Source organism: Rhinatrema bivittatum, chromosome 6, assembly GCF_901001135.1.
Source record: "Rhinatrema bivittatum chromosome 6, aRhiBiv1.1, whole genome shotgun sequence".
Taxonomy (NCBI): domain Eukaryota; kingdom Metazoa; phylum Chordata; class Amphibia; order Gymnophiona; family Rhinatrematidae; genus Rhinatrema; species Rhinatrema bivittatum.
Window position 1 is genome coordinate 270,496,980 of NC_042620.1, and position 137,080 is coordinate 270,634,059.

General features: G+C 46.2%; 1 protein-coding gene and 1 long non-coding RNA gene across 4 annotated transcripts; one reads left to right on the forward strand and one right to left on the reverse strand.

Moving 5' to 3' along the window:
• Positions 1-5,262: 5,262 nt before the first annotated feature.
• FAAH2 (fatty acid amide hydrolase 2) lies at positions 5,263-111,529 on the reverse strand. 3 transcript variants are annotated; one of them, XR_003857522.1, is made up of 12 exons: positions 111,246-111,525; positions 86,232-86,314; positions 83,531-83,667; positions 77,629-77,838; positions 73,097-73,216; positions 72,469-72,604; positions 54,991-55,108; positions 44,487-44,606; positions 34,156-34,267; positions 33,052-33,246; positions 24,822-25,240; positions 5,263-5,760 (listed from the first exon to the last, which is right to left on the reverse strand). XR_003857522.1 is itself a non-coding variant. In XM_029607187.1 (11 exons), the coding sequence occupies exons 1-11, from the start codon at positions 111,465-111,467 to the stop codon at positions 25,065-25,067; spliced, it is 1,629 nt and encodes a 542-aa protein (XP_029463047.1). In that variant the 5' UTR covers positions 111,468-111,525; the 3' UTR covers positions 23,317-25,064. The 3 variants fall into 3 exon arrangements, 2 of the variants coding, with proteins under 2 accessions (XP_029463047.1, XP_029463048.1); XM_029607187.1 differs by lacking the exon at positions 5,263-5,760 and having other exon boundaries at positions 23,317-25,240; XM_029607188.1 differs by lacking the exons at positions 5,263-5,760; positions 33,052-33,246; positions 34,156-34,267 and having other exon boundaries at positions 25,077-25,240; positions 111,246-111,529.
• LOC115094287 lies at positions 87,075-93,985 on the forward strand. Its single transcript, XR_003857523.1, has 3 exons — positions 87,075-87,265; positions 87,348-87,453; positions 93,465-93,985. It is a non-coding gene; the product is annotated as an uncharacterized LOC115094287 (long non-coding RNA).
• Positions 111,530-137,080: the final 25,551 nt, after the last annotated feature.

Genomic DNA, 137,080 nt, shown 5'->3' on the forward strand with positions numbered 1-137,080 from the left:
GGGGGCGCTTGAGCGCGGGGAGCCGCGTGGCCGGGGGTCGGGACGAGTGTGTATGGGAGCGGGGCCAGGGCCCGGACGGCGGGTAGGTCGGCCGGGTGCAGGCCGGGGGCATGGGACCCGGGGAGGTGCAAGTGGGGCGGTCGCCTCAGCAGAGCGTGTTGTGGCGGCTGCGGGTGGGGGCATGGAAAGGAGGGCGGTAGCCCGGCGGGGGGGTGTTACGGGGGGCGGGGGGGCGAGGGGTGGCCGGAGCAGGTCGGGGGGTGCAGGGGATGACTCTGGGGTTTTGGGGTGGTTGGGGGTGCAGAGGGGGGCTGGTTGGGAAGAGTGGGGGGGCCTTGGGGGGGGTAGCTATACAGGCAGGGGGCGGGGGGGGGACAGGTTGCGGTCCGGCTGAGGGCTGGAGTGATGGGGCGGGTTGGGCGCCCTCCCCCTCGCTGGCTGTACTGTCGTTACAGGGGGTGGCTGCGGAGGAGGACCTTGCGGAAGCGGGGTCGTCCAGTCGGGAGGCTTGGCGGAACGTGGCGCCTGGGGCCGGGCGGAACGTGGCGCCTGGGGCCGGGCGGAACGTGGCGCCTGGGGCCGGGCGACCAGGACTGGCGGTGAGAACCCCGGAGCCAGGAGCGGGCCTAGGGGACCTCGGAGCGGCAGGTGAGTCTGTTATTTTCCCGCGTCTGCCTGGGGGTGTGCGGGAAGGGGTGGCTCCCGACACGGGGGGGATGGGGGGGGGCGCAGGGGGAGGTGCGGGGGTCGGTTGTGGTGGAGGGGGGGTAGCTGGAAAAGGGGGCAAGAGGGGGAGGGGTCGGAAGCGCCGGAGACGGGACCGGGGGAGCTCTTCGGACTCGTCGTCGTCCAGTTCCTCGTCGTCGTCCTCTTTGTCCTCCTCGCGGGAGCGGGCGACTGGGGTTGTTCCGGACAAGGGGCCGGCGGTGCCTGGCGCCCCTGCGCTTGTGGCCCTTACGGAACTGTGGGAGGAGGTGCCTCGGTCGTTGCGGCGGCGGATCCGGCGGCGCCAATTCATAGATATTTTTCAATTGATGGAGGGGCGCAGGGGGCGCCGAAAGGGGAAGAAGCGGCGCAAGAAGAGTGCCCAGGCGGGGGGAGGTTCGCAGGCGGTGGCGCGCAACATCCATAATTGGATGCGCTCGTTCCTCCGCTTGGCCAGCGTAGTGGGGCATTGGGATCCTACGCAGTACGGGCCGCTACTGGCGTACGCGGATGGGATCTTGGCGGCAAGTAAGACATACGAGGGCTGGTCGTGGTTAAACTACGACGAGCGCTTCCGTGATCGCATGGAGGAGAACAGGTTCATGTCCTGGGGTTCCCAGGACGTGGGGCTGTGGCTCACACAGATGGCGGCCAAGGTGTCGCCGGGGGCGACGCGGCCCTTTCGGAGTGGGACGCCCGCGGTGGGGGGGGGTCAGGCCGAGTACGGGACGCAGCGATGTTTGCTGGCGTTACAACCGGACCACTTGCATCTTACCGGACTGCAAGTTCCGGCATGCGTGTTCCATCTGCGGAGCGAGTCACCCCGCTGTCCGCTGTGGGAAGCGGCCAGCGGAGGGCGCGGGAGCCACTCCCGCTGCTAAAGGTTCCGGAAAGTAGTCTGTCGCTGCTAGCCGTCACGCCTGTGAGGGTGGCGGCTATGCTCCCCTGGCTTAGATTGTATCCGGAGGGGCGGGTGGCTTAATTGTTGCGGGAGGGGTTCACAGCGGGGTTTCCGGATTCCGTTTCCAGAGGGGGGGTGGAGGGCGGGGGGGCGAATTGTCCGGCGGTTGGTGCGGGTGGTACGGGAGAAGTTGCAGGGGGAGATCGATTTGGGTCGGATCGCGGGGCCGTTTGCGGAGGCGCCGTTTCCTAACCTGGTGCTGTCCCCGTTGGCAATAATCCCCAAGAAGGAGGTGGGGAAGTTTCGGCTTATCCATAACCTTTCGTTCCCCGAGGGGCGTTCGGTGAATGACGGGATTCCGCGGGAGTTCTGCGCGGTGCGGTACGCTTCCTTCGACTCGGCGGTGCAGGTGGTGCGGCGTTGTGGCCGTGGGGCTTTGATGGCGAAGGCTGACGTGGAAGCAGCGTTTCGTTTGCTGCCGGTGCATCCGGGGAGTTTTCATCTGCTGGGATTTCGCTTTCAAAGTGAGTTTTACTTTGATAAGTGCATGCCGATGGGCTGCTCGATTGCGTGCGCGTATTTCGAGGCGTTCAGTACCTTCCTCCATTGGGTGGTGGCGCAGCGGACGGGTTCAGAGGATATCGTGCACTATTTGGACGACTTCCTTTTTGTGGGGAGGGCGTCGTCGGGTGTGTGTCAGGGGAGCCTGGGATGCTTTCAGTTGGTGGCGCGGGAGTTCGGGATTCCGCTTTCCGCGGACAAGACCGAGGGGCCTCGGACTCGGCTGGTGTTCCTCGGGATAGAACTAGACTCAGAGGCGATGGTGTCGCGGTTGCCGCGGGATAAGGTGGAGAGGTTGCGCGGGACAGTGCGAGCGGTGCTGGACCGGCCTAAGACGTCGCTGGTGGAAGTTCAGTCTTTGGTGGGGAGTCTAAATTTCGCGTGTAGGGTGATCCCGATGGGTCGGGCGTTTTTGCGGCGACTGACACGCGCGATGTCCGGGGTTCGGCGGAGACACTATCGGATTCGTATAACGGCGCCGATGCGCGTGGACTTGCGGCTGTGGGATACGTTTCTCCAAGGGTTCAATGGGGAGGCCATTTGGCAGTCGAGTCCCCTGTCCAATCACACGCTGGAGTTGTGGACGGATGCAGCGGGATCGGTGGGGTTCGGGGCGTACTTTCAAGGGGCTTGGTGTGCGGCCCGCTGGCCGGAGGACTGGGCGATCACGGGGGTCACGAGCAATATAACATTTCTGGAATTGTTTCCTATCGTGGTGGCCCTGCATGTCTGGGGGGAGCGGCTTAGGGGCATGCGGGTGGTGTTCTGGTGCGATAATCAGGGAGTTGTTGAGGTCATTAATAAGAGGGCGGCGCGGTGTTTGTTGGTGTCCGAATTGTTACGGGAGCTGGTATTACGCTGCATGATGATCAACGTGACTGTTTGGGCCCGGCATGTGCCGGGGGTGGACAATAGTGTGGCTGACTCCCTTTCTCGTTTCAAGTGGGAGTTGTTTCGAGAACTGGCGCCGGAGGCGGACCTGTGTGGAGCTCCAGTGCCCCCTTCCCTCTGGAGGTTTGGTGCCCTGAGGCGTGGGAATTGCTGCGGGCCTCGCTCGCCCCATCGACATGGTCAGGTTATGTAGGAGGCGCCAGAAGGGTGGCGGGGTTCTTTTCTGCCTTGGGGTGGAAGGGGGGACCAGTATCGGACGTGGCTTTGGCGCATTATGTGGTATGGGCCAGGAGGGGGGGGCCGCACGCGGGCGGCCGTGGGGAGACAGTTGGCGGGATTCTCCTTTTTTATGAGGGCTCATGGGTGGGGGTTCCCTTCAGGGCGCTTTGTGGTGCGGCAGATGTTGGCGGGCTGGTTGCGCATGGCGGGACGCCCTCGTGATGGTAGATTACCCATTACGCATGATATTTTAGTGCGGCTCTGGGATGTGCTGGCAGGGTTGTGTGCGTCGGAGTACGAAACCTTGCTGTTTCGAGTGGCATTGGTGTTCGCCTTTTTCGGCGCCTTTCGGGTTAGTGAGTTGGTGGCTAGGGCGGCGGGGAGTGCGGACAGCCTGGGATTGCTGGCCTGTCACGTGGTGGTGACCAGTGGCTCGGTGGTGATCCGGATTCCGCGGTCTAAAACAGACCAGCAGGGCAGGGGGATGGCGGTGGTGCTTTCGGCGGTTCCCGGCTTGCGGACGTGTCCGGTAGCAAACGCGGTGAGTTATTGCCAGGTGCGACCGTTTGATCCGGCAGGATTTTTGGTGCACCAGGATCGGCACCCGTTGACGCGTTATCAGTTCGAGGCGTTAATGCGCCGGGCTTTGGGTGTTGTGGGGCTGGATGCGAGCAGGTTTGGGACGCATTCCTTCAGGATTGGAGTGGCCACTGCAGCAGCGCAAGCGGGGCTGGAGGAGGGGGTTTATACAGCGGATTGGGAGATGGAGGTCGCCGGCGTTCCAGGGGTATATTCGCCCGGGGCCCGGGTTCTCCTGGCAGTAGTCTAACACTTGTTTCCTTGCAGGTGCGGCGGCCGAAGGGACGTCCGTATGGATCTTGGGGCACTCGTATGTGCACTGGGCCTACAGACATGCCTGCGGACGACCTTACGGGCCACACTTGGACTTGACCAGCAGAGGGGTGCGGGTGTACTGGCTGGGGCGGCGGGGCATGAGCTGGGAGGAGTTGATCCCCTGTGTTCGCAGGGAGCGCGCGCGACTGGGGTCGCCGCGGGCCCTGGTGGTGCATTTGGGGGGCAACGATTGGGGTACGATGTCGGGGAGGCATTTCATTCATATAGTCCGGAAGGACTTGATGGCGGTGTCCCTTCTGCTGCCGACCACGGTGTTGTGTTGGTCGGACATTATTGTGCGACCGGCGTTGGGGGACCAGGTCATGTGGCGCAGGAGCCGGTCGAAGGCCAACCAGCAGATAGGGTCCTGGTTGGCCCGTCTGGGGGGCCGGCATATCCGGCACGAGTGGTCGTGGGGGCAGGCCTCGGGGTTGTTCCGGGAGGACGGTGTTCATCTGTCCTTTCTGGGGACTGACCTCTTTCTGATAACCATTCAGGAGGTCCTTGAAGTCTTGTTCCCGTGTTAGGTGCCGCATCTTTGGGGGGCACGGGCATGGGATGCCCGTGTCTATGGCGGTTGGCCCGAGCCAGACTGTTGTTGTTGTTAGACTATGGGGTTTCAGCTGGTACAGGATGGAGGTTGACAACAGGGGGCCGTTGTCAACGTTGGGGGCTCCTTGCTAGCAATGGTGGCGGGAGACCCTGGGGGCCTGGCTCCTTGCAAGACTGGCGGCGGGAGCCCACCCGGGTTCGGCTCCTTGCAAACAAGTGGCGGGAGTGAGAACCGGGGGTGTGAGGCCGGATCAGTGAGCCGGACGGCTGGTAGCGACCATCCTGCCGGGGAGCGGCGGATGGTCGGGGTACTCGGATGCTGAAACCCGGAGGCAATGTTTAATGTTTATTGTTAATTGATGGCTCGGGCCTGTGTATTTAATAAAGCTGCGGCCTTATTTAACCCGACTCTGTCTGTTGGTAAGTTATTGAGAAGTGAGTGAAGGGAGACGAGCGAGTGTGGTCACGTGTGCCCATATTATAGCTGTGACACTGTAGACAACTACAAATTTCAGAAAATATGCTGCAAAGAACAAAAGCAGACGAAGGAATGGGGTTAACTTTATTAGAATTCTTCTTTCACAGCCTTACATCATTGTCCCAAATCACAGTCCATTTAAGGTTTTCACCATACCCTGTGAACAGGTTAGCCCTGCCTCAAGACTGAACAAAAAAAATCATCCCTTGCATTTACGTGCAAAACCCCCAAGCACTGGGGACTTCAGGTTTTTAGGGATCCAGCCAAAACGGTTACCATGCCACGTGGAGCAAGAAGCAGCTGAGCTGAGAATCATGTTTTCATTAGGGAAAGAAATGGCCTCCCTACAGCCTTACACGAGCAAGGCTTCTTCCTCCGTGTTCCTTCATTTTCCTGGCCTGTCAAGGCAAGCCTAGTGCCGGGCTGTTTGAAGACCTCATAAGTAAGCTGTCGCCTCAAAAGTGATAGGATATGCTTGCCCTATCATTCTCAGTGATTATCGTTACTCCATGTCATTCAATGAAGCAACAACAAAGTAAACAGTGCGGATAGGTGGCAGCTGAGAAGAAAAAAAAAAAGACTGATACTTTGGAAGGACTTGCACAATCAAACAATAAATACAGAACTACCGCTTACCTGACAAAGGAAGCTTATGACTTCCAGGAATGTGTAAAACTATGCAAGGAAACGCGTAAATTTACTGTGCATGCTCAAGGCGTCATTTAAAACAATGAGGCCTTAATAGTTCCATTTCTAAAGAGTTAGCATGCATACTGGATTTTTATGGAACTTCTTTGAACCTGTTTAAATATTTTTACTTTGAAAAATGTACAAAAAGTTTGAAAGTGTGGCTAACATTATTTATTCATGTTTTTGCACATATTCTTTCTTGCTTTACAAATAAAAAGATGTATTATTATTTTTTACTTCAAAACAAGAATACATTCTGAATTATTATTATTTTTTTTTTAGTTTCAAAGAAATAAAAGGTCAACAAGTAATTTATAGGTTTTCATTATGATAATGGTTACGTAGTAATGATACTCAAAATAATAAATCCAGATGGTGCCAGACAATCGTATGATTAATACTAAATTATGAAAAAGTCTAGCTAGAAAATGGAAGTATGTATTTTGAACTGGGGAAACCTCATAAAGTGCCAATATAAAGATGCCTCCTATGGCTACTTAATCCAACTCCAATATAAAGGTTGTTGGAAAAAGGTTATAATCATTGGAAAACCCCAGCAGTCCGGTGTAACTTAAGTGGTATACAGCAAATTGATGCTATACCACTTCAAAACTCACAGTTCTGTCGCAAAGATGCTGAATTGAAAGCTTCATGCAATAAGTCTTTTAATCCTGACACTGCAATGTCTTGAGTGGGTTCTCTTCATCAGGGAATGACTTTTAAGCAAGGATGATATCCATATGTCTGGGCTGTGAGAATTCACCAATGGAGTGTTGTGCTTACGCTGAAATTGTGGCAATGCTATTTTTCTGGGTCAAAAGAGCTTCTTCTTCACTCAGAATGCGCGATATGTGATGTACTATGGCCATAGCAGCGATAAGAGTACATCACACATCGCGCATTCTGAGTGAAGAAGAAGCTCTTTTGACCCAGAAAAATAGCATTGCCACAATTTCAGCGTAAGCACAACACTCCATTGGTGAATTCTCACAGCCCAGACATATGGATATCATCCTTGCTTAAAAGTCATTCCCTGATGAAGAGAACCCACTCAAAACATTGCAGTGTCGGGATTAAAAGACTTATTGCATGAAGCTTTCAATTCAGCATCTTTGCGACAGAACTGTGAGTTTTGAAGTGGTATAGCATCAATTTGCTGTATACCACTTAAGTTACACCGGACTGCTGGGGTTTTCCAATGATTATAACCTTTTTCCAACAACCTTTATATTGGAGTTGGATTAAGTAGCCATAGGAGGCATCTTTATATTGGCACTTTATGAGGTTTCCCCAGTTCAAAATACATACTTCCATTTTCTAGCTAGACTTTTTCATAATTTAGTACGTAGTAATGATGGCAGATACCGACCAAAATGGCCCATCCAGTCTGCGCAGCTGAGATTTTTCCCACTTTGGATAAATGTGCATATAAATTATTGTATGCAGCCAGATGCCAATTCCCCTATCCCCCCATGTCTCTCTGTTGATCATGCAACCCTTTACCTACCACTGCCCCCTACATGTTCCCCATGCACGTCCAAAATCTGTTAGAGTAATGGCCTCCATCACCTCAGCTAGCAGACCTTTTCAAGCCTTCTCATTTTCAACTTTGCTTCTTAAAAGATCAGTACTTATTCCAACACACAGGACCTCTTCTACTTCTTACTACCAAGTTTTCCAATTATCACCACAGCCACAGTATTTGAAGCTATTGTAAAAAAAAAAAAAAAAAATCTAGCCTCCCCGTTCTCACTGAAATTTAGCTTTTAACCAGGGTCCCTCCTCGCAGGTCACCACAGCTTCTTGGAAGCCCAATGCTTTTGCACCACCGCCATTCTATGCAAATTACCACAATGCTTTCTCGGAGACCAGATGCACCCATTGCAGTTTTTTTAGGGTTGTTTGTATGGATTAACTGCAAGCAGTTAATTCATACTAATCTTTCAATATTCAGACTGCAAAATAAATGTGGCTTGCAAACAATTAAAAAATGTATGAAGTAGGAACCACCATGGATACGCGTAATCAGGAAGAGCAGGTCTGTTGTCTCCCATAATTTCTCTAAATTCACTCAGTGCAATACCCAGCAGGCATCTCAGCAGAGCATCCAAAGTGAAATAAATGTATTCTAATCACCTAAAAAGTGCCAATATTTTTGTCTCCTTTTAGATCGGAGGGGATTCCAGCTCTCAAGAGCCACAAACAGGCCTGGTTTTCAGGATATCTACAATGAATATGCACGAGATAGATTTGCATAGTGGAAACAGTACATGGAAATCTCTCATATGCATATTATTTGTGGATATCCTGAGAACCAGACCTGTTTGAGGCTCTTGAAGACTGAAGTTGGCCATCCCTGTTTTAGACCATCCTCCTAACAATTGCCCAACAACAAACCAAAACATTGGCCCTTTTCATTTTCCTACTTTATATTATAAAAGCTCATTTGACACTGACCTGATGAAGTGAGTACAACTCCCAAAAGCTAATTAAACATGCATCAAGTTAGTCCAATAAAAATGGATAACCTAATTGGTTGTTGACCTTTATTTCCACATTATTCGCTGGACTAATAAGACAGCTACATTTTTTTTTTTTTAAATGAAAAAATTAAGGACTGGTAAACAAAACTAGATCCCTGGAATAATTTCACTTAAAAAGGTTTCGGATACGCAAACATAGGCACAAGGAAGCTTGAATTACAGTAATACCCACAGTCAGGGCTGCAACCCTCAATCTACTCTTCCACTGCTTTTTAACTACAGTTTCTCCTCTGATGTGTCTATACACTCAGCAGTAAAGGAAAATTGGTTCTTACCTGCTAATTTTCGTTCCTGTAGTACCACAGACCAGTCCAGACTCCTGGGTTTTGCCTCCCTTCAGGCAGATGGAGGCAAAGAAAGTTTTACTGACACTGTCATATAATCATGTGTACCACCTGTAGTTCCTCAGTATTGACCTGTACCCCAGCATAAAAACTGTGAAAAAAACAGTAAAAAAGCGAACAGAGAAAAAAACTTCTATCTGTATTCCATACCAAGAACAAAATTAGTCTTCTCTACCAATGAAAAGAAGTGAAAGGATGACTCTCCACCTCCACAAAACGGGCGAATTCTGGACTCATCTGTGGTACTACAAGAATGAAAATTAGCAGGTAAGAACCAATTTTCCTTTCCCTGTACGTACCTAGATCACTCCAGACTCCTGGGATGTACCAAAGCTTCCTAACTAGGGTGAGACCTGGAGAGTCCCACTCACAAAGCACACTCGCCAAAGGACCGGGAACCTGGATCCCCCAAATCCAAGTGAAAATGCCTAGTGAAAGTATGCAGCGACTTCCAGGTCGTTGCTCTGCAAATTTCCTGTGGTGACGCCATCTAAGCTTCTGCCCACGACGTTGCCTGAGTGTGTGTAGAATGGACTTGCAAACCGTCCGGAACCAAATGACCCTTAGAAATGGACGTTGATCTAATAGCCTCCTTGAGTCAGCATGCGATAGTAGCTTTAGATGCCTGAGAACCTCTGTTTGAACCGCTCCACAAAACAAACAGGTGATCTGACCTCCTAAAGTCATTCATTACCTTGAGATATCTCAACAAAGCTCTAAGCACATTCAAAAGCTTAAGCTGCCTCGCATGAGGAGTAGAGGAGCCCATTTCAGGAAAGGCCGGAAGCTCCACAGTCTGATTCACATGAAATGCTGATACCACCCTTAGCTAAAAACAAGGAAACTGTACACAAAGACACCCCCGAATCTGAAATCTGCAGGAATGGGTCACGGCATGATAAAGCCTGCAACTCCAAGATTCTCCTCGCCAAACAAACAGCCACCAGAAAAACGACCTTCCGGGTCAAATCCTTAATAGTTGCTCTCCAAAGAGTCTCAAAGGGTGTGTCACATCCCCCTGAGAACGAGATTAAGATTCCAGGATGGGTAAACCCTCCTAACCAGCGGGTGCAAATTCTTAACCCCTCGAACAAAATGAACCACATCCAGATGAGAAGATAGAGAGCATCCCTCTACTTTGCCTCTCAAACAACCAAGGGCAGCTACCTGCACCCTAGGAGAGTTGAAAGCAAAACTCTTGACCAAACCCACCTGAAGAAAGGCCAAGATATGAGAGACCACAGCCTGCAAAGCATGCACTCTGATGGTGACATGACTCAAAAACTTTCCAGACTCTCACATACAAAAGAGGAGTACACTTTTGTTTAGCCTGAAGAAGAGTAGCAATAACCACTTCGGAATAGCCCCTGTGTCTCAACCTCCGCCTCTCAAAAGCTATGCCGCTAGACAAAAGTGAGCAGCCTGGTCAGAAAACATGGGACCCTGCCGAAGAAGGCCTGGAAGATGGCTGAAGCGCAAAGGACCGTCCATGGCCAAGTTGTCTAGATCCGTGAACCACGGTCAACATGACCACTCCAGAGCCAACACTACTTCACCCAGATGCCACTCTATCCGCCGCAACACTTTGCGTACTAGAGGCCACAGGGGAAAATGTAAGGCAGAAACCTCCTGAGGCCAGGGCAGCACCAAAGCATCGATGCCCTCGGCCCCGTGTTCTTGCCTCTGACTGAAAAACCATGCCACATTTTTATTGAGGCGAGTCGCCATTAAATTGACATTGTGACAACCTCATTTCTTGCGAATGAGCTGCATTGCCGACTCCAACAGCTCCCACTCCCCTGGATCTAACAACTTGCAACTTAGAAAATCCACTTGAATGTTTTCCACTCCTGCGATGTGCGACACTGCTATCCGCTCCAGCTGATGTTCTGCCCAAAGAATCGGCTCTTGGGCCTCCTGTGCTACTGCTCAACTTTTGGTTCCTTCCTGCCAATTGATGTAAGCTATTTTCATTGCACTGTCTGAAAGGACTCTCACTGACTGACCCCACACCAACTGCAGAAATGCAAGTAAAGCTAACCGTACCACTCTGGTCTCTAAGCGATTGATAGACCATGAAGCCTCTTCTGCGGACCAGATGCCCTGAGTAGACTGCTGCTGACAAACTGCTCCCCAGCCAGATATCAGTAGTAGTGGCATCGGTAGTAAGAATTACCCAATCCGGAACCTCCAGGTCAACCACACGAGCCAGATTGGAAGCTAGCAGCCACCAAGATAGGCTTTCCCGTGCCTCACCCTTGAGCGGCAATGGAAGGTGGAATTCCTCCAAGACTGGGTTCCAACAAGCCAACAGAGCTCTCTGCAGAGGCCTCAGATATGGAAAGGCCCATGGCACTAACTCCAGGGTTGAAGCCATCAAACCCAGAACCTGCAAATAATCCCAAACTCTAGGGACCAGGCAGGGCCAAGAAACGTTGAACTTGCCCCTGAAACTTCAGGGCTCGTTCCTCTGTAAGGAACTCCTTGCCTCTCCAAGTATCAAAGTGAGCTCCCAGATATGCGAGGCACTGCAACGGGCTCCAGGTGTCTTTTCGACAAATTCACCACCCAGCCGAGTAACTCCAGAATATTGATCACCTTCTCCATCAATCGAAGACAAAGGTCCCTCGACTTTGCTCTGATCAGCCATTCATCCAGATAGGGATGCACCAGAACTCCTTCACGTTGCAAAGCCACCACCACCACCACCATAATCTTGGTAAGGGGCATGGCACCATGGCCAATCCGAAGGGAAGTGCCTGAAACTGAAAATGCTGACCCAGAACCATGAACCGCAGAAACCGCTGATGATCTGGCTGAATGGGAATATGCAGGTACGTCTTTGTCAAGTCCATCGAAGCCAGGAATTTGTCCTTGCACACTGCTGCTATTATTGACTTCAGGGTCTCCCTGTGGAACCATGGAACCTTGAGTGCTGCACTTACATGCTTCAAATCCAGAATTGGTCAAAAAGTGCCTTCCTTCTTTGGGACAGCGAAGTAAATGGAATACCTTCCCTTGCCCCACTCCGGGAACTGGGATAACTGCCCTAACTTCCTCAACCGGTCCAATGCCTCTCGCACCACCAACTGTTTGTCTAAAGACCCGCAGGGGGAAACCAGAAACAAGTTGCGGAAGGGCTGATAAAATTCAAACACGTAGCCATCTCTTATCACACTGAGGACACAATGATCCTGGGTAATTTTGGCCCACTCCCTGAAGTACCACGCTAAGTGACCCCCTATAAAAGGAACAGCGGAGTGGACCAGCCTTGCCTCATTGCGAGGACTTAGCTCCAGCGGCTTCCACTGCTTGTGGTAACCCTGAACAGCCTTCAGGCTCCCCAAAAAGACTGATCCCAGGATATCCCCGGAAAGGAAACTGCTTCTGCAGGCCTGGTCCTCCTCTTGCCAGGCAAAATCACCTATCACAAACAAGAGACTGAGCCTGAAAAAACCTCCTGCCCTTAGGCTTATTCTCCGGCAACTTATGGACCTTATTCTCTCCCAGATCCTTCATCAACTGCTCCAGGTCCTCCCCAAACAACAGTCGACCCTTAAAGGGTAGAGACCTCAACTTAGATGTGTCATCTAAGGCTCAACTGAGCCTTAGATGACACATCTGCCACCCAGTTACACAGCCATAACAACTGTCTGGCTAATATCGCCGAACTCATAATCCAAGACAACATCCACAGCAGATCATACAGGGCATCTGCCACGTAAGCCACTGTCACCTCCAAACGGTCAGTCTGAAAAACCTCCACACCAGACTTCACCTGAGCATCCTGAAGCTGCTGCACCCAACATAGACAAGCTTTCTGCATAAAACTAGAACAAATAACCACTTGCAAACTCAGAGCAGACATCTCAAAAATCCTCTTGAGGAGAACCTCCAACGTTTGATCCTGAATATCCTTCAAAGCTGTGGACCCAGCAGCCGGGATAGTCGTCTTTTTTGTCACCGCTGAAACTGCTACATCCACTTTCTGAAGGGGAAAACAGTTCTAGCGCCTGCTCGGGCAAGGGATAAAGCTTTGCCATAGCCCTCCTGACTCTCAAGCCGGCATCGGAAGTACTGCACTCCCGATTCACTAGCTTCCTCAGACTTATGAAATGGGAAGGCTCTAGCTGGACCTCTTAGTTCATCGAGTACCGGGTCAGCACCTTCCACATCAGAGTCTTCTTGAGGAACCTTGAGACCAAGCTCCTCCAGGACCTGCGGGATCAATGGACCTAACTCCTCAAAATGAAACAACCAGACCACCTTAGAGTCATCCCCTTTGGAAACTGGGATCTCCTCCGGGTCACCCCCTGGAACCTCGCCGGCCGCATCCGGATCAACTGAGGCTCTCCTGAACCCTTGGGAACCCCGACTGAGCCCTCCACCTCATCACCAATGAGATCAGAGCCCAACAAATATTAAACCAGTGACAGCCGCGTTTTCTGAGGCTGCCCTGGCTTGGGACCCACCACTGAACCCTTGGAAGGCCAGGACTGGGTCCCCAGCCCTACCGCACTAACCTCCTGCTGAGCCAAATAGGCCTCATGCAACAGGAGAACAAAATCCACTGAAAAAGGCCTGGAAACTCCAGCCAATGGCTGCCCGCAGCAGCAGACCCAGAAGCAGGCAAATTGGCAGCATCAAAATCATCTCTTTCCCCCGCTCCTCCCTGGAGCTCAAACAAGCCGAAGAAAGTCTCAGGAAAGAATCCCCCTCCCCCTTCGTCAATGTACCAGATTCAAAATGGCCGCTGTTCCCACGCCAGAGAAAGTAGATCCGACAAGCTCCGAGCCCCGGTGCGCAGGGTGGGACCATGGCAGGAGATTTTCTTCTCCTTTTCCTAGGCACTGTGCCCTCGGATGGCCCTTCCCCACCAGAAACACAATCAACACACATACCAGCCCGATTCAGGCGTGCACGCGCTGTGCCACACGCGCAGCAAGCTGAGCCGCGCACCATACTGTTGGTGGGGAAAAAATCAAAGTGCCCGAAATGGCCGACGCAACAAAACAACAGAGAAGCAGCCAACAAAAACTACCCCAAACTGCTGAGGCCAAGAGCTGTCCTTTACTTACTGCAGATGCCAGTTTTCTGCCCTTGCCGAACTGCTACTGCTGTTTTTTCAACAAACTTTATACTTACAATGCCTGCTCCTAGAATGGAACACAAAGGCTAGGCAAATAAAAACAGCCAAAAACAAGCAAAGGGCAGCAAAACAAAAAGCAAAAGGGCAGACTGAAGGAAAGGAAACAATCATCCTGAGCCTAAAGCCGCCTTAGTAGCCTCGTGAAAGGGAGGGATCTGGACCACCAGATTTACATCCCTCAGGAGAAAAGGAGTGAGTATACAAAGGGTCACCAACCGCCAGCTTGTCTGCCTCAACCAGACAGGGAAGGATCCACCAGGACCCAAAAACCTCCTGGGAGAAAGGCTCAAAGATCTAAAATCAACTCCCAACTACAGAACTGCAGGTTTTGCACCATCTACCATCTACTGGAGACAGAGAAATACTGAGGAACTACAGGTGGCACTTGTGATTATGTGGTGGAGTCAATAAAACTTTTCTGTCTCCATCTGCTGGAAGGGAGGCAAAACCCAGGAGTCTGGACTAATCTGGATATGTACAGGGAATGATAATTCCTCTAATTCAAGAGTAAGCAAATCCTGTCAAAGCAGTTATGCTGAGAGGACACTCATATATGAGGCTGAAGGACAGTGGCATCCAGTCCATTGGTCTGTAGCCAATTTTCCTGGAATTCCCTACACCACAACTAGTCAATTCTCACTGCATCCAGTGCAAACACCCAAGCTGAACAGCAAATTGCAGTTGTTTAACAGTATGTATTCCAAGCACAGAGCAGGTGAGAGGTGGCAAAGTACTAACCATGTCTTAGTAACAGATACAGGTGAGACATGCTTCCCTTAGTCGACTGGTGTTTATATCATCCAGAAATAGTTATAGGACAACCAACTTGTTATAATAGTCTCCCACCAATGCCTTCACTTCTCCTTACCCCAAGAAGCAAGCAGGAAAGAAAGAGAAGACCTGTGCTTGGGTCTACATATTTTCTGTTGATCAGGAGCTACTCTAATTGTTGTCAGTCAACAGTGTTGTTTCTTAAGAGTTCTTCTTCCTGAGGTTTTAACAGGGAGATCTCATGTAGTACTTGCTCAGCCTCCTGAGAATCTCTGAAAGCTCATCCTTAGCCCCCGTCTTCGGACAATAAGCCAAATAAGGAGCATTAGCAGGCTAATGCAATATCGGTGCGCGTTAAATGGACGCTCATCATTGAGCGCCTGCTCCCTTAACGCGCGCTGATCCACCTCTCTGGGGCGCCTAAAGCAAAATGCAAATGGACTGCCACAGTAAAAAGGAGGCACATGGGTAAATTGTGTGCCCTCGGCAGCAGGCACCCCGGAGAGGTAGCTGTCAGCTGGTTAGCAAAACAGATGCTCATTAATTGAGCGTCCCTTTTCCTAACCTGACCGCCGGCACCTTTTTTTTTTTCTGGATATTCTAATTTTTTAGATTGGTGATATTAACACCTGCTCGAGTCAGGTGATACTTTTAGCGAGTAAAAATGAGGGCGTCGGGCGCACATTTTGTTTTTGCATTTGGGGGCAAAGATAATAGCCTCATCAACATGCATTTGCATGTGAAGCGTTATTACCTGGACGTGCGTTTTGGATGCATTAAAGGAAAGTTAGTTCTCACCTGTTAATTTTCGTTCCTGTAGTACCAAAGATCAGTCCAGACTGCTGGGTTATGCCTCCCTTCCAGCAGATGGAGTCAGAGAGAAAACTGAAAAGCACCACCCATATAACCCGGGGTGCCACCTGTGATCCCTCAGTATTATTGATGATAAAGCAGAATGAAAAACCATTGCCACTAAAAAAGGCTTGTGTAAGATAAAAACTTAAATACACTTTGCAACCAGTGACTAGATCAAGTTAAAACTAAACCTGCTCAATAAATGAAGCAACATAAACGTGCAAGGATAACCATGTAGTCTTTCCAAGATCAGAAACAGACCTGCAATATGTAATTTTTAGTGAGTTACCTGTTTTACGAGTTTTGGTTTTTATGAATTCTGCTACTGCAAATTCTAATCATTGTTAACCGCCTTGATATTAATTTGAAAGTCGGTATATAAAGTTAAATAAATAAATTATGAACAGCTGACTGGACTCTCCTGTGTACAGGCAAGGCGTGTGGACTGATCCTTGGTAATACAGGAATGAAAATTAACAGGTGAGAACTAATTTTCCTTTCCCTGTACGTACCAGGATCAGTCCAGACTGCTGGGATGTACTCAAGCTGCCCTAAATGGGGTGGGACCTGGAGAGTCCCGTGCGAAGCACACTACCGCCAAAGGAATCCACCCTCTGATCCCTCACATCCAACCGGTAATGCTTAGCAAACGTGTGTAAGGACTTCCACGTGGCCGCCTGACAAATCTCTTGCGGCGAGACACACTGACTTTCTGCCCATGAAGCCGCCTGAGACCGAAGAGAATGCGCCTTTAGACCTTCCAGCACTGGGCGCCCGCAACATATGTAAGCAGAAGCAATGGTGTCCTTCAACCATCTGGCGATAGTAGTCTTAGACGCCTGAACCTCTTTCTTCGGACCACTCCACAGAACGAAGAGATGATCAGACAATCGAAACGGATTAGTAACCTCCAAATATCGCAATAGGACCCTACGGACATCCAATCTCTGTAGATCCCTATCTTCCTCAGAAAAGGCTGGTAATTCGACGGATTGATTAACATGAAAGGCCGAAACCACCTTAGGTAAAAAAGAAGGTACTGTGCGAAGAGAGATACCCGAATCCGAAATACGTAAAAAAGGTTCTCGACAGGACAGGGCTTGAAGCTCGGAGACGCACCTAGCCGAACAAATAGCCACGAGGAACACCGCTTTAAGCATCAAGTCTTTAAGCGTCGCTCACTTTAACGGCTCAAAAGGTGATCTGCAGCGAGATCGGAGAACCAAGTTTAAACTTCAAGATGGACAAACCGCTCGTACCGGTTTAAAGTGCTTAGCCCCCTTCAAAAACCGCATCACATCCGGGTGAGCCGCTATGGCACGCCCATCAATCTTACCACGGAGGCTGCCCAAGGCCAAAACCTGAACAAGGAGCGAACTGTAAGACAGGCCCTTTCGCAACCAGTCCTGTAAAAATGACAGAATGTCAACGATAGTGGCTCGTCGAGGGGACAAACTGAACTCACGGCACCAAGAATCAAAGACTTTCCAGACCCAGACATAGGTAAGCGAAGTAGAAGTTTTCCAAGCTCGGAGAAGCGTAGAAATAACTGCCTCCGAGTAACCCTTTCTTCTTAACTGCCTCCTTTCATAAGCCAAGCCGCTAGACAGAATCGATGTGCCTGCTCTAAAAATACTGGACCCTGTCGCAGCACGTTGGGTAGGTGACTGAAACGCAGCGGACGGTCCACCGCTAGGTTGATCAGATCGGCAAACCATGGCCTCCGGGCCCACTCGGGAACGACTAGAATTACTGGCCCCTGGTGAGACTCTATGTGGCGTAAAACCTTTCCGATGAGAGGCCACGGAGGAAACACATAAAGGAGGACGTGCGGTGGCCAGGGAAGAACCAGAGCATCCACCCCTTCGGACCCGTGGTCTCGTGTGCGACTGAAGAAGCGAGCCGCCTTTGCGTTCCGACGAGTCACCATCAGATCCAGGTGTGGGGTCCCCCATCGCCTTAATATCATGCTCATCGCTTCCTCCGACAGTTTCCATTCCCCGGGATCCAACTGTTGTCGGCTGAGGAAGTCCGCCTGAACGTTGTCCGGCGATGTGAGACGCCGCAATCTGGTCGAGGTGGTGCTCTGCCCATCTCATCAACATGTCGGTCTTGTCGGACATGGGTCGACTTCTGGTGCCTCCTTGCCTGTTTATGTAGGCCACCGCGGTCGCATTGTCGGAGAGAATCCGCACCGTCTTGTTGCGTAGTAGTGGTAAAAAATGTTGTAGAGCCAGCTGGACCGCTCTGGTCTCCAACCTGTTGATGGACCACCGTGCCTGCCACGGGGTCCAAAGGTCCTGAGCTGACCTCGATTGGCACACTGCTCCCCAACTGGAGAGACTGGCATCTGTCGTTACCACTATCCATTGGGGACTCTCAAGGTAGACCCCCTTCAAAAGGTGATCCGGATTGAGCCACCAGGACAGGCTGGACCGGGCCGGTTCGAGCAGAGGTAGAGGGATCTGGTACTCCTCCGATTTGGGGTCCCAACGTGAGAGCAGTGCCCTCTGCAATGGTCGTAAGTGTGCAAAAGCCCAAGGGACTAGCTCCAGGGTAGACGCCATATATCCAAGAACCTGCAAATAATCCCACACCACTGGGGAGGGGAGAGAGAGAAGGTGCCTCACCCGGAACATCAACCGGTCCATGCGATAGAGGGGTAATGAGACTCTGCCCGTCAACGTATCGAACCGAGCCCCCAAGAACTCTATTACCTGAGTGGGTTCCAGTTGGCTTTTGGCACAGTTGACCACCCAGCCCAGAGACTGCAGACGACTCACAACCGAACGAACCGCCGTGCAACAGAGTTGCTCCGATTTCGCCCGAATGAGCCAATCGTCCAGGTACGGATGCACCAGAATTTCTTCCCGACGTAAGCTTGCCGCCACGACCACCGACACCTTGGTGAATATGCGAGGAGCAGTCGCCAGGCCAAAGGGTAGGGCACGAAACTGATAGTGCTGACCCAGAACCATGAACCTGAGAAACCACTGGTGGTGCTCCTGTATCCCTATGTGAAGATATGCCTCCGTCAGATCCAAAGAAGCCAAAAATTCTCCTTTGTGCACCGCCACAATGACTGACCGCAACGTTTCTATACTAAAGCGAGGCACTCGCAAGGCTTTGTTGAACTGCTTTAGGTCCAATATCGGGCGGAAGGACTCATCCTTCTTTGGTACCACAAAATAGATGGAGTATCAACTGGTCCGGCATTCCGACGGAGGAACCGGCGTAATGGCTCCGAGGGCCCTCAAGCGCTCCAGTGTCTGAAGGACCACCTGTTGCTTGAGAGGAGGCCCACAAGGTGACATCAGGAAAAGATCCCGGAGGGGACGAGCAAAATCCAAAGCGTAGCCACGACTTATAATATCTAGTACCCACTGATCGGACATAATTCGGACCCATTCCTCGTAAAAGTGGGACAGCCGACCTCCGATGTTCGGAATGGGTCGGAGTCCCTTCATTGTGCAGGCTTGTTGTTGCTGGCAAAGGCATGGGTTCCCACTCGCTGAGGCCGCCCGCACGGACTCCCAAGGCGACCACTTCAAAAATGCGCTTAAGCAACACTTCCAATTTCCAATCCTGAAGGTCCTTCAGCGCTGTGCCTCCAGTCACCAGGATAGTAGTATGCTTGGCTATAGCCGTGACTGCCGAATCCACCTTGGGAACCTTAAGGAGGTCGAGAGTCTCCACCAGGAGTGGATACAACTTTTTCATAGCTCTGGTGACTCGCAAGGAAGCCTCCGGGGCCTCCCACTCCCGTGACACAATCTGTGAAAGCTTTGGATGGAAAGGGAACATCTGAGGCGGAGCCCGAAGTCCCGCTAACGCAGCATACCCCGTAGACACCTCCGAGGCGTCCGGGGACAGAGGGAGCTCCAGTTCCTGCAGCACATGCAAGATTAAATGGTCCAGTTCCTCCCTATGGAACAGCTGCAGGACCTGTGGATCATCACCCTCCACCGGCGTGACGACATCTCCCTTGTCGTCCAGAGAGAAGGGGTCCTGGGAACCCGGATCCACCGGGTCCACTGGATCGGGTAACCTACCCGGAAACTTATCCCCCGAGTCCCTCGGGGTCTTGGCTGGGAGAGGAGCCTGAGTATCCCACTCAGACTCTGCCTCCAAAAATGCCCTGTGCATCAGCAAAATAAATTTTGATGAAAAAGACTGCCGCCACTTTAAGGCACCCCCCGATGCCTTGCCCGAAGGAGGAGCTGGTTCTGCCAGCAAGCCGCGCGGTCTGTGAGGCGGGTATAGTGGAGCAGGGAGATCCCCTCCCTCCTCCGAGTCATCAGCATCGGAGGCAGACAAAATGGCCGCCGCTCCTGCGATAACCGGGAGCGATCTCGGCCCCTGCCTCCCCGCTCTTGGTCTTCCCGGGCCTCCTGCGCCCCGAAACAGGCGCCCCCCGCGGCGAATCGCTGCTCTGCGAAGGCCCTTCGCCCCCGGGGAAACACCGGGAGCAGAGGCCTTTGCGGGAGAGCTGGAGCCCCGGCTCTCCGCAGGAGCTGCATGCCATCCCACGAGGCATGGACTGCAGCCGGGTGAAGAGCTCCACCCCCTCCGGAGGGCCGGGAGTGATGGCAGGCGCGGCTGAGCAAAAAGGACACCAGCTCCAAAAAGTTAAGTCCTTTAAAATCTCCCTTTTTCTTTTTTTTTGTATCTCAGCCCACGGGGAACGGCAGTATGGGGAGGGGGGGGGGGGGGGGGCCAGAGGAATGGAGCGTCTCTGAGGGAGGGGGAGAGTGACCGGCCCACCAGTAAATCCTCCCCCTCTGCTCACCGGGCCAGCTAAAAACCCTCCGGGAAAAGGAAGCAGGACAAAGCCCTGCCGTGCCTGCCTATAGTTGGCTGCTTGGAAAGGTAGAAAAGTACAGTAGCTCTCACTTTTTTTTTTTTTTTAAATGACCCAGTCACAGGTGCTAAAGCTGCATTGAAGCCTTCCATCTTTATTTATCTTTTTTTTTTTTTTAAAGATTCAAACCTGGTGGGGCAAGGCCCCAAGGGAACCAAGATCAGGACCGCAGGGTATGTCTCTCATCTGCTGGAGTCAGAGAAAATACTGAGGGATCGCAGGTGGCACCCCGGGTTATATGGGTGGTGCTTTTCAGTTTTCTCTCTGACTCCATCTGCTGGAAGGGAGGCATAACCCAGCAGTCTGGACTGATCCTGGTACGGACAGGGAACCCCCATTTTGCATCAGGAGTTATTGACGTGCGTCCAAACCGCACATCCAGTCACGGATTGAGCCATGCACTGCAGCCAGCGCACTGTATTGCATCAGCCTGTAGGTTAGGTCAGGAAAGGCATTGAAGGGCAAAGTGAAAATCAAGCAGCAACTCAAACCCAAAGGAACAGTTTATGAAGTACCCAGGCTAATTTTTGCTCCATAACATTTCACATCTGTGAGCAATGATAAATAAATGAAACGTGTCAGTGCTTACATTGAGCGCTGCACCATATCCTTTATTCAAACCCCCCCAAGTATTTCTCCTTTCTAGAGTCTCATCATTGACTGCTGGCTGCCAAGTGGATAGAATCCCACTGCAGGCATAAACAAAGGTACTAGCACAGTGCCTCATATAGCAGCAGAGACAGAAATGTCAGGGAAGATGGACGGCAACAAAGAATAAGAGATATCTCTTCTCACTCACAAGAAAAGAAGACCAGCTGTTCTTTAATCTATCCCATGTTTATTTTATATATGTATGTGTGTATTTATCTATGTCTACACACACACACACACACACACCCTTTCCTCAGTTTAGGAACTACCCAAAGCAATGAACAAACAAACACAATAAGTGCAGTCCTGTCATACAAAGCAAATAATATAAAGTAAAACGAAAACTCAAGAATAACATCATAGACAGAACAGATCAATTAGGAGTGGAGGAGTAGCCTAGTGGTTAGTGGGCTATGAACGAGGAGACCAGGGTTCCAGTTCCGCTGTCGCTCCTTGTGACCTTGGGCAAGTCACTTTACCCTCCATTGCCTCAGGTGCCAACTTAGATTGTAAGCCCTCTGGGGATAGGGAAATACCTACAGTACCTGAATGCAATCCACTTTGAAGCGCTGAAAAAGTGCAAAAAGCGGAATATAAAAAATCTAAATTTAAATAAACAACCAGTCGTTCAGATACGGATAGACAAGAATGCCCTCCTTGCACAGAGATGCCACTACCACCACCATGATCTTGGAGAAGATCCTGGGCATAGTAGCCAGCCTCAAGGGTAGGTCCTGAAATTGATGACATCCCAGAATGGCAAAGCATACGAAACAATGTTTCTAGCGAATGGGAATATGTAGATAGGGCTCTATCAGGTCGAGAGATGTGAGAAATTTCCTTTTTTATACTGCCATTCTGAAATGAGTCACACGCAAATGTCAACCGACTCCCTTGAGATCCAGGATGGGCCAAAAGGACCCCTCTTCCTTCTTGGGAACAAAAAAACAAATGGAATAGCGCCCCGTATTTTCTTGTGATCTGGGAACAGTGATTATGGCTTCCAAATCCAACAGCCTCCTTAACATAGTCTCCATTGCCACTCTCTTCTGTAAAGAGTTGCATGGAGAGATAATAAATGCATCTAAAGGAATTTGGAAAAATTCTAGAGCATAGCTGTCCCTTACCACTTCCAGGACCCACTGGTAATTCGTAATCTGGGCCCATCTTTGATAAAAGTGAGTTTTCCTATCTCCTGATACCATCTGAGTCATCCAACGTATCATGATCCACATCCCCATAAACATCTCCAGGGATAGCCTCCCTGTGGCATTTGCCTGCAGTGGCTGAAAAATGGGAGACCCAAGCATGCAATCCCTTCTTAGTGGGTTGCTTCGCCTCCGCTGGGCATCCCTGCAGAAAAACCTGCAGGCCTTGGAAAAATTCCACACAAGAGAAGGAAGATGGATCCATACCAGGGCCTAAAGGCCCAAACATGGCACACTCCAACCCCTCTCTTGGGGATACCTCTGCCAGCGGGAACAAGGGGGAAGGGTAACTGTCCACTGTGTCACTTTCCAGCCCTCTACCCTCTAGAGCCACCATAGGCCAAGGGGATGTCCCAACTTCGAAAAAATTGGTAGCAGCCAAATCACCTTGAGCATCTAAATAGCGCTTATACAGTCATAGAGAGAACAATGGATGGACTGCCTTATATGGCAAGCCTCACAAGCAGCAAGGCCCTTAGACGTTTTTGTCCCTGGCACCAGTATCGATGCCCACTGCTCTTGGATTCGTTCTGCGACTGAAGAACCGTGGTACCTTCGCGTTGTTTGAGCTTGCTAGTAAATCCAGGTACAGGCGACCCTGGATGTGCTCGCGCATATACGTGCTCAAATCTAGGCCGCAGCCTTACGTGCACAAGTAATTGCGCATGTGCACGTCATCAGGACATCGCTGCGCAGCCAGAATGTGTGCACACATCTAAGCAGGTGGGAAAAAACTGCCACCGTAGCTTACCACGCGGCTGACTGAATTGAGCCTGAGAAGCGGGGCCTAGCCAACATCTGCTCAACCCGACAAATCCAAGCTGCTTCCACTCACATCCCAGAGAAGGGAGTAAGAGATGCAAAGGAAAAACGTCGAGGGAAGGACCCGACCCGGTAAGGAAAAAATAAAAAAGAGGGGGGATCTAAAACTTCCCTACTTTTTTTTTTTTTTTAACCTGACCTCAGCCCTCCCTGGCTGAGAAAATGATCAGCTACAGGAGGAGAGGGCACAAGCCTTCACCGCCGAGCACTTCCTCAACCTCTTTTCTGCCTTTTTTTTTTTTTTAAGTCTACGCCTAATCAAGCCTCCAGACTTAAAGCGCTCAACTGAGGGAGGGACCTAACGGATGTCACCTCAGGAGCTCAAACAGTGCTTTTGAATCTTCTCCTAATCTTCTATCTTCTTTTTTTTTTTTTTTTGGTAACAAGCAATCCCCACAAGGGAGATGCATGTCCACCATTTTCTGGAGATGGAGAATACTGGCAGACTGATGTTGGGGCAGAGCTAAAGGTCAGTGAGTCAGCTTTACTGAAAACATGGTTGTTCAAACACGCTTATAAAACAACAAACTGCCTAATTACATAATTTCAGAATATCTGAAGAACAAACTCCAATAGAATTTATCTCACGAAAATTACAGATACAAAAATCAACCATATAATGAGACTTTAATATTTATTCTCCCACACTCACTACCTGCAACTATACATCAACTGGCATTCAATGTGTGTCACTGCCTTTTGTCTGGTGTCTTAACTGTGAATGTTTAATCTGTAAACCATTGTGATCTAATGATTCTCACTTGCAACAACTGTATATAAAACCTCTAAATAAATAAAATAAATCCTTCATCTCCATTTGCTGATAGGAGTGCATAAGCTGCTTGTGTGGATTGGCCTGCCTCAGTAAAGAGGAAACTACATTAGAGGAGGAACATGAGTAGGATCCCTTTATTTTGAATGTTTTTCCCATGTGGATAATTATGGAATCCTAAGATATGTACTGGCCTACCTTGCATTGTGGTATCTTGCAGGGATATGTTCCTACTCATACATATTATTCAGTACAGCACAAGAACATGTGAAGAAGCATACTGCATTGGTGAGACAGGTCAGGAATTAAAGAGTCAATTAAAATAGACACAAGATCAAACACCAACGAAATACAAAAGGTGCTACTTCTGTGGGGGAGAACTTTTTGGAATGAAACCACTACATCAATAATCTAGGGGAGCATATTCAGTAGGCCGGTTAATGGATAAGTTATCTGGCTAAAGTTAGCCAAATAACTTCTTCATTCTATTCTGACCTGAAGAAAAGAGTATGAACTATCAAAAGATAGTTAAGAAATGTATTAAATTAGTCCAATAAAAATGTATAACCTTATATTTGTTTTTGTTTTTTTAACCTTCACTTCATACATATACATGCCCATTAGATTCTTAATCTCTTGCCTGCAACAATGCTCTATCCTATTGCTAATCCATTAATGCCCTGGGTTCATGGGACCTCCAATAATCATAGTACAAAAATTGTAAGGTTGATGGTAATGCTATTAAAGGCTCTGCAGGTGACTTAAGGAGCCAAGAGCGTGATGGACTTCTAATAAAGATATCACAAGAGCAAACAGCATAGCATGTGATAAATTCTTCCCAGCAAGAACCTACTAAAGACTTGTCAATGATGCCAAAAAGATGACAGCTCATTTGTAATGGAACTAGTTGTCAAGTACAGTTGGACTTTTCAAGCCAAGGTCATCCTCATTTACCTTTCAGTTAGGTGCTGGACTTTAATGTGTTGCTTACCCTACACTAAAGGCTTCATGACACACTGGGCATGAGCGTATGAGGAGTGGCTTGGCTGAGCTGTTCCTTCATTTCTGACTGCTGGTGGCAAGAATTTGGTTTCTGGTAGATCCGACCACTCAAGATTATAGCTGATCCCTCTTTATTCTTCTGATGTTTCAGGCCATCACCTTCTTCCACTGCATTTTGGTTGTTAAGGAAATTAGTTATGACTTTCCAGGAAGGGTCCAACCACCGAAAGCTTTCTCCAGGTATTTAGCGACAGTTAGTGTGAGATGGTCATTGAAATGACTAGCAACCAACTGGATGCCCAGAGGAAGTCCTTCACTGCTTAAGCCAAGTGGGCACTGGGTTACCGGTAAACCTAGGGCATTAAAGATACCTACAAGAAAAAGAGAGGCAGAACAGATCCTTAACATAAAGATTTTTGCTCATGGTATAATTATCAATCTTGCCCCATTTTCCCACTATTAAAAAATGAAACCTACAGCTCTGTAGGGTCAAAGATTTTGCATTTCTGATTAGTTGAGTACATGCATGTTCATGGCATTAAATAGGATGATAAACAGAAAAGGGAATTCAATTCATTTCAGATAATTCAGAAGTTATAGTATGAGGCTCCAGTCAGGGTAGACTCAGGGGCAACATAAGAAAATATTGCTTCACTGAAAGGGTGGGGGACCCCCAGTAGAGCAGTGGTTCCCATACCTGTCCTGAAGGAACCCCAGCCAGCCAGGTTTTCAGAATGAATATGTATGAGATACATTTACATGCAGTGGAGGCAGAGCAGGCAAATCTCCCTCATGCATGTTCATTGCGAGGATCCTGAAAACTTGACTGGCTGGAGGTCCTCCAGGACAATTTGGGAACATCTGCAATAGAGGTTGTGAAACCAAAAATGGTAACAGAATTCAAAAAATCATAGAATAAGCACAGAAGATCCCTAGCAGTGAAGAAATGAGGGGAAAGCCAGAGATCAGTTGGAGTCTGTAGCAATGCAATGGGAGAGAAACTGGTCATCTATTGTCACATTCTTGTGACAGTATTTCCCAAACCTCTCTTGGAAGCTCACCTAGTCAGTCAGGTTTTCAGGATTGCCACAATGAATATGCATGAGATATATTTGCATACTCTGGGTCTCCAATGTATTCAAATCTCTCTCTTGCATATTCATTATGGATATCCTGAAAACCCAACTGGTTAGGTGTGACTCCAGGAGAGGGTTGGGGAAAAATGTTCTAGGACACTGGTGGGAGGATGCAGTATTGAAAACGATCCACCCGTCACAAGGGAAGAGGAGCAAAGGACAATACACATGGTGGAGAAAGGAAGCATGACCTAGTAATACCGCAGGCCAAGGTCGTACCAGCAGGTTATAACTGCCCAGAAACCAACCAGGTCGGAGCCAACGTGTTGGTGATGGACAGATGCTGTCCAGCAAGACCATGGGGTCACAGAAAGTCAGATGTCTGAGTAACAATCTTATTAATTTCGGTAACTTTTTGGATTGTTGAAGGGCTTAGTGGTGGGCCATGGAGGAGGGGGGCACAGAATGAGTGCTGGATTATTAGGATGATTTTCAAAGGGTTTGGGATCATAACTTTTGGAGGTAGGCGACTAAACTGGCCTATTTGAAAAATGACAAGGGCCGAGTACCTAATTCAGTTTTCTAATTTCACTAGGAGCCTAAATTTAGGACCCTAAAAAGGGCATGGCTACGGGGGTGAATTTAGCAAAGGGAAATAATAGATGTGCTGGCAAATAGATGGGCTATAAATTGCTGTAAACATAGATATAAATAAAGTTAGGGACTTAGCACTGATTTTCAGCACTAACCTAGGATCCTAAAGCTAGGCTCATGACTAGCAAGCCTAACTTTAGGCTCTTGTTTTAGACCCCTAAGTTTGACTGAAAACTTCAGGAGTTAGCTCGACAAAATTTCCTGTTTCAAATTTTACCCCCACTGATTGCTAAATTTTGGCCAGGCAAACTGAGACACTACTACTTACCTGATAATTTCCTTTTCCTTAATCCAGTCAGATGGATTCAGGACCAGTGGGTTATGCACTTCTACCAGCAGATGGAGATGGCGCAAACTGACATCACAGTATATATACTCCTGCAGTGACATCAGCCTGCCAGTATTCTCTTCAAAAGCAACTGTGGACAGACTAGCAAAAACTTGATTAAAAACAGATAACTATTTCAGTACTCAACCAACAGGAAACACTGAATGCAGGCAAAGAATGTATGCATACTAATCTAGGGACTGGACTATCACTTACCAGTAACCCTGGAACACATAGCCATGTAAGAAGAACATAAGGGCGAGAAGCTGAATCCATCTGTCTGGATTAAGGAAGTAGTAGTAATTTCTCATTTCCTAGCACCCAGACAGATAGATTCAGGACCAGTGGGATGAACCCAAGCTACTCCCGAACAGGGTGGGAGGATGCCCGCGGTCCAGTCAAAACTGAATGTGCAAAGATTGCATCCTTCCAGGTCTGCAAATCCAGACGATAATACTTGGAAAGGGTGTATAAGGAGGACCATGTCGCAGCTCGGTAAATATCAACAGAAGACAACAATCTAACCTCCGCCCACGACACTGCCTGAACTGTAATGGAATGAGCCCTAACCTGAGTAGGCAACGGCTTTTCAGCAGCCACATACACAACAATGGCTAAGAACATAAGAAGATCATAAGAACATGCCATACTAGGTCAAACCAAGGGTCCATCAAGCCCAGCATCCTGTTTCCAACAGTGGCCAATCCAGGCAATAAGAACCTGGCAAGCACCCAAAAACTAAGTCTATTCCATGTTTGATTGCCACAGCACACTGAGCCAACGATTTCCGTGTATTATCCACTATGACGCCTAGATCTCTTTCCTTGGTGGTAACTCCTAAGATAGAACCTACACTGTATAACTACAGCAAGGGTTATTTTTCCCTATATGCATCATCTTGCACTTGTCCATGTTAAATTTCACCTGCCATTTGGAAGCCCAATCTTCCAGTCTTGCAAGGTCCTCCTGTAATGTATCACAATTCGCTTGAGAATTAACTACTCTGCATAATTTTGAATCATCCGCAAATTTGATCACATCGCTCATCGTATCCCTTTCCAGATCATTAATAAAAGCACCGGTCTAAATATAGACCCTAAGGCACTCCACTGTATACCTTTTTCCACTGTGAAAAATTACCTTTTTGTCCTTCTCTCTGTTTCCTGTCTTTTATCCAGCTTGCAATCCACAAAAGGACATCGCCTCCTATCCCATGACTTTTTAGATTTCTTAGAAGCTTTTCATGCAGGTCTTTGTCGAATGCCTTCTGAAAATCCAAATACACCACATCTATGGGTTCACCTTTGTCCACATGTTTATTTACCCCTTCAAAAGTGAAGCAGATTTGTGAGTCAAGACTTACCTTGGGTAAATTCATGTTGGCTGTGTCCCATCAAACTATGTCTATTTAAATGTTTTGTGATTTTCTTCTTTATAACGGTTTCCACAATTTTTCCTGGCACTGAAGTCAGGCTCACCGATCTATAGTTTCCCAGATCATCCATGGATACCTTTTTAAATATAGGGGTTACATTGGCCATCTTCCAGTCTTCAGGTACATCGGATGGTTTTAATGATAGGTGACAAATTAATTGAATAGGTCTGAAATTTCATTTTTCAGTTCTTTCAGAACCCTGGGGTGTATACCATCCGGTCGAGATGATTTACTACTCTTCAGTTTGTCAATCAGGCCTACCACACCTTCCAGGTTCACTGTGATTTGGTTCAGTTCATCACCCATGAAACTTTCTCCAGAACGCTCTCTCTCCAACATTCTCTTCAGTTAACACAGAAGCAAAGAAATCATTTAATCTTTCCACGATGGCCATATCATCTCTAAGTGCCCCTTTAACCCCTTGATCATCCAACGGTCCAACTGACTCCCTCGCAGGCTTTCTGCTTTGGATATATTTTTTAAAGTTTTTATTGTGAGTTTTTGCCTCTATGGTCAACTTCTTTTCAAATTCTCTCTTAGCCTGTCTTATTAATGTCTTACATTTAACTTGCCAATGCTTATGCTTTATCCTATTTTATTCTGATGGATTCTTCTTCCAATTTTTGAATGAAGATCTTTTGGCTAAAATAACCTCTTTCACCTCACCTTTTAACCATGCAGGTAATCGATTTACCTTCCTTCCACCTTTCTTAATGTGTGGAATACATCTGGACTGTGCTTCTGGAACATTTTTGGTTTTTTTAACAATGTCCATGCCTGTTGCACATTTTTTACCTTTGTGCCTCAGGGATCTGTACTGGGACCCATGCTTTTCAATGTATTTATAAATGATCTGGAAACAAATACGACGAGTGAGAATCAAATTTGCAGATGATACCAAATTATTCAGAGTAGTTAAATCACAAGCGGATTGTGATACATTACAAGAGGACCTTGCGAGACTTGATGATTGGGCATCCAAATGGCAGATGAAATTTAATGTGGATTAAGTGCAGGGTGATGCACATAGGGAAAAATAACCCATGCTATAGTTACACAATGTTAGGTTTCATAATAGGTGCTACTACCCCAAGAAAGAGATCTAGGCGTCATAGTGGATAACACATTGAAATCATCGGTTCAGTGTGCTGCAGCAGTCAAAAAAGCAAACAATGTTGGGAATTATCAGAAAGGGAATGGTGAATAAAACGGAAAATATCATAATGCCTCTCTGTATTGCTCCATGGTGAGACCGCACCTCGAATACTGTGTGCAATTCTGGTCGCTGCATCTCAAAAAAGATATAGTTGCGATGGAGAAGGTACAGAGACGGGCAACCAAAATGATAAAGGGGATGGAACAGCTCCCCTATGAGGAAAGACTAAAAAGGTTAGGACTGTTCAGCTTGGAGAAGAAACGGCTGAGGGGGGATATGGCAGAGGTGCTTAAAATCATGAGATGTCTAGAATGGGTAGATGTGAATCGGTTATTTACTCTTTCGGATAATAGAAGGACTAGGGGGCATTCCATGAAGTTAGCATGTGGCTCATTTAAAACTAATCAGAAAAACTTCTTTTTCACTTAATGCACAATTAAACTCTGAAATTTGTTGCCAGAGGATGTGGTTAGTGCAGTTAGTATAGCTGGGTTCAAAAAAGGATTGGATAAGTTCTTGGAGGAGGAGTCCATTACCTGCTATTAATTAAGCTAACTTAGAAAATAGCCACTGCTATTACTAGCATCAGTAGCATGGAATAGACTTAGTTTTTGGGTACTTGCCAGGTTCTTATGGCCTGGATTGGCCACTGTTGGAAACAGGATGCTGGGCTTGTTGGACCCTTGGTCTGACCCAGTATGGCATTTTTTTTGTTTGTAGCTGCACCTTTCAGTTTTTTCTAACTATTTTTCTCATTTTATCAAAGTTTCCCTTTTGAAAGTTTAGCGCTAAATCCATGGATTTATTTACTGTCCCCCTTTCCAGTCATTAATTCAAATTTGAGCATATTATGATCACTACTGCCAAACAGCCCCATCACCATTACCTCTCTCACCAAATCCCGTGTGCACTGAAAATTAGATCTAAAATTGCTCCCTCTCTCGTTGGTTCCTGAACCAATTGCTCCATAAAACTGTCATTTATTCCATCCAGGAACTTTATTTCTGTAGCATGTCCTGATAATTCACTTACCCAGTCAATACTGGAGTAATTAAAATCTCCCATTATTATTGCACTATCAATTTGGTTAACTTCCCTAATTTCTCTTAGCATTTCACTGTCCGTCTCACCATCTTGACCAGGTGGATAGTAGTATACTCCTATCACTATAGTTTTCCACCATACACAAGAGATTTCTATCTATAAAGATTCAATTGTGCATTTAGTCTCATGCAGGATGTTCATCCTGTTGGACTCTATGCCATCCCGGATATAAAGTGCCACCCCACCATCATGATGTTCTTCTCTGTCACTGCGATATAATTTGTACCCCGGTATAGCACTGTCCCATTGGTTATCCTCTTTCCACCATGTCTCTGAGATGCCAATTAAGACTTTGTCATCATTCACTGCTATACATTCTAATTCTCCCATCTTACTTCTTAGACTTCTGGCATTAGCATACAAACATTTCAAAGTGTGTTTTTTGTTTGTATTTTCATTCTGCTTTTCAGTTGACAGGGATAAATTGGAATCTTTTAGCTCGTGTGAGTTTTTAATTACAGGCACTTGGACTACTTTTCTTATTATTGGAACCTCACTGTCGGGATGCCCTAATTCTAATGAGTCATTAGTATCCTTTGACGATACCTCCCTCCGAACCATGCGCTGCTGAGCGATTGTCAGCTTTCCCCTTTGTTCTAGTTTAAAAGCTGCTCTCTCCTTTTTAAAGGTTAGCACCAGCAGTCTGGTTCCACCCTGGTTAAGGTGGAGCCCATCCCTTTGGAAAAGACTCCCCCCTTCCCTAAAAGGTTTCCCAGTTCCTTACAATACTGAATCCCTCTTCCTTGCACCATCGTCTCATCCACGCATTGAGACTCCAGAGCTCTGCCTGCCTCTGGGGACCTGCACATGGAACATTTCAGAGAATGCTACCCTGGAGGTTCTGGATTTAAGCTTTCTACCTAAGAGCCTAAATTTGGCTTCCAGAACCTCCCTCCCACATTTTTTCTATGTCGTTGGTGCCCACATGTACCACAACAGCCGGCTCCTCCCCAGCATTGTCTAAAATCCTATCTAGGTGACGCGTGAGGTTCGGCACCTTCGCACCAGGTAGGCATGTTACCAGGTGATCCTCACGCCCACTAGCCACCTGGCTGTCTACAATCCTAATAATCGAATCACCAACTATGACAGCTGACCTAACCCTTCCCTCCTGAGCAGTAGCTCTGGGAGACACATTCTCAGTGCGAGAGGACAATGCATCACCTGGAGGGCAGGTCCTTGCTACAGGATCCTTTCCTGCTGCACCAGGTTGATGCTCTCCGATCATGAGACCTTCTTCCTCCAAAACAGCACCAGGACTGCCAGTCTGAAGTTGGGACTTTGCTACTATGTCCCTGAAGGTCTCATCTATATACCTCTCTGTCTGCCTCAGCTCTTCCAGGTCTGACACTCTAGCCTCCAGAGATCGGACTCGTTCTCTAAGAGACAGGAGCTCTTTGCATCGGATGCACAGGTACAATTTCTCACCGGCAGGTAAAAATTCATACATGTGACACTCGACGCAAATGACTGGGAGGTCCCCTTTTGCTGCTGGACTGCTGTCTTCATCTTAAATTTATTCAGTTCTTAGTTAAGTTTTAGGTTGCTGTGGGAGTAGGAATGTGTATAATTAGTCTTTTAAATGTATTAGTGCATTCACTATATGTCTGGTAGTGGCCTACAAGGGAATGATCAAACTCTCAATAAGGTGTGGGGAATTTCAGAGTTTAAGTTAAAAGGCTGATTTTTTAATTTTTTTTTTAGTGTGATAGTGATAGCTGCCTATAAATTAAAGGATGAACTAGGGGTAGGTGGGAGAATGGTGGGAGGGTTGGGAAATACAAACTTCTGTATGTTGCCTGCCTTTCTGACTACCTATTTAAAACAAAACACATGAACACACTCAATAATATACCCCAATACTTTTAAGTTTTAAACATTTCTCCAAGCAGTACTTATTGATTCCTTTCAGCCTCCAGCAAGGTGATCCTCTCCTCTCAGTGCTCCCACTGGATTGTGTATTCATCTTTTAGGGCCGATTTTCAAAAGCCATTTACATGCATAACACAATTTTCTGCACGTAAATGGCTGCTTAGCTTGCATAAAAATGTGTGCGTAATCTGATTTCACCCATACTTTTATGAGAATTGGCCGGGTCTTCTGCTTCACAGCACGCACCACTGCCACCGAACCGTCACATTGGCTGATTTTTATTTTGATTACCATAATGAAAAATGAAAGGGTCAATGCCTGTTATTTATGATGATCCTTAACTTAGTGGTTACTTTTTATACTGATGGTTTGTCGTTATACTGACTTCATATTCTGCAGTTTAGTTTTATTTTGTTCATTGCTTTTATTTTGTTCTTAGCTTGCGATGCTTTGCTCCTTTACCTCATCGGATTGTTTATCCTTGTTATAGCTGTCTTTCCGCACAGTCTCGATGGCAACAGATCTCATCCACTCACAAACCAAACACAAAAGCTCACCTGTGTAAGCAAAGTTGAAGGGCATCCCGAGGGGCAAGTGGTGCTTAGGGGCGACCTTGGGATGGGAGGGGTAGAGCAGCACCCCATCCTCCCCCAGCAAGTTCACCATCTCTGTCCGGAGATTCCTGGCCATGCATTCGAGTTTGCTATTCCCAGTAGAGTTCAGTTTGGTCACCTTCTCCAAAAAAGCCAGAACTAGGGGAGGGGAGAAAAGTGATACACGAAAGCTGTAATCTTAGATAGCAAGGGTGGAATAGGTGACACTCGGAAATGACCTGTGCATTTCTACATCCTTCCTGTAAGCAAGGAGGCTTCCATGTCAAATTACGGGAAAGGCAGAAACAGACAACCTACAATTGTCAGCTTTACACTAATGACCAGCTCTCACAATCCCTGGCATGGAAAAGTGTCATGGACTGATGCTGAACACAGAAAACAAAACACAAAGGAGACAAACAAAAAAAGAAAATCTGCAGAGAAGGAGTGGTCTAATGCTTAGAATAACGGGCTGAGGACCAGAGAATCTAGGCTAAAATCCCACTTCTCCCACTGACAATCACCGTGAATGTGGGCAGGCCACTTTATCTCCTGTTAACTCAGGAATCCACTTAGATTGTAAGGTCTTTGGGGCAGGGAATTATTGTATCTGAACACTCATCACCATCTACATCTAGCAGTGCTATATGAATGAGAAGTTTTAACTTATTAAGGCAGAGCAAAGGCTCTACCTTTCAATCTAGATGTCCCCTGGAAGCAATTCCAGAAGCAGAAGACAGTAAGCCAATTCCTCTTAGGGAAAGCTTGTCAGTGGTGGAAGAGAATGCCAAGTTGCAGCTAAGCTGAAGGACTCCTGTGGGTGGGTCACGAAGGCCTGCATGGACAAAGCAGTGGATTTCAGATAATGCTTCAAAGGACTTCTACATCAAAGTATTTTAAAAGCATCCTTGTAACCACTTCTGCTGCTGAACACCTGAGACACTCTTAAGTCCTACTTGCCAGATAGCCTCTGACATAGAATACCAGTACTACTTGTACAGCCAGGGGACAACAAATCCCCAGGATAAACGCCCCAAGATGAAAAAAAATTATATAATTTCAATTTACCAACTGCAGGAAGCGTGTGTGAAGACAACCCCATCATCCATTTCACCAGCTCCCAAGCCGGCCATACTGCCTTCCCATGATCCCCCAATAGGTTTGCAAATGACTGAGCTTCCTAGAAAAGAAAAACGTACAATCACATGCACATACTTGAAAGGAGAAAAAAAAGAAGTTAAACCTTCATATCCTTCCTACCATTCAACAAAATGTATCCACTTAACAGGCCCAGTAATCTCCTGCTTGCTGATAAAGATCCCTTCCTCTTCTTAGTCTCCCACTGCAGGTTCTCTGCGAAGTGTCGGGTGGTTCAGGAGACGTTGCGCAGGTTGCGAGAGCTAGGGGCGGTGATCCCGGTATCTCCACATGAATGGGGCAGGTGTCGTTACTCCATCTATTTTGTGGTGCCGAAAAAGGAGGGACTGTTTCGACCCATCCTGGACTTCAAGTTGGCAACGTCTCCTGAACCACCCGACACGTCGCAGAGAACCTGCAGTGGGAGACTAAGAAGAGGTCGCGAACTGGACGCGCAAACTCTAATGCATAACAGTCTCTTATCACCGAGAGAACACACTGATCCTGTGTAACCTTGGCCCACTCCCCGTAGAAATCTGCCAGCCGGCCCCCTATATAGGGAATGGCGGAGTGGACCAGCCTTGCTTCATTGGGAAGACTTGACTGCTGCTGCTCCTCCCGCCGAGGGAGCTCTGAAAGGCCTTCGTTCTCCGCAAAAGGACTGACCCCAATTCGAGCCCCGTGATTGAAAAGGTTTTTGTGACTGCGACCCTACGGGACCTCTAGAAGGACGAGACCGTCTGCCGTCCCTGAAGCGGGATGGGATTGAAATGTCTGTCGATTCCTATGCTTGTCCTCCGGCAGCTTGTGCACCTTCGTTTCACTCAATTGCTTGATCAGATGTTCAAGCTGTTCCCCAAACAAGAGACGACCCTTAAAAGGCAAGGAATCTAACTGGGCCTTAGAGGAGACATCCGCAGACCCGTGACGGAGCCATAGTAACTGTCGGGCCGCGACCACAATACATATAACTTGCAACAGCGAACGCATCAAATCATAAAGCGCATCAGCCACTTATGCGACTAACGCTTCCACGCGATCTGCATCAGACGTATGAGAACCAGGTAGGCCATCCTGAAAATTCTGCACCCATCACAGACATGATCTCTGCATAAAGCCTGAGCAAATGGCGGCCCGGAGTCCCAAGGCTGCTCCCTCAAAAGTTCTCTTAAGATGAAGTTCTAACTTTCGATCTTAGATATCCTTGAGTGCCGCGGCCCCCGCTACCGGAATCGTAGTCTTTTTAGTAACCACGGAAACCGCCGCATCCACTTGCAGAAGCGCAAAAAGCTCCAAGGTCTGCTCTGGCAAGGGGTAGAGTTTGGCCATAGCTCTACCCACCCTCAAGCTGGAGTCAGAGGAATCCCACTCGTGCTCAACCAACTGGCGCACCGACTTATAAGGGAAGGCAGAAGGAGGAGCCCGAAGACTGTTCAGGACAGGGTCCGCTCCATCCAATTCTGGAACTTCCTGAGAAGCTTTTTAACCCAGCTCCTCAAGAACCTGCAAGAGCAGAGGGGCCAACTCTTCCCTCTGGAACAACCGTAGAATTTTGGGATCATCACTTTCTGCCACCGACGGCATCCCCACATCATCTCCTTGATCTATGTCCGGATCCTGCGCTGAGGATCCTGTTGCAGCCCCTGCTGGAGGGACTGGGACCTGTAAGCCCCCTGATGCCCCCCCCCCCCGGACTGGGCAGCAACGGGATGCTCGAGTCCCGCAGCCTCATGGACCCTGAATTAGTACCCGAAGGCCGCAGACCCGGATCCTGGGGAGGAAAAGGCAACTGAGGCCCCCCAAGCAGTCCTGCTGTGCCAGATAAGCTTGGTGCAGCAGGAGAATAAAATCTGGCAAAAAGGGCGCGAACCTGGAGGCAAAACAGGAACCTGGTCTCCCCCAGGTCCCTGAGGTAAAGGAACTGATTGATTTGCCCCTCTGGAGAGCCCGTCGGGTGGTCCTGGATGCACCGGGGAGAGCCGCGGACAGAGATCTCCCTCTCCCTCAAAAAATGGCGGCATGCACGAATCCGGCGCCAAAATGGCCGCCGCTCCCGTCTCGAGGGAGCCAGCAGCCCCGGAGTCTTCAGAAGCCTGCAAAAGTGGCCCAACCGCGGCAGCTGTGCACTTAGAAAGGGCCGGCGTTTAGAAACTCCTGGGAGTAGTGAGGGCCCTTCCCCCCGAAACACACCTGGAACAGAGCCCAGACCGACTAAGACCGCCCCACACGCGCGGCAAGCCGAGCCGCGAACCATGCCGGTAAGAAAAGAAACTCAAACAAAAAATAAAAAATCTATCCACAAAAATTGGCGCGACCCGCGGGAGGAGTTGCCCCAGAGCCTTACCTATCAGCCAACTTCCTCTCCTTGTTAAAACTTTTTTTTTTTTTTTTTTAACTAACAAAACAAAAAACTGACAGGATGGCTTCTCTCCTAAGCTGAAAGGAGCTGTCCAGCGCAAATCAGCTATTTTACTAAAGGAGAGAAACCCCTGAAAAGAAAAAGGGCTGAAAGCCGCACGGCCGGCCTCGTGAGGGGAGGGATCTGGACCACTAGATGTACACCCCATGGAACAAATTGGACCTTAACTGGTCCACCTCGACCGAACAGAGAATAGTTCCAAAAAGGAACCAGTCCCCTGGGAGGATGGCTCGCCTGAAAGAGAAAAAAATCTAAAAGGCAAAGGCAAAGAAAAAGACTGCAGGTTTATGCACCAGCCATCTGCTGGAGACAGAGAAATACTGAGCTATTGCAGGTGGCACCAGGGCTTTTAAGCAGTGTCAGCGAGGCTTTTCTCTGTCTCCATCTGCTGGCAGGGATGAATAAAACCCAGGCGTCTGGACTGATCCCGGTACGTACAGGGAACTTGAATTGGCCAGCCCTCTCCTAGAGAGCAGAGAGAGTTTTACTTAAAAAGAAAACAATGCACACTTGGATACTAGTATGTTTTGCTACATCTGGCACTTGCCATTACAGCTAAACACTATCTACATGGCACAGCAGTTCTTGCATCATGGCACAGAAATAAGCAGCTTCTCTTAATGCCATCCTGAAATGCTTCAGTGTGGCTGCCACTCAGTCAAAGGTCACTGCTGGACTAGAATAAAAAGAAAGGAAGGAAGAAAGACTACTGGAAAAGCAAGAACAAAAGGTGTCTCGAAAGGGTTTTGTCATCTTTACTTGATTAGCATGTAAAAGTACAGCTGTTTAGTCAGAAGAGCTGGCAAGAGTCTTCACCATGAGGGGAAACCTGCAGAGTACACATCTGACAGTGACACTCTTGAATTTTGAAGAGGAAGCGTGTGAGTGAGAGAAGGAGAGAGGGCTATAGAAAGAAATTAAAAGATGGTGAAAACCTTAGGGCATTGCTCATGCTCTAATTAACTTCCATTACTTGGAAATCAAAAAACGATCTTTCCTAATCTTATTTCAAGTCAAATTAGCAATATTCTACTTTTTCCATCAGCTCTTTTCAGACTCTTTGTTCCTGGGGGCATTTAGAAGGTAAATTGATAACAGCACACATTATAATAAAGTCTGATACATTTTGCAAACTTTTATCAAGCATTTTAAAATCCTCAAATAATTAGCTAATTATGCGTACAAACTCACAGCTGCTCCAAGCAGGACATAACTCATGCAGGGTAACTTACCAGGTTCGGCCTCTGTTGGAAACAGGATGCTGGGCTTGATGGACCCTTGGTCTGCCCCAGCATGGCAATTTCTTATGTTCTTATGTACACACTTTAAAAATCAAACAGCATGTGCACAAGTCGCAACTCCGCCCCAACTCAGTCCGCCGGAGCGCCTCGCCTCAGTGTGCACGAGATACACTCTTTTATACACATTGAGCCTGAGTAAAGTTTAGAAAGGAAAATTGGTTCTTACCTGCTAATTTTCGTTCCTGTAGTACCAGCAGAGGGAGGCAGAGAAACATTCTACTGACTCTGACGTATACCCTAGGGTGCCACCTGCAGTCCATCAGTATTGAACGATATCAAAGCAGAAATGTAACTACTAAAATACTATCTATCTAAACTCTAAAACGTACTTCCAACTCACAAATCATAAATGCAAGAATAATCCCAAAAAATAAAACGTGGGAATAAACAAGAAACATTAAGAAAAGTAGACAGCATGAAAAGCGGTTTACAAGCCAAAACAGTGAACGAGCGGACTCTCTGAAAAGATAATTGCCATACACAGACATAAAGGGCGGGCATCTGGACTGATCCATGGTACTACAGGAACAAAAATTAGCAGGTAAGAACCAATTTTCCTTTCCCTGTACGTACCTGGATCAGTCCAGACTCTGGGATGTACCAGAGCTGATTTACTTGGGATGGGACCCAGAGAGTCCCGCTCGGAGAACAATCTCTCTGAAGGCTGCCAAACTTGGAGCCTGGACATCTAAGCGGTAATGACGAGCAAAAGTATGCAACAACTTCCAAGTCGCTGCCTTACAAATCTCCTGAGGAGAAACTAGTTGATATTCCGCCCAGGACGTAGCTTGCGACCTAGTGGAATGAGCTCTCAAACCTTCAGGAAGATCTCGACGAGTAGAAGATAAGCTGAACGAATTGTCTCTTTTAACCAATGAGCAATTGTAGCCTTGGAAACATTGTGACCCTTACGAGGACCACTCCACAACACAAACAAATGATCAGACAATCGAAAACTGTTGGTAACCTCAAGATAACGTAACAGTACCCGTCGTACATCCAATTTCTTAAGATCCTTAGAGGAAGGATCCATACGATCTAAACACGGAAAAGCAGGAAGCTGTATCGACTGACTTAAATGAAAAGAAGATACAACCATGGGCAAAAAAAGAAGGCACAGTACGTATAATCCACAAAACCATCCACAATCAACTCCCGCTCGACCTCCGGATCCCTCTCACACTCCACACGTCATCCAGACCCATCAGAAAAATATACAAAGGTTCCCTACACGCCCCATCAACAAAAGCCTCACGCCACACCGCCACCAAAGAACGAGCATTCTCGATAGCAGGACCTACTATCTGGAATAACATCCCACTGGATCTCAGACTGGAACCTTGCCTACAAACGTTTCGGAAAAAACTCAAAATCTGGCTATTCCGCCAAGCGTTCCCATAATTTGGTCCGAACCAGGAATTGATCCAAATCATGAATCCAGACAATTGAAGTCTGCCCCGTTATATAAGTAGATATGACCCCTTTAAACTTTGTTATCTCTATCTTCTTTCTTTCTTCAGCTCCCATGTTGATACTCCTTGTTCAATGTAATTTCTGGCTTTTTGTTTTTGCTTCTGTTAATGACCTTTTGTTAATGGTCATTAAAGAATGTTTACCCCCAGGTTCAATGTAAACCGACCTGATATGACCTGTCATGAAGGCCGGTATATAAAAGAATTAAATAAATAAATAAATAATGAAACTCCCGTATCAGAAATTCTAAGAAAAGGCTCTCTGCAAGACAAGGCCTGTAACTCCGAAATTCTACGAGCTGAGGAGATGGCCACAAGGAAAACCACCTTCAACGTAAGATCTTTCAAAGTCATATGTTTAAGGGGTTCAAAGGGAGCCGCACACAGAGCTCTAAGAACCAAATTCAAACTCCATGCAGGACAAGGGTTCCAGAACGGAGGACGTAGATGTTGTGCACCTTGGAGAAAACGCGCTACATCCAGGTGCACGGCCAAGGATAATCCTCGAACTTTACCCCGAAAACATTCAAGAGCTGTAACTTGGACACGTAAGGAACTGCAAGACAAACCTTTCGCTACGCCATCTTGTAAAAAGGATAAAATATCCAAAACAGAAGAGTGCACCGGATTTAATTGATGTTCAGAACACCATGACTCAAAAACTTTCCACACCCTCGCATAAGCCAAAGATGTAGAAGGTTTACGAGAACATAATAAAGTAGTTACCACAGCATCTGAGTAACCTTTGTTCTTTAACAGATGCCTCTCAAAAGCCATGCCGCTAGAGAGAAGCGTTCGACCTCTTCCAAACAAACCGGACCCTGAAGCACGGCAGATCCCGAAACCATAGGGACCGTCCTGCGCTAGACTGACCAAGTCCACGAACCACGGACAGCGTGGCCACGCCGGAGCCACTAAAACAACTTCGACTCGCTGAACCTCTATCCAACGCAGGACCTTGCCGATCAGAGGCCAGGGTGGAAACACATAGAGAACATTGTTTGGCCAGGGAACTACCAGAGCGTCCACTTCTTCCGCTCCTCTTTCCCTCCTGCGGTTGAAGAACTGAGGGGCTTTGGAATTCTGGAATGTGGCCATGAGATCCACTGCCAGTGTGGACCATCTGTTGCATATTAACTGATAGGCTTCCTCGCACAGTTCCCACTCCCCTGGGTCGAGATGATGCCGACTGAGAAAGTCGGCTTGAACATTGTCTACCCTGGCAATGTGTGAGGCTGCGATGCTGAGCAGATGTTGTTCCGCCCAGGTGATCAGCTGTTGTGCTTCCTGCACTACCAGGAAGCTTCGAGTTCCTCCTTGGCGGTTGATGTACGCTACTGTGGTCACATTGTTGGAAAGAATCCGTACCAACGTCCCGCATAGGAGAGGTTGAAGAGCGATCAAGGCTAAGCGTACCGCTTTGGTCTCTAACTGGTTGATAGATCACCACGCTTCTTCTTCGGACCACTGAACTTGAACAGATGTTTTCTGACATACTGCTCCCCAGCCTGAAAGACTGGCGTCGGTAGTGACCACAGTCCATTCCGGAATCTCTAGAGGTACTCCCCTCTGTAGATTTGCCAGCTGTAAGCACCAATCCAGGCTGAATCGAGCCATCTCCGTAAGGGGAAGGGGAAGGTGGTATAGTTCCGAAACCGGATTCCAGCGCGAAAGCAATGCGGACTGAAGTGGCCTCATATGCACAAAGGCCCAGGTAACCAACTCCAGAGTAGAGGTCACTGAGCCTAAGACTGTCAAGTAATCCCATACACATGGTATAGGAATAGACAGCAAATCTCGTTTGAAGCTTGAGAAGGCGATGTCCGGAAGGAACACCTTCCCTTGATGAGTGTCCAACAGTGCACCCAAAAACTCCAGAGACTGGGAAGGGACTAGGTGACTCTTGTCCTTGTTGATCACCCAGCCTAGAGACTGTAAAAGGTCGATGACCCTGCTGATCGTTGAGCGACAAAGAGATTCTGACTTCGCTCGAATTAAAGAGTCGTCCAGGTTCAGATGTACCAACAGGCCCTCCTTCCTGAGCTGTGCAGCCACCACAATCATTACCTTGGTAAATGTTCTGAGAGCTGTGGCTAACCCAAACGGGAGAGCCCTGAATTGATAATGTTGCCCTAGAATGCAAAACCTGAGAAACTTCTGATGATCGGAACGAATGCAGATGTGAAGATAAGCCTCTGTGAGGTCGAGAGATGCTAGAAATTCTCCTCTGTGTACCAAAGCTATGACAGACCAGAGAGTTTCCATTCGAAACTTGGGAATCAGCAGGCAACGGTTGACTCTTTTGAGATCAAGAATGGGACGAAAGGTTCCTTCCTTTTTTGGAACGACGAAGAAAATTGAGTAATGACCCCTCCGATGTTCTGATGTTGGAACTGGAACTATAGCTCCGAGCTTAAACGCTGCAGAGAGTCCTTGATTACGCGATGTTTTTCTAAGTAAGAACATGGAGAAATTAGAAACCGGTGGTGAAGCCGCCAAACAAAATCTAAAGCGTAACCTTGATTTATTACTGAAAGAACCCACTGATCAGATGTCAATCTGGCCCATTCCCCGTAAAACCGGGACAGTCTGCCCCCTATAATCGGAACCGGGGAAAGGACCGGCCGTATCTCATTGGGTAGACTTTGAGCCACCTGAGGCTTGGGAAGATCCAGGTCTTCTGAAGCGGTGGCCACGAAAGGACTGAGACCAATTCTGTTGCCTACCTGAAGACTGCTTAGCAGGTGGAGCTGAAGGATGAGAAGAACGAAATCTTCTACTAGACCGAAAACGAGAGCAGGATGAGAAAGAGCTTCGAGGTCTAGGACGATCCTCTGGTAATTTGTGGATCTTATTCTCCCCTAGGGACAAAATTAAATCTTATAATTCCTTACCAAAGAGCAATTTGCCTTTAAAGGGTAAAGCCCCTAACTGAGCTTTTGAGGATGCGTCTGCAGACCAATTCCTCAACCAGAGGAGTCTGCAAGCCGATACTGAAGCAACAATAGAGCGAGCCGAGGTCCTGATGAGATCATATAAAGCATCTGCGCTATAAGCAACTGTAGCCTCCAATCTACCAGCTTGTGCTACCTCCTCATTAGAGAGGGAAGAATTTTTTTGCAATGCCTGGATCCATCGCAGGCCACTAGCAAAGCCAAGCTACTACACATGGCCGCCCGTACACCTAGAGCAGAAACCTCAAAAATTTGCTTGAGCTGAACCTCCAGTTTACGATCCTGAAGATCTTTAAGAGCGTAGCTCCCGTCATTGGAATAGTCATCCTCTTAGTGACAGCTGACACAGCAGCATCCACTTTGGGAAATTTTAAAATTTCCAAAGCCTCCTCAGGTAATGGATACAACTTCTCCATAGCTCGTGCTACCTTAAGACCTAATTCAGGAGTGTCCTACTCCCAATACAAAAGGTCAGTGAGAGAAAGATGAAAAGGAAAAGATATCATCGGACCCCTAAGGCCTAGCAACACTGGGTCAATATTACCCATCTGAGAATCCTTCGCCAGAGCCTCCAGACCCAATTCCAGTAAAATTGCCAGAATTAAAGGACTAAGTTCCTCCCTTCTAAAAAGGCGGACTACTTTGGGATTATCCCCATCCGCTATGTGAGGGTCAAAACTACTGCCCAAAGCAGGATCTCCACCGAGATCCCCATCCGGCAGGGACTTATCCGGGACAGGCAAAGAATCATGTTCAGAATCCTCCAAAGTAGAAAAAATAGACTGATCCTGGCCTGAACGAAGGGGACGCTTCGGAGCTGACCCAGCCCCAAAATCGCTAGGTCTCGCCCGTTTGGAGGAGCAGGGCTTTAGACCCTTTCCAGATGAGTGATCCCTGTGTTTTTTATGAAACTTCCTGGACTTATAAGCCTTACGAAGAAAACGAATAAAATCCTCCGAGAAGGGAGAAGAAGAAGAATTTGACATCTCCTCCAGGCTCTCATCAGATAAACATACCCCTGTATCTCGCGGCTTGTCCCCCCCAGGAACCACCGGCTGCGGCAACAAGGGAGGCGGGTCCAGAGCTCCCTGAATAATTTGCTGTGTCGCCGCCCTCAAAGAAGATAAAACAGCTTCCGTTCCTGCACTACAGCGAAACGGGTCCGGGGTAGGGGAGCAGCTGCGCCGGGGTTTCGGGGCCGCACGAGGCAGCCGAGTCACTTCTTTCGCCGGTAAATTAGACGAGCCTCCTCCCCCGGGGAGGCAGGCGGAACAGAGACTCTCTCTGGAGAGATGTGTGCGCGTCTCCGCAGGCGCAGCAGGCCGCGCCTCGCATTGTAAAGAAAAAAATGGCGCAAATTTAAAATAAAAATATAAAATAAACCCCGGCTAAAAACAACTAGGCACGGCACCGCTGAACACCGAAAAGGTAAGCAAACCACGAGACAGCTGTCATGAAAGCAGAAAACAAAAAATAAAAAATTACTTTTTTTTTTTTTACCTGACCAAACGCCGCGGACCCCGGGAGCTGCTCCAAGTAGCGTGAGTGAGCCGGGCCCCCCGGTATCACCCCTGCCAGGAGTGGTTGCTGGGTATAAAACCTCCCCAACTCCAACGGCCTCAGAACCAGGAGGGATAGTCCCTTCAGGACCTCCCGACCTCCCGGGAGGCAATGAGACAGCTGTGAAGAAAAATGACACTTTTTTTTTTTTAAATAACTTAAATAAAAAGAACAACTTCTCACAAAGAGAAATAGAGAACCTAATAAAGATTAACTCCTAAACTACCTGATTAGAAAAAACAAAAAAACTAATACAGACTGCAGGGTTAGGCACGTCCACCTCTGCTGGGAGACAGAGAAATACTGATGGACTGCAGGTGGCGCCCCAGGGTATACGTCAGAGTCAGTAGAATGTTTCTCTGCCTCCCTCTGCTGGATTTGTGACATAACCCAGGGTCTGGACTGATCCAGGTACGTACAAGGAACATTTATTTACATGCATAAAAAGAACAGGTTTGAGAGGGTTGCGCACTATTTTAAAAATCTGCAAAAATGTGGTCTTTCAGTTACTGACTGCGCAGGTGATCTTCCCCACTGAAAGCTTGTGGAAACTCACCTGCCCATCAACGCCCCCAGATAACATCAAAGCAGTCCAGATCTGGAAGGAGTACTTCATCTTCCGAATCTTCACGTGCTGCACCGAGACGCCGAGTTGCGACTCCAGATGCTCCACCACCTCCAACCAACAATTAAAAAAAAAAAAAAAAAAACCCAAACCTCACACCCCAACTCATCTTAGTCAGATTTATATTATTAAACAAATATTTTGTTTTTTCATAGCAGTTTAACATTCAGAAAGGACCCCAAAGTACATTTCAAACAGAGCACTGCAGAAACAGGAGTACTGTCACCTCAGCTGCTGTAAAAGAGCTTAGGGCAGGGATCCCCAAAATATGGCACACAGGCTGGACCTCCCAGGCAGTGTTCATTTCTCTGACCCGCCCTGCTTTTTCTTTAACCAGCCATATCCAGCTCAGGGAATAAATTTTGTTTGTTTTTAGGGGCAAAGGAAGCAGAAAGGCTGGCAGAGATCTGAACTCTCAATGAGGATTGGCCCTTCAGCTGTCAGGAAAAGGCCAAACAGTTACTCCTGGGGGAAATCTGCATTACTGCAGAGTGCAGAATTCCCTTCCCGCACAAAATTCCAATATTTTGCACAGAATTTGGAGAGAGTGACAGTGGGCCGTGAGCGGAGCCTATCCCACTCGCGGCAAAGATCTGGTAGGACTGGCAGCCACAAGCCCATCCCGCTCATGATGAAAATGAAGACCTAGCAGGCCTGGTGGCCATGAGCAGATTCTATCCCACTCGCTGCGAAGATCATGTTCACTGTGAGCCCATCCCGCTCACAGTGAACATGAAGACCTGGCAGTCCATCAGCTGCGAGTGGAGCTCATGCTGCTCGCAGCGAGGATGTGACACACTCAGCAAGGTGAAAAGCGGGTGCATGCTGTGGATGTGTGTGAATGTGAGAGAATGTGTATGAGTGAGAGATTGGAAGCTGGTGTGTGTGTATGAGAGAGTGAGGGTACATGTTTGATTGTGAAAGAGGGAGCATGTGTGAAGTGGTATGTTTGTGTGAGAGAGAGTTAGTCTGTGTGCAAGGGTGTGTGTGTGAGTGTGTGAGAGAGAGAGAGAGAGAGAGGGAATCTGTGTGAGGGTGAGTGGGTATATGAGTGAGAAAGAGAGGGAGCTTGTGTGAGAGAAGGAGAGACAGTGGGAGTATGAGAGAGGGGTCAATCTCTGGGAGTGGAGGGCTAAGGAGTTAAGATAGAGTGGAAGGGATTGAGCTTAGAAGGGGAGGGGAGAAATAGTGGAGGGTGGAGGAGTTGGGGCCTGAAAGGGCAAAGTGAAAGGGGTCTGGCCAGGGGAGTAAGGAGATAGGGTGGAAGGGACACCCAGTGTTCTTCTAGGGAAATTCTGTTAAAAATATTTAAAACTCTGCATCTTTGAGTAATAACTTTTCTTTATTAAATTTTTGATTAATTACTCAAAAACTGTGATTTAAATAGTGTTATTTTGACCAATATAGAGTATGCAGAATTTTGCAGCACCCTCTGGTTAAAGTACAATCCATTTCGAATTTATTTATGTGCCTATTTGTAAACCGTTGTGATGGTATATCACTAAACGACGGTATAGAAAAGTTTTTAAATAAATAAAAAATAAAATACATTTTAAAGTTTTGTGTGCAGAATTCCCCCAGGAGTAATCAGTGAAGAAGTGAAGTGAATAAATGAAGTGCTGGGAGCTGAAAGAACTTGCAGCACTTATGTATTATGCAAGTGGGAGGCGGTAAACTACTCTTCACCTCCCACATTACACAGGAGAAACATTTGAAAAAGTTCTGTGGTGAGGGTAGGGGGACAAGGATTTTCTAGAATATTCTAATTTAGGAGAGGGGGTGGGATCAGCACCGCTTGGGCTGCCACTCTTTTGAAGAGATGGAGATGGGGTGAGGGAGGCTCCACTGCTCTGCCACTAATTTTTTTTTTTTTTAACCAATATTCAGTAAGCTGATAAGCAGCAAAGTTATCTGGATAACTTTATCCAAGTATATTCAGCAGAAGATAAGTTTTGCTGAATATTCAGCTTAGGTTAATCTGGGTTATTTTACCCAGATAACTTTCCCGCTTGTTGACTTACCATATTTTCTTTTTAACAGAATTAGAATCTCACCACAAATTTCCGAAACTAGACAAAATAACGTACACGACAGATGCTTGGCACAACTTTCTCACAAAGTTTTCTTCACTATCATGAGCGCAACTGTGCGTGACATGTACTGTATGCCAAAAAAATGCTCCAAGTAACAAAACTTTGAGGGAAAAAGCTGTGTCATACATTCCTATCTCATTTCAGCAATTTTCAGAAAACAACAGATTCTGTGTTCTACATAAGGAGAAATTTCCTTACCTGTTAATTTCCTTTCTATTAGCCCTGCTACATCAGTCCAGCCATGACAAGTGGGTTAACTCCCCATACCAGCAGATGGAGGCAAACTAAACTGATTTTTACTGTGACATACTTAGGGGGTGGTGCTAGCAGCAGAGATCCAGTATCCTTCTGACAAAGCTTCGGATCAGACCCCCATCAATGAAGAGTAATTAAACTTTTAGGTGCCAACCTTCCACAAGTGGAACTTTTTTTCATATACTTTTAATTACTTGCCAATTTTTTTATACCATATTTGGGTCTAGTTAACTAAGATATGTAAAAAGGGGCATCAGGAAATAATTTCTTCAATGAGCAGGATCTAAAAGGTTAATTCTTGTGCCCAAAACTGAGAAGTTTCCCTATAACAAAATAACAAGAGGGAAGGAACTGGAACACAACAAAGGGAAAAAGAAGAATCCCAGCCAACCACTGTACCCATCCTGAAAAAAAAGCCTATCTTCACTTCCAGGGAGGGTCCTGGACTGGTGTAGCAGAACTAATGGAAAGGAAATTAATAGGTAAGGAAATTTCTCCTTCCATCTCATCCTGCTACACCAGTCCAGCCATGGCAAGTGGGAAGTACCAAAGCTTCATCTAACTGGGCAGGATGAAGTATGGACTGCCCTAAGGATCCCCTCCCTGAACACCGTATCCTCCTGCGCCATGATGTCTAGATCAGCGCTTCTCAACTGGTGTGTCGCGACACACTAGTGTGTCGCCAAACACCGGCAGGTGTGTCGCGTCTCCCGGTGTCCCACTGCCCCATTGTACTTTCCTTCTCCCTTTTTCCAGCCCCCGCGGTCCAATTGAAAGCTTCCTTTCTTCCTACCCCCACTGCCCAATGGGAAGCCTCCTTCATTTTGCCTTCCCCCGCGCAGGCCAATCGGAAGCCTCCTCCCTGCCACCTGCCAGTGGTAGTAGGAAGAAGGGAGGAAGCCTTTGATTGGCCGGTGAGGCAGGCATGGCACTGCCCGGGAGTGGGGTGGGAGGAATAGCAGTGTAGAACCCCGACGAAGCATGGCCGCTACGGGAGCCCATCCCCGTAGCGGTGAAGAGAAAACCCGACCACGACGGTGCAAGGCCGCTACGGGAGCCCATCCCCGTAGCGGTGAAGAGAAAACCCGACCGCGACGGTGCAAGGCCGCTACGGGAGCCCATCCCCGTAGCGGTGAAGAGAAAACCCGACCGCGACGGTGCAAGGCCGCTACGGGAGCCCATCCCCGTAGCGGTGAAGAGAAAACCCGACCGCGACGGTGCAAGGCCGCTACGGGAGCCCAGCCCCGTAGCGGTGAAGAGAAAACCCGACCGCGACGGTGCAAGGCCGCTACGGGAGCCCATCCCCGTAGCGGTGAAGAGAAAACCCAACCCCGATGGTGCAAGGCCGCTACGGGAGCCCAGCCCCGTAGCGGTGAAGAGAAAACCCAACCCCGATGGTGCAAGGCCGCTACGGGAGCCCAGCCCCGTAGCGGTGAAAAGAAAACCCGACCGCGATGGTGCAAGGCCGCTACGGGAGCCCAGCCCCGTAGCGGTGAAAAGAAAACCCGACCGCGATGGTGCAAGGCCGCTACGGGAGCCCAGCCCCGTAGCGGTGAAGAGGAAAACCCGACCCCTAGCGACGAAGAGGAAACCCGACCTCTGACTGAGGCGCCCATCCCCGTGGCGCCGAAAAAAGAAGGCCCGCCGGATTAAAGCCACGGCGGAACCGGAGCCCATCCCTGCAATGAAGGAAGAAGTTATTTTTGGTGAGAGCTGGTGTGTCTGTGTGTGAATGGGGGCCTGGGTGAGAGCTTGTGTGTGAATGGGGGCCTGAGTGAGAGCTTGTGTTTGAGGGTGTGAATGAATGCCTGGGTGAGAGCTTGTGTCTATGGGTGTGATTGGATGCATGGGTGAAAGCTTGTGTCTGTGGGTGTGAATGGATGCCTGGGTGAGAGCTTGTGTCTGTGGGTGTGAATGGGTGCCTGGGTGAGAGCTTGTGTCTGAGGGTGTGAATGGGTGCCTGGGTGAGAGCTTGTGTCTGTGGGTGTGAATGGGTGCCTGGGTGAGAGCTTGTGTCTGAGGGTGTGAATGGGTGCCTGGGGGAGAGCTTGTGTCTGAGGGTGTGAATGGGTGCCTGGGGGAGAGCTTGTGTCTGAGGGTGTGAATGGGTGCCTGGGGGAGAGCTTGTGTCTGTGGGTGTGAATGGGTACTTGGGTGAGAGCTTGTGTCTGTGGGTGTGAATGGGTACCTGGGTGAGAGCTTGTGTCATTGGGTGTGAATGGGTGCTTGGGTGAGAGCTTGTGTGTAGGGGTGTGAATGGAAGCCTGGGTGAGAGCTGGTGTGAATGGGTGTAAGAGCTTTTGTGTGTGATTGAGAGCTTGTATATGAGAGAACATGAGTGTGATTGAGAGAGCGAGACTGGTCAGGGAGGTGATGTGTTTCTGTGTGAGAGAGAGAAACTGGTCAGGAAGATGACTGGTGTGAAAGAGACCGAGACTGGTCGTGGGGTCTATTTGGGGTGTGTGTGTTGTGAGTGACTGGTTGTGGGTGCTAAGGAAGAAGATTGAGGACAGAGCTTCAGCAGCCCTTGCTGCTTCTGGTTAGTGCTATTGGCCTGGAAGGGAAAGGAGTAGGAGAGTTGCTGGAGAAGGTAAGTAAAGGTGGCTTTTTAAATTTATTTTTGATTGACTGCCATTTTAATTATTGGGTATTATGCGATGTCTGCTGTTTTGAAATATTTTATTGATATTTGGACATGTTTTAATAATTTTTATGAGTATTTAATTGAATATTATTCTGTTCAGCAGCTGCTTTGTAACATTTTTGGTATAACTTTACAATGATTTCTGTGTGGGGCTCTGTAGCAGCTTGGCTTATTCTGTTTTCCCAATAGGAAATGTTTTAGTGTTTAGGGCCTGGTTTAATAGTTGTATTTCTTAGATAGGGTTGTTACTGTGTGCGTGTGTTCCGTAATACAGGTGTAACTTTGTGCAGGTTAGTTTGTGTGCATTATTGCAAATCCTGAGTCTGTTAGGTGCTATATTTCTCTTTCCATTTCTCCAGGTTCGCACTGTATGCAGAGTGGCTTTTTTGGTTTTCCGTTCCAGTTTCTGTCTCCATATTTATAATTTGTGTTTTTTTTCTGTACTTGGTGAAGGTCAGTTCTGGGTGTGTGACCAAAGTGAGGTGTTTTACTAGCATGTAGGCATTTGTATCAATCTTATTTGATGTGTTTTCTCAATAGGATATGTGTTTTCTCAATAGGATATGCATTAGTGGTAAATTACTGTCTTTTCATAAGGAAGGCTATTGTGCCTGGTAGTAAAGGGAGTTTGTTTTGCTTTTACTGAGATGTCATCAGAACCAGAATATCTTTTTTTTGTATGGTGAGTTGTACAGGTTATGCCCTAGATCTGCTCTGCACTCATAGCTGAGGGTTGAGGGGATTCCTGTGGATGCAGAGTGCATGTTTACACTTAGCCCCGTGATGGTCACATGTTCAGTGTGTCACGCATATGAGAACCATTTGTCAGGTGTGTCCCGGCCAAAAAAAGGTTGAGAACCACTGGTCTAGATGATACTGCTTCACAAAAATGTGGCCGCTCTCCAAATATTGGTGGGCGCCAGCGCCTGAGCCCACGATGCGGACTGCATGCATACCAATCCCAGATCCAGTTGCCCTTCAGTAGGTAAGCCGACTCAACCGTCACCTTTATCCAGCAAGCCAAAGTAGCCTTAGAGGCCACCACCAAAAAGGACAAATAACTTGTCCGACTTGCGAAAATCAATTTGTGACCTCCAAATAGCACAGGATGAAACTTCGCACATCCAAACACCTGAGAGAACAATACTCTGGGCCGCACTCTTCTCAAGGAAAGGTCAGGAGGGAAATCGCCTGATTGATATGAAAAGCTGAATTGACCTGTGGGAGAAAGGAAGGCACTGGTCTAAAAACCTTTCCATCTGAAGAGATCACCAGAAAGGGGTCCCGACAAGAAAGAGCCTGAAGTTGCAAGACCTGCCACACAACAGATCACAACCAAAAAAGCCATCTTCAACAACAAATCTTTTAAAGAACTCTGCTTCAATGGTTCGAAAGGGGCCCCCGAGCTCTGAAAATCAGATTAAGGTCCCATGGGGGAACAATGGGCCGGAAGGGTGGCCGTAGCCTTTTCACACTCTTCAGGAAGTGGAACACATCCCAGTGAGCGGCAATAGAGGAACCCTCTATGATCCCCCAGTAACATGCAATAGCCGCCACCTGCACCTTTAAGGAGTTCAGGGCCAGTCCCTTTATCTAGACTGCCCTGAACAAAAGGCCAAGATGCAAAAATCCATGGCTTACCTGGCATGACAGAATTGCGGATGTAAGCCAAGGAGGTAGACCATTTCTGGGACTTCGATATGTGGACAGCACCATGGAAGAATATCCCTTCTTACGGAGATGTCTCCGCTCAAGAGCCAGGCATTAAGAGGGAATGGAGCCAGATCCTCCATGACCACGAGCCCCTGAACCAAAAGGCCTTGTATCTTCGGGAGGCGCAAGGGTAAGCTCACCTGAAGCCGGAACAGATCTGAGTCCAAAGGCCAATCGAGCGCGACCAGTATCACTCAGTTGCACTCCAGCTCTATCCATCATGGTAGCTTGCCTATGAGCACCCACAGAGAGAAGGCATACAGGAGCTCCCTCTTCAGCCAAGGCTGCATCAGGGCATTGATCCCCATTGAGCCCTGCTCCTATCGTTGGCTGGAGAGACGATCTACCTTCATGTTCCGCTAGGCCGCCATCAGATCCAGATGAGGATTACCCCATTTGTGACAAATAATGCTTAATGCATCTATGCTGAACTCCCATTCCCTGGGATCTAAACAATTTTGGCTAAGAAAATCGGCTGGAACATACTCCTGGCCTGCCGACAGCAGGCTGAGGTGCCTTTCTGTCCATGGGAAAAAAGGGATGTTTCCGGCACGTCCCCACAGCTCCTGGTTCCCCCTCATGTGCCACCACAGTGGCGTTGTCTGAAAGGTCCCGAATAGCCCTTCCCTGAATTAGTGGGAGGAAGTGGAGGACAGCTAGGTGAATCATCCTGGTCTCCAACATGTTGATGGACCACAGAGCCTCCTCTGGGAACCTACTCCCCTGAGCCACCTGAGTTGGATAATGAGCCCCCCAGCCGGAGAGGCTCATGTCCATGGTGACCAGGACCCAAGCTGGCATAACAAGGCTTACTCCATTCAACAAGAGGGGAGGGTTTAACAACCAGAACAAAAACTGACGTACTGACTGTCTCAAGGGGGAGTCAAACTCTATAGTCTTGAGACTGCAGAGACCATCAAGTCAGAAGCGACTCCTGAAGTGGCCGCATGTGATCCCTGGCCCATGGCACCAAATCCAGAGTCTCCGCCATTAGCCCGAGTACTTATAGATAATCCCATGCTGAAGGGATCAACAAATCCAGAAAATCCTGCTCCTGACTGAGAATCTTGCGCACCTTCTTATCTGTGAGAAACTCTTGGCCCGCCCGCATGTCAAACCATGTACTCCAGAGACTGCATGGGCTGTAGAGAACTTTTTGGAAAATTGATTACTCAGTTCTAGTCTAAAAACTGAACCACTCGACGAGTCATTTGCTCCGCCTCATTGTGAGACAGTGCTCAAATTAATCAATCATTGAGATACGGGTGGACTGTGATTTCTCGGACCATAGGGCTGCCGCCAGCATGACCATCATCTTGGTGAAGACCCATGGCATAGTTGCAAGACCGAAGGGTAACTCGCCAAACTGGAAGTGTTCTCGCAGCACACAGAAACAGAGATACCTCTCTCTGATCCATGTCCAAATGGGAATATGCATATAACCCTTAATGAGGGTTTTTAATCTCAAGGGCACACAAACATATTTATTTCTCTGGGGCTGCTCCAGCTGCACTCCTCCCATACATGACTCTCTTTCTCCCAAGGGTGGATTCTTTTTATGGGGGGAAGCTCTCACTTATGGCCCAGATAGTGGTATATAGCTCTCTCTCTGTTTGGGGTTAGCTCCTGCACCCCAGGGTGTGAGATGCTGGGACATACCAGGCAAGACAATGCACTGGATATTACAATAAATGTTTACTGATTCTGTAATAATTAAAATTACATCTGACTGTATTTCTCTGTAGGTAGGTGTTCTTTTATTTCAGGCATCTGGGTAGAGCTCCCATGGTGATTTTAAGTGCACAAAGCTCACCCAGCAGCTAACCAGAAATCCTACTAGATGGGTCCCCAACTTCACAGTAAAAATCCTACCTTGCTCCATCTCCTTCCTGGACACCCAGCCCATCCTGGTCCCATGAGTGGAGATCCAATTGGGATCTCCCGGTCTTGATCCTTCATTCTTGTTATTACTGGGGACTTCTCATGAGGAAAATTCAAAATGGGATCAGGCTACCTCAGCACTGAAATTCCTGTGGAAAGTAGGAATCTAAAAACCTCCCAACGTCGGTCAGATTCAAAAAAATATTTCTAATAGAAAACTGGATATACCTTCAGCCATCACTGTCTCTCTCAGCAGGATCTGTCACTACTGCCTGTCCACCTAGGGTTTAGTGGACTCACAGGTCTTCAGTCCCCTGGACACGAGCCCTCTCACCTCAAGAGGGTATCTGGCATGAAAATCTCTCTCATCTGTAAATTAGTGAAAGAAGGACTCTGGCAGGAGTGCATGGTGAGGTATCACTTCTAATTGCAACTCCTTCAGGGTGAAGCTGGGAGGCCTCACCAGAGTGTAAAACTTAAACATCCTTACTGTTCCAAAGCTTCCTCAAACTGATCTCTCAGAGTTCTAAAATGGCTGGGCTAAATATGGTTGAGGCATCCAATCACAGCTCTCCAAGTGGGAGGGGCCTCTGTCAGCGCCATGCCTGCTGTGCATGTGCACACCTAATCCTAGGTGCAGCATATACACCAGGCCCGCCTTCAACAGTCACCCCCTCAGAACTGCCCCAGATCCCCGGGACAAACAAGGTGTCAGCATTTTCTCTCACCCTCCTCACCGCTTTCCACATGGTCTAATAACTTCTCTGTTTTCTTTTTTTTTTTTCTGAAGAAACAGTACCCCCTCAAGGGGAACGGGAAAAAGGAAATACTTCCCTGCAACTGGCCGGACGCAGCTGAGAGGACTTCAGAGGAGACGAGTGAACTAAGACTCCTGGCTTTCAGCCCCTCCGGACCGAGCTAGTACAGGGATCACCAACTCCCCACTCTCCCATGAAGGAACCTAGCACCTCAGAGAGCACCTCTTCTGCTATTTTCTGTCTCTTATACTCTTTTTTTTTTTTAAATTTAACTATTTCTCTTCCAGACTGCAGGTTTGCACCTCTACCATATGCTGGAGACAGAGAAATACTGAGGGACTGCAGGTGGCATTCTTGATTATGTAGCAGTACCTGGAAAGTTTTTATTCTCTGCCTCCATCTGCTGGTAGGCCACTTGTCTGGACTGATCTGGGGCAGAAAGTAGGTTGTGTAACTTGAAAAAGACTTTTGCATCACATTTTAAAATGTGTAATGCCATGAAATCTCTTCAAAGTGCAGTGAACTGGATACATTCATTTTGAGAAGAGAGCAGAACAGCGATCATTCTCTCTCCCAGGCCTGGGAGTTTTTTCCTATTCATTTGGGCTTCCAGTTCACTTTGATAATGGGGCTGGGGATCCAGTGTTCATGAGCCTTGAGGGACAAACCCTCCAAAGCCATCTTCCCCGGTACCCTGAGAAATGTCCACCCCTTTCAATGCGCAACTTACACCAGATAAGGAGGGGGCATTCCTGGGCACCGTGCTTTAGGTCGGAGGAGGGAAATAACACAAGCAGATTATGTTTTAGTAAGCCATGTGTGTTATTTTGTATGGAAAAAGTACTCGCAGGAAAAGCAGGTGCAAAATCTCTGCAGGTACAATTTCCAGGAGCAATTTTCCTGGGTAAAGCTTGCTCAGACTTTCTCTTTGAAAATTGGTGGAAAAGGCCACAGGTAAATGTACCTGTAGGCACTGCATCTATGCGGGCACTTCTGCAAATTGCCAGTTATCCTCGCAGAGGTGAACATGAGCAATGTCAGCGGCTCTCCTGCAAGAAGGAGTAATAATCAACAAGAATTCTCACACTCACCTTTTTCTGGGCCTGAAGAAGCTCCTGATCGACAGGCGACACAAATGCCGAACCCCCATCGTGCTCCATAGAGTAGAATTTTATGTCCACCAGCGGCACTTCCTTGTCTAGCTTCAGCCTAAGTGGTGAAAGAAGACACATTTACTACCACTCTAGTGCAGTAGAACTAGTAAAAATATATTTTACAGACTTTACCGTGCCCTTTCTGGAAGGATCTCCTTGGGAGCCAGACGAATGGGATACCATAGTGGGGTGTTGCTCCAGTGGGGATAAAAACCCTGGTACAATAGCCAGAGAGCAGTATATCAGGGGACTGTGCTCTTCAGCTTCAAAGCCCATAGTAGGAATGCAGAAAGAAGAGCTAAAGAGCAACACTAAAGAATGGAGATTACTATAACCAAGAGCAAAGCCATGATAAATGCAGCTGCCCATAAAAAAATAAAACCATTGAAAATAACATGAAAGTACATCAAGAGACTTGGAGGCAATCTGAGTGGATTTCTGCAGCAAAGAGGTGAAAACTGGATGGTTCAAAGGGGGAAAGGGGGTACAAATACAAGACCAAAACCAATATCAACAAGGAAAACTGTCTTCAATGTGAGCAACCACAGGGACCCACCACCCTTCAGCTGGGAGAACTGCGACTGAGAGTTCAGGTCCCAAAGATACCAGAATCCAAAGAGGTGGCTGAATATTGTAGACCCCGCGTAATAAATGAAACCCATTATATAGGAAGACAAAAGCCGACCTTGAACCCGGTCCCTAAACCCTGAGCATTGCCATCTTCAAGGTATTCAGGGTTAACCCTTTTGCCAGCCCTTCTTGAAGAAAGTCAAGTATCAACTACACAGATTACATATTCAACTCGCAGTTGCATCCTGAGCACCAAGCCTCAAAAACTCTCCAGAAGTGTATGTAAGCTGAAAAACTTCCTTAGCCCCCAAAAGCATGGCTATCACCACTGGAGAATAGTGTTGTTTCATCAAGCATGCCCTCTCACAGATCAGACTATAAGACAAAATTGATAGAAAATTGGTTCTTACCTGCTAATTTTCGTTCCTGTAGTACCACGGATCAGTCCAGACTGCTGGGTTTTGCCTCCCTTCCAGCAGATGGAGATAGAGAAAACCTTGAAGAGCACCCCCTCTTATACCGGTGTGCCAGCTGCGTCTCTTCAGTATTAACATTACCAAAGCAGAATAATCATTTTAATCAATGAACAGATCAAGCAAGGACAAGAAGAAAACTACCTACATACGAGAAATAATCTGTAGGCTTCTTCTGCAGCAACTAATAGAAAAAACTGTAGTAGAAAGCAACGAGCGGACTCTCTCCGAAAAACACCCTACCCACTGGGTGGGCATCTGGAATGATCCGTAGTACTACAGGAATGAAAATTAGCAGGAAAAAACCAATTTTCCTTTCCCTGCACATACCCAGATCAGTCCAGTCTGCTGGGATGTACCAAAGCTTCTCTAATTGGGCTGGGACCCGGAGAGTCCCGCTCGAATGACACTGCTCCCAAAGCTGTTGTCGTCCGGCGCCTGGACGTCCAAGCGATAGTGTCTGGCAAAAGTATGCAGAGACTTCCAAGTCACCGCTCTGCAGATTTCTTGCGGTGATACCATCTGGCTCTCTGCCCAGGAAGCAGCTTGTGACCGAATCGAATGAGCTTTTAGACCATCTGGAACTGGTTGCCCGCAACAAATATATGCGGAAGTGATAGCCTCCTTCAACCAACGGGCAATGGTAGTCTTGGATGCTTTATGACGTTTCTTAGGCCCACTCCACAGAACGAAAAGATGATCAGAAAGCTGAAAGGCATTGGTGACCTCGAAGTAACGCAAAAGCACTCTTCTGACATCTAAACACTTCAATTCTCTAGCATGAGGAGTACCCCAATCGAAAACCGGGAAGGCTGGAAGCTCCACAGACTGATTTAAATGGAAAGCCGAAACAACCTTCAGTAGAAAAGACAGAACCATTCTGAGCGACACTCCAGAATCAGAAATTCGTAGAAAAGGCTCCCTACAGGAGAGAGCTTGAATCTCCAAGATCCTTCTAGCGGAGCAGATAGCCACTAGAAACACCGTTTTGAGAGTCAGATATTTTAAGGTGTTCTTCTTGAGGGGCTCAAAAGGCGATTCACATAATTCCCGAAGCACTAAATTCAGGCTCCACGAAGGACAAATGGGACGAACCGGAGGGTTCAAGTGCTTTGCCCTCTAAGAAAACGTACCACATCAGGGTGCGCTGCCAGAGATGTACCCTTCACTTTGCCTCAAAGACAACATAAAGCTGCTATCTGCACGCGGTGGGAACTAAAGGATAACCCCTTGCTAAGACCTTTCTGTAGAAAAGCCAGAATCTGTACCACTGAGGCCCGATAAGGAAGGACCCCTTGCTCGCTACACCAAGAGTCGAAGACCTTCCATATCCTAACATAAATTAGCGAAGTAGAGGTCTTCCGTGCCCGTAGGAGGGTGGATATAACATCCTCAGGATAACCTTTCTTTCTCAGGATAACCTTTGCCTCCTCTATAAGCCAGGCCGCTAGACAGAAGTGATCCGCCTGGCTGAAAAATACCGGACCCTGACGCAGCAGGTTTGGAAGATGACTTAGATGGAGTGGACTGTCCAAGGCCAGATTGACAAGGTGGGCAAACCACAGTCTCTGAGGCTATTCCGGAGCTACTAGAATAACTGTTCCTGGGTGAGCTTCTATTTGCCTCAGAACCTTGCCCACCAAAGGCCACGGAGGAAACACATAGAGCAGAACGTCGTCGGGCCAGGGAAGCACCAAGGCATCCATTCCTTCCGCCCCGTGCTCCCTTCTGTGGCTGAAAAATCGCAGGGCCTTTGCATTTTGCTGAGTCGCCATCAGGTCCAAATGAGGAGTGCCCCATCGGCGAGAGATGAATGTCATTGCTTCGACGAACAGCTCCTATTCTCCAGGGTCCAGCTTCTGCCGGCTGAGAAAATCCGCCTGCACATTGTCGATTCCCACTATGTGAGAGGCCGCCAGTAGGGTTAGGTGCCATTCCGCCCAGGCCATCAGCTTCTCCGCTTCCAAGACTTCCGGAAAACTCTTGGTTTCCCCTTGATGGTTGATGTAGGCTACTGTTGTTGCATTGTCGGACAAAACTCGTACTGCCCGATTGCGGATGAGGGGGAGAAACCTCTGCAAAGCCAAGCACACCGCTCTCATTTCCAGGCGATTGATGGACCATCGTGCCTCCTCCTGCGACCACCATCCCTGGGCTGACTGAGATTGGCACACAGCTCCCCAACCGGAGAGGCTGGCATCTGTGGTAACTACTATCCATTGAGGCACCTTGAGATCCACACCTCGCCTCAAGTGGTCGAGGACAAGTCACCAAGACTGGACCTGGCGGATTCCATGAGTGGTAAAGGAACCTGGAATTCCTCCGACATCGGATTCCAGTGGGAAAGCAATGCTCTCTGCAAAGGACGCAAATGAGCAAACGCCCACGAAACAAACTCCAGAGTGGACGCCATGGATCCAAGAACCTGCAAGTAATCCCAGACTCTGGAAATTGGCACAGACAGGAGTTGTTGGACCTGTGACTTCAGCTTGGTTATCTGATCCTCCCTGAGGTAGACTTTGCCAACCCTGGTATCGAATCACGCTCCCAAGAAGTCCAGAACCTGGCAGGAAAACAGATAGCTCTTGGAAAGATTGATGACCCAACCGAGTGAGCATAGACAGTGTAAGACCTTGTGTATCGCCTGCCTGCAAAGGTCCTCTGATTTCGCCCGAATGAGTCAATCATCAAGGTATGGATAAACTAATATTCCCTCTCGTCTGAGAGCTGCTACCATTACCATCATTACCTTGGTGAAGGTGTGGGGAGCTGTCGCCAAACCAAACAACAGGGCACAGAACTGAAAATGCCTCCCGAGGATCATAAATCTGAGGAATATTTGATGCTCCTTGCAGATATGCTTCCGTGAGGTCCAGGGAAGCCAAAACCTTGCCGCTGCGCACCGTTGCAATGACTGAGTGCAGGGTTTCCATCCGAAAATGTGGTACTTTGAGAGCTCTGTTCACCTTTTTGAGATCCAGAATGGGACAGAAGGAACCTTCCTTTTTGGGCACTACAAAATAGATGGAGTATCTCCCGGTCCTGCACTCATCTGGAGGAACTGGAACGATGGCCCCAAGATTTTCCGGGCGGCACTGGGTCTGATTCACGATCTGTTTCTTTATCGGTGACCCGCAGGGAGAGATCAGTAACATGTCTCAGAGAGGCCGAGCAAATTCTAAAGCATAGCCATGTTCTATGATGTTTAGGACCCATTGGTCCGACGTCACTTTGACTCACTCCTCGTAGAACAGGGACAGCCATCCCCCTATGACTGGAATCGAGGAAAGGGTCGGAATTGTCTCATTGAGAGTGCTTGGGTCCCGAAGACCCTGATTGAACCCATCACAGTTCGGTCTACATCCTTGAAAGGAGTGAGACCAAGATTGAGACCTCCCTGACGACTGTCGCTGTCCCAGGGGAGGTGCCTTACTCTGGCAAAAATGCCTCTGATGCCGAAAGCGAGAGTGGGAAGAGAGAAAACCTTTAGGACCCCAAGGCTTGTCCTCAGGTAGCGTATGTACCTTATTCTCCCCTATGGACTTAATCAGTTGCTCCAGATCTTCCCCAAAGAGGAACTTGCCCTGGAAAGAGAGCGCTCCCAGCTGAGATTTGGACAAAACATCAGCAGACCAGTTGCGTAACCACAAAAGCTGCCTAGCCAAAACCATGGACACCACTGTCCTGGACACGGTACGGAGGAGGTCATATAAGGCATCCGCGCCAAATGCCACCGCTGCCTCTAAATGCTCAGCCTGCTCCGCCTCCTAAGGAGAGAGGTCTTTCGCACTGAGGAGTTGCTGAACCCACCTCAGGCTTGCTCGCTGCATGAGACTGCTGCAAACAGCAGCCCGAATTCCCAGCGCAGACTCCTCAAATATTTTCTTAAGACAGACCTCGAGATTTCTGTCCTGAATATCCTTAAGGGCCTCCACTCCTGCCACTGGAATAGTCGTCCTCTGGGTGACAGCTGACACTGAAGCATCTAACTTAGGAACCTTCAGGAGATCCAAGAAGTCCTCAGACAGCGGACAGAGCGTAGCCATAGCTCGTCCCACTCGCAAGCCAGATTCCGGAGAATCCCATTCACGGAGCATCAATTGTTGGAGCAAAGGATGAAAAAGAAATGTTGTCGCCGGACCCCGCAATCCAGCCAGTACAGGGTCTACCGTGTTCTGGCCTGGGACCTCCCTGAGGCAATAAAATTCCCAACTCGGAGAGGACGTGTGGGATTAGCGGGTCAAGTTCATAAAGTTCATCCCTCTGAAATAAACGGACGACCCTCAGGTCGTCGCCATCCACCGGCGAGGGCTTCTCTGGTTCATCACTCTGATCCCCCGCGTTGGAGGTTGGGGGAGGCGTGGAAATATCAGGCCCTGGATGCTCTATGGAGCCTGAGTCCCCTCAAGGAGGTTCACCATGACTCCGGACCTTACGAAGTCTAATCGCCCCCTGCAGCTCCAGCCACTTGGGGACCTTAGGAGGCGGAGGACCGTCCCGTGGCCTATGCACTGATGCCTCACCAAGTTGAGACTGGCTCACAAGATAAGCTTTGTGCATCAAAAGCACAAAGTCCGCGGTAAAGGCCGGCGGCTGACCTCCAAAATCCCCCACTAGGGGTGCAGGGTCATCATCCGCTCCATCCAAAAACGAGTCCTGAGGGCTGTCAGGGCTTGAATCAGCCGGGGAAAGGGAGGGCAGGAGATCCCCTCCCCATTCACTATATCTGACGCGACAGCATGCATTCAACATGGCTGCCATTCCCTTGCTCAGAGGGAACGGGGCAGCTGCGGTCTTTCGGGCCGTTCACCTGCTCCACGGACTTAGCCGCTGCTCCCCTGCCGACATCCGATGTCCCCTCGCATCGGGAGCAAAGGCCTGCGCGGGAGAGCCACGAAGCTGACTTCCCACAGGCCGAGCAACGAGGCACGAGGCATGACTGACTAAAAGGTGAGCGAGGAGAACCGGAGGTCGGGCGCTGAAGAAACGCAGGAGCTACACAGCCCTGCTGCTGAGTGTGCGGTCGCTGCGGCAGAAGTAAATAAAAAAGCGGCCGGCTTTTTTTTTTTTTTTTTTAAAAGGGGAAAGAAATGAGTTAGTAGTAGTAGAGCAAGAAAAAAAATGAGTTATTAGTAGTAGAGCAGGGAACAGGGAACAGGGAAGGGGAGGAACCGGGTCACCGATATTCACCCCTAGTGCCTCACAAAAGTAAGGAGCAGGCAGGGTATCCAACCCCAGCTCTGGATACCTGCAACCAGGAGGGATGGTCCCACCAGGACCTGCCAACCCCCTGGGAGGATTAACCTTGCTGTGAGTCCTGAGCTTGTTGTCCTGCTTCATCTGTTAAGGAAAAGGATATTAAGAAAAAAACTTCCCTAATCCTACTCTTTTTTTTTTTTTTTAAGTTCAAGACCGCAGGTTTTGTACCACTTCCATCTGCTGGAGACAGAAATACTGAAGAGATGCAGGTGGCACACCGGTATAAGAGGGGGTGTTCCTCAAGTTTTTCTCTGTCTCCATCTGCTGGAAGGGAGGCAAAACCCAGCAGTCTGGACTGATCCGGAAACGTACAGGGAACCGGAATTTCATGAAGCACCAGACTCTGGGGAGGGATATCCTTGTGCCCTAGAAGACGATGAGGGCTGTCGCACCATAGATGCCAAAGATCCACGTACCAAAGTCTCGGCTACATCCAGAACCACCAGAAGGACCATTCTCGGACAACCTGCTAGCCTCTGCAGCCCTCTACCTGTCATTGACCAAGGTGAAAACACTCAGTTTCCCCTCCATCGGCCACACCTGCCCTAGAGCATCTATTCCAAAAGACTTCACATCCTTTCTGCAACTGAAGAACCTGTGCACTCTGGCAATCCCACTTAACACCATTAAATCCAAATCCAGCCAGCTCCACCCGGTGATTCTCAGACTGAAGACTCAGGATGACAGACTCCATTCTCCCAGGACCAGAGGATGGCAACAAATTATCTGATCACACACTGTTGGCGCCTGCCATGTGACTCGCTGATAAGGCCTGCAAATTCTGTTCCGCCCACAGTCAAAACAGATTCATCCCTAAAGACACCTGAGGACTTCGAGTTCCTCCCTAATGACATATGCACACCACCCTCTTATCGAAAAAACACTCTGATCACTTGTCCTAGCAAATGAGGAACGGTGTTGTGGCTCTCTGAAAATAAGAATACTTAACGCCACTAGCTGTAGAGAAAAGTTTTCTTTTTAAATGCTATAAAATAATAAGGCCTTATGAAAAGGCAGAGTCACATGCAAGACACTTGCATAAACTCTCTCCCAAATGATTTTACTGATAACACAGCATTATATAGAATTTCAGTTGTACATATCCAACCCCCTAACCTATGTTACATAATTGTCAAAATGTCTATGATTGGCTTCCCATTACAAATCAATTTTCTTAATGGCTGTATGGTAACTTGCTTTCATTCTCCAAGTTAATTAATCCTCATCTATATGTGAATGTTTTCTTGGAATTTGCCAGCATTAGCCACCTTGTGTTTGTTCTAAGAATATTTTCTATAATCTTAGATGGAGTGTCAACTGGCCTGTCCTTTTTCTAGTTCTAGATATGTTTCTATAATCTTATAATGTAAACTGACCTCGTCTCTGTTCTTAGATGGAATGTAAATGTTTTACAGTCTTGTAGCTTATTATCTTTATCTAGATTATAGCATCTGACTGTCTATTCAAACAACTACAACACTGCAACATAAATGTCATGTTACAATGCTATATTTCTAAGCAATTAATCAAAACTTAGGGGAACAGGAGTAATTACTTCTTGTGTGACATGTCAAACAGTGTTTCACTGAGACTAAAGGCCTATGAGCACCCACCTCAACACCAGTCAAATCACCCAGGTATCTAGGCACCTCTTTCGGGGACCATGGACCTTGACTCACCAATGAGCACCACAAACCCAACAAACTCACTTACATGGCCACAACATGTGGAGGATTAGCCTAGTGGTTAGAGCAGCAGGCTATGAACCAGGAGACCAGGGTTCAAGTCCCACTGTTGCTCCTTGTGACCTTGGGCAAGTCACTTTACCCTCCATTGCCTCAGGAACAAACTTACTGGGTCAAGTATCAAATCGTGTTATGGGCTAGCTTTGCATTTTGCCATAACACACAATATCGCACAGTTTTAACACCAAAAATATCTACACTTTTTTCAATTGCGTTAAGCTGTGCAATATCGTGCGTTATACCTATAACGCAAATTTGCAATTTTTTTGTTTTGGCCATTTTTAGGCTGGGGAAGGGCCTGAGATGCAGAAGGGGGAGGGGGAGAGGGAGAAGGAGAGAGAGAAAGCCTATCTACAAGGCCTTTGTAGTAGTTGGCTATTTATCTCTCTATAGGAGGCCCATCACCCAGGTAGAGTCCATCAAGCTAGGTTGAGAGAACATTGTACAAATCTCATCATTGTGTGAGTTTCCTCATCAAGCAGTTTAGGGACCTTTGCATCCCCCCCAGACCTCATCCATCTTTTACAACTCATACCCAAAGAGCAAATAGCATGTAAAGGGTAACCTATCCAAGTTGGACTTTGAAATGACAGTTGCTGACCATCCAGAGGAGCCGCCTAGCTGCTATTATGGAGGCCATTCCTCTACCTGTCGAACTAGCCAAAACATACCCGGCATCTGCAAGAAACACTGCTCCCAGCTCCTAGAAGGAGAATCTACCTCCAATTCATCCTGCATTTCCTGTGCCAGGCAAAGCCCAGATTATGCAACTATGCAACAGCAAGCTGAAATCTAAAGAGACCTGCTGACTGTTTTAAGGGCCTGCTTCAGCATAGCCTTTATCTTCAATCTTGAGCATCCTTAAGATCAACTCCACCCTCAACTGGCATGGCGGTTCTCTTAGTCACTGAGCACACCCAGGTATCCATCCTGGGAAAGTGAACTGTACCTTCAGCGTAAGGTCCAACGGATGCATTCTGGCAAGAGAGCGTCTGCCTTAAAATTCACCTTTGGAACTCTCCACTCCAAGTTAAACAAATCTTGCACCACCTGGGGGAGCAGAAGAAGCAAGACTACCTATGATTCGCGTCCTTCTCTGTAAGGAGTTGAAAGGGTATGGCTTAGCCCTGACAAACCCTGCAAAGTGAGCGACGCCGTTCGTCTGGAGGGGAGGGCTCCAAGAGGGCATCGTCAGAGTAGTCTGAGGACAGGTTAGTGGAGTCATCACCCCAGGGATCATAAGGACCTTCCTCCTCACTTGGGCCTGGACACCGAGGGCGAGGGCCATGAAGGGCATCAGCCCTGGGCTCTGAGGGCTTCAGAGGCCGTAAGTGCACAAATGGATCCCCCAGCATCGAGGGGATCATCGGCTGTGGTAAGCCGGAGGGATCCGGCAACAGCTCAGGGAACTGTGGGCGAGGGAACATGGTACCGGCCGTCCAAGAACTGGGATCGTGGAGGGCATCAGTGGGCATCGGTAGCCGGTGGGGCATCAAGGGCCCCTCAGGCACCAGCTGCATCAGGAGGGCGCCAAGGACATCCAGACACTCCAGCAGAGGTGCTAACATCGAGGGCGGAGGCTCGGGTATCAGTATGGGGGCCAATGGCACCAGTTCAACGCTCTGCAGTGCCTTGAGCACCGCCGATTGCACCCTGCGGTCCAATTCCTCCTGGAAGTCCTGGGTGGTCAGGATTGATGGAGGTGGAGGTGGACGAGGCGTCGGCGGCTCATCCTCGGATCCCCAAGGAGGCATGGTGCTCTGCACCAGTGTTGGTGGGAACGCCTCGGGCTACTGGGGGCAATGGAGGATGGGGCCTCTAATGGCTGGTGCCGCTTCGATGGCAACTCAGTGGTCACAGATGTCGCTCCAGAACCAGAACCGTGTCTGGACAGTGACTGATGCTGGTGTTTACGGAATCGATTCTGGTGCTTAGCCTGGTCTTTCCCAGCGCCAAGGAAGTCGATGAAATGGGGTGGGAGAGTGGAGAGGCCATCAAGTGTCAATCTCCCTCTCCCCAGTCCTTGGAGGTACTAGCCGGGGGGGAGAGGTTCAGACAGCTCCCCATGATCCTTGGGTGTTAAAGAGACTGATGCAGGCATTTTGTCGAGGCGACCCGACGCCCTTTGGATCATGCACCCACGGACGTCATGCGAGGCCCCAAGCAGAGGATGTAAACCTCATGCGGATCCGTGATAGACATAGTCCATGGCACTGGGGGCACCGACGAAAACTGGACGATGCCATGAAAAATACCCAGCGTGCGGTCGATGACCAACCGATACCGTAGGACGTAAGGTCTGGAATCAACCACAAGTTGGAAACAAATTGACCAAAAGTCTTACCGTACTGAGGAGGCACCGACCGTGAAGGGGGACTCGACGAGGAACTGGAAAAACCAGAAAATAAATCACGAAAAGTTGGAGCTCTATGGACCGTGAGGCAACTGCACCATGGAAAAGAAAAGACTGAAGGGGGACCTCACGTTAATGCTTGGATGGTAGCAGGCTGGGTATTCTCAGTCTGCTGACCAAAGTTTCTAGAAACTTTGACAAAGGTTTTCCGTGCCGGGCTCCATCGGATGACGTCAACCACATGTGAGGACTACCATCTTGCTTGTCCTAGGAGAAAGATATCCGCCCTATCTTCCTGGAAGTCCCCTTGGACCACACACTCAACAAAGGGAAAAAACAGAAAACAGTCACCTTTGCAGCCCCCTCAGATCAGCCCAGGCCAGGGCCTGCTTAAATGAGGGAGAATTATCTGTCACCTCAGGAACTCATAAGAACAGCCTATCCAGTCAGGCTAGTCCACAGCACAGCATGCAGGTACACCATCTGCTGGAGACAGAGAATAATGGCAGGCTGATGTACATGAGGAGTGACATCAGAAAGCTTTTGATCTCTGTCTCTATCTGCTAGTAGGTATGCATAACCCAATGGTAATGGACTGGCCTGACTGGTTGAAGAATTGTTAAACTGACTTTTTTTTTTTTTTTACATATATTTGTTCAAGTATTAGAGAACAGTATTTTGCTCTACATGTTTTGCAGTTTCAATAAGGAATCTGAACAAAAAAAATTAAGAAAAAAAATGTTTTGGAGAAAGAATTTAGAAGACAACTTTCAAAGGGATTTACTCAACTCCTGGTTGAAAATGGTCTCCCCCCCCCCAGAACAGCTTTCTCTGAATGCGTGTATTTTCAGCCAAAGTTAGTCACATACATGCTATTTTATTAAAAAATGGGGCAGTCTAGGAGCATTTCAGGGTAGAGTCAAGGGGAACACTGCAATTTTCTAAGGGATTTATGCAAGTACATTAGGCGATTGTGTGTGATTTTACACTCAGCTAATCTAGCACAATTGATATCAGGCTCGTCTGTTGTCTGCTATTGTTGAGTGGGAAGTTTAGGTGAACTGGGGAGAGTTCAGGGTAAAGAACTAGGAGGATCCTAATGATTTGGATGAACTGGGGGAGGTACTGGCAAACTGGTGATTTCAAAATAATTTTTTATTGTAATAGTGGCAAATACCATGTATAACAACTGTAAAGACAGCCACATTGTGTGCACACGTTTTAAAATACACTGAATTCCGCAAACAAATCAGGGCTCTATTTTTTTTCATGCGTACGTTTATAAAATAGGTAGATATTCGCACATATGCAGACATCCGCATATTTTATAATCTGCGCAGACCAGATGCACAAAGATTAGGAAATACTGTAATAGGCTGCCATGCAGTTATATATGTGTGTATATGGGACTGCGCAGAGTTGTTTGACAATTATCCTCATTGTACACTGATTTACTCTCCGCCTCCAATCGGCCAGCCATAGAAATAACGGGCACAGACGTACACAGGCACTTTGCGCGCACACACACACACACACACACACACACACACACACACACACACACACACACACGCTTTTATGTCTTTTTCAAACAGGAAACTACCCAGATAGTTTCCATTTGAAAATTAACTACAAGGTCCGAGTTTACAAAGGTGTGCACAATTTGCAATACTGTAATCCATTCACCCAATAAGGATTTGCACCAAAGATGTGCAAGTCATTCAGATTCTAGTTTAAACCAGATGAACTTCAGCCTGGTTTGAATTTTCAGATTTTCCCTCCAGGCATGAGACTTTTTGTTTAGATGGCAAATGGGAAAATTCAAAAGGAATTCAAATTTAAGCAAAGCGGGTTCAAAAATTTGAAGCAAATTCTTAACCTAACAAAAGCTGCTTCGAAGGCTATGAAAATCCAGATTTCAGATTTTTTTTTTTTTTACATGAAGGTCTAATGGACCAATCTCAAAAGCCTTCCAAATTTCTCCAGGTTCGTCAAATTATTCAATGGACCTCTCTTTTGAAGAAGTTCATGCACCTCTGTGTTCCACCTTTGTCCTTTTTCTCCCTCTCCCACTCGCAACCTCACCCCCTTTGATCAAAGCACACCAATTATGTAAGGGTTGATATCGTTCCGAGAACATGTAAGAGGGCTGAACTCTCTTTTAGCATCATTAGTCTCTCAGCATAGTGCTGCAAGGGAAGAAGTGGGATGAAAGGTACAAGCAAGTTTTCTTACCGTAAATGGTATTTTCCATAATAGCAGGATGAAGTAGCCATGCTGTATAGGTGATGTCAACAGGTGGCACCAGGTGGAGCTGTCTGTCAAAGCTTAAGCTTTCGGGCCCTACTGGGCATACACAAAGAAGCATTCTGGAAGTTTCCTCAGTTCTTATCCAAGCAATAAGATGATCAGATTAGTTAGAAATGCTGTCCAGGGAGAAAGGGTGGGAAGCATGTCTAATTCATCCTGTTATCTACGGAAAACACCGTTTATGGTAAGCAAACTTGCTTTTTTTTGTCAATAAGCAGGTTGAATTAGCCATACTGTATGGGGAGTCCCAAGCTGAGGAATGCGAAATTTATTTTTTTTTTTGCAACCCGGACTCCTCTGTGGACAGCATTTATTTAGACGACAGATGGTATAATACTGCTTTGTCCAACTTCACTATCTGATTTCGCCATTTCATCTAGGCAATAGTGTGAAGTGAAGATATGGACAGATGACCAGGTGGCTCACTTGCAGATATTCTCAATTGGTACATTTTCCAAATGAGCCAGGGAAATCGCTGCTGCACGTACCTGATGCGCTTCTCCGGAATTTGTCAGAGAAATGGATTGTGTCATATAACAATACTGTATGGGAGGTGGAGAAGGGAGAGTTACCTGAAAAGCTGCTGGAGGTTTTATCATCGCTACTCCAGGGGAAAAAGCTGGAATCCAGCCCTCGACGGTGAGCACGAGGCAGCTGGTTAATTACTTCCTTGTACGTCATCCGGAGGGGCCAGCCGAGAAGCCTCAAAACCAGCCCCCCTGGCATTCTCTCCCTGAGGTGAAGGGAGAGTTACCTGAAAAGCTGCCGGAGGTTTTATCATTGCTACTCCGGGGGAAAAAGCTGGAATCCAGCCCTCGACGGTGAGCACGGGGCAGCTGGTTAATTACTTCCTCGTACGTCATCCGGAGGGGCCGGCCGAGAAGCCTCAAAACCAGCCCCCCCTGCGGCGTGCAGCCGACGCTGGCGCGCTGCCTAAGCCGCGTGCGCCAAAGGGGCGCGCGGCTTTGAAAAACTTTTCCTGGACGTTTTTATTTGGGAATAAAGTTCTACCTCCCGTGACTCTCCACCTAAAGAGATCCAAGATTTTTGAAGCTCCGGTGATACGTGAGTAAAGCCTGAAGGCATAGCTTTATTATTGATTTATAATGCCTCATTCTGTGAGAAAACGGAGGGCTAAAGAGAAAGAGGCCCAGCCGGGATCAATTACTACTACGCTAGGCCCGATGGACGCTCATGTACATCGAGGAACATTGTTATCGGGTGAATGTTCGCTGAATGAGGGTAGGGAGAAAGATTTACCTGGCCCCTCTCTTGAACTTTGTACCACTCTATCCCCGATAGAACGAACGCCCCCAAGTAATCCAGCAGAGAAGAGGCCTCAAATCCTAACCCCTGCTCCGGTTGTATTCGGCGAAGATCAGAATTCACTAGAACAGGGAAGTAAAATATCACAGGATTTACCTAGCTTCTCGATATTACCATCGAATACCGGGGAAGAGATCAGAAGCACTGGCTTAGGGGGAAACCCTGGGGAGAAATATGTTTTTCCACAGTTAATAAAAGTTGATTTGATTAAACAACTATCTCTTTAGACTCTATCTGGGAAGCTATCCAGACTCTAAATGTTAATATCTACAATCAGATGTCGCCGGTGTATACATATGTGGAGAAAATGGATACACGACTTACGGATGTGGAAAAGGATATAAAACTGGATAAAGAGAATATTACCAAAATAAAAACTTAATTAGAGAACAATAAAGCTTTGCAGAGTACAATAATGAAGGAAAATCATATTTTGACTACCAGGATAGAGAATATGGAAAACATCTTGAAAGGGAAAAATATACGGTTTAATTTCCCAAAAAGTCAATTTATATCCCCTAAAGAGATGTGGAAAAAAAATATGTTAGAGATTTTAAAGGTTCCAGAGCAAGCCTTGCCCGTAACATCAAGGATATATTACATACCAGTTAGTAAAGCTAGGAAGGAAGTTGAGGAAAAAGAAAGTAAATGTATACCTCCTGTTGATTCGTTACAATTAAATTTAACAGAAATTCTGGAAACTTCTCAGAAAGATCAGACTATACCTGCTACTTTAGTGGTCTCTTTCCTGCTTGAAGCAGATAAAGAATGGACATTAAAAATGTTTTTTCGAAATAGATCTGAATCTTTTCTGGGTTATAATGTGAATATTTTTCCTGATCTCTCCAAAGCCACTCAAAAAAGAAGAAAACAATTCTTGATATTAAGATCTAGAGTTTTGGAAACTGGTGCGATGTTCTTATTAAAATTTCCCTGTAAATGTTTAGTTAAATACCAAGGTTTTTCATATGTTTTCTTTCAACCAAACCAGCTTACAGCTTTCCTTGTAGGAAAAAATCCAATACCAGGTAGTTCTTCCCCTATAGACTAGTGCAAAATAAGATATAAATGTTCGTTAATGATTGCTATAATGAACTGTGTTAAAGCTTCTTATTTTCTTATTAAGATTGCTTATGTAATAATTCCTTAAGGTTTAAAACTAGGATCTCTGATTGTGGACTCTGATATGGATACAAACATTGTATGATGTAATACTTTAATTTGTTTTGTATTAATTCCTATTTTTGTGTCTTTGTTTTCAAACAAGAATTGTTTTTCTTGAATATAAATTGTTTAAATTCAATAAAATATAAATAAAAACAAAACAAAAAACAATACTGTATGTAGGATGTAATCCAATTAAATAGAATTCTTTTCATGACATGACAGCCGTTCCTAATCTATTAGGGTCTTAGGACACAAAAAGTTAAGATTGCTTATGATTTTGTGTTCTTCATTTGTAATAGGCTAAGGCCCTTTTGCAATCTAGAGAATGTAACTGTGACACTCTCTTTGATATGGTTTTGGGAAAAAAATGGGAAGTGAAATGGTCTAATTCAAGTGGAAGGCAGAGACCACTATTGATAAGAGGCATTGAAGTTTGAGCGGCATTTAAAGTCAGTTCCGGGGGTTTTCCCGAATCAAAAGAACGCTATACCGCCATGTTTGTCAATAGGAGTGAGTAACCCTGGATGCGCTGTTTGGTTGTAGTGGACTTATGATTGATTTATACAAATCTTGGTATTTACTATGAACAAGGAGTTTTAACATGTAAGGTTTTTGATGCAGAACATTACCCTTGAAAAAGGACAAGTACGTCTGAAACAAGGTCCTGTGTCGGGAGACCAGAGTGTAAGCGGTGAATTGACACAAGAATAACCAGCATGGAATGGATATAGAAGAATAAGTTCGGAGCTAACCGACCATCGGCAATTGTTCAATGGAAGAATCAGTGCATTTCAAGCAAGTTAAGTAGTTCATAAATGAACATTTTAATTGCAGTATTTTAAAAAGTCTCAAAAATTTTTTTCTATACAACCTTAATGATTGTGACCTATGATTAAATATAAGGCAGAGTCCTAAAGCGACAGCTATCACGATGAAGCCTATTATGATGGTCATGAGTCCTAAATTAAGTAAGAATTGATATGATCATATGAGCGTCATTGAATGTTTATGATACGGATGCATGTTGGTGCTTTTCACAGTGAGTTGTTAGTACCAACTATCCAACATAGAAGAATTTTTTCACCTTCTGTATTTCACATTTAGTTGATCTCAGATAACTTATCATACTCCTCTTAAATGAGGTTGATGTGTGCGTAGTGGCAGATGCAGAGCGTTTCTTTGTCGGTGCAAGTGCATCATCTGAGGCGCATGGTGTGCCCTTTTTTGCTCATGCTGTATCATTTGGGGTGCATGACACACCATCTTTGGCGTATTGCATGGCACTTTCGGCACATGTGGGGTTTTCAGTGTATGGGACACAGTCTTCGATGTAGTTTTGGACTTTGCCACATGGTGCGTTGTCTTTGATGGTTGGCGCTTGTGGCAGGGTGATGCATCTCTACCCCCCATAATCTGATATTCAGCCTGTACAGGGTGGCCAATGGTATGGGACTGCCCTGGTAGTGCTCCTGCAGAGGATGGCTGGCGCTCCTGGGCCTGGGGATGATGTTGATGTCCCAGAAAGGATCTCTTCAACCAAGTAAATTCTCCTACCTCTCCCACCGAAGATGATGTGGAGGCTGAGGCATTAGAAACGGCGTGTCTGCTCAGGGTGGTGCTATTTTGTCAGCATGCTGCCTCTGTGCTCTAGGGGACATTCTTCCACATTCCTGGCAGTTGGCCTAGTCGTGATCCAGGTTAAGACAAAGGTAACAATAGTTGTGGTGGTCTGTAATAGACATAATGTGACCACAACCACAATACTTGAAGCCCAATGGATTTTCTGGGCCATGAGCACTGAAAAGTGCTTTGCTGGGGGTTCGCATAAGCAAGTTTTGTACAAAAAAAATGGAGGAGACTTCCAGAATATGCTCCTTCACATGGAAATCACTATGCCTGCCCATTAGGGCTCGAAAGCTTAAGCTTTGAGAGACAGCTCTGCCTGAAGATGTCATCCAAACAGCATGGCTAGTTCAGCCTGCTTATCGACAGAAAAAGAAATTTGCATCTCTGGCATAAAATGTAGGATTTCACATTTTCAGTGCTACATTAGACGTTAGCTCTGTACCAGAAATGCCCGTCATCTTACAGTATAGAAGCAGCTTATCTGAACTTCAGGCTACTCTACAGGACTTGGCATGTGTGAGCTTATGGGAAAGACTGTGGCATGCATTTAAGATGTGCAGTAAAACACAACTGAAAAAGGACATACTTGCTAATGCCACTGCCTGCCATGACCCTCAGCATAGGCTCAAGGTCCTCAGCATATCGACACATGGGGCCCGTGCACAGCAACGCCTCCTGGGCTCCAGTGGCATTGGGGAATTGGCCCTCATTAGGGACCACTCCTGAAAGAAAACAAAACATGTCCTTCATCAATAACAAGAATCATATAATGCATTCTAACCGCAAAGGAAATATTAGTCAATTGGTTGGCTCCATATTCTAATGTGTGAAATGTCAAGTGCTGAACCCAACACCCAGTCAAATCAATGAGGCAGGAAACAAAAAATGTAATCTGCTGCTTTGCATTTAAATTGCAAAAATGTGAGCACCTCCTTGCCCATCCCAATATGATTTAAAGCACATTAATGGCACTGTTCACATTATAAGCCTCATGTACACTCTGAGGGCATCTCTCAATTTTGTTTCAGCGTTCTGGCAACCTAAGATTGCACTGGACACAGTTCCTACATAACACATCCCCTGCCACCATTACTAAGGAGCAAAAATGGGTGAAAGGAGTTTCTCATAGTGAGAGTGATAATGCTACAGCCCCCCCATCACCTAAGGAAGCTGCAGAGGCTCAGATGAGCTACTGAAGAAGTGACAAACGTTACCACTGGTGGGTTTGTGCCCGAAGATGCCATTGAAGAAGGCTGGCATGCGAATGCTTCCGCCAATGTCAGAGCCCACTCCCATCACAGAGCCAGCGGCCGCTAGAATGCAGCCTTCGCCACCTGCACGAGAAGACGGTAAATGAAAAAAAGAGAGGGAAGAAAAAAAAAAAAAAAGAGCTGGACAATAAGGAAGCACAGACAGCGGAACAAATCGGCCTGCTGTTCCACCGTCTGCCGTGAATTACTGACTCAAGAACGGCAGCAATACATTTTGTAGGGTACCCGGGGGGGGGGGGTAAATCGGTGCCACTTGGACCAACGCTACAATTTTTTAAATTATTTTGGGATACGACAGACAGAAGCTGCTCAGCCTGCGCTACATTTTTTTTTTTATCCTGGAGGGGAGGGGGAGGGGTGGAATCGGGGTACTGCTGACCCTACTTCCTCCCCCCTCTCCCCCCCCCCCCCCCAATATTCAAAAGCTTGGTGAATGGCAAAGTTTCTGGGCTAACTTTATCTGGGTAACTTCAGCTGAGTATATATTCAGCAGTAATATTACCCGGATAAGTGCTTCTCAATACTTGGCTAAAGTTATCCAGACAAATGCTCCACTCGCTAGCTGATTGAAAATTGACCTCCTTGGTTTATATCAGATTTAGGGGAAATTTGGCTGAATTTAATAAAATGACCAGCTGTCCTGCATGTAGAGGGGTAGTCCCTCATTTTGTTTATGATATGGCTGGGGGAGGGGGGGGGTTTGCTATTTCCTTCAAAAAAATGATTCAAATCCAATGCATTTCAATGGTGCTTTATAACAAGTCTCTCTCATACCCAGCACATGTCCATTAATGTCCCTCCAAGTAACAAATGCTAAGCAGGGAGATTTAGGCAGTGCCATCTACCTGCCCGATTTTGCCAACTGGGCTGAATACTGCACGAAGGCCCGCCCTAGTGAGGCCCCTGACCCAGCCCCTTGGTTACTCAGCTAAATTCCGGCTGCTTGCGATCTTGACTTCGGAAATCTAGCCGGTTAAAGGGGGCCCGATTTTTAGATGGGTAGATCTGCCTGGTTAAAACCCGAACTTCAGCTGGGTAAATCTTTTAAATATTGATCCCTTTGTGTACACTGCATTAGTTCTCCTACTGTACTTAATAAGGATAATGATCAAAGCCATTTATGAGCATAAAACCCAGTTTTGTGTGTGAAAACAACCTCTTAAAAATGATTCAAGGGGGGTAAGCTTGCGTTTGCTTTTATGCACACTAGAAGAAGGCATTCCGAGGCGGAATGGGGCGGGGAAATGATTTAGGTGCATTCTTTCGATATTTAAAAGCATGCACAAAAATATACATGCACAAAGGGGCAATTTCCCCCAGGTAGGTGTAATTTTTTGCGTGTATGTCAGCACTGGTTTTGCACTTGCCCATGAATTTTTAAAAAGAGGACTGCAACATAAATCCACTTTGAAAATGTGGCTAAAATCTGCGGGCAAAAAATAGCCATGGATTTTAGATGATGCGGACTGTTTGGAAATTACCCAGAACAAGGTCCCTTTCAGAGCGTTTTACCCGCCCAAATTGCCCATTTGATCGAGTCAGCATACTGCCTTCTTTTGGCACCAAGATAACTAGTAATGCTGGCTCAACCCAAATTTAATGAGAGCATAAACTGCAATGAAAAATGTGCTAATATCCCCCTGATGCAGATTTGGACATTGAAACATGGACCCATGTCAGGGTTACAACAATTTAAATTCAAAACAGCATCATATTTAGTAGAAATATCAAAAGCTGATACCATGTAGTCTAATATGCGGGAACAGAGAAACCTCATAAAAAAATGGCGGGCTTTACTCCAATAGCCCTAATTGCCACTAATATAATTGTGCAGTCACAGGTAAGTATTCGGACAATCACCGAGTGATGGTCCGAATACTTACCTGTGACTGCACAACTATATTTCTCTAACTATATTTCTCTCTCTAACTATATTTCTCTAACTATATTTCTCTAACTATATTTCTTGTTCTCTAACTATATTTCTTGTTTTTTAATCTATTCTTCCATACTGCCTTTGGTTAACCCCTCGCCCAGTTCTCCTTCCCTGTTGATATGTATTTTCCAAGCCTTTTGTTAATATGTGAACCGGTATGATGTCCCCACTAATACCGGTATATAAAAGTTTCTAAATAAATAAATAAGTGATTTTGAAATAAAATCAGATTGAAAGTCCCTTTATTGATAGGAGCATGATAACATCTTTTTTTGAAGAGAAAAAAATTTGTGACAAAACGCTCCATATCTATGAGCGTATGCAGTGGTTAAACTGAATCTCTTTGAGAGGAGTATTAGTCAAAGAATATTTCAGCGTTAAAACTTATTACCTCCCGGGATTTTAGAAATATTCGCAGTTACTTGAAAGCTGTCTTTTTAAGTCATTGTGACTCGGTATCATTATTTACCTATGATTTAAAGGTACTCACTGTTTGGTAAACGGCTGCTCCTGCGGCTCCTTTATTGGCGCGAGAATGCAGACTGAAGCGCCATATTTAAAGGGAATTCTTTCGAGAGAATGTGGGCGGAGCTAGTGATGTCATATGACTTTTATGGGGAAATATATACTATATCTAAATCAGTGTGTGCCACTCTATCTTATCGTTGAGCCCGACTGGTTCTAGAGTGTTAAGGCGGAAAATCCATGCGTTTTCTTGCTTATTTAGAATACTGACACGGTCTCCTCCTCTCCAAGATGAACGGACATGTTCGATAATAGCCCATCTGAGATCATTGAAAGTATGTGCATAGTCAATAACAGTGCTGGACAATAGGTGCCTTCTGATCTTTATTGTTAATTCTACTTTTATGTTCCGTAAGGCGGACCCTGATCTTTCTTTTGGTCCTGCCTATATATACTTTTGGGCATGGGCACTGTAGAGCATAGATGACAAACTCTGTGTTACAGTTTACATCACTATTAATTTTCACTATGTACCCTGAAGTCGGATGGCTCCAGGTAATACCTTGATGTGCTTGTAGGCAAAAAATACATTTGCCACAGGATGTCTGTCCCGTTGATACTGGGGCTATTGGTACTGGAACAGAGGCTCTGATGACACGTTGTTTGATGTTCTGTCCTCTAGAATATACAAACATGGGAACATGATTGAACACTGGGTGGGGGCTTAAGACATGCCAGTATTTTAACAAGATCTTTTTAATTTGTGGTGTAAGTTGGGTATGTTGTAAAACACATACCAGATCTATATCATCAGGTTTGTTTTTGTATTTTAAAAGAGAATCTCTATCTGAAAAAATTGCTCTTTTATATGCATGGTTGATGACTTGTTTAGGATAGCCTCGGGCAGCAAAACGTGTCGCGAGACTACGTGCTTGCTTGTGAAATTCTTCTTTAGATTTGGATATAGTATATATTTCCCCATAAAAGTCATATGACGTCACTAGCTCCGCCCACATTCTCTCGAAGGAATTCCCTTTAAATATGGCGCTTCGCTCGGCGTTCTCGCGCCAATAAAGGAGCCGCAGGAGCAGCCGTTTACCAAACAGTGAGTACCTTTAAATCATAGGTAAATAATGATACCGAGTCACAATGACTTAAAAAGACAGCTTTCAAGTAACTGCGAATATTTCTAAAATCCCGGGAGGTAATAAGTTTTAACGCTGAAATATTCTTTGACTAATACTCCTCTCAAAGAGATTCAGTTTAACCACTGCATACGCTCATAGATATGGAGCGTTTTGTCACAAATTTCTTTCTCTTCATAAAAAGATGTTATCATGCTCCTATCAATAAAGGGACTTTCAATCTGATTTTATTTCAAAATCACTTGAGGTGCAATATAGTTAGATTTTTTCCCCTCATCTCTCTAGCGGAGCTCCACGGACCGCGATCACAGCGGCACAGTCCACAATTTGATGAATGATAACTGCCATTATATCACGTATGTATCTTACTTCCTAGAGCCAAGGTTAAGTGAAATATTATTCAATAACTAAAAGATGTCTTCATGCATGCTCTTTATAGAATCAGCACTCCACGAGTCTCTCTTGAAAAAATCAGCCCTTGAAGAAGGAGCTAGCCTCTGAAACATCCAGATGTCGGCTGTGATAGATTGACTACAGAACATAAGATAAGTGATATTAATGGCATTATTTGTGTTGCCATCATTACAATAATCTGGAAGTGGACATTTCAAAGAGTTTCACCACTGAGGTACCTAATGATTTAGAACCCTTACTTCAGGCTCACAGACACGATAGCTGAACTGTTAAGCAGCATCGTATGAAGGTACACTCAGATTTCACATTTCAATCAGACATCTATATAACAGGTCGTATATTGTTCAGATTGAGTTACATGTTATATTATTCAGGGTCTTATACTTAACGCAGTTTTGCTGCTTTTATTTGATTTTACATCCATCAGCAGGAACGTCAAAAGCACTATCCATTTTTTTTTTTTTTTACAAGCCATCTTAAGGTAATTGGGCAAGTATCCTGAAAACCCAACTCACCAGAGCTGCCGCCCACGATGCGCTGCACATCATACGGGTTGTTGGTTCTGCCATAGACATTGTTACTGGACTCATACCACATGCACAACTCGCTGCAGTTGGTGACACCAAGGGGGATGGCCCCAGATTGCTTGAGCCGCGCTACCACGATGGCATCCGCCGTGGAGATCATGTTCTGGCGAGCCACCAGGCCAGAGCTGTTGGGCATTCCTGTAACAGTGACGGCACATACAGATAATCCAGACTAGCCGTACACGCGATAGCGATACGAGTTTCTAAAAATGGCATTCGAAATGTCAAGGCTCAGCCTGGGAAAGCTACACGAGCTGCAGATTTCACTCAGGGTGGCAGAAATAACCATAGTAGGAACTGTAAAGTCATAAAACGTGTCCTGCTCTCCTCCCATCAATACTACACACCTGTATTGGCACAACCTTATTTGGTATGGCTGAAAGAAAAACTGCTGGTATCATGCAAGATTGTCAATTTGAAAGTGACTCCCCCTTTTCCTTAACCTCTGACTGAATTAAATAATCAGGCTGGTGCTACCATGCTTTATCAGTTCTGCTAGGAAGAATCACCAATGAGAAGTAAGATAAAGTGGCAGAAAATAGATAGCTCTCACAACCCTAGAGAAAGCCTGCATTTTTGGTTCAGTTTCTTCCTGCTTCTTTGGGGTTCTGGCTAAATCGGAACAAGCTTCCATTGGGCTATGGTGCCACGAGCCTGGAGATTTCCCCCCTAGCTATTTTATATCCCCCCTTCCCAACTGGCTTGCCCAGCAATTGCAGAAACCGGCATTGGCCAGTGGCCACATCCCCAGGGCTCCTTCCACAACTTAAGTGAGGCCACGCAGTGTCAGCGTCTCATAATGACCGGGACGCTCTGCCCCGGGGCCTGCATCATCCCCAGCCCTGGCCAGGCCTGGGATTCACACAGCAGTGTACGGTGCTTGGCCCCTGAACTAGCAGGGCCAACCCAGAACGCCTTTTTGTTGAGGGCAATGGAGCACATCACAGCTGCACAAGAAAACCTTTGTGCAGCTGGGAATCAAAATTCTGTAACACATTTCAAATGATGGAGAACAATTAAATAGACTGTTTTTTCCCTAATCTTTCTATGTCTTATGTTTTTCCCCCTCTGTCTTTCTTCTGTCTCTTCTTTGTCTGTTTTGTTATCTTTCTATCCTCGTTTCTCTTAAAATTGTTTTGTTTTGGTTTTTTTGCCTTGATTTACTGTTTCCCATCACCCCATCCTCCTTTACTGGCCGCTTTTCATCGCTTCTTCCTCTCTCCATATTCTCCTTTTCTCCCACCAATGCCTTTACTTCTTTCCATCTTGCACCTCCTTTCCTTCGCTGCCACACAACATTCTCATTTCCTCTACAACTTTCTCTCCGCTCATTCTACACAATCTTCTAGCTTTTTTCTTTTCCTCTTACCTACATTCTTTCCCTTCCTGCCACCTCTTTCTGTAGTCTCTCCCCATTCCCCCCAACTTCCTCTCTTGCAATGACTCCCTCACCTATTCTTCTTCTGCAATCTCTCTTCCTGCATCTTTCTCTCCTTGCAAATCTCTCTTCCTCCCAACTGTGGCCTCACCTCTTCTGCCCCTCTCCCTGCCTCCCCACTTTATTCCTTCCCCAAGGCTTTTCTGCTCTCCTCCATGGATTCCCTTTCCTGCCATCACCCAGAGATTTCCCCCTCTTCATAGCCTCTCACCTCCCTTTCTTCCTTCCCTCTCTCTCAGCCTCTCTGCCTTTTGCCTCTTCTCCCCCCCCACCCCACATACAGGCCGATACAGTAAAGCGCGGCCGCGGTTACCCTGTTTTTAACCCGCTTTGGACGCACATTTTGGACGCGTATGGCTAACCCGCGATTCAGTATCCGGTTTTACGCGTCCTTACCGCTTACTGAAACGGATGCGTATCCGTCTCCGCCCGCCGCATGTATGCAATCCATTTAGCTATTCCCTCCCATACAGTAACGTGCGCCCAGATTATCGCCTTTTTAACCAGCTATTCTGCCGCGTCTTTAACCTGCAAATTTACCACCTACCCTGACCCTGGCGTTAGTGTGGCGTTCAGTCAGCTTCCCGCTGCCTTGAGCTGTATCTTCGCCCTCTCTGGATCTCCCCTCCTTCAACCTTCTCTGCACAAAAGTCATTTAAAACATGTTCCTTTCACCCGATCTGGGCCCGCTTGCCCTGCCACCGCAGGCATAGAATCAGAGTTCCAATTCACGTGCCCTGCAGCCGGGGGAGTCAGGGAGGGGGATTAACCCTTTCCTCTCCACGGGGACGCCCTAAAGAGGCAGGCGACAACCCCCCGCTGCGCCAGCTTTCCGGAAAGTTCACCCTGCGAGGAGAGGGGAGCTGGAGACCCCAAAAGCCTTCCTTTCTTCTCCTCACCGAGCATGGTGGAGCAGTTTAGCAGGGAGGTCACGGCGTCCGTTCATGGACCTGCCCACTGCCTTGAGTGCCCAGCTGGACTCCCAAGCGGGAGGTCGCGGCGTCCGAGGAGCCGGCAGAGTGGCATTTCCGTGGCCATGTGTGGTGGCAGGGGTGGTCACGGCGTCCATTCATGGGCCTTCCCGCTGCCTTGAGCGCCCAGCTGGACGCCCAGGCCGTGGCTTGGGCGTCCAGCTGGGCGCTCAAGGCAGCGGGAGGTCGCAGCGTCCGAGGAGCCGGCAGGGTGGCATTTCCGTGGCCATGTGTGGCGGCGGGGGTGGGCTTGGGCCACAGAGGTCATGGGGCTTCCAAAAGGAGGTCGTCCGATGGGGAGGGAATCACTGCCTGGGAGGCACTCGGGTCACGCTAACCTTTGGGATCTGGGATCTCCTTCTTCCGTCCTCCCCGCCTGGAGATGGCTCCTGACCTGCGAGAGACTGAAGGCAGAGCCCGAGCTCGTGAGTCTCTCTCTCTCACTCATACACACACACACATGAGGAAGAGTTAACAAATAAGAGCTAATGGGAAAGGAAAGCTAGGGGTCTGCATTCGCCTCCTGTGCAGAGCTGTAGATTCACTGCTTGGAGAGATTTCAGAGGAAGTGGCAGTTTGGTAAAGGACATCAGCAATACATGGAGGAACGATGTTATTCCACGAGAGTCGCGGCGTCCGTTCATGGACCTTCCCGCTGCCTTGAGCACCCGGCTGGACGTCCAAGCCAGACGTCCAAGGTCGCGGCTTGGACGTCCAGCCGGGTGCTCAAGGCAGCGGGGTCTGTAGAAAAGAACTTACCTGGTGGAATGACATTTGAAATGACAGGTACCAGCGCACCCAGGATACTGTATAGGCGCTGTATACCGCTCTATACAGTAAAATGGATTGCGCACGCCTACCGCTTCATGGACGCGCTTTGGACGCCGCTTGCATTTGCGTCTCATTTGAATACTGTATGAGCGGTATGTGAACCAAATTGTGCGCGCGGCAAATGAGGGTGCGCCCGGCACTGCCGCACTCTTTCTTACACGTCCTTACTGTATCGGCCTGATAGATTTTTACTGGACTTTCTTCTGCTTCCATACCACTCCGTCCTCCATTGAGTGGAGACGTGTTTAGGTCGGGGGAGGCAAATAATACAAGTTGATTGCACTTTTAACTCTGCAGAGAGAATTTTCAAAAGAGTTACGTATGTAAAAGTTGCAATTTTCAAAAGTCCTTTTACGCGCCTAAATCTTTCTGAAAATTACCTCCCACGCATGTTATTTTCCATGAACAAAAAGTACCTGCATAAAAGTCAGATGAAAATATCTGCACTTTGTACCTACAGCAAGTTTCAAAGCAAGAGTGCACGCATGCTTTCACTTTGAAAATTGGTGCAGTTTCTGCAGGATAAAAGCCCCTGTGGACTTTGTTCCAATTCAGTTTGAAAATTGCCCCCAAATTATGCTACTTCTATAAACAGTAAGAACTGCATTACTGGTCACAATGAAATTATGTACCATGCTTTAATAACTTTCGTTTGGTGGGTTGGCAGCGTAATGTAGCCATCACGGTGTCTGGCGGGCTGACATCCTATTAAAACAGTTCTTACTCAGACAAACTAAGAGGCAGGTTCTCCTCCTATGAAAAAAAGAGGTTTATTTACAAGGGACCAGATGTGCACAGTACACCTAAGCAACAAAACAAATATGCCTAGCTCTCCTGAGAGTATTATCAACTCCCCCTTACCTGATACTGGGATAGGCCACATCTGTTAGCCCCTCAACCAAACATGACCACATAATGATTGAAAGACCTTTTACCTTGGTGGGGTGGGTATGGAGTCCTGCTGTTCCCTCTTCCTCTGACTTCAACTCCCAGGGCCCCTCTCCTTGTTTTAAAGTGATGCCTCTGTTTCTTCCCTCGAAGTTTCTCTTGTGCCCTCCCTGCTTCCCTGGCTGCCTATGCCAGTTTGCCTCCTAATGTTTTGACTACTGGTTTCTTGCCATATCGCACAAAGACGCCATGATAAGCATAGAAGCCATAAACCTGAAGATCCAGACTCAGATTCCTTGTGCACTTATCACTGCACGACTGTGGGTAAGTCCCTTAAACATACTAGCGCTCAAACCTTGATTGTAACGTTTCCTAAAGCAAAGACATTGTAACTCTGTGAATTATCTGCTGAAAAGCTAAGTATACCATTAGTGGTACATCAGGTAAAATTTTAAATTTGTGTGTAAATTTCATTTCCTTTAGTCCTGCCAGACCAGTCCGGAGAATAAAGGTTGAGGGCTGCTTTCAACTCTTCAGTATCCTATGTCAAAGCTTAAGACAACTGAAAGCAGTTGTTTATTTTGGTTTCTTACTCATCACCATAACCAAAACCTAATGCAACCAAGAAACATCACTCCATGGTCATTAACCAAGAATTAAATAATCCCTGGATCAAGGTCACAATTAGTCCAGCTACCTTCACAGTGGGCAACAATTTACTCGCTGTTGGTTTCCAGAACTAGTTAGGCAGAAAGTCTTTGATTTCCCAGGGTGAGTTGTGGACTGGTCTGGCAGGACTATAGGAAAGGAAATGAGCAGGCAAGTTTAAATTTCACCTTCCTTATCATCCATACCTGACCAGTCCAGACAAATGGGATGTACCAAAGCTCCATCTAGACCAGGCAGAAGGAAGCCACAACAACTCTCAAGACTCCTGCATGCAAGGTAAAGCCTCTCCCAGCCTGCAACCCACACTGAGGGAGCAGGGATGCAACGGAGACAAGGGTTCTGCCTTGCCATTATTCTCTAGGAATACAATTTATGATTTTTCCTACAAATAGTCCTTCCCCCCCCCCCCCCCCCTCTTCGAGCAAGCTTGCCAGCCCTCTGGGATCTGCAAACTCTTGCTGGAACAAGCTGAATGCTCATCTCCTTTATTCCTCCTGAAATCAATGCCTTAACAACCACTGTCTTTAGTAGGACAAATCAAAGATCTATCCAAGAAGAAACTAAAGAGCTGAAGGCAGCACCAGACCTTTATAGGGAGAATGAAATCAGCTTTTAGCTTTTCTCTGTCTCCATCTGCTGGCAAGAGGCCATAACCCACTTGTTTGAACAATAAGAAAATAATAAGTATCAGTAGCAGCAGCAATAGAAGTATCAAATTACCATATAGCATCTATCTGACATAAACCACACAGGGGACAGGACATTAAGTAAAATCACAATTACACAAACACTGCAAGCCTGAGAGCAGGAGAAAAATTGATTAAAAGAAGACTGTAGGGGATATGGAAGTTCTAGGTATTATACAATCTCAGGACTGCAGCTGAATGGGTAGAGACTGCCATCTTTTGCAGCAGCTGGCTGGGATTCTATTGGTTTCTGTCAGCTTTCCATCAAAAGTACATTGGTAAACCTTCTGCCAAGGGCTACAAATACACAAAAATGGCACCCAGCAAAGGTTGCTGTTGAAACACACCATAAACTGTGAACGCCTCCTTCACGGTGATAGGAACACCCAAGAAGGGAAGTTTCTCCTGCAGTGATTCCTCATTCTCCTCTCCCCTCAGCAATAGCTCATCCACCTGGCGGGCTTCCTGCAGAGCCTCCTTGTACCTGAGAGGGAAGGCAGAGATCCAGGTTCATGGTCATAACACAGCTGGGCTATGAACAGGTTGTTCCTGGAGAGAGAGCAAAACCCCAGATGCCAGGAATTCTCCCCAGGTGCAGGTAAAGACAGGAGATCTTTATGAGCCAAAGTGTAATATCACCAAAGGAGAGGCAATCATGTACACCAGGGTACGCAGTGAATCATTTTTAGAAATTCCCTAGGTGCATTCTAAAGTACAAGGTTGAAAATCAAGTGTACGCAGCAGCCAACAAATGCATTCAAATTCTTTTTTAGGTTTAACTTTCTCTAATGATTTACTACTCACAAAAGGTGCTGGAATGACAGTGCTGGAAAAATAAGTGTGCCATTTATCCACAGAACAAGTAGAGCATAGGCAGCATCAAAGCTGCCTCTAGGGATGAGATGGCGGCTTACTTTCAGGGCCCATTTGGTCTTTGATTTATCTGCTGAGAATGTCGATTAGGGCAACTATTAGTGCCAACTGATGTGGACAGTCCCATACTGGGAGCTGACCTGAGATGACGGACTCGTTTCATTGAATAGCTTTCTGAGTCAGATTTGCACCAGTGACCTAAGGGCAAAGCCTGATAAATATGTGCCAGTCCACCGGGCCATCTAGTTCATGTGTCCCAAAATGGTATTAACGGACATGCTGGAGGGTGATCCAGTTTAGATACATAAAAATATATTAAACCACGGGATTCTAGTGAAGTAACAGAAGAATTTCAAAGAGACCTGCATATATTTGAGTAGTATATTCACTTAATACTATTCCAAGATCATTTATAGATCTGGACTGGAACGCAAAGCAAAACACTTCGCTCATACTTTTTTTTTCCTTTTATAATTATTTCCTTATTGATTATATCATTTACAACCAATAAAAAAAAAACTTAAGGAATTAATGAAATACAAAAGAAATATATAGTTACATAAGGAAGCAAAATATATACCAGTCCACTTTAAAAGAAAAGGAGGAAGTAAAAAGAAAAAAAAAAGATATACAAATACAATAAGAAGAGAGGACTTGAGGATACCAGCAATCTACATTGTAAACCAAGATCTTGAATCTAAATAAGGTTGCAATATAAAATTACTAAGCCCTGTCATCAGATCCTACTGTCTTGTCAATTTGAAAACGATACCTGGGAAGTGGATCTAAAAAAAATACATTTATTGTTCTGACACATTACCAAACATTTACATGAAAAAGGAAGAAAGAGGCTCCTATAGCTAATGCTTTTTGTTTAGCCCGTCTGTTCCTGCCCTTAATTCCAATGGTCTATTTGTATCCAAAATTTTAAAGCTTGATAATGGAGGTGTAAGCCATGTCGTTGAAGACAAGCGATTTTTATGGATTGAATGTAAGCACTGTAAGTTGAAAATGATCTTGTAATTTAAAATATGTTCTGATTATTGTTTATATTTTTATGCTCTACAGAAAACAGAGCTTTCTTATTCCACTGTTGCCCCTGAAGAAGAGACAAAAAAAACCCACACTTTGTGTTGGGCAGTGTAATTCAGTGGGTTTTTTTAAGTCACAGAAAGAACGCTCAGTAGTCTGTCAGGATTATTTTCATCAAGATAAGTTGCAAGCTTTCTTTGCCTGGATTATTAAATGAATTATTTAACGTGTTTTCTAAAAAAAAAAAATTGTTTCCGAGTATGGCATACAGAATGTTATGAGAGCAATGATTAAAGTGTATGAGCAAAGTGCTATGCTCTTGTGTTGCAATCCAGGTCTATAAATGAACTTGGAACAGTATTAAGCAAATATATATTTCTCAAATATATGAAGCTCTCTTTGAAATTCTCCTACTGCTACTTTAATATATTTTTGTGTGTGTGTTCGATTACATTTGGGTGACCAGTTTAGCTGCAGCTACCAGGGAACGTCTTAAGCTTTCATGGTTTGTAGTCAGAACTCTCCTTCTGCACTGCGGTATTCGAGTTTCTACTGGTTAAACAGTTAAAATGACAAGATAAGTCTAAGGATATTACAGGAGCACGAGGAAGAAACAGAGAAAGAAGCATACCACTCTTGGCTGACCTCTCACTGCCACTGAAATCCCCTCCCCACCCAACTAGCTTTCCACCCTCCAGCTTCATCTTCCTGTCCATCCCACCCCCACCTCCAGAATCCTTGATGGCTCCCTCCCCTCCAGGCTCTGTTCCCTGTTTTCCTTTCCCTGCTCCATGCTCCCCTGCCCCCCCCCCTCCCCCTCCAATCATCTCTCTTATCCTGCCCACCAATTCCTTCTCCAGTGCACTATGACTATGCTCGTAAATTCAATGCTATGACCAGAGTTGTGAAAGCTGCACAAGAAGCAGGCCCTACCACACTATCTTTTATATGCAAGAGTACTGCATTTCGCTTCTGAGAGGGAAATATGTCCTTACGCCTCACTCTGCCCTGCAAGCTTCTTCAGCTTGGACTCCGAATTAAGATAACAGAGACTGGGGATAACCACACAGATTGGAAAGTAATTTTAAAAAGTGCAGGCAGGTTTTTAGCAGGGGGTTAAAGAAAGTCCTCAGACATACTCACCTGTCTTTGACCACAGCGTTTATCACTGGATTCACCTCCTGGATCCTGTTCACGTATGCCTGAACAACATCAATGCACTTCACCTACAAAACAGAACAGTAGTGACATGCGCTGCAAGGGTCAGACCAGAGCCACAATTAGATCAGAAACGAACTAAGCCATGGCTTAGGCCCCAAATATATAAAGGGGCCTTGGCACTCACTATTTATTATTCTTCTTTTCACTGGAATTTGCCTGACCTCCACTCCTTTTAACCCAGACTCCTCCCTACAACTAAATCCAGGAAAACAGCAGCGACAGTCAGTGAATGCCAGGCTTGTATACCTTGATTTATAGACAGAAACAAGCAGTGAGTGCCAGTGTTTGCCCTTGTGTGTGTGTGAGCAGAACAAAGGCTTGATTAATGTGAAATGCAGAGACGTTTGGTAGAACCTTTGGATGAGTGCGTAGTTCCACCCTACTGTGAAAAAAATGAAGGTTGGGTAAATAGAGACCAAGGCTTGTAGTTTATTTACTCTTCTCACTAAAGTGATTGCTATTAAAAACACCACCTTCCAGATTAGGACTTTCAATGGAACAAAGTGCAATGGTTCAAAGGAGCTTTCATTAACTGGGCAAGGACCACGTTGAGATACCATCTTCAAGACTGGGGGTTTTGCATACCATAACCCTTTCATGCATTTGGAAACCAGAGGATGAATGGAGATCGATTTTCCCCTCTAACTGAGGGTGATATGCTGCAATGGCACTCATATGCAATCTTACAGAAAAAGTACAGAGGCCTGATGATGACAGGTAGAACAGATATCTGAGATGATTGTTAGGGTTGCAGGTAATTGGATTTCTGGATGCTCACTGACACCAATCGAGAAATATGACTCTCTAGAGGGTGATTTTGGTCAATTCTTCCAAGCAAGTTCAGATTAGTCAAAGTTGTGTTTCTGCTGCAGTGGACTGCCATTCTGCTACATGCATTTTCCACTGCTGTTGTTAATAGCCAGGACAAATTGAAAAAATTAGTACTACGAGATCAGGTAAACATGATCATCTTGACTCCAGTATGACTCAGACAAGTCTGGTTCTCATACCTCATCCATCTCTCCATACTTCCTCTAGTTCAGCTGGGACTCTCACCTACATACCTCACTGAGGAGGAGGCTGACTGTACCATCCCAATCTACTGAGAGGAAAGGATTACCTTGCTGGTGGCTGAAAGGAATCAGTAAGTTTTTGCTTGGGATATTGTCTTTTTTTTTTAAGTATTGGGGCAAAGTTAATTATATGGGAATATTATTTAGTATGTTTGTGTTTTTAATAGTAAGGCAGCAAATAAACAGAAGTTAGACTGTATTTTTAAATAGTCAATAAGGCAGCTAGTAAGCAGAAGTTCGAGTGTTTGTATATTAAAAACAAAAAAATAACAACAAATAAAAAAAAAAAAAAGAAAGTAGCCAGAAACTAGAAAAAAGCTAGGAGCAGTGTATAGCTAAGTAAAAAGGTTGAAAAGTTGAGTTCAGTTACTCACCTTGGAAAGGTGTTGAGGTAGTGTGATTTGGTTGATTAGGTACCAACATTTGTTAATCAAGAGAGCAGTGAGTCACTCTGGCTGACTAACTGAAGTTAGAGAGAGAGCAGCTTTTAAACTAGAACAAAGGGGAAAGCAGACAGTCGCTCAGCAGCGCATGGTTCGGAGAGAGGTATCTTCAAAGGATACTAATGATGCATTAGAATTAGGGCATCCCGACAGTGAGATTCCAATAATAAGAAAAGTAGTCCAAGTGCCTGTAACTAAAAACTCACCTGAGCTAAAAAAATTCTAACATATCCCTATCAATTAAAAAGCAGAATGAAAATAAAAACAAAAAACAAAACTTTGAAATGTTTGTATGCTAATGCCAGAAGTCTAAGAAGTAAGATGGGAGAATTAGAATATATAGCAGTGAATGATGACAGACTTAATTGGCATCTCAGAGACATGGTGGAAGGAGGACAACCAATGGGACAGTGCTATACCGGGGTACAAATTATATCGCAATGTCAGAGGGGAGCACCCGGGAGGCGGTGTGGAGCTTTATGTCCGGGATGGCATAGAGTCCAACAGGATAAAAATCCTATATGAGACTAAATATAGGACTCAGACTCGAACAATCGACACCAACCTTCAAAAAAAGACTCAAAACCTGGCTGTTCAACCAAGCATTCTCTTACCCCACTCATGTATATACAAGACATATGTATATAAATTGTACTCTCCCTGTTCATTATTAGTTTTTATCCAAGTTAAATCACCCTGTTCTATGTAAGACATTATAAACTATTCTTTATTTTGTCATTGTAATTGTTGAAATGTGAACCGAAGTGATTAGTAACTTTGTTACCTGAACTGCGGTATATAAAACTGTTAAATAAATAATAATAATAAAAGCACAATTGAATCTTTATGGGTAGAAATCCCTTGCGTGTCGGGGAAGACTATAGTGATAGGGGTATACTACCATCCACCTGGTCAAGAGGGTGAGATGGACAGTGAAATGCTAAGAAAAATTAGGGAAGCTAACCAAATTGGTAGTGCGGTAATAATGGGAGAATTCAATTACCCCAATTGACTGGATAAATGTATCATCGGTCCATGCTAGAGAGATAAAGTTCCTGAATGGAATAAATGAAATTTTTATGGAGCCATTGGTTCAGGAACCGACAAGATAGGGAGCAATTTTAGATCTAATTCTCAGTGGAGCACAGGATTTGGCGAGAGAAGATATGGTGGTGGGGCCACTTGGCAATAGTCATCATAATATGATCAAGTTTGAATTAATGACTGAAGAGGGACAGTATGCAAATCCACAGCTCTCGTGCTAAACTTTCAAAAGGGAAATTTTGATAAAATGAGAAAAATTGTTAGAAAAAAACTAAAAGAAGCAGCTAGAAAGGTAAAAAGTGTGCAAGAGGCATGGTCATTGTTAAAAAATACCATTCTAGAAGCACAGTCTAGATGTATTCCACACATTAAGAAAGGTGGAAAGAAGGCAAAATGATTACCGGCATGGTTAAAAAGGGAAGTGAAGAAAGCTATTATAGTCAAAAGATCTTCCTTCAAAAATTGGAAGAAGGATCCAACAGAAGAAAATAGGATAATACATAAGCGTTAGCAAATTAAATGTAAGACATTGATAAGACAGGCTAAGAGAGAATTTGAAAAGAAGTTGGCCGTAGAGGCAAAAACTCACAGTAAAACTTTTTTAAATATATCCGAAGCAGAAAGCCTGTGAGGGAGCCAGTTGGACCATTAGATGATCAAGGGGTTAAAGGGGCACTTAGAGAAAATAAGGCCATTGCGGAAAGAATAAACAATTTCTTTCCTTTGGTGTTTACTGAAGAGAATGTTGGGGAGGCACCCATACTGGACAAGGTTTTCATGGGTAATGATTCAGATGGACTGAACCAAATCACGGTGAACCTAGAAGATGCAGTAGACCTGATTGAAAAACTGAAGAGTAGTAAATCACCTGGACCAGATGGTATACACCCCAGAGTTCTGAAGGAACTAAAAAATGAAATTTCAGACCTATTAGTAAAAATTTGTAACCTATCATAAAAATCATCCATTGTACCTGTAGACTGGAGGATAGCTAATGTAACCCCAATATTTAAAAAGGGCTCCAGCGGCGATCCGGGAAATTACAGACCGGTTAGCCTGACTTCAGTGCCAGGAAAAATAGTGGAAAGTGTTCTAAACATCAAAATCACAGAACATATAGAAAGACATGGTTTAATAGAACAAAGTCAGCATGGCTTTACCCAAGGCAAGTCCTGCCTCACAAATCTGCTTCACTTTTTTGAAGGAGTTAATAAACATGTGGATAAAGGTGAACCGGTAGATATAGTGTACTTGGATTTTCAGAAGGCATTTGACAAAGTTCTTCATGAGAGGCTTCTAGGAAAAGTAAAAGGTCATGGGATAGGTGGTGATGTCCTTTCGTGGATTACAAACTGGCTAAAAGACAGGAAACAGAGTAGGATTAACTGGACAATTTTCTTAGTGGAAGGGCGTGGGCAGTGGAGTGCCTCAGGGATCTGTATTGGGACCCTTACTTTTCAATATATTTATAATTGATCTGGAAAGAAATAAGACGAGTGAGATAATCAAATTTGCAGATGATACAAAATTTTTCAGAGTAGTTAAATCACAAGCAGATTGTGATAAACTGCAGGAAGACCTTGTGAGACTGGAAAACTGGGCATCGAAATGGCAGATGAAATTTAATGTGGATAAGTGCAAGGTGATGCACATAGGAAAAAATAACCCATGCTATAGTTACACAATGTTAGGTTCCATATTAGGGGCTACCACCCAAGAAAGCGATCTAGGCGTCATGAAATTGTCGGTTCAGTGTGCTGCAGCAGTCAAAACAAGCAAACAGAATGTTGAGAATTATTAGAAAGGGAATGGTAAATAAAACGGAAAATGTCATAATGCCTCTGTATCGCTCCATGGTGAGACCGCACCTTGAATACTGTGTACAATTCTGGTCGCAGCATCTCAAAAAAGATACAATTGCGATGGAGAAGGTACTGAGAAGAGTGACCAAAATGATAAGGGGAATGGAACAGCTCCCATGTTGTTATTATGTATGTTTTTGTGGATCCTTGGGTGCTGTGGAGATGACCACGCCCATGGGGAGGAGCCCCATGAGGAGCCACAGCACTGGGCTAGACTCTGATACACAAACATCAGTATTGTACTCTTATTATACAGCTTGAAGTAGCAACCAGGTGGCAGTGGTGAGTTGTAGTCTCAGAGACCTCGTCAGAGGGAGCCCTTTTCTCCTAGGTGACGTCAGGAGGTTCCGCAGCAGGTTACCCAGCAAGGAGTTACTGTGGATGAGACAGAGGATATATTAGAGTACTCACTCAGTGTTAGCTGATATGGATGCGATTCCACCAGATAGCAGTAGATGGTATAGGTACTGAGGCAGGGAGAGCAGGCCCTCGAGGAGCGAGTACCTGTTCCCTGAATGGCACCTGAAATAGAATAGAGGGCCCCCGAGGAGCGGGTACCCTCGATAGTTAGTAAACCCCGAAGGGCAGAGGTAGAGCTTCCTGCAGGCAGCAGGGAAGCGGCAGAGTAGCACAGATAGGAACAGTTCGAGTCCTAGTTCGAGTCTTTGCCAACTCAATGAGCTAGCAATCTTGAGTAGTAGATATACCCGGATGGCGTGACGTCAGGATGAGGGAACACCCTCGAGGTTCGCGCCACTGGGCGTACTTAGACGTGGGTTGCACACGCGCGCGCGCGCACCCTAGCAGATACCTGGGAGGAACAATGGCGTATGGCTGCACCATAGCCGTTCCGGGGACGCCAGAGAGGTCGGCTTGACGACGCTGTGGTAGCCATCATGCCCAGGTAAGCAGAAGGAGCAGAGACAGGGGTGTAGCAAGTGGGGCGAAGCAGTTGAAGACCGACGGACGCAACAGTACCCCCCCTTCAAAGGGCGTCCACGCAATGACCTACCAGGTCTAGGTTTTTGCAGATGTAGATGATGGAAATCCTGTAGCATCTTATCATCCAAGATATTGGACACTGGAGTCGAAGAGTTGTCTTCTGGGCCATAACCATCCCATGACAGGAGGTATTCCCATACTCTGCCTTGTTTTCTTACATCAAGAACTGCGTCAACTTTGTATTCGATGTCTTCCTCTGCATCTACCAGAGTAGAGTCGGGTATTTTGTTGGAGAACTCACTGAGTATCACTGGTTTCAATGATAAGATGTGGAATGCATTGTGGATCTTTAAAGTAGCTGGTAGCTTCAGACTGTAGGTGAGGTTGCCCAGTCGTCGAAGAATAGATGCAATCCATCCAACTGGTATATACTCAACTCTCCAATGCAATGCATGTATATATCAATTTATGAGTGTAAAAAAATGATCATTGATATCGGAGTTCGTCAGCATGTTGAGAGACAATATTGAAATAATTTTTAGAAAAAATTGATGAAATAGTAATAATAAAGTAAAGGGACCTAGTACTAATTTGGGTTTGATTAATATACAAACTCCTTAAGTGTGGGTCCTTATTTATTTATTTATTTATTTATTTATTTAACAGTTTTATATATCGAATTTCTTATAAGAGGATACAAATCAATTCGGTTTACATTGTAACAGAAACAGTGCCTCATAGAGTGCAATTACATTGAACAAGGGCATACAGAACTAGGATCATGAAACTGGTGAACAAACCAAGAGTATAACTCAAAAACTATGTTACAAGGCTAGTAGGGTTGTGATTAGGTTTGAGACCGTGTTATTGGCAAAGGACTTTGGGATTGGTCTTTGAACTGTACAAATAGTGATCGTCTATATCGAGAGCAGGCAGGCAAGAGTCCATGGACTACTGGTGAGTGAACTGATTTGATTCAGCTGGCATCTGATTTAAGCAAAAGGCCTGTTTGAACAGCCAGGTTTTGAGTCTTTTCTTAAATGTAACCGGGCAATGTTCACGTCGGAGGTCTGGCGGAAGCGAATTCCACTGGGTTGGTCCTGACGCTGAGATGGCTCTCTTTCTTAACGAGGTTTTTAATGGGGGGACTTGGAGGGTGTCTTTATATGCCACTCTTACCGGCCTGGATGGTAATCGCAGTCGGAAAGAGATCTTGAGTTCTAGCGGGGTGATGTTGTAGAGAGCTTTGTGGGTAATGGTGAGAGCTTTGTACAAGATTCTGAATTTGATAGGGAGCCAGTGTAGGTTCATCAGGATGTGAGTAATGTGGTCCCTTCTTTTGGTCCTGGTAAGAATTCTGGCTGCTGCATTTTGCAGCATCTGTAATGGTTTGATGGTATTGGCAGGTAGGCCAATCAAAAGAGAGTTACAGTAATCTATTTTTGAGAAGATGATTGCCTGGATCACTGTACGGAAGTCATGGAAGTGGAGGAGAGGTCTCAATCGTTTTAATACTTGAAGTTTGAAAAAGCAGTCCTTAGTCTTGTTGTTGATGAAACTTTTGAAGCTCAGTTGTTTATCCATGATGACTCCTAAGTTTCTGACTTGGGAGGAGAAGGTAGGAAGTGTTGTGGAATGCGGGTTGGGCAGTGTGAGATTTCCATCGTGCGAGATGAGAAGGAGTTCCATCGTGCGAGATGAGAAGGGTCCTACATAAATAATATGTGTATCTAATATAACACATTTATATTTTTTTAAAACTATGTATTTTCCCTTTTCTTTTCCTTCCAGCTACTGTCACTAGGGATTCTTAGGATGGAATGCATCCAAGTACCATGCTTCTATTCAAGTTTCAGTCAGATAAGTATAAGCTAATTTAAGAAACACCTCTTATTTCATACAGTAAAAAATGTCTCTGTTGTGTATTTCCAAGAATTGATAGTTTTGTGTCTCTCTCGCTTTCTAGACTAACCAAAGATGAAGCTCTCTAGGTAAGTAAATGTCTCCTTTGGTTTCTTTTCTTTATTTGTTCTGTTGGGTCTGTCTTAGTACTTGCGTTCCTTTCTTTTACTTTACTTTCCCTCTCTCATCTGCTGTGGCTTTTGGTACCAATTAATGTCAGTGTGTGCACACATTTATCTTTATCTTGCGGTAAGCTCTCCTTCTTCTTTATTCACCCTACTGCCTATCTCTAAAATAACTCAAAAAAAGAGTCTGACTCCCTATACCGACCAATCTTCCACAGCCTAGTATATATGCGTGTTCCCACAGTGTATATTCATTGACGACTTGACGTTTACTGAGAATCTAAATCAAAATAAACAATAATTAATATGACACTACCTATGGAAAAGGACTGTGCTATCATTAACATTCATTAAGAAAAGTGTCGTTCACTCTCACTTGCCACTGTATACTCATTTTATTTTGTTACCTTTTGTAACAAATGAGATGGCATGGTCAGGATAGTCTATTTTTTTCGCGTATACCTTATACCAGAAGATATAGTGAAAAATAGTGTATATTAGCTGTCTTGTTCCCTGAACAAGTTGTACCTTTCCCTCCGACATACACTCTCAGCCTACCCCACTAGCTTAATTAAGCTGCCAAAAGCTTCCGTGTTGCAGCATTTGAATTAACAATAACTTCACTGACCTGACTTTACCTTTACTGGATACAGCGTATTTTATCACACACTCACACGGCTCATTCACAATTTACGTGTAATCACTATTCGTTCCCTTTTTCTTAAGTGTTCTATAATTATTTTAGGTCTTTTGGACAGAGCACCTTGACAGCGCTTCTGTTCTAGTTAAGTTCAGCCTGACGAAATTCTAAGCTGTCTTTTTCTTTTCTGGCTTCCATAGATCTATGTGCAGGGATGTCATCAGACTGTTTTCTTATATTTAGGCTAGTTGTTCCCTTATCTAGAATTGGTAGCTAATCCAAGACTTTGGGGTTACCTAAAATAATTTCTAGAATTTTTCTATCATTTAATTTTAGTTCAGGGGTATTTGATAGTTTATTATGGATTTGTACTTCTACCTATTCTCATATTGCTATGCTGACCTATTTACCCATCGCTAGTGAAGCCGTAACCACTCATCCCCCAGATACAGGTTTGGAATTTCTCTGGTTTCCATAGTGGTCCTTACTTCTTCTGGGATGTTCTGGCCAGTCCACTAGTTTTAGGGATGATTGGGCGCTACCATTTGTCTTTAAACTTTAATTTTGTTTTTACTACAGACGTCAAAAAATGTTCTTCTCATCAGCAAAAGAACTATCCTGCTCTAATAAAATGTATACAGGTCATTTCCACTCTTTTTAGCAGCTGGTAGACATTTATTATGATCATTTCAAATTTTATAATTTAATTTTCTAAATACTGTGTGGGTTGGTGGCTCCAGAGTCTCCTCTGATGCCCATCGCTAAAATTCCTTGAGTTCTAAGGGACTTTTCTTTGGCTCAATCAAGGAATCTACCCCAGGCACTCCCAGCATCTTCAACATTTGGGAAATCAGGGCCGGCAGGTCATCTCTATGAAAGAACCGCAACATAGTCCTATACAGTCCCAGTCCCGGAGAAATTTCCCCATCTTCCAGAGAGTCAGGATCTGCCTCATCATCAGTACCATCTGGATTCCTGTCAGAAATACCTGCAGCTGAGAGCTTCCAAGGTGGCGTTCTGAACAGACATGGCTGCAAGAGGCTCTGCACTATTTCCTATTTTTTATTTCCAAAATGCCACATACTAAGCGGAAAGCCCGGGTCCGATGTGGAGAAACTTCATCCACACCGGTGGAACATCTCTACCCCAGATTGGCAGCTTCTTTGCAACACTTCCCCCACCAATGCCGGAAGGCTGGGTCACAGAGGTGGCAGCCAAGGAGAGAGTGTTGCGGTCCCAGGCCGTACCCCGGTCCCCCCACCTACCTTGGGGACAGCCCGGGCTGTTCCGAGGCCTCCATGAGCCTGCAGGCCCTCCAGCGCATCTCTCCCTGCTCGGGAGAGATGCCGACGATCTGGCGCAGCTGGCCCCGCCCCCTAGACGCATGCGTGTGAGGAGTCGTCCCATTTAAAGGGGCCGGCGCGGGAAACCTTCAAGCTAGCCCTGGATGACGTCAGACGCCCTCAGGGTATTTAAACCCTGCATCTGGACTCCCTTAGTGCCTTGCAACGAGGTTCCTCAGGTTTCCTGACTTGCTAGTTGCTGCGAACTCTTGGACTGCTACTGTCTCCGACCCGGCTTGCTTCCTGACTTGTCTCCTGCTTCCGTCCCTTGGTTTTGGCATCGACGTCTGACTTCTGGCTTCCGACCCGGCTCTGTCCCACGACTTCGTCTTCAGCTTCTGTTCCTGGCTTGGTATTGACTTCTGACCTCTGGCTTCCGACCCGGCTCCATCCACGACTGTCTTCTGCTTCATCCCTGGCTTTGGTTCGGATCTCTGACTCCTGGCTTCTGACCCGGCTTCTTCCTCACCTCAGGTATCCGGTACTTGCTGGCTCAGAGGATTCTCCTAAGTCCCAGCGGCCCGGGCTCTCACGGGCTCCTCCTGGGGGAGCCGTGGGCTTCCGAGGGTGAAGTCTCTTCAGCCGCTGCCTGAGTCCTTGGTCGCATAGGACTCCACCTAAGTCCAAGAGGTCTGGGTCCCTACGGGCTCCTGCTGGGGGGACCTTGGACTTCCCGTGGTGAGCCTCTTCTGAGTCTCTGCCGAGCCGCCTCCCGGCTGGGACACCTCCTGTAGTCTTCCATAGCATACCATCCACTGTCCCAACCAGCCCAAGGGTCCACGATCGTAACAGCGAAGGCTTTCAACTCAGACCGAAATATCACTAAGCCCCAGATCACCAAGGAGGCCGACACCACTGGGCCATGGTGTGAGTTTGAGGCAGCTGGATGTCACCGAAACCTTGGGAGATCTCCAAGGGGAGATAGAGGTGGCAGGACAAATGGAAACACCTTTTGGACTTACCATTCAGGAGCAAGCGAACACAGTTCCCAATGGAGGCAATGGAGGAGGGGGATTGCGTTCGCCGGGAACGGGAAATGGCGTCGGCGAAGCAGCAAGTGGGGGAAGGGAAGTTGAGGACCAAAAAGTTTGCGAACAAGTTTATCTGCCGCCTAAAGAAGAAATAACTTTATCTTCGATTTGGTTAGCAATTCAATCTCTGGAGAAGGCTATTAAGGGGTTAACGAGTGAGGTGCAAGATGTTAAGAACCAAGTGAATTCCAATGCAAATGAACTGGTTCTTCAAAAAGCTAAAACTAGAAAAAACTGAAAACCAGCTTTCTGCAATGGAGAAAATTCAGTTAAATCTAATTCAGAATAAAAGTGAAACAACAAAGAGACAGGAAAAGATTGAAAATAGCCTGAGGGCACACAACTTAAGATTTATAAACTTTCTAGTATTTCGAAATATATCGCCTGTGGGTATATTCAAATTATATGTTTCTCAGGTTCTGAAGATACCGGAAGAAATCAAGCCTGTTATTACCAAGGCGTACTATTTGCACCCCAGTGCAGCAGATCAAGAAAACATGGAAGATTACATACTACCAGATCTAACTACTTTACTAGAATCCTCCCAAGAAATGGTAGTCTCTCATTGGAGACCGCTATTAGTCTCGTTTGCCTTCTTAATGGACAAGAACAATGTCTTTAAGCAATATTTCCATAATGATCAAACTTTATTTTTTGGCCAGAAGATACGTTGTTATCCTGATTTAGTAAAACAATCACATAAGAACATGCCATACTGGGTCAGACCAAGGTCCATCAAGCCCAGCATCCTGTTTCCAACAGTGGCTAATCCAGGCCATAAGTACCTGGCAAGTACCCAAAAAAATCATTTCTAGCCATGAGGGAGGAAGCTCTTCAAAAAGGAGCCTTTTTCAAATTACAGTTTCCTTGTAAATGTTGTATTTCTTTTGGGGAGCAGAGATGTGTTCTTTGAACCATTACAATTAAGATCATTTTTGGATACTCACTCCAACCTTAGATAAACTTGTTGCTCCGGTGTGAATGTAGAAATTTTGGATGGGGTTTGGTTCAGGATGTTTAAAACAATTTGTTAATATTTCTTGATAATTGTCGCTCCTTATTTCCAAGCTCTCCCATATTTCCTTTATTATTATTTTAAGCACAGAATATTTTATTTGCGAAATTGGATGTTATGTATCTAAAGTATTTCCTTAAAACTGTACTTAAAAGATTTCCTAAACAAGTGGATGCTTGTATTATGTTTAAAAGCAATAAATAAAAAATAAAAAAAAAAAGAAAAGAAATACCTGCAGCTAACCGAGGTTTGCTTTGGAGCCTAAACATAGAACCAGAAGAGGGAGGGGCCACCACCTGACAGGACTGGGCGGGGCTTAGAACTGTGCCTGAAGAAAGGATTGCAATCCTCCAAAAAAAATTCTACCCAAGAAAAGGCAGAAGGATCCATGCCAAAACCAGAAGGTACTTGTGTGGGGCCCACTGAGTTGCCATCCTCTGTGGAGGAACCAGTCAAGGAGGTTCCAAGGTCAGGCGTTCCTCCAGACAAGTGCTTAGCCAGGCCATCATCAGACTGGGAAGAACCAGACTTAGCAAAACCAGAAGAAGATAATTCTCCCTGAGCCTCTCTAAGTAGTGCCGACATGTTAGAGGGCACTCCAGTCCGAGATGGGCGAATATGACAGGCAAGACAGAGAGAAAGGTGCTTAGGTTTCTTGGTCACAAGTGCCATTAGTTCATCAGTATGCTTAACAGGCGACTGAAGATGTACGCCCAGCTGATTCGCACAGAAAAAATTTAAGTGCACAAAAGTTAGGCCCCCCCCCAAGTCTACACAACTGTGGCACGGACACCGTGCCACAGTTGAGCGCACAACTGATACATTTTAGATTGTGCGCACAGGCAGCACGCCCAAAAGAAACCGGGCACACAATTCGGACGCACAGCCAGATGCACTGCGCACATCGATAATCCTGTAGAACACACAGAAAAGCATGCAAAGCTGTCGCGGCCTACCTACATGGCACACAGGAAAAAGCCTAACAGCAGAGCACAACCCACCTGGGCAGTTCCCTTAACCCCAAACGAGAGCTTGAATGAACGTTGGAATGGTGCACCGAGCATGAAAACTGGAGGAAGTCCTACACAACTCCTCTACTCTGACTTTCTGAGGTCAGCCCTTCCCAGCTGAGTACAGAGACAGTCTCCGGCTGCAGGGGGAAGAGTGCATCTGCCATCATCGCTACGCTTGGCTTCCTGCACCCACTGCCTTTAAGCTGTACAATCAGCTTAATCCACACCAGCTGAAAAACCAGCTACCGGACCAAGGCATACACCTGAGGGCCCGTGGAAATCACCTCAGGAATTCTCAACTGGGAGAGGGATAATTAGGTATCACCACAGAAGAGCAGGTCTTTTTCTTTTCTTTATAGAAGTCTCCTTCTAATATCTGAAGCAATCCCCAGTAGGGAAATGCACATCCACCATCTGCTGAAGACTGAGAATACTGGCAGGCTGGTGTCACTGCAGTAGTACATATACTGTAACGTCAGTTTGCTCCGTCTCCATCTGCTGGCAGAGGTGCATAACCCACTGGTCCTCAGTCTACATGCTAGGAAAGTGGGCCTTAGAGGCCCTACACTTTTACCTGCTGGGATAGCAGTTCACATTCAAAAAGGAAAATTAGTTTCTTACCTGATAATTTTCGTTCCTGTAGTACCAAGGATCAGTCCAGACTGCTGGGTTATGCCTCCCCTCCAGCAGATGGAGTCAGAGAGAAAATTGAAAAGCACCCCCTAGATATACTGGTGTGCCACCTGCCATCCCTCAGTATAATTGATATCAAAGCAGAAGGATGTAAAGCAACCCCTCCGCTAAATGAGCAAACAAGCAAAACGGCAACTGACTAGATCAAGTAGTAACATTCTCCAAATTAACTAGCTAAAACAAACAGGAAAACGGAATGGGTAACCACTTACCGTATCAACTTACAGGATACCAGATAGATCGAAAAGCTGAGTAAGAAACACTGAGAAAGGGTCGAGCGGACTCTCCTGAAACAGACTCTCGGGCAGGCGTCTGGACTGATCCTTGGTACTACAGGAACGAAAATTATCAGGTAAGAAACTAATTTTCCTTTCCCTGTACGTACCAGGATCAGTCCAGACTGCTGGGATGTACCCGAGCCGACTTAAATGGGGTGGGACCCAGAAAGTCCCGCTCGAATTACACTGCTCCCAAAGGAGTCATCTGACGGCCCACGAACATCGAGCCGATAATGTCGAGCAAATGTATGCAAAGACTTCCACGTGGCCACCCTGCAAATCTCCTGGCTAGAAACCAGCCGACTTTCAGCCCACGAAGTCGCCTGAGAACGCAGGAAGTGGGCCTTGAGCCCATCAGGAACAGACTTACCGCAACCAATGTATGTGGACGCGATAGCGCTCTTCAACCATCGGGCAATAGTTGCCTTGGACGCCTGCAGACCCTTCTTGGGTCCCTGCCACAAAACAAACAGGTGACCCGACCTCCTAAAGTCATTGGTGACCTCCAAATATCTCAGGAGTACGCGACGGACATCCAAACGCCTCAAATCTCGACCTTGAGAAGACTGTAGCTCTGTCGCCGAGAAAGAAGGCAACTCCACCCTCTGATTAACATGAAAGGCCGATACCACCTTAGGTAAGAAGGAAGGTACTGTCCACAAAGACACGCCCGACTCCGAAATACGCAAGAACGGTTCCCTGCACGAAAGAGCCTGTAGCTCCGACACACTACGTGCCGACGCAATGGCCACCAGAAACACCGCCTTAAGAGTTAAATCCTTTAAAGAGGTCCTCCTAAGAGGTTCAAAGGGGGCCGCGTTGAGGCCTCGGAGAACTAAGTTCAAATTCCAGGAAGGACAAGGAACCCTCAGAGGAGGACGCAAGTTCCTAACGCCACGTAAAAATCTGGCAACATCTGGGTGACACGCTAGAGAGGACCCTTCAACCTTACCCCTCAAACAACCCAGAGCCGCCATCTGAACTCTCAGAGAACTGTAGGCCAAACCCTTCTTTAATCCATCCTGTAAAAACGTCAGGATATGACCTACAGAAGCCCGACGTGGCGATATTTTGGAGACACAGCACCACGAGTCAAACACTTTCCATACTCTAGCATAAGTAAGCGTAGTCGAAGGTCTACGCACCCGAAGAAGGGTGGAAATGACAGCTTCCGGGTATCCTTTCTTCCTCAACTGCCTCCTCTCATAAGCCAAGCCGCCAGACAAAAACAATCCGCCAGATCGAAAAATACCGGCCCCTGTCGAAGGAGATTTGGAAGATGCCCCAGACATAAAGGCCCGTCCACCGCGAGATTGACGAGATCCGCAAACCATGGCCGCCTCGGCCACTCTGGAGCCACGAGAATCACCAGACGACGATGCGATTCTATGCGCCTTAACATCTTGCCTACTAGGGGCCACGGAGGAAACACATAGAGGAGGATGTGACGAGGCCATGGGAGCACGAGTGCATCTACTCCTTCCGATCCGTGCTCCCGCCTTCAGCTGAAGAAACGTGCCGCCTTCGCATTTAGCCGAGTCGCCATCAAGTCCAGACGTGGAACCCCCCACCGCAGGGTGATGAGACCCATCGCCTCGGCCGACAGCTCCCACTCTCCGGGGTCCAAGAGCTGTCGACTGAGATAATCCGCCTGAATGTTGTCTGCGCCTGCAATATGGGTGGCCGCGATGAGGGATAGATGATGCTCCGCCCAGGCCATTAACAATGACGCCTCATCCGCCACCGACCGACTTTTTGTGCCGCCCTGGCGATTTATATATGCTACCGTGGTCGCGTTGTCCGACAGAACTCGTACCGCCCGACCTTGTACCATCGGGAGAAGGTGGCGCAAGGCTAGACGTACCGCTCTGGTCTCCAGACGGTTGATGGACCAAGAGGCTTGGCGAGGAGTCCACTTCCCCTGCACTGCTCTGGACTGACAGACCACTCCCCAGCCTGATAGACTGGCATCCGTCGTCACGACAACCCACGGAGGAGGATCTAGGTCCACTCCCTGCAAGAGATGGTCCGGGATCAACCACCAGTCTAGGCTTGACCGTGCCGGCTCCATCAGTGGCAACTCCACGCCGTAATCCTCGGACCTGGGGTCCCAACGAGAAAGAAGAGCCCTTTGCAAAGGCCGCATATGTGCAAAAGCCCACGGCACCATCTCCAGAGTAGAAACCATATGCCCAATGACTTGTAAATAATCCCAGGCCGTAGGTAAAGGGAGATCCAGTAGGTTCCACACTTGAACCATCAGATTTTCCATTCTCTGGTGAGTCAGGAATACCTTGCCCACCAAGGTATCGAATCGGGCTCCCAAAAACTCCAAATGTTGAGTCGGAACCAGCTGGCTCTTTGCAAAGTTGACTACCCAACCTAACGACTGAAGTTGCTTCACTACCAATTGGACCGCCTGCCTGCACAAGTCCTCCGACTTTGCTCGGATGAGCCAATCATCGAGGTAGGGATGTACCAGTATTCCTTGACGGCGCAGAAAGGCCGCGACTACTACGAGAACCTTGGTAAACACCCTCGGGGCCGTGGCTAACCCGAACGGAAGGGCGCAAAATTGGAAGTGGTCCCTTAACACCATGAACCTCAGGTACCTCTGATGACGATCCCGGATTCAGATGTGAAGATACGCCTCGGCTAGATCCAAATAAGCCAAGAATTCTCCCTTGTGGACGGCCGCAATAACAGACCGCAGTGTCTCCATGCGAAACTGAGGAACGCGCAAAGCCTTGTTTACCCGTTTCAAATCCAAAATTGGCCTGAACGCGCCTTCCTTCTTTGGGACCACGAAGTAAATGGAATACCGGCCAACCTGGTCTCGGCCGGTGGAACGGGCAGCACCGCCCCCAGGGTCCGCAACCGGTCCACAGTTTGGGTGATAACCATTTGTTTTTCCCGAGGACCGCAAGGCGATATCATAAAAAGATCCCGGAGGGGCCGAGCAAACTCCAACTCGTAACCGTAACGAACGATGTCGAGGACCCATTGGTCTGAAGTGATTTTGACCCATTCCTCCCAAAACAGGGACAACCGACCCCCGATGCGCGGAAAGGAGGAATGGGCCTGCGCGCCTTCATTGCGTAGGTTTGCTGGCAGCAAAATTCTGCGAGGATCCCAATCACTGAGGCCGCCTGCCCCGAAAGGAAGGAGTCCAAGATTGAGACCTGGACCTCTGCTGTTTTGGGGGAAAGGAACCACTCCTCCCCATACGAAACCGGCGCTGCCCCCGAAACCGAGTCCGGAAATTTCCGAAGGAACGAAACTGACGGGGCTTGTCCTCCGGCAACTTATACACCTTGTTGTCTCCCAAGTCTTTGATGAGTTGATCCAACTCTTCACCAAACAACAACTTCCCCTTAAAGGGAAAGGAGCCTAAATGCGACTTGGAAGAGGCATCCGCCGACCATCGACGGAGCCAAAGCAGACACCTAGCTGCAACCGCCGATGACATAGTGCGGGCCGAGGTCCGTAGCAAATCATACAAGGCATCCGCAGTGTAGGCGACCACCGCTTCCACACAGTTGGCCTGTTCCGCTTCATCCGGCGGGAGCTCCTGTGTTGTAAGTAATTGTTGAATCCAGCGGAGAGTGGCCCTCTGCACCAAACTGCTACAAGCCGCTGCCCGGACCCCCAATGCCGCAACCTCAAAGATGCGCTTCAATAAGATCTCCAACTTCCGGTCCTGGAGATCCTTCAAGGCTACCCCTCCCGTGACGGGAATGGTAGTATGCTTAACCACGGCTGTGACCGCCGAATCCACTGAAGGGACCTTGAGGATCTCCAAGGACTCCGATGGCAGGGGATATAACTTATTCATAACCCTGCTAACCCGCAAGGGGGCTTCCGGAATGTCCCATTCATTAGAGACGATCTGCAACACCTTGGGATGTAAAGGAAAGGTTTGTGGAGGGGCCCTCAGACCCGCCATTGCTACATCCCCCGTGGAAGTATCTGCCTCCTGATGCGGCGCCGGAATTTCCAACTCCTTCAAAACATGAAGGATCAAAAGGTTGAGCTCATCTTTACCAAACAGGAGCAAAACCAGGGGGTCATCCCCTTCGACAGACTCCTGACCGTCAGTGACATCCGCCCCTGCACCATCCGGCAAGTCCTGGGTGAGATCCGGGGCCTCCAGACCACCTGCACCCCCCCCCCCCCCCCCAGTGAACGCGGGCCACCAGCCCCGGCTTTCTCCTGAGTCCCGGCTTTCTCCTGAGCCGGAGCCGCCTTTGGACACTTTGTAGGAGGGGGGTCGTCTGGCTCCCAACCTGCCTCTGCCTCTAAAAATGCCTTGTGCATTAATAGCACAAATTTTGATGAAAAAGGTACTGGCCCCTCGAGCCCCTCCCGTGGGCCGGGCCGGGGGGGGGGGGCTCGAGGGGCTTCCAAATTGGAGCCACTGAGTGGGCTTAAAGCAGGCAGTGAGGGAGGAGGAGAATCCTCCTCCTCCGACGCTGAATCGGGAGCCTGCCGCGTGTCCAAGATGGCCGCCGCCTCCCTTTCAATGGGAGGCGGAGCCGACGATCGGGCTCCGGACACCCTCCCCAGCCGCGCTGAAGAGGACACAGAAGGACCGTTGCGGGCAGCGCTCGGCCCCTGAGAGGGTCCCTCGCCCCCGAGAAGACATCGGGAGCAGAGACCCTCTCGGGAGAGTCGCGCCCCTGCCCTCCCTCAGGCCGTGCAGGCCGAAGAACGTGGCATCAAGAGGCCGACAGAGAGAAGCGCGCCAAAAGTAAGTACACAGACAGGAGCTGACAACACTGGGTGAAACCGGCCACCCCCTCCGGAGTCCCTGGTCAGGCAGTAAAAAGTGCGGCAGGCTGGGGCTGTAAAGTTAGAAGACTGCCTGCCTCCAACAGGACTTAAGTGTCCCTCAAGCGGCTATCCTGGAAACAAAATGTTTGTTTTGTTTTTTTTTTACAGACAGTAAGGAAAGCCCCCTTCAGAGAATAACTCCGGTATACACTCAATGGGGGGGAGGGTGACCGGCCCACCGGTAAGCTCTCCCCCAGGACCAAATAGGGACACACTAACTCCAGGAAAAATCACTGAGGGCAGTGCCCTCAACGCCTGCCTTTACGCTGCGCGGAACTAAACAGCCAAGCAGAACAACCAGTAACACATACAAACACTATTCTATATATATATATTTTTTTTTTTTTTTAATAAAATAAAGAAAGAAACCAGTTGATCTAGCCAGCATAAGCGTAAATAAACAACACCTGGAAAATTTTTTTTAGAAGAAAAGCTAGTCAGAACAGGACCGCAGGTTATGCCTCTCAATCTGCTGGAGTCAGAGGAAATACTGAGGGATGGCAGGTAGCACACCAGTATATCTAGGGGGTGCTTTTCAATTTTCTCTCTGACTCCATCTGCTGGAGGGGAGGCATAACCCAGCAGTCTGAACTGATCCTGGTACGTACAGGGAACGGACCATCAATATTCCTGTGGATGAATAGGAACAAGGAGTCCAAAGTGATGATGATGAGATGGTTCCTGGCCCTACAGCCCTTCAACTACAAGATCCGGCATAGGGCAGGAAGGAAAAATGACAATATGGATTTCTGTCAAGAAAGGTGTCCCTTGTACAGGCAGACGTCCTCCCAGCAAGGCTGAGCTGATGGAGAGGGTATGTGAGGGAGTATACCAGAAACTCCCACAAACTACCTTAAAGGACCGGCCACAGAGATCTAGCTGGGTCTTACTTAAGGATCAGCCCCGCAAAGGGATTCTGTGCCCAGGGAGGATCCCTTCAGCCCAATATAAGTTGGCAGAGCCCGGAAGGGCTGGACAAGCCCTGGAGAGCAGGCAGGAACCAAGAACACCTACAAGCTGAACTGTTTAAATTGTTTCTTTTATTTTGCACTCTGCCATGTTATTTGAGAGAAAGTTAAACTTCAAGGTGAGCTGCCAAATTTTTTTTGTTTTCCTTTATAGTGCGCTTTTATTTCACTGCAAATAAACTGCACTTAAGGAACAGCCAGAGTCTGTCTCCTTTTTTTTCTGGCTGTTCCCAAGCCGCTGCCGTTCGAGTTAGCACACTGTTTCAGTACAGTTTATTGTTTTAGGAAAAATACACTTGGGTCTCAGAGCTTGAGACCTGGGTAAAGTGAAAATGTCAGGGTGCTTTTTTACCTCTTTTGGTCATGTTTGTTGGAAACCTTTTTGTTAGGAGAAGGAAGTCCCCCACTCTTCATGCCTCCAGTTTTGGTTTCTCCTCTGCTTAAGAGCTTCAGTGTTTTTTTTCCTGAATACCCTAGGGCCCAGGGACTCAGTCTTTCCACCATTTTGAAGAATTGGTATCTCTCTCCTTGAGAGAACTTATGGACCATCAATGTCCTTTGGAGGAATGAGTCATCATTCCCCCAGGGAGAAAGAGAAAAAGATGGAAGGAGAACGGTGGCACCCAGTCGGCATAATCAACTCATTGAGATCCAGAGAGGAGTTTGGAAGTGCCATTAAGGTACAAGACAAGGAAGTGAAGAGAATATGGAATAACAGAACTAAAAGATATGAAAGTAAGGACATTACATTAACACATCCAAACTGGGATATTATCCTATTAGCCAGCTGCAGGGAGGATGCCTACCAACAACCCTTGTAACTGGAAAAAGAAAGGAACATAATTAACTGGAATTTGCTTTAACCACAGAATTTATTTATTTAAAATCTTATATTCCACAGCTTCTAATCTGAGTTCAGTGTGGCAATCAAATAAAAACGTCCTTGACAGTAGAAAATGTATAAAACAAAATACATAAAAACACAAAACATGATAAAACATAAAAATAAACAAAAAAACAAGACTGACCATCATAAATAAATGTTGCTTAAACAAAATGGCCTTTTAATGGTTTCCTAAATTCTTCAATATCAATCTCTGCCCTAAGATGCCCAGGAAGAGTAGAGTAAACACAAATTTATTGAAGCTCTGACCTATAAATGCAACTTTGAAAATAACAGGAGCTCTAAGGAACGTGTTTATCAAGTTTCCCATCTTTTTTTTTTTTTTTATTTATGCATTGTCAAATATTTATTTATTTAGACATTTTATATGCAGTCATTCCATGTAAAGATCACAATGGTTTACAAACGTAGCGTTCATAGCTATAAAATGAGCAGATAATGATGGGTTACAGAGGGAGTATTCATAAACAGGGAATTGACATCTATCAAATGACATGTTCCAATACATACTAACTAAAGATCTAGGATATAAGACGAGAAGTACAGCAAGTAAGATAATCTAACAAATTTCACATATTAGTCAGAACTCTGTATTGAGAGTCTTAGAATCTCTCGTTACATTTATTCTTCATGGTTCAATTAGTATCTCCTCTCCTTCCGGTTATTGTGGACCTCTGCATTCTGATGTTTTTAAGTTAGGTTGTATGCACTTTTGAATAGCCATGTTTTTAGCTCGCTTTTAAACCTCTTTCTATCTGGTATCAAATAAACTTGAAAGGGAAAATTACAAGCTGATACCAAAAGATAAGAAAAAAAGAAAAGAAAACATTGAGATTAAGCTAAAGATAAAGTCCATAATTTGGGGGAAATACATCTTGAGGAAAAACAAAAACTAATAAAAAAAACAAAAAAATGCCAAGCAAGCAGCTGCTCCCAGGTTTATCAATAAAGAGAGCATGCAATTCCACCTAAATGGGAGCATCGAACTGAGTAGTAGGAGATTGGGGAGGCACAGTCTTATCGGCCAAGAAAAAGGACAGCTGATTAAGCTCGGAAAAAAAAGCTTACATAGAATTCTTATATTTCACACAGCATTTGCAAGGAAATTTAAGAAAGAACTGAGCCCCCAATTGTAACACCCTAGGTCTCATTGAAAGGAATTGCTTCCTTTTCTTCTGTATAGATCCTGCCACATCTGGAAATGCCATAGCTCTACACTGCAGAAAGGTACCGCCACGGTGTCTGAAATACAATCTAATCAGAATCCAAACCCAAGGAAACCAATCAAGTCAAAGGCTTAGCCAAAGCCGAGTTAGATGTTTCCAAAAGAGCTGGAACATCCAGAGAATTATCTAGTACTGGAGACATTTCCTGCGATCTCCTACTCTCAACTTTCTTTCTGGATGGCGGCAAATAATATATTCTAGCAATAGGAGGAAGAGCATTTTCAGGAATTTTTAAAAATCTCCAACATACATCTCTTGAACATGCCCCTAGGGAGAAATCACAGGGATACAAAAATCCACAAATTCCCAACTTCTTTTACCTTAAAGAATATTCTAGATTTTCCTGTAAAGGTTAAATATGAGACAAACTTGTATTAATATCAGCCAGTTATAAAGTTGTATTTTCCTTAGTTTCTTCCAGAACCAATACTCGTGATTCTAAAGATTGAACATTATCTTGCACAATCCCAACTTGAGATGAAATCAGTTTCCCCAGACCTTTTATGGCTTCCCAGATGGGCTCGGGGGAGAAAATTGTAGGCCTCATGAGGGGAAAAGGTACTTGTCTCTATCTCTAGCCAAGGAAACTGAAAAGACAGCACCACTTTCAAACTCCTCCTGCCTTACCACACACAGCGTCCCCTTGAGGACAGACGAATCACTGGAACTCACGGCAAATCTGCTTCTCCTTGCGGTGTTCCCAGCTCCTGGGGGAGTCACAGAAATGTCATCCGAAAGTGACTCTCCTGGCTGCATAGAGAGGAGTCTGACGTTGCTGGATCGGCTGGAGGTGTCTTCATCGCTGGACTCAAAGATGTCATATAGCCAGGGCAAACCTTTCCTCTGGAACTCCCCAATGGCTGCTGTCGATGGTGCCGGGCTCCAGAGTACATGAGCATCCATCGGGGCATGTAGGACAAAGGCAAGTGAGGCCATAGGGATAACCGCTAACTTGCGTTTCCTCATGCGGCCCATGAGGTAATAAATTATCCAACTATTTTTGTAAAGGGAAGACTGAGATCTGCCCTCAGCTGCTTCCCACCGCCATCTTGGATTCCACTCCAGGCATCATCCAAGTTTTCTAATCTTTAATCATTAAAAGTTTGAGGTGGAAATCATTTTAGCTTTCAGCATGTTTATTAATGCTGTTTACTACCGACTGCAAACGTGGGCTTAGATTAAATTAACAGAGAGGACTTTACCAGCTAAATCCTTATTTGAGGTGTGGTTTCTGGGGTCCTACGTGGGGGCCACTATATCAGGGGTTTCATATGTTTATACAGGATCATTCTGGGAGGGCTGATAATGGGGTTTAATTATCAAAAATGATGGGGTGGGGATTTAGGTTCTGAAACTTAATAGGGGAGAGAGACGGGCACAAGGCTGAAACTTCCTGCAAGGCACTCTTGCAAGAGTGATGGGTAGATAGCAATACAGCAGCCGCCCAATCCTTTTCCTATCACTGTCTTCTGTATCTCTCCCAAGTGTTCTTGAATTATATCAGTTTCCATCACCTCTGCTAAGTAGGTAGTTCCAGGCATCTATCACCCTCTCAGTAAAGTTCCAGAGCAGTTTACAAATGAATTCTGCAATCCAAATGGATATATTTTTTGCTTTAGTCTAATCATTCCCTTAGGCCCATTATTTTTTCAACTCTCTCCTGGAGGCATATCTAACCAGTTGGGTTTTCAGGATAACCATAATGAATATGCATGAGACCATTTGCATACACTAGAGGCTCAGTACATGCAAACTATCTCGTGCATATTTATTATGGCAATCCTGAAAACCCAACGAGATAGGTGTGCTTCCAGGAGAGGGGTGGGAAACACTGCCTTAGCCTGTGTCTTTTGTGAGCAACACAAGAGACAACTGGAAAATCACTACTAAAGCCACGATTCATGATAGCCGAGCCTCATATCATGAAAACATGTAAAAAAAAAAAATCAGATATCAGTGTCAACCACAAAACAATATCTAGTGGTCAAACTTTAGGATAAAGTCTAAATTAGGTAGGGTACTGAGAAAACCATGCATTGTCACTGCGATGACTAGACTCAATTTGGGAAATCTTGGGTTTTTGCAAAGGAAAGCTTTTGGTGCCATAGCTCAATAGTGGCCAGCCCTGGTTAAGCTGGAAATCCAGAGGAGCAGAAGGGGAACTGTTGGGCCAAAATAAATAAAGAATTATCCAAAGATGATGTGGAAGAGTGGCCTAGGGGTTAGAGCAGCAGGCTATGAACTGAGGAGACCAGGGTTCAAGTCCCACTGTCACTCCTTGTCACTTTACCCTCCATTGCCTCAGGTACAAACTAATAGAGTCATTTATCAAATTGCAAGGAGTCTGCAAGTGCCATTTTGGGCAGAGAGAAAGCAAGCATCTGTGGAGGGCCATGGATTTCTGACCTATTTATACCACTGTACAAGGTGGCACTAGTAATTTGGAGTGGGGTTTAGGGGGTAGTTTAAGATGCACAGTGAGATGTACAGCTACCTGCAATGAAGATTACATGTGATTTGGATGGATGGAAGGTGAAAGCAGAGGAATTTGTACCATGTTCTCTCCACCTAGCTTGATGGTCTCTCTACCTAGCTGTCAAGCTAGGTAGAGAGACCACCACTATCAAGCTAGGTAGAGAGAAGATGGTACAGATCTCCTTTTCTTTCACCTTCCATCCATATCGCATTACATCTTCACTGAAGATAGTCCTGTTCCTACCTCTCACTGTGCATCTTAAACTGCCCCCTAAACACCAACTCACCCCACCCCGAATTACTTTTTCTCTCCGCGGAGCAGCCCAGTTTAACCACGCCCCCACCTTTTATTTATTTTTTTTTTTTTTAGCCGGGCGTTAGCTTGTAAGCCCTCTGGGGATAGGAAATTACCTACAGTACCTAAATAGAATTTGCTTTTAAGTACCGAAAAGCGGAATGTAAAAATATAAAATAACTAAATCTTAAATTTTATATCGGCCCAATAAAATGTATCTCGACCTGCAAAATTTTGGTTTTCTCCAAAAACCAATATGTGGTAATTCCTAGAAAGATAACTTTTGTGCTTACTATTAAGAAAATCAAGTCCTGAAGCCGGGAGTCAGTACCGGTAAGATAAATGCAAGAAGTGTAACTTCAACAGGTTCCTGATCACTCTGACCTCTACGTCTCAAAGAACCACCCGATCCTGCGCTGTGATAATATCCTCCACTGGGCACACCTGCACAGCCCTGGTGGAAAACTGCATCCTATTCCGTATCGATCAGAGCATAAAATTCAACTAGCACGTACTAAACAACAGGTATTTCCTCCAAGACAAAACATTTCAGTTAGGAGGCGGATAACTACGGTAGTACACACCTTCCACTTTGGCCATAATCCTCACATCCTTAATTGTAACAAAATTGCAACTTCCAGAAAACTACTTAAGGTCCCCATGATGCCAGTGGCTGGGAAATATGGTGAGTGAAGAAAGGGGAGGACGATCAGGGGCACGAATATTTCCAGATTATAGATCGCTAGCAAGACAGATAACATCCCCTCGATACACTTCACTCTATTTTATAACCATTCAGGCTTCCGATGGAAACTGGCGATGTCCGCTCACCTTCCTCTGCCGGATCCGCCGCGCCACCTGCACCCCTGACAGCAGTAAAAGTGGTTCGGTCGGCGGCTGCACGCTCCGACTCCCGCTACCAGCTGGAGCGCGCCCGACAACGGTCTCGAGGACCCGGGAAACCAGCGCGGGTAGGGAAAGGAGGGCGAGCAGGAGGCAGGAGATGCCACGCATCAGGGACACCAGGCAGCGCTCGCGGCAGGACGAGGCCATGGCGGTGCGCAGCCTGGCGAAAGGGAGCCGGCTAATCTCTTCCCAGCATGCCTTGCAGCGCGCTCCCCCCCCCCCCCCCAGCCTGTAACGGAGCTGACTGTAGATTACTGCAAGATAATCGTAAGCAAAGAAAGGAGACATGGGTGTGTACAGTTTGTGCAAGTTAAAGGTTGGTTTCTTTGACTTCCGCGGCAGCAAATTAGGACTGAGTGTCACGCATGATTACCCGCCCCTTGCGAAGATCTCTTGGCTTTCACAGAGCAAGGCTGATCTCTGAGATGGGAGCCAGAGTGGCAGACCCGGAAGAGCAGAAGTATATAAAGGAGATTTTCATGGACATAACACAGTGGTGACCTCCAAATGCTGCTTTATTCTCTTGCACTAAGGATATGTCCACAAGGAAGGGTTAGGATCACTGTTGTAGTTGGTAATTCAATCATTAGAAATGTAGATAACTGATGGGCATGAGTATTACTCTTTGTAACGTGCCTGCTGGGTGCAAAGGTATCACCTGAACCTAGATAGTGCCGGGGAGGAACCAGCTGTACATGTGGGTGCCAATGATCTAAGAAGGTGCGGTAGGATGTTCCAGAGTCTAAATTTAGTGTGTTAGTTAAGAAACAAATTCAGGGCCTGAAGAGTAGCATTCTTATGGAATGCTTCTCGTTCCACATGTAGCTCCCCAGAGGTAGGCAGAGCTCCAGAGTCTCATTGAGTGGTTAAGACAATGGTGAAAGGTAGAGGCTTTAGATTTGTGGTTTAATCCTTTTTCCCTGTATGTATCTGGATCAGTCCAGACTCCTGGGTTTTGCCTCCCTTCCAGCAGATGGCGACAGAGAAGTTTGGACTGACTCTGCCCTATACCCTCAGGTGCCACCTTCAGTTCGTCAGTATTTCTCCGTCTCCAGCAGATGGTGTAGGTGCAAAATCCTACAGACTGTGATAGTTAGTTGTAAAAAAAAAATAATAATAATAAGCTCTGGTTAGTTTTTAAGAGGCTAGTTTGGGCACAGTTTTCAGGATTGCTGTTCCTTTAAAAAAAAAAAAAAAGATTTTCTTCTGAGCGGTCAGCAGTTGTTGAAGCCTTCCAGGGAGTTGGCAGGTCCTGAGGGGACCATCCTCCCTGGTATTAGAGGCTGTTGCTGGCAGGGGTTGAGGACCCTGAGGACCAGTCCTACCCTCAACACTAGGGGTGATACCGGGGAGCCCGGCTCACTCGCCCCAGGAAGCAGGACCCACAGCCAGGTTTGAAAAAAAAAAAGTTTAGTTTGCTGTGCCGGCAGAGTCTCTCTTGTTCCTCCGTTAAGGGAGGGGCGACGCACTGGGGGACGTGCAGAGCAGTTAGCTCCGTTGTTTTACTGCCTTGAGAGCCAAGGTCCGCTGCCGCGTTCGCAGAGACGCACTTTCAGGGCTGTCCCACGATGGTTTGTGCTCGGCCTGTCTTCCAGGCGGTGAGGGCACCTCAGTGGACGTCGGGGGTACTGGTTTTGGAGCACGCAGAGCCTCAGCGCGCTCAGGGCAGCCGCGGCGTTTGTCTCCCGATCCGTTCCCACTCAGCGCAGGAAGGGCCGCTATATTGGATTCATTTTGAGTGGCAACTCGCACAGCTGAGAGGGAGGGGAAGTCTCCTCCTCCTTTATCCATGCAGCGATCGACCTCCGAGGTAGGCAAGGCGCGGGAGGACCTGGCAGGCGCGGATGAGGAGAGCTCTGAAGGGGCTTCAGATTTCTCCTCGTCCTTTTCGTCAGTTTATCATGCTGATCCAAAAAGCTTTTAAAGCCTGGACGGCAGCGAAAAGACCTCCAGGGGTAAGCTCTACGACGCTTGCAGGGGCAGTGGCTTACAGTGCGATGCCCTATGTGACCTGCTACGTATCTCGGCCAGATCTGTGGTCTCAGCTGTTGTAATATATCTGTTGGAAATCTGCTAAGGAGTAGCAATCTGATGTAAATCTGTTAAGAAAGCAGGGCGTTAGTTGGGAGGAGCAATCTGAATGAATGGCTCCTAAGAAGGAGGAGTCAGCTATCTTGTAGTGTCTCAGATTCTCACCCGCTAGATCATATTCCATCAAACCTTCTGAGTTCAATCCCCGACATCATTGCCAAGCCAGTGGCAGACATCATCAACCGTTCCCTTGCTCAAGGCCAAGTTCCCGACCAACTCAAGTTGGCAATGCTCAAACCTCTCCTCAAAAAACCCAACCTTCCCCCTTCGGATCCTGCTAACTACAGACCTATAGCAAACCTTCCTATGTTGGCTAAAATCATGGAGAAAGTGGTTAACAGACAACTCTCAGAATTCCTTGATGACAACAATATCCTCACCACTAACCAGTTTGGATTCCGGAAGACAAAGAACACCGAATCTCTGTTAGCCACACTATCGGACAACATTATCTTCAATCTGGAAAAAGGCCAACCTTGCCTCCTCGCACTTCTGGATCTCTCCTCAGCGTTCGACACCGTGAACCACTCTAGCCTACTACAACGGCTAACAGACATCGGCATAACAGGAGCAGCTTTCAACTGGTTTAAATCCTTCCTTGAGAACAGAACATACAAAGTCAAGATAAACAACAAGGAGTCCCACCCCATTCAATCCAAAATGGGGGTACCACAAGGATCCTCACTCTCCCCCACCCTCTTCAACATCTATCTCCTCCCACTCTGTCATCTACTTACTAACCTCAATCTAATCCATTTTCTATACGCGGATGACATACAAATACTCATCCCTATAACGGATACTATACACAAAACCATGGATTACTGGAATAAATGCCTCTCAACCATCAACGATCTACTAGCCAGTCTCAACTTAGTCCTAAACACAAACAAAACGGAAATTCTTATAATAGCTCCGGAACAATCTGCCCCAACCACCGCCTGCAATCCTCTAGACACCTCAGGATACACCACCTCTCCTCAAGTCAGAGATCTGGGTGTACTCCTAGACAACAGACTCAACCTCAACAAATTCGTAAATAACACCACAAAAGAATGCTTCTTTAAATTACAAGTTTTAAAGAAACTAAAGCCACTTCTCCGCTACAGGGATTTCCGCACAGTACTCCAGGCCATCATTCTCCCGAAATTGGACTACTGCAATTCACTCCTGCTGGGCCTTCCCGCCTGCACCACCAAACCCCTCCAGATGGTCTTGAATGCCACAGCAAGAATTCTCACCAACGCCAAAAAAAAGGGACCATATCACCCCGATCCTCCAGCATCTCCACTGGCTCCCCATTAAATACAGGATACAGTTCAAAACCAGCATGATGATTCATAAGGCCCTACAGAGCATCTCTCCACTCAACTTAACCTTCCAGCTCCAACTACACACTTCTAAAAAGCCAACCAGAAGGGCATATCAGAACAGAATGATCACCCAACCAGCAAAATCCTCCCTGAGGAAACGCGCACTATCCACAGCGGGCCCTTCGCTCTGGAACTCACTACCACCAGACCTCCGCCTTGAGCCGTGCCATTCCACGTTCAAAGTGAAACTCAAGACTTGGCTCTTCCTACAAGCTTTCCCAGAGAGCTAAGAGCAGGAAGAATAACAACCCTCCCATCCCACAGCAATTTTGTAATGTTTATTTGCTTTATTTATGTGTTCTTAGTAGATCTTAGTTTGTATTCTACTTTATAATAGATTAACTGTTCTATATGTTCCATGTAAACCGCCATCTCGGCGATAGTTATCTCTGTTATCTGTGAACCGGAGTGATATGTATATTATACAGGAACTTCCGGTATATAAAAACCAAAAATAAATAAATAAATAAATATTCCGCTATGCTGGGAGTTAGCAATCTGTTAGGGTTCTCCGTGAGGACTTAGCAGTCTGTTATGAATCTGAGATAGTAGTGGTGAATCCCTGGGCTGGTGGCAGATGACCACGCCCCCGGGAGGATATCCCGAGAGGGACCACCGGCTCGGCTTGAGTATGGAGACACACACATTAGTTCTTTTATTAAACAGGTTTTGGAAACCACCAGAGGTGGCAGTAGTGAGCTGATATGCCCGGCAGGGCTGTAGTCCCTCAGGCACTGGAACCACGATCCAGGATGGCTGAGCTGTTTGAGAAACTGTAGAAAGTGAGTAGGTAGAGTAGATAAGGTTCATGAACAGAACTAGATGATAAAACTCACATAAGGTCTCAAGGAAGCTCAGGAGCTGGAAAGGTTTAGGCCCTTGAGGAGCGAGTACCTGGTTCCAGGGAAAACTCTGAGAGAGCGATGGTAACTCACAATTGTATGTAGCAGCGATAGCTTCCAGGCAGTAGAGGATCTTCAGAGTGTCCAGGAACATGTGCCCTCGAGGAGCGAGTTCCGGTTCCTATCTGTAATCTGAAAGTAAAGAAAAGAGCGAGGCCCCCGGAGGAGCGGGTACCTCTGGTAAGTCCGAGGAGGCAGAGTAGCTTGGAGGAAACATATCCAAATTCTCTCCTTGCTAACTCAGTTAGATAGTGAATTAGAGACCTTTAAATATTGGAAGCGGATGACGTGATCTCAGGGGGATGCCCCTGAGGTTCGCGCCCTTACTGGTACTTCAGAGCGCGCGCCCTAGGTTATCAGGCAACATGGCGGATCTGCAACATCGAGCTGGTCCGGGGACGCCGGAAGGAGATGGCATGGAGACGCTGCGGCAGCCAGCCATCCATCAGACCCGGAGGGAGTCGCCACAGAGGTAAATAGGGCAGAGTGAGGGTGTCGAGCAGCGACGGACGCAACAGCTGTCTCTGCCCGCAGGCTTCTCTGGTTGAGGAATTGGTCTGCAGACGTCTCCTCCGAAGCTCAGCTGGGATCCCTGCCTTTCAAAGGCAAATTTCTTTTCGGGAAGGATTTGGACGACATGATTCAATCATTGGGGGAGAACAAGGTTCATCGCCTGCCAGAGGATAGACCCCGGTCAAAAGGTTCTTTGCCCTCGGGACCTCGATTTCGGGGGAATCGGAGGTTCTGTTCTTCCCGGTCGTCGGGCTTCTCGTCTAGGCAGACTTCTGGCCAGCAACAATCTTGGCCCCATTCCTTTCGAGGCTGTCGTTTCAACAAGGTCGGAGCCTCCCAGTCTGCAGGAGGAGTTAAGTCCTCCCAATGAAACGAGGCCAGTCCAATCCTCTGTTCCGGTTGGTGGAGGCAGATTTTCTCACTTTTACCAGGAATGGACCAAGTTGACTTCAGACCAGTGGGTCCTCAGTGTAATAAGGCACGGCTACGCTTTAAATTTTGCTTGACGCCTACAAGACCGCTTCTTCGTCTCCCTGTGCTCCTACGCAGAGAAACGTCAGGTAGTGCGGGACACTTTACAACGTCTTCGCAACCTCTGAGCCATTTTACCAGTTCCTCCGGCGGAATAGCGGAGGGGCCATTATTCCATCTACTTCGTGGTGCCCAAGAAAGAGGGCACGTTCCGGCCCATTCTGGACTTAAAAAGGGTCAACCACTGTCTTCGAGTTCCAAGGTTTCGCATGGAGACCCTAAGGGCAGTCGTGGCGTCGGTGCACAAGGGCAAATTCCTAGTGTCCTTGGATCTAACCAAAGCGTATCTGCACATCGGCAACCAGGCCCGCCCATCAGAAATTCATGAGGTTTTCCATTCTGGGAGACCATTTTCAATTCTGCGCTATGCCATTCGGACTTTCCACGGCACCCAGGACCTTTACCAAGATAATGGTGGTGGCGGCACAACTCCGGTAGGAAGGATCTTTGTTCATCCGTATCTGGACGATTGGCTGATTCGGGCGAAATCAGAGTCTCTGTGTCGCTCTGCAGTGCATTGGGTTCTTCAACTATTGCAGTCACTGGGCTGGGTGGTCAACCCAACCAAGAGTCACCTAGTTCCCTCCCAGTTCTTGGAGTTCCTGGGGGCTCTGTTCGATACGCGGCTGGGGAGGGTCTTCCTAACAGAGGAGCGGATCATCAAGCTACAAGGGCAAGTTCGGGACTTGTTGGGCAAGCGGCCTCCCAGGATCTGGGATTATTTGTGAGTCCTCGGTTCGATGGCTTCCACCTTGGAGTTAGTCCCGTGGGCCTTTGCTCATATGAGACCTCTTCAGTCAGCATTGCTTTCCGTTGGAATCCAGTATCCAAACAATTTCATCTTCCCCTTCCTCTTCCGGACTCTGCACGTTCCAGTCTCGATTGGTGGCTCCTCTCTGACAATTTATGCCAAGGGCTGGCCCTGGAAGTTCCCACCTGGACGGTGGTCACTACAGATGCCAGTCTCTCCGGCTGGGGAGCAGTTTGTCAGGACAGATCAGTGCAGGGAAATGGTATCTGGAAGAATCCCAGTGGTCGATCAATCAATCATTTGGAGGCCAGAGTGGTGAGGTTAGCGTTACAGGCTTTTCTACCACTTCTGCAAGAGAAGTCAGTCAGGATTCTGTCCAACAATGCGACCACAGTGGCTTGCATCAATCATCAAGGAGGAACCAAAAGCCAACCGGTGGCAACTGAGGCTTAACTGTTGATAGCCTGGGCGGCGCAACATCTCGTGAGCATTGCAGCCTCTCACATCGCCGGGGGTCAACAACGTTCAAGCGAATTTTCTCAGTCACAACTGGCTCAATCCCGGGGAGTGGGAACTTTCCAAAGAAGCATTCCATCTCATGCGACAGGTGGTCCAGACCGCGTGTGGACCTGATGGAAACGTTTCGGAATGCCAAAGCCCCACGGTTCTTCAGTCGATGTTGGGAGCCAGGGCAGAAGGAGTGGATGCCTTAGTTCTCACCTGGCCGATGAAGGTTCTACTGTATGTGTTTCCGCCCTGGCCCCTGATAGGCAAGCTGCTACGACACATAGAAGCTCATCCGACAGAGATAACCTTGGTGGACTCGGAATGGCCGAGACGTCCATGGTTTGCGGATCTACTCAACCTCACAGTGGACGGACCCCTGAGGTTTTGGGACCTCCCAAACCTTTTATGTCAGGGGCCCGTTTGTTTGGAAGAGGCAGATCACTTTTGTTTAGCGGCCTGGCTTTTGAAAGGCGCTGGCTAAAGGACAAGGGCTATTCAGATGCAGTCGTGGCTGCCCTTTTGCGGTCAAGGAAAACCTCTACCTCCCTGGCTTATGTCAGGATATGGAGAATTTTTGAGTCTTGGTGTGTGGAGCACAAGGTGGACCCTGCTTGGGCATTGGTGTCGGATATTTTGTCCTTCTTACAGGCCGGCCTGGCAAAAGGCTTATCGTGCAGCTCTCTAAGGGTGCAGGTAGCGGCCCTAGGTTGTTTCCAAGGGAAGATATGCGGTGTGACCTTAGCCACGCATCCAGATGTGGCGCATTTTCTCCAAGGGGCGAAGCATTTGCGTCCTCCGGTTAAGGATCCTTGTCCATCCTGAAGCCTAAATTTGGTCCTCAAGGCTCTGTGTGCGGCACCATTTGAGCCTCTGAAGAGGGTGACATTAAAGGATCTAACGTTGAAGGTGGTTTTTCTGGTGGCTATTTCCTCGGCCTGCCAGGTGTCGGAGCTTCAGGCCTTATCTTGCAGGGAGCCCTTTTTTTAAGGATTACGGATGCGGAAGTCTCTTTGCGTATGGTTCCTTCCTTTCGCCCAAAGGTTGTGTCCTCCTTTCATTTGAATCAGTCGGTGGAACTCCCATCCTTTCAGGATTTGGACCACTCTGATCCCCAGTCTCGGGATCTGAGGAAGCTTGATGTGCGTTGGGGTCTGTTGCATTATCTGGAGGTTTCAAATAGTTTCCGTATGTCGGACCATCTTTTTGTATTGTAGAGTGGCCCCAGAAAAGGGCATAAGGCATCTAGAGCTACGATCACTCGCTGGTTGAAAGAGGCAATTGGTTCGGCGTACCTACTTCATGGCGGACCGCTTCCGGTTGGCCTGCAAGCACATTCTACCCGTTCGCAGGCCACCTCGTGGGCGGAGTGTCATCAGGTTTTGCCGCAAGAAATTTGTAGGGCGGCTACTTGGAAATCTTTGCACATCTTTGCTAGGCATTATCATTTTGATGTCCAGGCCCCATGCTCTGGCTGTTTTGGTAAAGGTGTGATCCGAGAGGGACTCTCAAGGTCCCACCGTGGTAGGAAAGTGTTGTGATTACGTGTGTTTTGGTGGATCCTTGGGTGCTGTGGAGATGGCCACGCCCACGGGGAGGAGCCCCATGAGGAGCCACAGCACTGGGCTAGACTCTTACACACAAAACACCAGAACTGAACTTTATTAGATAGCTTGATAATGGCCACCAGGTGGCAGTAGTGAGACAGTCAGTACTTGCAGTCTCGGGGACCTCGGCAGAGGGAGCCCTTCTCTCCTAGATGACGTCAGGAGGTTCCGCAGCAGGTCTCCCAGAAAGGAGATACTGTGGATGAGAGAGACTGAGAAGTTAGGGTACTCACTCGGTGTTAGCTGTAGATATGCGATTTCACCAGATAAGTTGTAGAAAGTACAGGCACCGAGGCAGGAGGAGCGAGTACCTGTTCCCTGTAAGGCACCTGAAATAAAGCAGAGGGCCCCCGAGGAGTGGTTACCCAGGTTAGTAGATACCCCGAAGGGAAGAGGGAGAGCTTCCAGCGGCAGCACGGAAGCGGCAGAGTAGCGTAGACAGGGACAGATTTGAGTCCTTGCCAACTCAACGAGCTATCAAATCTGTGAAGATAATATACCCGGATGGCGTGACGTCAGGATGAGGGAACACCCTCTAGGTTTGCGCCAAGGGTAGTACAAAGATGTGGGTTGCGTGCGCATACCCTAGTAGGTACCTGGGAGGAACAGTGGCGGAAGGCCGCACCATAGCCGTTCTGGGGACACCAGAGAGGTCGGCTTGTAGACACTGCGGTAGCCATCTTGCCCAGGTAAGCGGGAGGAGCCGAGAATAAGGTGAGGCAAGTGGGGCGAAGCCGAAGACCGAACGCAACAGAAAGCTCTGGTACATCCCAGGAGTCTGGACTGATCTGGGTATGTACAGGGAAAGGCAAATTGGTTCTTACCTGCTAATTTTCGTTCCTGTAGTACCATGGATCAGTCCAGAATCCCGCCCCTTTTTTGGTGTAGGGATAACTGAGAGTCCGCTCGTTCAATACTTATTTATCTTTTCTGCAGACTACTTTCAAAGTTGTCACGGGTTCTGCTCCTTCTTGGGGTTAGTGACCAGATAGTGTGTGTTGCAAGGTTTTTTCTTTCCCTAGTTTATGTGGGAAAAACTGTAGGTGGCACCTGAGGGTATAGGGCAGAGTCAGTGAAAACCTCTCTGTCTCCATCTGCTGGAGGGGAGGCAAAACCCAGGAGTCTGGACTGATCTGTGGTACTACAGGAACGAAAATTAGTAAGTAAGAACCAATTTTCCTTTATTGTTTTAAGCAAAGCATATCACTGGATCATTGGTGGAATCTTTCCAGTATCCAGTACAAGCAATCAATAACACAGTATTGCTGATATCCCAAACAGATTCCCTCCCCCTTTCCCCCATGTAAACCGTAGCAGTAAGAGATCCATCAACAGCAGAGATCGAAGTTCAGGAGAATCAAAAATTGTTTAAAACTAAACTTCACGCTCATGGGGACAGTGATTGTATATATGGAGACGTTCAGGTTATAGTACTGTTTAAGTTTTTTAATTTGTTCACTCTATGGTAACAATACTTTACCGGCCTTTCTTCTTTCCAGCTTGTTGTAAGCTTCCAAGTTCTCTCCCCCTGTTGATTGTAACTTTGACTTATTCCTACCTATTGTTATCTTTCGTTTACTTGAATTATTACTCTAGTTTTCCCTTTGTTAAACTGTAAACCAATCCGATATGGTTACTATGAAGGTCAGTATAAAAAAACTGTTAAATAAATAAAATAAAATATACTCAAACAGTCTTCTTTGTCTTGGACATCCATTTTTTCTATGTATTTCTCAAACATACAAACCTGATATACTTGATTTTTCCAGAGCATTATCGTAAGAGGCTCTTTTGTAAGCCAACATAGAATGTATGTATTTATTTATTTGAGTGTTTTATTTACAGTCATTCCATGTGAGAATCAGTAGTTCAGAACGGGGTATAGGTTAGACACTCATAAAACATATGATGTATTACAAAGGTATGCATACATACAGTTAGTAAAATAGGTAAACATTCATAAACAAAGGGTGCACGGCAAAGATCCTCAAGCATGGAGTTCCATAGTTTTGGGCCAGCAATTGATATCCATCTGTCTCTAGTTTGCAAAGGATGAGAATTTCTTATGGTCAGGATTACAAGGAGGCCTTTGTTCTGTGATCTGAGAGTTCATAGGGGAATATATGGTTTAAATGTTATTCCCATCAGATTGTTGTTGTTCGGGTGATGTGGTCATATTTCCTTGTTCCAGACAATAGTCTAGCTGCGGCATTTTGCAATAGTTGCAGTGGTTTTGAGTGACTAGCCGGAAGTCCCAGAAGTAAGGAATTACAGTAATCAAGGTTTAAGAACATGCCATACTGAGTCAGACCAAGTATCCATCAAGCCCAGCATCCTATCTCCAACAGTGGCCAATCCAAGCCATAAGAACCTGGCAATTACCCAAACACTAAGTCTATTCCATGTTACCATTGCTAGTAATAGCAGTGGCTATTTTCTAAGTCAACTTAATTAATAGCAGGTAATGGACTTCTCCTCCAAGAACTTATCCAACCCTTTTTTAAACCCAGCTACACTAACTGCACTAACCACATCCCCTGGCAACAAATTCCAGAGTTTAATTGTGCGTTGAGTGAAAAAGAACTTTCATCCTAGGGTACTGAAGGAACTAAAAAATGAAATTTCTGATCTGTTAGTTAAAATTTGTAACCTATCATTAAAATCATCCATTGTACCTGAAGACTGGAGGGTGGCCAATGTAACCCCAATATTTAAAAAAGGCTCCAGGGGCGATCCGGGTAACTATAGACCAGTGAGCCTGACTTCAGTGCCGGGAAAAATAGTGGAAACTATTCACAAGATCAAAATCGTAGAGCATATAGAAAGATATGGTTTAATGGAAACAGTCAACATGGATTTACCCAAGGGAAGTCTTGCCTAACAAATCTGCTTCATTTTTTTGAAGGGGTTAATAAACATGTGGATAAAGGTGAACCGGTAGATGTAGTGCAGGGGTCAGGAATCTTTTTGGCTGAGAGAGCCATGAACGCCACATATTTTAAAATGTAATTCCATGAGAGCCATACAATATGTTTAAAACTAAATACAAGTAAATGTGTGCATTTTATGTAAGATCACACTTTTAAAGTACAATAAGTCTTTGAAAATATTACACCAGGCCTTAAGACACCAATACATCTCCTATTAGGAAAACGGACCAAGTAAGGCTGCTATAGAGTCCTACACAGAAACTACACGCCAGCAGAAAACCTCACCTGAATCACGTGCTGTCCCTCACCTAACATAGAATAAAGAGACCAAAACGCATAACAAGAAGCATGCAGAAAAAACTGAATTGGAAACTGCAACAAGCCAGAGTCTCTGTATGCAGTGTAACAAAGGAAAAAAGAAACATCACCCATCCTTATAAAACAAATCAAGAAATATAAAATCATCAGCAGTAAAACTGTACTAACAAAAAGAACATATTTCGAAACAGCTGATGAGTGGAATATCCAATAATTAAAAACTCATATAAAACATTTCCAGATACCAACAAAATATTTCAAAATAGCAGACACAAAGACCCAGTAATGAAAAATAATAAGGATACAAAAATTTTTTTGCTCTGCATACCTGGGAACGTTTGATATCCAGGTGTCCTGAGATTGTTCTGAATTAGCAGGAGGTGGGGTAGTTTGCTTGGAACTTTCTCCTCTCTCAGTCACATACCAGCGCTCTCTCTCACACTGGCTCTCAATGACACACCTATACACACATGCTCTCAGTACTCACATATACACATGTTTTTTCTCTCTCACTTATATAGGCTCTTAATTACACATTTACACACATGCTGTCTATCTTTTCACGCTTACACACACACACAGGCTTTCAATCACATAAATACATGCTGTCTTTTTCTCTCACACACAGACTCTCATTCACATGCTTACAAACATTTTCTCTCATTTACACACAGGCTCTCAATCACATACTCACATGCTCCATCACCTAAACCAGCTCTCAGTCACACACAGACACACATGATCTCTCTCTTACTTATACACACAGGCTCTTAATCATACATACACATGATTTCTCTCACACACAAAGGATCTCAATCATACACACATACTCTTTCACACAAACAGGTTTTCAATCACAAACTTACACATACAGGTTCCCAATGGTAAACTTACATTCATGCTCTCTCTCTCTCACAGGCAGGCTCTCAATCACAGACATACTCTCTTTCACATGTACAGGCTCTCAATCATTCACATACATGCGATCTCTCACACACACACACACACGCAAGACTGGAAGATTGGGCATCCAAATGGCAGATGAAATTTAATGTGGACAAGTGCAAGGTGTTGCATATAGGGAAAAATAACCCTTGCTGTATTTACACGATGTTAGGTTCCATATTAGGAGCTACCACCCAGGAAAAAGATCTAGGCATCATAGTGGATAATACTTTAAAATCATTGGCTCAGTGTGCTGCAACAGTCAAAAAGCAAACAGAATGTTAGGAATTATTAGGAAGGGAATGGTTAATAAAACAGAAAATGTCATAATGCCTCTATATCTTACCTGTTTTATCTTTTATCTATTTTACTTTTTATTATTAATAATCTGTGATAAGACTGTATTTGTATTTTAATGTTATTATAAAAAATGATGTATTTATTTTCTTAAAAGTTTGTAAACCGTTGTGAAAGTGGTAACTAAACAACGGTCAATAAAACATTTTAAATAAATAAATATATTGCTCCAAGGTGAGACCGCACCTTGATTACTGTGTACAGTTCTGGTCGCCACATCTCAAAAAAGATATAGTTGCGATGGAGAAGGTACAGAGAAGGGCAACCAAAATGATAAAGGGGATGGAACAGCTCCCCTATGACAAAAGGCTGAAGAGGTTAGGGCTGTTCAGCTTGGAGAAGCGACGACTGAGGCAGGGGATATGATGGAGGTCTTTAAGATCATGAGAGGTCATGAACGAGTAGATGTGACTCGGTTATTTACACTTTCGAATAATAGAAGGACTAGGGAGCATTTTCCAGTTTCACAAGGTCTTCCTGCAATTTATCACAATCTGCTTGTGATTTAACTACTCTGAATAATTTTGTATCATCTGCAAATTTGATAACCTCACTTGTCATATTCCTTTCCAGATCATTTATAAATATATTAAAAAGCACGGGTCCCAGTACAGATCCCCGAGGCACTCCACTGCCCACTCCCCTCCACTGAGAAAATTGTCCATTGAATCCTACTCTGTTTTCTGTCTTTTAGCCAGTTTGTAATCCACAAAAGAACATCGCCACCTATCCCATGACTTTTTACTTTTCCTAGAAGCCTCTCATGAGGAACTTTGTCAAATGCCTTCTGAAAATCCAAATACATTACATCTACCTGTTCACCTTTATCTACATGTTTATTAACCCCTTCAAAAAAGTGAAGCAGATGTTTGAGGCAAGACTTACCTTGGGTAAAGCCATGCTGACTTTGTTCCCTTAAACCATGTCTTTCTATATGTTCTGTGATTTTGATATTTAAAACAATTTCCACTATTTTTCCTGGCACTGAAGTCAGGCTAACTGGTCTGTAGTTTCCCGGATCACCCCTGGAGCCCTTTTTAAATATTGGGGTTACATTACCCACCCTCCAGTCTTCAGGGAGAATGGATGATTTTAATGATTGGTTATACATTTTTACTAATAGATCTGAAATTTCATTTTTTAGTTCCTTCAGAACCTATGGTGTATACCATCCGGTCCAGGTGATTTACTACTCTTTAGTTTGTCAGTCAGGCCTACCACATCTTCTAGCTTCACTGTGATTTGGTTCAGTCCATCTGAATCATTACCCATGAAAACCTTCTCCAGAATGGGTACCTCCCCAACATCCTCTTCAGTAAACAGCGAAGCAAAGAAATCATTTAATCTTTCCGTGATGGCCTTATCCTCTCTAAGTGCCCCTTTAACCCCTCGATCATCTAACAGTCCAACTGACTCCCCTCGCAGGCTTTCTGCTTCGGATATATATATATATATATGAGAATATTAGAAATCATAATACTGTTCTGAAGAATACAATAGAATACATTTCCTTGCCATTAACAATATTTTGTGTATACACACTTTCTGAAAAGAATCCGCAAATTCAGCATTTGGAAAAACATCAAAAAAGAGTATTTTAGCAGTAAATGGTAAGACAACACCTGTAGCTATGTTGACATAGAGTCACCAGTATAAGGCGATCTTTGGACAGCTCCAAAAATAATGCAGTACCACACATTTTACACTGGTCTGTATCGGACAAGTGTATTAGAAACACCTTAAGTTGTGAGAATTAGTATCGCATCAGAAATTTATATTGCATTTCCTAAAGAGTAACATTGCAGGTAAGGGATCTTATACGTTTAAAAAATTTGACATATTCAGCAGGAGTAAAAGTAATCCCCAATTCGTCCACCCAAGTGTCTAAAATTACAATGTAATTTTTAAATTCCACCTTATTCATCAATAACCTCTACCAGGAGGAAATTGTGTGCCTAAACCCTAGAGGGATCAGAAATATCAAATAAGTCAGACAATAATAATCTGTTCTCATGCGCCCAATCATTCAAGTGGAAGGATTTTACATAATGCCTAGTCTGTAAATAGTACTTATCATTAGAGAACTCATAAATACATTCACACCTTTGTTCATGCAAATATCATTGTTTATTCATGAAACCACATCTTAAAACAATCCTGTCTAGACAATAAATACTATCTAACATAACCTCACATTCCAACATATCCTCTCATACACACACACATCCTAAAAATCACCATGTATTGCACAATATCCAGATGAAGTGTAAATTACACTGCAAGTGCGGTATTCACAATGCACTATTACATTTCAATGTATTTGAAAGCAGCAATTTCAAATCCCTTAGAATCTTTTCACAGCGTGTTCACTTGTTAAATTTTTAATGATCCAATATTCACACACAAGTCGGCACCATCCAGTGGACTCATCCGACAAGGAATCCTTGTTTCACCCGTGCACCGCGGGCTTCATCAGGGAAAACTCTCGCCAACGATTTAATTACAACCAATTCTGCATAGAGAAAAAGGAAGTAAGAAAAAATTCCAAAATCCACTCTTTGAAACATTCAAAGAACACGTAATACCGATTATCCTACTTCTTTAACACATGCTGGAAAACGCCAATCTTCACACACTGGAAAGTATCACACTTCTTACATCTCCAAACAGTCTCGGACAAACTTTCAAAGTCATTTGAAGAATAGTTTCACATCTCGCAATTCATTATCATATTTCCGGTTGCCGAACTACAACCAAAACAAATAATTTAAACACAATTTACCAAAATCTCTGCTTACCTGAACAAATGCTCAACTGGCTCAATACTCACGTCTACTCTGGAACTGACTAAATCATGCTCAAAAACAATGATGTAAAGCCGTCAACGCTACTAGTCCTTATAACGCTCAAAAAATCAACTAATGAGCAATTAATCAATATTCAATAACACCATACTCCCGAATAATCAATTAATTCACTAAACACGGAGTACATCAGAAGAATTCAAAAACTACCTTACCATGCATCCTAAATCATAAAAATGCTGTCCATTCTATAGGACCATTAAGTCCATGCGGCGAACTCGTTTGCCATTCGAAAATAAACTTTTGTTCAACTCTCCGCAGAACAGAAGACAAATCCCCTCCCCATTGTAAAACTACTCTTTTCACCACAAAAAATCGTAGATGTTCTATTCCATGATTTGCCTCAAGGGGCATTCTCTTTGCCCACCCTAATTCTGCTTTTATGTTCAGTGATACGCAACCTCACTGGTCTAGAAGTTTGACCGATATATATCAAGGAACAAGGGCAGAGGATTGCATAAATCATCCCCGCTGTCTCGCAGTTGAATGCCTCTGGAAGAGAATAAGCAGATTTCAAATTATGATGTTCAAATGTATGTATGTTCAAAACATGACTACAAACCGAGCAAGAACCACAAATATATTGTCCAGGAATAGTGCCCTCACCAATTGGCTTAATGGATTTCTTCAAATTATCCCATAGATTTCTACGTTTTTTAATAGCAAAAATGGGAAGTGGAGATTTTTATGCATAGTCTGTAAATATGCATAAAAATGCTGTTGATTTAGGCCATACTCATCCCTTAATGTTTGAAAAGCATGCCTAATTCCCCCATCATCAAAAACCTGTGAGATATTTTGCAAGCCCTTAGTGGCCCATTGTGAAAAAACAGCTGAATGTGTCCCTGGAAGAAGAGCCTTGTTGCCTTGAAGCGGCATAAATTGAGACACCTTTTATCGCAGTTGTAATAAAGAGGAGAAATATCTCCATGTTTTGACCAAGGGAGTTATCAAGGGGTTGTTCCTGATATTTCGGGGCAAAACCACTAGTGATGTGTGTAAAAGATAGCCAGGATGCAAAGGAAAAAGATAAGCTTTTTCCACCTATATGGGAGTATAATATCTTGACTCCTGAATCCAATCCCCTAAATGTCTAAGATTACAGGCCAGGTTGTAAAATTTTAAATTTGCTAGACCAATTCCCCATTTTTCCCATTTTCCCATCAACTTCGCTAAAGCTGGCCAAGGTTTATCTCCTTTCCAAAGGTATTTCCTCAAAATATCATCTAATCTACTCATGTTTTTCTGTGATCCATAACATGGAAAGGTTTGAAAGAGATATAACCATTTGGGTAGAATCAGCATTTGGAAAAGCCCCACTCTGCCTGCTAATGATAAGGGAAAATTTGCCCCGGTTTTTAATAAAGCCTTAGTAGATAAATATAATTTTGAGAATATAGCTGAGAAAGATCCCTAGGAAGAAGAATTCCTAAGTATTTGAAGGAATGTGTAGCCCACATCATTGGAAAATTGGGCCCCCATAAAAGACAAACCCATTCTTGTAAGGGCAGTACTACTGATTTGTCTAAGTTAAGTTAATGGCCCGCTAACTGTCCACAGACAGAGAATTCTTGCAACAAAACCACCAAAGAATCGACAAGGTGTTAAGCGCCAAACATGCTTAAAGGCGCTTCTCCAGGAACACAAGGATACCATACCAAATTTAGTAGAAACAAATATCAATTTTTTATTGCATATCAATAAGCAATGCAGGTACTTTTGGGAGGTACAGAGTCACAGCAGTTCTCTCTGTCTAGATGCCCAGGAGAAGCACTACTCTATCTCTCTCTTTCTATGGCAGTTGCATGAACCTATGGTAGTATCACATACAGTTTCTCACATTAAAACATGATGAATTAAACCTAAGTTATCCTGATTCCGCCTACCAAATTGAGGCCCACTTGCCTGATGTTCACATCAGTCTTTTATTAGTCCTTTCTCCTGTCAGTTTTTCACCCTCAGGGAGGTTTCCAAGACTCTGGTTTCATTGGTGCCACTGTAGTTGAAACATTAGCCTGGGAGATTCTAACCTTTTCCTTCTGCTTTTTTGTGACCCCATGACCCTCCCATCATAAGTGTGACATCTCCTGCTGCTGTCCAGATGTCTCCTGTAGTTTCTCCAAATTAGAGTCAATAGGGTATTTAAGGTTCCCTTGGCCAGAACTGCAAGCAGGCCAAGGCAGCAGAGGATTCTGGGTGAGTCATAGTCTCCATGTTGGTCTCAGACTCAGGCAGAATGTCATCTGCAAATGCAGCTAATTTAAAAATATGAGAGGCTGAGTTCCCCAATGGTATTCCCTTAATATCTGGATTATCTCTTATCTTCTGTAAAAGGGGTTCTAAAGATAACACATACAATAATGGAGACAAAGGACAGCCTTGCCAAGTGCCCCTATTGAAAGCAAATTCAGTATTTTATTTATTTAGACATTTTATATACCATTGTTCCACGTGAAATTCACAAGATCATAACGGTTTACAAATTAAATTTTCATAATTATAAGTCATCAAACAAGAGACAAACAAACATATTAAATAACAGAGGTTATCAGGAGTGCAGTTAATGGGCAAGGGAAGATTATTATTCAAGTCAAATCAGCAGATTAATTTTCAGATCTGTATTCTTTTGTTGGTTTTTTCTTTGTGTTTTATGAATCTGGGTATTCTGATAGGTTATAAGCATTTATGAATAACCATGTTTTCAAATCATGTTTAAATTTCTTTTTGTCTGTTGTTATTCGTAGTTCCTCAAGCATGGAATTCCAGAGCTTCAGGCCCTCTGTTGACAGCACTCTTGTCTCTTGTTTGCATCAAATGTGTGTTTCATATTGTTGGGATTGATAAGAATTCTTTATTTTGAGATCTAAGTGTTCTTTGGGGATTGTGCTGTTGAAGTATCACTCCTAGTAGTCCGTTGTTATTTAGGTTAATGATGTTGAATATAATCGTTAGTACTTTATAGTGGATTCTTGATTGTATAGGTAACCAATGGAGTGCCATCAACATAGGTGTAATGTGGCCATATTTCCTGGTTTCTGATACTAGTCTTGCTGCTGCATTTTGTAATATTTGTAGTGGTTTTATGTGGATTGCAGGAAGACCCAGAAGCAAGGAGTTGCAGTAGTCTAGGTTTGAGAATATTAGTATTTGTAATACAGTTCGGAAGTCTGCGGTAGTTAGTAATGGGCAAGATGGCGGATTAAGGCAGAGCTGAACATCAGGGAGCTCCCAGCACCCCGGCATCCCAGTGCCAGACACTCCAACAGCCGAAATCACGGACTCATGGCACCCTGAACACTCTGGCCTCCCATGTCCCTATCAAGGCAGCATCGGGAACAATGGAGAAAGGCAGCCCAACGGTAGGTGTGACGGTCCGAAAAGGGGAACACCTGGACGGTCAGCGGTACGCGGATTAGGGGGTGAGTGAGAGCCGGTCTTCCCTTCCTTTGCCTCTGTGCGAGCTGGGCCAAGCGGCAGCTTATAAGAGCCGGGCCACACAGCAGCTTGAGGGAGGCAGAAGCCCTGGTGCAAACTGGGCTGTGTGGCAGACTGAGAGAGCTGGGAGCCCCGGTACAGACTAGGCCGTGCAACAGTTTAAGAGAGCCAGAAGCCCTGGTGCAGACAGAGCTGGAAGCTCTGGCGCAGGCGGATTGAGGGAGTCGGGAGACCCAGTGCAGACTTGAAACACGAACTAAGACAATGCTGAACTAAGAAGACGCTTGAAAGAGGACTCCCACCGGCCTGGCCACTATACATATGGGAACAGGGCGAGGACAGTGGTGAACAACCTGGGGAAAAAGCGCTGGAAATTATAAAGTGGATGAAACTATGAACGAAAAGAAATAGTCCTAAAAAAGGCACTAAACAGGTGAAAGAACTGGAGGCCCGGAATCGGCGTGAAAACTAAAAGAATGCGGCGTGAACCTGGAAGAACTATAGCAAGAGAGAGAAGCGAGGAGTGAAGAGCTAGCTTGCACAGAATGCCTGAGCGGACATACAGAGGTGGCGGAGGCCGTAGCAGAGGAACTGACGTTGAAATGTCTTTCTACGCTTCATCTTTTGAGTAATCCAGTACAAGGTTCCGCAAACTTCTTTAGTGTTATACCATTTACTATTGTGGTTTATACCAATTGTGTATACCGCTCATCATCTCCACTTCCCATTGGCTAATAAGGTTTTATGCCCAATGACAAGCACCAAGGCTCAAAACATGCTTATTGTTCACTTTACTGCTACTGAATGCTCAATCGCTATAAAAAAAAAAATACCACTTATCACTGATTTGATAGAAGACCAACAACGTTTTGTAAAATGCTAAATGACAAGGACAATGTTCTCATAAACCAATTGTCCTATCCAAAGTACAATCTTATTCCACATACCACAACAAAATCTGTAAAAAAGAACTTAAATTAGTATTAAGCAAAATCGAGATTTACCCATCTTACGAAGTAGCCATTCTAAAATCTAAACAAATTAACATAAAGCTGCTATACTGCCCACCTGGCCTGCTCCAAAAAGATTGCTCACCCCTAATTGAACTTTTCACAAAAGAGTTTCCTACTCCAGAATCAACAATAATCTTAGGTGACTTTAACCTTCATGTAAACAATACACCAAGGTCTCTCGCCTGTGATATGTCAGTCTGAAGGTGAGTGAAGGAAGTAAGGAAAGGGACTGAAGGAGGTGAGGCAGGCTGGGCTGGAGAGATGAGGCAGTCAGGAAGTGGAATGACAAGGCAGGCAGGAACTGGAATATGGATGCAGCAACTTGCACTGCAAGGTAGTCGACTCATTGCTGAGGCAAAGAGGGGACGTCCTGGAGGTTTCCCGCAGTGGGTACTTTAAGTTGCATGTGGTTCGGTGTGCGCGTGCCTAGAGGAGCCTGAGTGGCATTCTGCCGTGAAGAAGGGGATAGGCTGCCTGGGCCATCGGCTGAGTAGTGCGGCTCTCGGGGCCTACCCGCAAGCTGGGAAACGTAAGTCTTTAGTACAGGTATGAGCGTTCTGAGGAACATTGTGGGTCTCTACTTTGATCTTATCAGGCTGAGACACCATTGCGGAAGGGACGCCACTTAGAGGGCAGTTTACAAACAGAACAAGCCAGGCTGCTTTAGATCTCTACAGAGAAACTATACGCTAGCTAGCAGAATATCTCACCTCATTCATACATGCAGTTCATAGATAGAACTTCACCAGATACAGAATGAAGTAACCATAAAAAAGTATAAATAGAAATATGCAGAGAACAACTGGAAACTGCAACAAGCCAGACTTTGTCTACAGTGCAACAATGGAAAAACAGAAACAGCACCATGCCTCATAAAACATCAAATAATAAAATTAAGAAATATAAAACATCAATTATAATAAAACCATACTAATAAAAAGAATAAATATTTCAAAATAGCTAATGAATAACTTCTGATAATTAAAACCTCAAACAAGTTTTAAAAAATTTCCCAAATACCAATAAAATATTTTAAAACAGCAGACACATCAAGTAACACTGAATAATTAAAACTAATAGAATAAAAAAAATCCCCTGCTCCCCATATCTGAGAATTTTTTATTTCCAGTTTCCCTGAGATTGTTGTGTTGGTGGGGGGTCAGCACACAAACTTTCTTCTCTCTCTCTCGCATCTATATATATTCTTTAACACACTGCATTCTCACTCACGTGTAGCTGTCATGCACACACACATATACACACACATGCACTCTCTCACACACACATACATGCTGTCACACATACACATACATGCTGTCACACATACACACACATGCTGTCACACATACACACTCTCAATCATACTCCTTCCCTGTCCTGGCCAATTTTCCATAACGGGAGTCCTGCGGCAGAAATGCTGAATGCAGTCTAGCTTCCCCCATGCGACATGGGCTCAGATAGCTTCAGCTTGTGCAATTCTTAACCCCTAGCATCCCGCCAGTGCTCCTAACCCCTCTCCCCTGTCAGCATCAATGTGGACATCTTATGCAGTTGGCCCAGCATGCTTAGGCCCCCATCTGGCTTCTAATTGGCTCCCATTACCTCCTGGCTCGGGATTGCCTACTACTTGTCTGCATCAGCAGCAGCAGGTATCTCCTGCTTAGTTCCTATTCAGTGCCGTGGCACGCCACGAAAATTGGTCTCGTGTGATTGCTGACGTCTGGTTTGGCCCATGTACCTCTGTACTGTGCCTTCAACCTTTTTCCATCTCATAGCAGCCTTCAGCCTTTCCTCCGTGGTCCAGAACTGGATGGAGCATGATCCCCCTTCCTCTGCTCTTGGTAAATGCAGTCACTATTTGAGAAGTCCAGTGTGGTTCAGACTTATGCAGTTCTTTGTTCCTCTTTCAGTAGTCAACAGTGTGCTGGAATGCCCCCGGATTGTTGGTCCTGGCTATCTGCGTCCCCAGAATTTCCCTTGCCAGCATAGACTTCTTACTGTACTATTCCCCCAGTCAAGAAAAAGGTCATTCTCCTGTATACTGAAAACGATGTTGCAGAGCTGGACTCTGGGTAATGGTGTCCCTGCTCGGCTTAACGCCTACAATGCTATTTCCACATCCAGCAATTTAGGATGAGAAAGGAGGCTTCCTTCCTATCTTGTCTCTCATTCCACCTTTGTATCTTTCTCTTCCCTCCCTCCCCATCTCCCTCCTCTTTCCCATCTCTTCTATCTCCTTATTCTCTTTCTCTGGCCTTTAATAGCTCTGCACTCTGTCACCCCTGCCCAGAGTAACTTTGATGTCCAGGCTTTCAGAGGCGCTGCTGTTGAACAAGTTGTGTAGCCAAGGTTAAGTTACCATGGCGAATTTACTGCAGCGGACTTACACTTATTATTTTCTTAGTACATAGGGCGCAATCACTCAAATGACCCTAGCTTAGTACGTCTTCCTCTCCTAAATCTAAGTTTTGTTTGCACTGTGGTCCAAAGGTTGTGTAACTGAAAGCTTTTTCAAGTATGGACTCAAGATGGCAGCATTGCTACACAAAAGAGAAATGCCAGTCCAACCTCACGCACTGCTTCAGTCACTAGTGACTCCTAAATGAGGAAACAGATCCCAAGCTATGCACACCAGATGAAAGCTGAAGGCAATAGATCCTGCAGCTTCCCTAATAACCTGCAAAAGTAATGAGTTGTAGATGAGTACCTTTTATTGGGCTAATCTAATGCATTTGTGACTAGCTTTGGAGATTTATATTCTGTTCATGAGGTCAGTGAAAAATGAGCTAAAAATGTCTGAATATACAGGGAAACAGTAGATTGGATTACACGCTTTAAAGGGTTGAGAAGTACAAGGATGGGGACGGCATGGTTGGTGTCTGGTTTATATTTTTTTTAATTTATTTATTTGCTTTTATATACCAACGCTCGTTCGAAACCGCGTCGGTTTACAATATAATACATAAAAACACAGTTATAAAACAAGAAAAATAGTTACATTAGAAATATAAGAAAGCAATCAGTTGAGATATACAATAAAAGTTCTAAAAGTGAGACTGAAAGGAAACCATTAAACCTGTAGGCTGTGTAAAAAATGCTCTGCTTTTTAGCTTAAAATCTTATGTAAAATTGAGTGGTGTGGTGGAAGCAATAATAATGTCCATCAGTATCACTCCATTTTTGCTGTAAGAATGGGTTGTATGTTAGACTTGTTCTGTGCTTGTAATTGTAGTGTGTATGTTTATGTGTGTGTGTGTGTGTGTGTATATATATGGTTTGTGTCAGTCAGTCACACTGTTGTGTCTGTCTGTGGCCACCAGGTGACACCATGAACAGTGGAAGGTGCACTGTGCCAAGACTAGATGCTCTGTCTGCAGAGCCCTGCCTCTCAGGCTCCTATACACAAATACAGGCTTTTTCACACAAAACACACAGGCTCTTCTCTTAATTTAATACCTTAAAACAATACTTATCTTTTCCAATTTTGTTTGGTTTTGAAAATGTACATCCATTTTGAACCAGACTACGTGAGCAAGGCTGGGTGCTTTTCGCTCATATGCTCTGTTTGCAAAGTCCTCTCTGTCAGGCTCTAACACAGTAGGCACACAAATACATAGATACATACGCACAGGGCCACTTCTTCAGCCACGCTAGATCTCTTCTTCATCCAGCAGAGGATGGGGTCCACAGCACTGCACTCCTGTGACCTCTGAGGGATGGAGTCCTGCAGTGGCTCTCTCCTTCTCTGGCTGCCGTGGGATGGGATCAGTGGCGGCCATCTTGCAGGGCCTCTTCAGCCATCTGTTATGGAGTTCCATGGCAGCTGGCAACAGGAGAGGTCTAATATACTGTCAATGTCATTTATACAAGCTTCTCAAAGTTTGTATATGCTTTAAGTTAATTACTTAATAAAATAAAACTATATATATCGTTTTCACTTTTGTTTGATTTTAAAATGTACATCTGTTATGGACCAGACAACACAAGTAACTCCCGGCACTTTTCACTAGTATACATAAATGAAAGCAGGGGCCATGTCGCACAGTTTTAACTCCGGAAATAACTACAGCTTTGTTAAGCTGTGCAATAATGTCCAAAATGGCCATGATGTAATTTGTGATAAATTTTTGGGGAGGGAGAGGGGAGAAGGAGTGAGAAAGAGAGAGACTCTGGGGAGGGCCTCACTGTGTGCACCTATTTATATCTCTATAGGAGGGCCACCTAATAGGTCAAGGTGAGCTGTTAGTGGTGGTTTAGGGGTCTGTTTCGCATTAGAGTGAGACGTACAATCAGCACAGTACACCTTGGTGAAGATTTGACATCATTTGGAATGAGGAAAGTCTCACAAAGATGAATATTTGTACTATGTTATCTTGCCCTAGCTTGATGGTACCCTGTTATAGAGTCCATGTGTTTAAAAAGTGGCTAATCAGTGTGAATTAGCCATGCTTAATACCTGCCTTCCCTGGAGAGTCGACTACCTAGCCAAAGTTAAGCTCTTCATCCAGTGGAGGGGCTCACGAGGCAGCGCACGCACAGGAACTCCCACACATGCTCAGCAGTAAAATTTTACTGAGCTAGAAAGATGGGTCCATTCGGCGTCATCGGATGACATCACCCATACGTCATGGCTAATTACATCCTGCAGTCCTCAAAGAACCCCTTTTATGGTAAGCAAACTTGCTTTATCTCTCACTCTGTCGTTACATACTCCGACTGCCGCTAACACCAGAAAATAAAAAAGTATGGCTGGACTATGTTTGCAGCGTGAGCTCCATTTTTCTGATGGGGTGAGATCTGGGCAGGGGAGATAAGGAGTCAGAAGGGTCATAAAAGGGATTCTCTTCAGCTTGAGATCCTGCTCCAGCTCAGGCATACTACACCCCCTCCTTGTCTCTAGGCCTAGGTCCCACTAGATTGCCTGCTTAACCACATTTCCATTCTGAGAGTTCCCAAGAGACCGGCGGCCGGCTCACGCAGGTGATGGACCCTCTCCCTATCGGGGAGGGAGCTGCATGTATACTGGAGGCCAGGCATCCCTTCACACAGTTGGGGAGACAAAAGCTTTCATCAGCTTGAAGATACTCGGGCACTTTCAGTCAACTCCCCTAAGTCTGATCTGGGTTGAAAAATCCTGCTATGTGAAGCTCGACATCTACTAAATGTATATAAAATAAAAAAAGATTAGATGCAGCCATGGCGCTCATTAGCTAAGCCCAAGTGGACAGGAAAGCACAACCCACTTCCAGTCCACGTTATAGAGCCGCTGATAATTGTGAAGGTATTTCCAAAGAGGGCTCGAATGAGCAAAACTCTGAGATGACGTGCTGCTGTCACTCATGGCCTGGTGAAAGGGGGCAGCAGGGTCAGCGCAACCAATGCCATCCCTGGACTACCCCCCTCCCTTCCTCCAGCTTGTGCTTCCGGGCCAATATTTGGAGACACGTTATGGGGAAAGCGGTATTCAGTTTTTTACAAACTGGCGAGAAAAGCATCCAAAGCGAAACACTCTGGGATCTCTGTCCTCATGCATCTTCTATAGAAAGGGTAAAAAAATGGAGGCTCCTATGATTTTCTGTAGGAGAAAAGGATAATGATTTATGAAAACTTTCTCCCACAGAACAAG

Excerpts from the sequence above, each read along its gene's own strand:
- FAAH2 (XM_029607187.1), bottom strand. The coding sequence starts at position 111,467 with ATGGCCTCGTCCTGCCGCGAGCGCTGCCTGGTGTCCCTGATGCGTGGC. Across the intron at positions 83,668-86,231 it reads AACGCTGTGGTCAAAGACAG|GTACAAGGAGGCTCTGCAGG; the intron begins GTGAGTATGTCT and ends CTTCCCTCTCAG. Across the intron at positions 77,839-83,530 it reads GGAGGCGTTCACAGTTTATG|GAATGCCCAACAGCTCTGGC; the intron begins GTGTGTTTCAAC and ends TCACTGTTACAG.